This window comes from Bos indicus x Bos taurus, chromosome 3, assembly GCF_003369695.1.
Source record: "Bos indicus x Bos taurus breed Angus x Brahman F1 hybrid chromosome 3, Bos_hybrid_MaternalHap_v2.0, whole genome shotgun sequence".
Lineage (NCBI taxonomy): Eukaryota > Metazoa > Chordata > Mammalia > Artiodactyla > Bovidae > Bos > Bos indicus x Bos taurus.
The window spans coordinates 114,612,246-114,749,061 of record NC_040078.1 but is presented as its reverse complement, the minus strand read 5'-3'; the positions used below and the strand labels follow the sequence as shown (position 1 = coordinate 114,749,061).

General features: G+C 51.2%; 1 protein-coding gene across 2 annotated transcripts; it reads right to left on the bottom strand.

The window, feature by feature from the left end:
- Positions 1 to 20,043: 20,043 nt before the first annotated feature.
- On the bottom strand, positions 20,044 to 118,467 carry SH3BP4 (SH3 domain binding protein 4). Of its 2 annotated transcripts, none has more exons than XM_027537976.1 (6): positions 118,313 to 118,467; positions 76,677 to 76,751; positions 41,716 to 41,966; positions 33,587 to 35,946; positions 23,171 to 23,359; positions 20,044 to 21,975 (listed from the first exon to the last, which is right to left on the bottom strand). In XM_027537976.1, exons 3-6 carry the CDS (start codon positions 41,831 to 41,833, stop codon positions 21,751 to 21,753), a joined length of 2,892 nt encoding a protein of 963 aa, XP_027393777.1. In that variant the 5' UTR covers positions 41,834 to 41,966; positions 76,677 to 76,751; positions 118,313 to 118,467; the 3' UTR covers positions 20,044 to 21,750. The 2 variants fall into 2 exon arrangements, with proteins under 2 accessions (XP_027393777.1, XP_027393778.1); XM_027537977.1 differs by lacking the exon at positions 118,313 to 118,467 and adding an exon at positions 72,548 to 72,605 and having other exon boundaries at positions 76,677 to 76,744.
- Positions 118,468 to 136,816: the final 18,349 nt, after the last annotated feature.

The following is a 136,816-nucleotide window of genomic DNA, read 5'->3' as shown; positions in this document are numbered from 1 at the left end:
TATTGGGGTCAGGGCTCCTGTGGGCCAGACTGACTTGTGCTCATCCCAAGATCCAGACAGACTTGGGCATGTGTCTGCAACCTCTGGGCTGACACCACCAAGGTCATATTTGCTGAGAGCCTTTGGAACTTCCTGCAAGGTAAGTCATCTGAAGAAGAAGGAGAGAGGAAGAGCACAGGGTGACCTACAGCTAACTCAGGAGGGGTGGGGCCGCTGTGATTCAGAATGGCGTGTTCCACAAACTATCCACAGCCCAGGCCTGCATCTTAGGAAGAGGTTCTGGAAATGAAAAAGTGAGTAGGAATGAACAGACTTAGTGTTTCACTAATCTTCTCCCATTTTGCAGTGTGGACTATGGTAGGGAAAGGATGTGCGGTTTGGTGGCTTTGCAGGCTGTCCATTAGGAGCTGGAATCAGGGACTGACATCTCATATCTCCCTGTGACTCAGAATGTGGAGACAGTTCCTAGGAGCTGTGCATGGAATGGTTTCTGCATCAAGTAGTCCTAAGGGCCTGAGGAGAAGGCCAAGACAAGAAGTAGACCAGAGATGGTCAAGACTCAGTGAGGAGACTTGAGGAGGTAGGGAGATGAATCACAGAGGAAACCCTTGACTTGAAAAATAAGCAACAAATAACACCAATTAAAACAGAAGGCTCCCATTTCTCAGCTATGACACTGGCAAGGGTCTTTAAAAATTATTATTCTAAGGGACATCTGAAACTGTTAGGTGAAAAGCTGGTAGGCTGACAAGGCTGATCCCACTCATGTGTCTTAATGTTGCCAAAAGTGGGACTGCCAGACACCAACTCCCCACTGAAGCTCTGCAGTAGGAGGGTTACAGCCCCACCGGTGAAGTATCATTATGGAGAGATTGAACCTGAACCCGATCGAGCCTCTAGACCTACGTGCCCATTCATAGCTAATGCAAGGCTGAGAAGAAATTTAAATGATGCCCAGTGAGTCAGCCGGCCAAAGCCAGAAGTGAGACATTCTGTTGGACAAATGACCTGGAAAATGATCAGATTGTTTCTAACAAATCACTGGCGTGGAAAAACCAGAAGAGGAGGCAAACTGCTAAGATTACAAAAGAATTAAGAGTCACATTATCTGAAAGCAGAGAGTAGAGCAAATGAAACCTAAAGGCACTTCTGAGACAATCAGGAAAAATTATAGATTGGTTTTCAGGCAACATAAAGAGATTATTGCTAATCTTTTGGGTGTAATATGGTGTTACATGTGTGTGTTTAAGCTTTGATCACTTATTTCTTAGAATGAACACTTGAATATTTATAAGTGAAATTATATGATATCTGAGATTTGTTCTCAGTACTCCAGATTTTTTTTTTAAGTGTTCAGAGGCCAAATGAAACACAAAATAGAATCTGGGTAAATGCTGGAAATAAATGACAAGCATTGGAAGACCATCACCTTCTTTTCAACACTCTTGTGAATGTTTGTGATATTTTCATAAAGATAGAAAGAAATGGCTCCTCTGGATTGGCAAAGGTGTGGAGAATTTTCAATTTCAGATTTGTGTTATCTGTCTTACTTATCAGTTTCCTTTGGTTTTATCTTCTATTTCTCTCTTCTTTATGTTCTTATTTTCCTTAATATGCTTAAGCATATTTATAATAAGGTTTAAAGTCCTTCTCTGCTAATTCCATCAATTCTCCATTATCTGCACCATTTCTGAGTCTGTGTCTGTGACTGAACTCTCTCTTGGTGGTGTGGCACATTTTCTTTCACCGTTGCTTATCTAGTAAAATTTGAGTGGATATTGGACATTATGACTATTATGTTATTGAATGTCCAGATTTTTTGGGGGGGGAGGGGGGGCGGGGGGGGGTGTGGCTTCCTTTAAATAGTATTGCAGGGTTTTCTTTTTGGCAGGCAGTTAAATTATTTTTTAGTCAGATTGATATTTTTGAGTCTTGCTGTTAAGTGTTTAGTAGACAGGTTTACTCTTGGGCTGTTTTTATCTATGACTAATGCACGAACTTTCTGAGTTCTTTTCTGAATGTCTTGTACATTCAGTGAGTTCTCTCCACTTGAGTGGTTGGGACTATGTGATCTCTAGAAATGGTTAACCTTACAAATCCCCTAATATTGCTCTTTCCCTGACTTTGGAAAGTTGGTCATATGTATGCACAATATAATTTCCCCCACAGAGACTCAAGGACATTGAAGGAGAACTCTAAAAGACCTTTTTTTTTTTTTTTTTTTTCCTGTGTGGTTTATTCTACTCCAGTACTCTGCTCCATAAAATTTGGCTTCCTTGACCTCTCTGAATTCCAATTCCTAATGCTCAAGTCAATTAAACATCTATGACTTGCTTGGATTCCCCTCTCTCTGCTGTGGTCCAGAAAGTGCCTCCCAGTGGAAATCTGGGGCCATGGTGGCAGTCACCTCATTTGTTTTCCCTCTCTCAAAATCATGCACTGACAATCCCATTCACCATTGCAATAAAAAGTGTTAAATATCTAGGAATAAACTTACCTAGGGAGACAAAATAACTGTACACAGAAAATTATAAGACACCAATGAAAGAAATCGAAGATGACATAAACAGATGGAGAGATATTCCATGTTCCTGGGTAGGAAGAATCAATATTGTGAAAATGACTATACTACCAAATACAATCTACAGATTCAACATGATCCCTATCAAATTACCAATGGCATTTTTCACAGAACTAAAACAAAAAATTTCACAGTTCATATGGAAACACAGAAGACTCCATATAGCTAAAGCAGTCTTGAGAAAGAAGAATGGAGGTGGAGGAATCAACCTTCCTGACTTCAGATTCTACTACAAAGCTACAGTCATCAAGACAGTATGGTACTGGCACAAAAACAGAAATACAGACCAATGGAACAAGATAGAAAGCCCAGAAATAAACCATGCACCTATGGGCACCTTATTTTTGACAAAGGAGGCAAGAGTATACAACGGGACAAGACAGCCTCTTCAATAAATGGTGCTGGGAAAACTGGACAGCTACATGTAAAAGAATGAAGTTAGAACACTTCCTAACACCATACACAAAGATAAATTCAAAATGTATTAAAGACCTAAATGTAAGACCAGAAACTATAAGACTCTTAGAGGAAAACATAGGCAGAACACTTGATGACAAAAATCAAAGCAAAATCCTCTATGACCCGCCTCCTAGAGTAACGGAAATAAAAACAAAAGTAAACAAGTGGGACCTGATTAAACTTAAAAGCTTTTGCACAGCAAAGGAAACTATAAGCAAGGTGAAAAGACAACCCTCAGAATGGGAGAAAATAATAACAAATGAAACAACTGACAAAGGATTAATTTCCAAAATACACAAGCAGCTCATACAGCTCAATACCAGAGAAACAAACAACCCAATTGAAAAGTGGGGGAAAGACATAAATAGACATTTCTCCAAAGAAGACATACAGATGGCTAACAAACACATGAAAAGATGATCAACATCACTCATTATTCAGTTCAGTTCAGTCGCTCAGTTGTGTCCGACTCTTTGCGACCCCATGAATTACAGCATGCCAGGCCTCCCTGTTCATCACCAACTCCCAGAGTTCACTCAGAGTCACGTCCATCGAGTCAGTGATGCCATCCAGCCATCTCATCCTCTGTCATCCCCTTCTCTTCCTGCCCCCAATCCCTCCCTGCATCAGTCTTTTCCAATGATTCTTTTTTCCAATAAAGTCTTTTCACTCATTATTAGAGAAATGCAAATCAAAACTACAATGAGATATCACCTCACACCAGTCAGAAAGGCCATCATCAAAAATCTTACAAACAATAAATGCTGGAGAGGGTGTGGAGAAAAGGGAATGCTCTTGCACTGTTGGTGGGAATGTAAATTGTTGGTGGGAATGTAAATTCCAGCCACCACGGAAGACAATATGGAGATTCCTTTAAAAACTAGGAATAAAACTACCATATGACCCAGCAGTCCCACTCCCTGGCATATACCCTGAGGAAACCAAAATTGAAAGACACATGTATCCCATTGATCATTGCAGCGCTATTTACAATAGCTAGGACATGGAAGCCACCTAGATGCTTATCGACAGATGGATGGATAAAGAAGTTGTGGTACATATACACAATGGAATATTACTCAACCATAAAAAGAAATGCATTTGAGTCAGTTCTGATGAGGTGGATGAATCTAGAACCTATTAGACAGAGTGAAGGAGTCAGAAAGAGAAAGATAAATACCGTATTCTAACACACATATATGAAATCTAGAAAAATAGTACTGAAGAATTTATTTACAGGGCAGCAATGGAGAAACAGACATAGAGAATAGACTTTGGACATGGGGAGAGTGTGAGATGTATGGAGAGAGTAACATGGAAACTTACATTACCATATGCAAAATAGATAGCCAACGGGAATTTGCTGTATGGCTCAGGAAACTCAAACAGGGGCTCTGTATCAACCTAGAGGGGTGGGATGGGGAGGGAGATGGGAGGGAGGTTCAAAAGGGAGGGGATATATGTATACTTGTGGCTGATTCATGTTGAGGTTTGACAGAGAACAACAAAATTCTGTAAATCAATTATCCTTCAATAAAAGAAAAGAAAAAAAAAAAAAAAAGAAAACCCATGCACTGACACATTGACTCTGGTCCAGTGTCTGAAAACTGCTGTTTCCAGTATTTTTGTCCCATTTTCTCATTGTTTATGGTGAGTAGGCAGGTTCAGACCTGGTTATACCTTGAGGCTAGAAACAAGTCCAACTTAAAAAAAAATCATTTAATCAATTTAGAAGCTTCTTCTAGAAAATGAACCAAGGCAGAAATGAAGTCTAGACAATAATAGGTTCAGCACTGCAGGGAGGTGGGAGGGAGGTTCAAGAGGGAGAGGAGGCATGTATATGTATGGCTGAGTCACTTTGTTGTACAGCAGGAACTAACGCAACTAGTAAAGCAACTAAACGCCAATAAGAAAAATCATGAACGGTGTTTTATGGCCAGAATGAGGGCCCCTGAAGCGAAGAAGTGACCATGACTCATTATTTCTTCATTATCTTTGCAGGAAGGAAAAACAAGTGCAAACAGCCAGCAATAAACCAGAATAGGAGAGGGAACCAGTTTCTTTAGGCCTGAAAGACTTTTAAAGGAATTCGATCCTTAGAATGAATAATGAACAAGCTCCCTGGTTAAAAACAAAAACAGAAACAGGTGTATCCTTGTTCCCAGCCACAGACCAACAGTAAGTCCAGAGGACCTGATCTGCTGCTGCTAAGTCGCTTCAGTCGTGTCCAACTCTGTGCAACCCCATAGATGCAGCCCACCAGGCTCCCCCGTCTCTGGGATTCTCCAGGCAAGAACACTGGAGTGGGGTTGCCATTTCCTTCTCCAATGCATGAAAGTGAAAAGTGAAAGTGAAGTCGCTCAGTCGTTTTCGACCCTTAGCAACCCCATGGACTGCAGCCCACCAGGCTCCTCCGTCCATGGGATTTTCCAGGCAGGAGTACTGGAGTGGGGTGCCATTGCCTTCTCCGCCTGATCTACTAGCCACACATAATAGTAATTGGATTCAATACCTTGTAAACTTGCATTGATTTCCCTGGCACACACAGACAGCTTCTAATTTCTTATAACAGTACTTGAGTGGAGAGGTGTTGGTATGAAACCACTTTTATTAAGAGTGTGAATTCAAAACAAATGAGCCTGTTCAAGAGCAGTCAACAGGGGCAGACAGGATGAGCGGTGATATCCCACACATTTTCTATTTAGGAAACTCTCCCCCATCCTCTCTCTCTCTCTCTCTCTCCCTCTCTCCCTCTAAGTCCTCAGGTCCAGGGCAAACCAGGCTTCTCTAAGAGCCGGGGGTGTGGTGGATGTGGCAGAGATCACGTCAGATCTTCCAGGATGGAAGTGGGGTTTTCTAGAATGCAGTTCAGCCCAGAAGGACACTGGCCAACTGCTGCCATTCAGTCAATGGATGTAGCTGTTTCTCCAGCACTCTGAGCCAACCTCCTCACGGATTTGCATTTTAACACGAAGAATCAAGTATCTTCCCCGATGCAAGGTTCAGGTCAACTTCACAGAGGTCATGTGTTGTGCGTTTCTTCCCTTCACATGGGATGTGTGTGTATTAATATAACTCAGGAGGAAAGAGCAGCAATGGAAAATATTTGCTGCAGAGCAATGGTGAGTTATTGTCGTTTAGTCCCTACGTGGTGTCCGACTCTTTGCGACCCCACAGACTGTAGCCAGCCAGGCTCTACAGGATTCTCTAGGCAAGAATACTGGAGCCAATTGCCATTTCCTTTTCCAGGAAATCTTCTCCAAATCAGAGATCAAACCCTTGTCCCCTGCATCGGCAGGTGGATTCTTCACCACTGAACCCCCAGGGAAGCCCAAGAAGGCTGGTAAGAGCACTTAAAGGTCCAAAGTTTGCATAGAAGACTGAAAGGAGCTTCAGTCAAGCTCCTATCTATAGGCAGCCCTTCATTTTGACAAAACCGAGCTATAAAGCCACAGGTAATGGGATTCGAACCAGACGCCTGCAGGCAATTTTCAAAAACCTACCATACATTCAGATCTCTGAGTATAAAATGTTTTTTTATAAAATACGATGGCAGTTTTGTTCCTTTAAGCCACTGTAAGCATGGTGGGAGACGCAGCTTGAGAGCGACATTAGGCAAGGGGACGGCGCAGCAGCAAGGAAGCTGGCTGGAATCTAGCGCTCAGGCTGGCGTTGGCGGGCTGTCTGCCTCTGAATAGAATCAAAGCACCCAGCAAAGTTCATTCTGGGTTTGGCTCCAGTTTTGAGCTCCGTAGGGCTGTCAGACCAGAGCGTCCATGTGAGAATTTGGGGGGCTCATCAATGCCACGCATGCCTCCCCAGCATTCTTCCCTTCTCCCCTTCCTTCTTCCTCCACAAGTGCTTATGGTGCGGCCAGGGATGCAGTGGTGAGCAGAGCCCAGAGTCTCATAGGGCAGGCAGAGGTCAAGGAAGCAATCACATTAAAGATGATTGTTGAACTGAGCTTCCCCTATGGCTCAGCGGGTGAAGAATCTACCTGCAGTACAGGAGATGCTGGAGAGATGGGTTTGATCCCTGGGTCGGGAAGATCCCCTAGCGAAAGAAATGGCAATCCACTCCAGGATTCTTTAAAGGAACCGAGCAAGCCAGGATGGAAGAGCATCCCTAAGATGTGCTGGGGAAGAAGCTCACTGGGGGCTGCGCAGGAGGGAGACGATGGAGGGAGCCGAAAGAGGGGACCACCCTCCCTGCTGTGTGTGTGCGTCCTCCCCAGGAGGCATCAGGGAACTGAAAGCAGCTTCCAGGTGTGATTTTTCGGGTCTCAGATGTGACCTTCCTGTTCATCTTTAACTCAAAGAGATTTCTTCTATGGCGTGGTCCTGTGCAGGCTGACAAGATGTTGTTCTGGGTCTCCCGAGCCTGTCCAGATAAGGGGATTCTGGCTGCTTATCAGGGTGACCCCAGCACCTTGAGGAGGGGCTGTGCCAGACACCGAGTACATATTTGTGGGCTGACTTCAAGACAGCCCTTACAGCTCCTACATTTTTTACGGAGTAACTCATTTTGTATGCAGCTCCCACAGGGACATTTTAAAAGATTCACAAGCTGTCGTCGCATGCTCCAAAATGCTCTAAAGAATCAGAGTACACGAAATCCACCTCTTTAAAATATTTTAGAGCTGTGATAAACAAAGAATTTTTATGTTAAAGAAACAAGGGTGATAGGTTTATCCTCAGGAACTAAAAGAAAAAACTGATATTTCCCCAAATTATAGGCTTTTGAATCACCTTACAGTTACTCCTTGGGTGTATAGGAAACATAAATCAAAGGTACTTTTGGAAGACTTAAAAAAATACCATCATGTGTAACCAGGAAAGAGAAGCTATGATCTGAATTCCCTCTCAAATAATCTTTCTAAAATGTTGAGCAAATATCCATGTATTTTGAATTTTCTCTTTTGGAGGCAAAGAAAACGTTATTCTTTTTCTTAAGCTTTGGGTATTTCTGTAAGGATATTACACTCAGTGTTTTTTTCCTCGTGTATTAAATCTTGATCTAACTGATCTGCCATGTTCAGGACGACCCTTATCTTGTCATAAACAGGAGGGGAAACTTGAAGATTATGCTTTCCGGTAGCCTCGCTTTAAAATATAAGGTTTTCACATTAGAACTTTGGAGTTGATGTGAAGAAAATGGAAGCTTTTTAAGGAAGAGAGTGCTTTTGAATTTATACCCATACTCCGTTTCTGCGGAGATGCTATCATTAAGTAGAGGGTGCTTGACCTTTGGGGAAATACCACACTGCAAACATTTCTTAGCAAACATTCTGAAAGGGAAGGCCGTGTAGCCAAGAGCTTTCCTGGCAGTTTGATGAGTGCAGCTTGGATTATTGGACTGTTTGGATCATAGGAGAGGGGGCTGGGCTGTGGTGGGTGTGATCGTAGGAGGCTGGCTCTTATCCTCCAGAGAGACTGCTCTTAGTTAGAATACACAATAATAATAATGTCAATGTGTTAGACACTCAGCCGTGTCTGACACTTTGAGACCCCATGGTCTGTAGCCCGCCAGGCTCCTCTGTCCATGGGATTCTCCAGGCAAGAATACTGGAGTGGGTAGTCATGCTTTCCTCCAGGGGATCTCCCTGACCCAGGGATCGAATATGGGTCTCCCACCTTGCAGGCAGATTCTTTACAGTCTGAGCCACCAGGGAGGCCCCAGTAATGTCAATGTCACTTCCTTAAACTTGAATTCTATGTCATTATCTGGACAGTCACTCTCTGTGCATCTGGACCCCTGTTTGGCCATTTACATCTCATCACTTCTAGCTGCCCTTTTCTTCCAACCGAATGCTTCTCTGGTGACCCAGCTCACTGCCTGCTCCTGCCCCAGGCTTCGGGCCCCAGTTGGGAGAAACCCACCCTTGCTGGCTGGTAGCTGGTGGTGTATAGGATGAGAGCTCAGAGAAAAGGCCTCCTTGCTTATTTTTAAGAGTGAGGAATGTGAGCCAGGCTCATGGAATCTTTTGTTGATAATGGACGTGCCCTGGAGAGTGTACAGAATTGGAACTTAGGGTGAATTAGGCACAGGTGGCTGCTTTATTTATTCTTTTCTGGTAGGTCAGTTCAGTTCAGTCTCTCAGTCACGTCCGACTCTTTGCAACCCCATGGACTGCAGCACACCAGGCTTCCCTGTCCATCACTAACTCCTGGAGATTGCTCAAACTCATGTCCATCGAGTCAGTGATGCCATCCAACCATCTCATCTTCTGTCGTCCCCTTCTCCTGCCTTCAATCTTTCCCAGCATCAGGGACTCTTTTCCAATGAGTTAGTTCTTTGCATCACGTGGCCAAAGTATTGGAGTTTCAGCTTCAGCATCAGTCCTTCCAATGAATGTTCTGGACTGATTTCCTTTAGGACTGATTGGTTGGATCTCCTTGCAGTCCAAGGGACTCTCAAGAGTCTTTTCCAACACCACAGTTCAAAAGCATCAATTCTTTCATGTTCAGCTTTCTTTATAGTCCAACTCTTACATCCTGATCTGGTAGACCACAACTCATCTGGTAGGTCATTTTTATTAAAATGCATTTTCCATTCAACTTAAAAACTCGCTAAACTCATAAACCTTCAACTTACTGCTGTATGTCAATTATATCTCAATAAAGCTGAAGAAGAAACACAGTTTGCTCTATTTTTATAATTTTTATTTATTTTTGGCTGCTCTGGGTCTTTCTGCAGTTGCAGCAAGCGGGAGCTACTCTTGGTTACTGTGCGTGGCTTCTCATGTTGCAGAGCACTGGCTGCACTGGCTTCAGTATTTGTGTCTCTTGGGCTTGGTTGCTCCAAGGCAGGTGGAATCTTCCCAGACCAGGGCTCGAACCCATGTTCCTTGTATTGGCAGGCAGATTCTTAGCCACTGGACCACTAAGGAAGTCCCAGTTTGCTTTCGTCAGGAATGTTTTACCATGTCCCAAGTTGCGCCAGGCACTTTTATTGGAGTTATATTTGAATAGTTTAAAATCGTGTGATACTTGGCTTTGATTCTAATGGTACCAGTGGAAGCAGGTCTGTAATCACAGCTCTTGGCTATACTTTCACAGTGAAGGTTTTAAGCCAGCTTTCATGTCCAATTGACCAAATAATCCATGCTTGCCTGTGGGGAGCGAGCTCCGCCCCTGGCAAAGGTCATGAGGAAGGAGGCTTGGCATATGCAAAGGTGGGATCAAGCCTCAGGAGTTTCCCTGGAAATTCTCGAGCAATCTACCCCCAAAACCAGAGTCTGCCTAGTTTCTGCTTTGTGCTTTCACCTACACCTCTGACTTTACAGGGGGCTGTCCCCCACTACCTCTCTGAAAAAAGAGTTAGCTTACAGCTCCAGTTAGTAATTCCTGGGTGTGACAGTGTTTCAACCTACAAACTCCCTTGGAAGTCCTCTAGCCTGCCTGAATAGGTTTTTCCGGCCACATGTGATTGCTCAGAGCCTCCAAACTGTGAGAGGCATGAGATGTTTTAAACTGTCTAAATACAGATTCCTTTGAGCAGTTAAAAGATTGATTAGAAATTGTATTGGTGAAGGGATTTTCACTTGTTGGGCCAATGTTTGCTGCTAAGTTTCCATATCCCTTACCTGCTGTGTCCCTGGCAGTGTATTGATTAATATAATTGGTGTAAATAGTAGCTTTAATGTTTGTAACCTGGGACCCTTGAATTAATTCTTTTTCTTGTTATAGCCCACCACACCTTTGCTCTGTAGGAATGCAACTTTATCTAATGCTTTTTGGAGGCTGGCGCCTGACTTTAGAGAAAAAGGCCTCCGGGCCAGAAGATGATGCAAATCACCTAAACTTTTGCATATGATATGTTTGCAGGAAGAAAGCCTGGCTTGCTGCCTGACTCTACCCCTTCCCCCATTATCCTCTATGCATAACTTAAGGTATAAAAACTACTTTGGAAAATAAAGTGCGGGCCTTGTTCACCGAAACTTGGTCTCACCATGTCATTCTTTCTCTTACCTTCTGGCTGAATTATTCAGCCTCTTTTCTCCACTGAATTTCCTCACTGAGCTATCCTCATTCTATTACTCTTTATATCCTTAATTAACGTTTAATTAAGCAATTGTTTCCTGATCCTCGCTGACGCCGTCCCCTCTTCGAATTCCCTGGATCCACCGGGGTTGGACCCCGGCACTTGCCAGCACATGGTGGAAAAATAGGTTCAGACACATGTGTGTGCATGTGCGTGCGGGGCTTCCACTTGGGGCTGCACAGCTGGCACCGGCCCCCAGTTGTCCATGCTCACAGAACGTCTAGTTGGTTTATGGTTATAGGACAACCAGCTAGCCGACAGACTGCTCCCCTTATGGCTGGGGAGGGAGGTGTCACACAGATGCCCCGAAGCTGAGGATCGTGGTGGGGGGGCAGTGAAGCACGATGGAGTTCTACGGAGTGCAGTTATCAGAAGGTTTTGCTTCCCTTACTAAAAGAGACAGACACCTGGTAGACCCCATGCCCTTTGCCCTCTCTCCCTCTTGCCGCCTGGAAAATGGACCTGGTACCCAGAGATGTGGTACAAAGCCACAGGGTAAGGATGACTGTGCGGGAGGTGGAAGGCCAGTTTTCTGAGCAAGTGCATCAGCCCCGGAATAAGCACTCAGCCTGGGCAACGGGTCAGATGAGATAAATAAACTCAGCTGGTCTCGCCCAGGTTTCTTTGCATTTGGCCCAATGCAGTCCTGGCAGACTGGTAGAATGATGGATGTCATGCATGTGAGACACACGAGATGCAGTTGTGAAAACCTCCAGGCAGGATGTGTGCTGGGCACTGGTGGGCTGCATTTGACCACGGCCAGTGCGTGGGGCCCTCCTGCTATGTGTCCCCCTAATACTTTTGAATGCCCTGAATAGGAGAGTCTTTTATACGGACATCACCATGTTTTCATATCCTCTAGGGTAGTGGTTGTTCAACTTTGGGGGATCATGAACATGTATGAGTACTTAATTAAAAAAAAAATACTCTGGGACTTCACAGGTGGTCCGGTGGCTAAGACTCCATGCTCCCAATGCAGGGGCCCTGGGTAGATCCCTGGTCAGGGAACTAAATCCCACATGCTGCAACTGAAAAAGATCCCACATGCCACAACCAAGATCCAAGATCTTGAGTGTCCACCACCAAGATTTGGTACAGCCAAATGAATAAATTAAAATGAATATTTAAAAAAGCAAGCTCTAGATGTCTTCCTTGGAAGATAAACAGATCAAAGTAAAGAAAAAATTAGCACACCTTTTGAGGGTTTCAGAGAAAGTCCTAAAACGCATCTGAGGGCGCTGGCTACAAGCATTCTGTTCCAACAGCCAAATCAATTTTGATGATCTCCCTCCACAGGCCCACTGTGCTAATTAATAGTATGCAAATTAGGTACTTGTATGATTTTTTTTGATTTTGCAAATTGGAGTATTCGTTCTAATCCCTGGATGCCTACCAATTCTAAATTACTCTCATTTCATGAATCATTATCTGCAGCATATAGAATTATGAAAATATCACTGGTGCAGAGCCAGAAATCAAATGGCACAAAAAAGTGTGTGTTCCTACTTGTCACTTCAGTTGTGTCCAACTCTTTTTGACCCTATGGACTGTAGGCTCCTCTGTTCATGGGATTCTCCAGGCAAGCATACTGGAGTGGTTTACCTTCCCTTCTCTAGGGGATCTTCCTGACCCAGGGATCAAACCTGCGTCTCTTTTGCCTCCTGCATTGGCAGGAGGGTTCTTTACTACTAGTGCCACCTGGGAACCTGGCACAAGAAGGTCCACAAGGAAAACGGAGCCCTTCCCCGAAGGCAGATCGCCAGGCCCCAGCAACCCGTGCCCATACTTCCCGAGTGGCGTGCCAGGAATGCTTTTTGTGTGAGTTCCATAAATGGGAGATTTTATAGTCACTGTTCAATTTGTTTTCTTTTTAACTTACTAGATCTTGGAGATCCTTCCACATCAATTACTATAGATCTTCCTGTTCCTTTTAGAGGTTGAAGAGTATTCCATCGTGTAAACATACTGTGACTTATTTACCACCCCAGTATCACTGGTCATTTCTGTAGAGGAAAATTTTTAAATCACTCTCACTTCAGCAGGCTCATTGCTGTCTCCACATCAGCCATTGAATACATAGAGGGAATATAAACTAATTACATCTCTTTAAGCAAAGGCAATTAAAACAACAAGCGAATTACAAAACCTCTCTCCACTTCTCATTGTCTTCATGTAAAACATGCTGAACTCAGAAATACAATGTTTGCTCTTTACCACGTTCAATCACGCAAGTCCCCATTTCTTTCTCTTAGAAAAACATCACCTGGGTATGGCAGGAATGGGGTCCAGCAAGCACCTTGGAGCCAGACTGTCTGGGTTTGAATCTCGGCTCCACACTTCGTAGCTCTGTGACTTTGGGAAAAGTATTTAACCTCTCTGTGCCTCACGTTCTCTGTAAATGTGGGTAACAATTTTACCGATCTCACAGATGTGTCAAGAGGATCAAATGAGTTAAAATCTCTAAAGTTTTAGGGTGGTGACACACAGAGAAAGCGCCGAGTAAGTGTGGGCTCTCACTAGTCTGGGTGGCCTTGGAATAAAATGACGGCCAGTGGCTTCTGCCGTGGCATTGCTGCCCAAGGTGAGGAATGCCTGGAGGCTGGCTCCGAAGCCTCTGGACCCCTGGTGCAGGGACCCTCACACACACGCTCACGCACTCAGGCATACTTGTGCACACACAAGAACACTCTGTGCACACAGCCCTGGCATACCTGAGGTCTGCTACATGTCACACACAGAAAATGGAGTTGCTCTTTACTCGGGTATTAATGTTGGAATGCAAAACCAATTTATTTTTGTTTTGATGGTTTGAGATATACCGTGCCTGGCATCCTGACACTAACCATCAGGACATCGCTACATGTTTTGCACAAACCTAATATTTGAAAAATGATGACTGTCTCCCAGGTCCTGGGAAAAACACATAGATCTCCAAGGTCTGTGTAAATTATTTCTAACTAGGTCAAGTGCCCTGAGTCTCTCAGTACAGATTCAGCACCTTTTCTGACTTGAATTTCTCAACTCATCTGTCACATAGAAAAAGTGATAATTAGAAATATGTAAAGGTGTTTTGAGAAATGACTTGCGGAACTGGAACCTGATTTTCCAAGATTTTTGACACGTAATTGTTTTCCCACTAATTCACCAACTGCACAAAGAATACACATTCGTACGACACTTCCATACACACACGTGAGGTTGCATTTGTATGTTTCAATATTACATGTTGTTAAACTGACTTGTCAGCAGGGATTTTATTATAAGTTCTTCATTCTGCAGATGTGGATCTGAACCAGGCTCAGGGTCAAAAATGAAACTGACAGTTGTCCAGACCTTTTCTCTTCTAGACAAGGAGGACGCTCTGTGAGTCCCCAGAGTTGCTAGACAACCTCCTGCCTGCTCTGCTCAGGTGTCAGGTGGCGGCCCAGGGAGGCCTGTGACACCAGGACAGCTCACCCGAGGCTGCGGGTCTTCACTGAGTGTACCTTCGACTGCTAGTCTCCCCGAGGTGTGATCGTCCACACTGTGGGTGTGAACTGATTTTATACTTAGAGTGTAGAAAAAACATGCCTGTGTGTGAAAAATAAAGCAAACACTTTTTTTTTGCCCTAGTGTGAGCTTCAGCTGAGTTGAACATATGTAATGTGAGAAGACCAGTGAACTCAAACAAGTAGAGATAGAACTTTCCAGAAAGAAATCCAAAAGTGGACTCGCCACAATCTTCTATTTGTTTGATTTTTTAAAATCAGTACAATTGCACGCAAGGCTACTCGGACGCTGGTACCTGGCCTCCATTCTCCCAGGGGAATCGGTCGGCCGTGGTCATTGGAAGTTGTTCATTCAAAGGGGTATTCATCCAAGAATGTACAGAGTGTGAGTTGCTTGAGTGTGACCTGGGCGTGGGAGCATCTTGGTTGTCCAGTTTACAGTCTGGACACAACAAGCAAATGCGAAGTTCTAACAGACAGATTTGGGGTTTATTGTGGTAAGGCTGGAGGGCTGGCATGTGGGTTTGCATTTTCTGGGTTCCATGTACAGCAAGACCGTCCTCAAGAGGAGGACAAGCTGACCACCTGGAAAGCATGGTAAAGCCAAAGCACAGCGAGGAGGGTGGTCTTGGTAGAAACGGCCGTGAGAGTAGAGAGCCATGGAGACAGTACACCTTGTTTGTCCCTGCTTCAACGGACGATCTGAGTCATGAGAGATGCGTGGGTGTTTGCCCCTGGTGGCTCAGATGGTAAAGCATCTGCCTACAATGTGGGAGACCCGGGTTTGATCCCTGGGTCGGGAAGATCCCCTGGAGAAGGAAATGGCAACCTACTCCAGAATTCTTGCCTGGAAAATCCTATGGGCGGAGGAGTCTGGCAGGCTACAGTCCATGGGGTCGCAAAGAGTCGGACACGACTGAGCGACTTCACTTTCACTTTCATCATCAGCCAGCACTGTACTTTGCCAAGAAAGACATTAAGACAACTACGATGGTTTACTAGGTCCATCAGTTACCAAAACGGCTCTTCAGTTAACATTAAAAAGGGACAGAGGGCTTCATCTCAGCAACAGAAAGGTGTTTGCTTTCTGTAACTCTGGCTTTCGTGAAAGCCCTCTGAGCAGTGTCCCTGTTCTTCTCATTTCATGGGGACAGGTAGAAGCTTATCAGGGCCAAAAGGGTCTGTGTATTTGGGAGGCCTCCATTCATCCGCAAGGTCAGGGTTAAGTAGGCAGGGGCACGCGTTTCTAGTCCACGTGGACCATGCTGGTGGCCACGTGGGCGATGCGCTGAGGAGGCAGGGCTGGGGTTGCAGGTATAGGGAAAGGTGACGTGGCCAGGATCAAGGTGGAGCCCCGTAGACAGGAGGAGAAATGGGGTGGGGGGTGACTCAGAAACCTCAGTGGTCAATGTAATGGTCGTGGGAGTCAGGGGAGGCCCACCCAAGGACATGGAGGATGTCCTTCCAGGTTTCCATACCATCTGCACCAGCTTCTCACTGGCTTTTTTTTTTTTTTTTGGTCTAAAATTTTCAGTGGTATCTTCCATCTTTCTGTTGCTTCCAAACAGAAAGAACTCACTGCTCTCCCCCGACATCCATGTCCATCGCCTGTAGCTTTCCTCCAGGACCATCCCCTCCCCACTTTCCGGTAAAGCTCTTCATCAATGCTTGGGACCCGTCATGACCCGATATGTTTTCAGAGGCCACTAGCCCCTCTTGGTCTCACTGCTGCTGTCCAATCAGAAGCCACACTGAGTCCATCTTCCCCGTCTGTCACCCACACCCTTCTGCCGCTGACATCCAGGGCCTTTGGGACTCCTGCTTCTCCTCGGCTAATCACACCAACACCTCCTATCCGATCTGTCACCCCTTACTCCAGTCCCCCAAAGCCTTCCCCTCCCTCTGAGCCTAACCTGGCTTCCAGGCTGCTCCTCCCTGACCCCACCTTCCCGCTCTGCTTTCTCTGCCCTTTGTAGAGCAGCATACTCCCCAGCCTCTCTGAACCTATGCATGCGTGCATAGTCGCTCAGTCATGTCTGACTCTACAACCCTATGGACGCAGGCTCTTCCATCCATGGGGTTCTCCAGCCAAGAATACTGGAGTGGGTTGCCATTTCCTCCTCCTGCGGATCTTCCCCACCCAGGGATCAGACTCAAGTTTCCCATGTCTCCTGCACTGCAGGCAGACTCTTTACCCGCTGAGTCATTGGGGAAGCCCTCACTACTCCCAAACTGTGCCTCGAGGCCTTCCAGGCTGTCCCGGTCTACACTCACTCCTTCCCCTAAGGTCACAGTTTTCTTAGTTCTCCTCACAGCCCTTACCTCCATCTGACCTGCAATGAACGCTGATCACGGTTATTGGCCCTTTCCCCACTAGCATGTGGGCTGCATGGGGACAGAGGCTACACTCCAGGCAGTATCTCTTAGTAACCCCTTTCCCCTGCCCTTCCAGAATCTTCTCAGGATTTCCCCTCCACCTTGGGGTCCCTTCTCAGAGCCCCCATACACAACCATACTCGGAGTCCCATCACCCAACAGGCTCCATTCTCCTTTCTCCAATTCGTTCTTGGTCCACCTCGTGGCAGTGCAGGGCATGGCGTTAGGAATGGCTGGGGCTACTAGCGGCTGCAGGGACCTGCTGACCGACGGAGGGGAGGTGTCGGGGCTAAAACTAGTCTTGGTGGATGTGGACAGGTGACCTGAGACTACCCGGAGGAGTGGGGGCTCAGTGACTACGAAGTAAACAGCCTCGTTTGCTAGGACTGCATGACAGTCGGGTAGAGACCAAGGCAGGAATGGACCACAGACAAAATTGCCCTCTTCTTGGGAAACTGGAGCACGGCTGTTTCCGATGTAGTCTTTCTTCTGGGTGTTACATCCTCGAAGTGTTAGTCGCTCAGTTGTGTCCGACTCCTTGCAACCCCATGGACTGTAGCCCACCAGGCTCCTCTGTCCACGGGGGTTCTCCAGGCAAGAATACTGGAGTGGGTTGCCATTCCCTTTTCCAGGGGATCTTCCCCACCTGGGTCTCGCACACTGTGGGCAGATTCTATACCATCTGAGCCACCAGGGAAGTCCTAGGTCCTCAAAGACAACTACAAATACCATAACTTTCATGCCAACTATTACCATTCTCAATGTCAAAATCAACATCGTAAAGGACTGGAAATTTTATCTGAGCATCTTGGACCAGCTTAGAGAATATTCAGTAAAAACAGGATTAAGTCATTCATATTCAGACTAGTAGTGCTCAATTCTGGACATGGACAAGCAAAGAAAGAGCAGGACTAAGTTCTCCTCTTTTGCAACCCCATGGACTATACTGTCCATGGAATTCTCTAGGCCAGAATACTGGAGTGGGTAGCCATTCCCTTCTCCAGCGGATCTTCCTGACCCAGGAATCAAACCCAGGTCTCCTGCATTGCAGGCAGGTTCTTTACCAGCTGAGCCATCAGGGAAACGACTTTCACTTACCTGATATAATCCAGGTGTGACAGGGATTTTTCCCTGTAAGAGCAAACCCCTCGTGCCTCCAGCTTTTCCACTAACAGTAGTTATCTGAGAATACGGGACCTAGAGGAATGCCGGCTGCCCTAACAGTGAACCCCACAGCCTCAGAGGCCAGGAGGTAAACTCTGGTTTGAAGGGGTCATTTGAGGACCTGTGTCCTCATTTAGGTCCCTGGAGTTCTTTCTGCTCAATTGGGAGAGCAGAAGTGGTGCCCAGAAGGTTCGACAGGCCAGGCTGATGCCACCTATGGGTGGAGTCACTTGGCCACACCCACTTGAAGGGAGGCTGGGAAACACGAGATGGTGATATGGTTGGATGGCATCATTGACTCAGTGGACATGAGTTTGAGCAAACTCTGGGAGTTGGTAATGGACAGGGAGGCCTGGTGTACTGCAGTCCATGGGGTCACAAAGAGTCGGACACGGCTGAGCGAACTGAACTGAACTGAGAAACACTTGAGCTGTTTGCTCAGGAAGGAAGTGGGTTTCAGTGAACCGAGTGGTCCTGTCCAGAGTAGCTTCCCATTGTAAAGATTCACCTCCCGCTGCCCCTCTGGCTTTTGCTTAAACTGAGCAGAGACCCTGGAGACAGATCCAGCTGGATTTCTTCCCCATCCTCCTAAGCAGACCACCGCCAAGGCCTCAGTATAGGGGGCCAGGCTGTGGGTTGAGCTGTTTTTCAAGGTCTGCTGGAAGTCCCATCCCCCAGCCTGTGAATGTGGCCTTGCTTGGAAATAAGGTCATTACAGAAGATCAGTGGCTCAGATGGTAAAGAATCTGCCTGCGATGCAGGAGACTTGAGTTTGTTACCTGAGTCGGGAAGTCACCCCGGAGAAGGGAATGGTTACCCACTCCAGTACACTTGCCTGGAGAATCCCATGGTCAGAGGAGCCTGGCGGGCTACAGTCCATGGGGTCACAGAGTCGGACACGACTGAGCAACTAACACACACACACACACACACACACACACACACACACACACACACACAGAAGATCGAGTTAAGATGAGGTCACACTTGATTCCGGTGGGCCCTCTCCCATAACTGGGGTCCTTAAAGAGAGGTTTAGACAGGCACAGGGGGACGGCCATGGGACACCCTGATCTCGGACTTCTGGCCTTGAGATCTGTGAGAAGACGGCACTCTATGACAGCAGCTCTGGGCTAAAACCGCCACCTCTGCCGCTAGCCTGTGTATGTCAGGGGCCTCACTGAGTCCCTTCTCAACTGCAAAATGGTGTGAGGTTCTGGCTGGCAGGGCTGGACTTGACAAATGCTGAGGGGTGATGAGGAGGGTAGAGGTGCGCTCAGAGACTCTTGCCTGTTCAGCACACCCCCGGCCCAGGGAGGGGTCAGCCTCCGGTGGTCCCTGTGCCCCCTCAATGCTGCAGGCACCCTGTTCCCCTGGTCTGGCCTGGCTGGTGCCTGCTTACCCCTTGACCTTGGGCTCAAGTCACTTCTAAAGGAGGCTGGCCCCCTCCCCAGCCTCCCCACCACCTCCAGGTGGGGCTGGGCTCCATCGCTTGCCCCCACCCCATTCCGTTCTCTCCCTGAGCTACATGGTATTCCGAAAGCGAGGTGAGGGCAGGGCCTCTGGGAGTCTGTCTTGCTCTAACCTGATGTCCACGCTCAGCTGTGTACGGTGGGTGTGGGATTGGCCAATTCCAGGTGCAAAAGACCGAGAAAAAGGCAAGCCATCTGCACCTTTGGGTACTCTGGGCCACACTTGATTCCCATTAGTCAGTAATGGCTGAGATTCCTATATTCCAAGAGCAATTAAATCAGCAGCAAGAAAACAAGAGCCTCACTAACCCAAATGTCACCCTGCCATCTATGTCATGTCCCCTTGACCATGGCGGAAGGCAGAGGGGGAAACGGGACATGGCTCTGTGCATAGATACACTAGGCTTTGTGCTTTATTTAAAGTCTGGTTGGGTACAGAAAAACACGCACACACAGTTACGTTAAAATATCCAAAGAAAATTTACTGCAACTTTCATACAATTGAATTTGTGCTACAAGACACGTTGCATAGGAAACTATTTAAAGCCCCTGAGGAAAAAAATCTCCATATTTAAGGTGCGACTGGTTTTGTTTCTTCTTTGGGGAAAAGTGAGAGATGCTCTCTGGGAAGACTGAAGGCGGAGAGTGGAGCGCAGAATGTAAGATGATTTCGTGGGATGATGGGGAGGGGAATCGTGGGGTGTCTCGGTTTTTGCAGCATAAAATCTGTAATGTTTTTTGTTGTTGTTGTTGTTTTCTAGCTGTGGGTTTTCTGAATCGGAATCAATAGCTGTAGAAGAATGTTTTAGCCCAATAAGGGATTTACATGGATTATACTAAGTAATTAACGCGCTTCCAGCAAGCAGATTTAGAGAATGAGATTCCGGAATCCCAGATGGTGCATCGCTCCTGTAAGCACGGCGCGTGTCCTGGCACCTTCCCGGGCATCAACTCTATTATCTTCCAGATGTTTCTTCTCGCCCATCCCTCACTTTCTTCCGAGATGATGCAACCACACGCGACTGCAGAATTCAGCCCAGCAAGGTGATCTCCAGCTATCAAGCCATCAAGGCAACCGTCAGCCAAGGCTCAGATTTTACGTGAGAACATTTTCAGACAATGGTCACCCTGCTCAGATAATCTTCATGCTCTTTTTGTCTTTAAAGATTTCCCTATGCTCTTTATTTCCAAGGAAAGGAGAGACAGACAGACGAGGAGGGGAGAAGGGCTCCATTTCAGGTGAAGTGGAGTTTGGCAAATGCCAGCAGGCGTCTCTGAACATCAGCATAGGGTGTGCTTGTGGTGATGTGCTCTCTGTGCCCAGAAGAGAGGCTGTAAGCTCTGCAGCAAGCATTCCCTGCCCCCGGGAGAGGCTGGGCGAGGCCTCTCAGAGCTGCAGGGACCACTTGGCTCCGGGTGGCGAAGGGCACACAGGCAGGGGCTCAGAAAGTCTTCCCCTGTGTCATGGCCGATCCTTCCTGCAACACGAGGCCAGGGTCGGAAGGTAATAAAAACAGGAGGGAAGAGTAGGACCAGGACAGCCTCAGAAAGAACGGGCGGGCACCGACTGGACTCGTTTACTGAGACACCACGTTTCTATTTGATTTCTTTTTCACAAGTACACAGCCAAGAAGGTCTGGCACTTGAGCAAGTGTCTTCCCGTGCTCAGTGGTGAAATTCAAAGTGTGTCCGACAACCAGAAACGCTCCCACAACCCTTAAATACATATATACATCTGTCACATAATTTAAAAAGGTCTTCATAGAACATAAAAACCTCAACACTATCTGATCCTAAGAAGTGTTTTCTTCTTTTAATTTAGGGTCCAGTAAAAAATTAGATAACCACCTTTCTGGTACGCCCTACCCCCATACTTTAAAAAAAAAAACAAAACTGATTTTAAATTTAAATTTATACTTAACAAATAGAAACCTATTTGATTGGCAACTACCTGCAGTAGAAATTCCCTTCGGGCCTCCCCCACGATGGAGAAGGCCGGTGGAACATCATATGTGTGCTTGGTCCTGGGTGAGGGTCCAGTGGGGAGGGCCCCTGGGTCTGTCTGAGCAGCTGACCCTCCCTCCCTCCCCAGTGCCATGTGCCCGCCCGGGCATCTGGGGCAGACGGAGGGTCCGTGCCCCAGAGCAGCAGGAGGTCGGGGACCTGTTCAAATCACGAAGTCATCATGGTCCACGGGACTGAAGGCGGAGGCCCGCAGGATGTCCAGGGAGTTCACCAGGATCAGGGTCCCCGTGAGGTGCTTCCAGCGCTTGGTGATGGGGTTCTTCATCTTGTCCAGGCCGATGTGCAGTTCCTGGATGACATCCCGGTAGCTGTCCCCAATCTGGTGGCTCCAGGTGAGGAGAAAGTCGTAGGCGGGCTTCCACATGGCCTGGATGGTGCGGTCATCCAAACCCAAGAGAGAGAGCAGAGATTAGGAGACAGTGAGAGAGCTGGTCCGAGTTACCTCTCCTAGCACCAGCATCATGAACCCCAAAGCAGTCGACCCTGTCCTGGGCCAGCACATTTCAGAGGGAAGAAGGCACTTTGCGTGGGAGCAGGTGGGCAGTGCTGAGAGTCAATTCCTAGGTAGGTTGATAAGAAGTCCAGGGTCCCCGAGAAAGAGAGAGGGGTCTGAGGCTCTCTAGGAGAAAAGGACAAACTTTTTTTTTCCTACTTTGCTTTGTCTTAGTCAATATAACAAAGTATCCTGCTCAAGTTCATGTTTCTGCCTAACAAGAACCCTCTGATTTATCTTGTTATCTTAAGATGTTTGTTGTGGGAGTGGGTCTGGTAAAAGTATATATGGCCTTGGTAAGACTAGTGAGTGGGGGGCGCTCTTCGTCCCCCTTCTGAAGTCTATGTCAGAAGATTCCTCTGTCCTTTTCATACTTTAATAAAACTTTGCTATACAAAAGCTCCTGAGTGATCAAGCCTGGTGCCTGGTCCCTAAATCTTCTTCTTCGGAGATTATGAATCCAACACCGTTCATTGTAAGCTATCAGTACCACGTACTGGCCAAGCCAACAGAAGGGGCCTCTTTCCTTCCAACCCCATAGCACTTTCCATTTATTTAGAAACTCGCCACATCAATAAAGGATGCCCTTATCCTGGGGACTTCCTGCTTCCTAGGTCTTCAGAGCCTTTCTGTCTTTCCAGAAGCTTAAAGTGACCTCCACAAAACAAGTGAGAAAACAGACTCTCTGAGCAGGGACCCAACCAGCCTTAGCTGAAGCCGGCAACATACAAGGATCTGTCCACCCCTCCCTGTGTGGGGTAGAGCCCCATCATCCTGTGGTCCTCCAATCAGGCCAAAGGTAATTTAAGATCAGGATCAGCAAGGGACTGGCAGTTCCGAGGATGCCGTTCCAATGTCCCACCTGAGAGCAGAGCAGCCTCACCACCACCCAGGGCCTGGCTGCCAACTAAGGATCCCGATAAGGATGGACATGCTCCCTCTCATCGCGAGCCTCCTCTGCACTGAGCACTTGCCTTCACACTTCATCATCTGTCCTCCTAAAAATGCTCTAATGTAGACGCTGTCACCACTGCATTTGACAGGTGGAGGGAAGGGCAGCCGGGCTCACCTCGCTGTCCACCACCCCGTTCCTGTCCCGGTGGGGAGACTCGTACGCGTCCATCTGCTGCTTGGACACCTTGGCGAGCTTCTCGGCCAGCTCCCGCCAGCGCTGCGCCACCTCGACCGCCGTGGTCAGGAGCACGAAGTCTTGGATGAGTCTGACCACCAGGCCCTGGCAGTCCATCTTCAGTAAGGCCTGAGGAGGAAGGGGCGGGGATGAGGCAGGGCTGAGGGCAGGCTCTGGGATCCCAGGAAGCTGGCCCTGCAGAGACCACGTGCTGGCTCCCTGGATGCTGTGTGGCCTGAGCAAACCCTCTGCTGGAACCCACGATCGCAGGATGTACTGGGCCCCCTGCCTGCACATCCTCGCCCTCCTGTAAATCACAGCAGGGTCTTTGCAGATGGAACCAGATATCCTGTGGCTCTGGTGGACTAGGATGCCTGCCCCTCTTCCAATGACTGGTGTCCTTATGTGGAGAGAAACAGACACGCAGAGAAAGAGGGAAGACTGGAGGTAGGGACAGGGTGATGCAACCGCAGCACTGGAGCCCCCAGGAGCTGGGAGAGCAGCACGACAGACCCCCGCAGAGCCCCCAGAGAAGCCAGCCCTGAGACAGCCCCAGAACAGAGGCAGGATGAACCTCAACTGCTTGGAGCCTCCCAGCCTGCGGTCCTTCCACTCGGTAGCCCGGGACACGGACGGGTGGGGTGGGTGAGATGACGGCTGTTCGTGTGTTCCCACTGCCACTGGGGAAACTGGAGAAGTGATGCGCTTGACCCAGACGGCCAGTGCAGGACGGCCAGGGCGCAGAGCAGGACAAGCTGCCGTCAGTGGGTGGGGAGCCTGACTCACAGAAGAGGCGCAGGGGGTTCAGATTGGGACCTGGCGTGCAGAGCAAGATCTGGGACCCTTGGGTTCTGGAGACACACGAAAGGCTGGGATACAGGGAGGCTGAGAGAGGCCAAACCATCAAGAGTCTCCAGAATCGATGGGACCCCCACCCTTGTCACAACTGTGAGAGATGAGCAACGTGTCTCTGCACAGGGCTAACTAACCGTGGAGGGACTGGGGGGTCAGGAGGAGAGAAGTGTTGTCAGCTGGGAAGGAGGCAACGGGCAGATTCCCAGGCCACATCCCCGCGTGACCCGAACAGCATGTGGCCCCACCTTGGATGTCATCCCCCACCCAGGTGAGGGGCTGGCCCATCGGGGCAGGCTTTTAACACAGGGCTTGCTGCTCTGGGGTTCTGTGCAGCCCAGGCTGGAGGCGCGGTTCACACTAATGTTTCTGGCTTATAGAAATGAAGCCACATCAGTATCACAAACCCACAGGTCTACTGTCCCCACACGTCACCCCAAGCCACACGGACGTCTGCTGGGTGTCGGGCTGTGGGCCCCACGGAGCCGGCACAGAGTGTGTGACTGTGGGCGGCCAGGATGCAGCCCTGGCAGGAGGAGAAGACTCGGTGAGGACCAGACCCACCTGGGCCACGGAGCCAAGGCTCACCCCAACCTCATTCACCCAGCAGATCCCTAGATTACAGCCTAACAGCTGCAGAAGGGAGCCTCCGGGGCCCCAGCGATGGGGTCTGAGATGCCCTGGTGCCCTCGGACATCGAGGATGCGACTGAAGAGACGCTGAGACCAGGCCCTGCCTCCTTTCTGTCCCTGAACGCTCTGTCCAAGCACCTGAGGCTGTCACTTCAAGGCTCCACAGAAAAAGTGCTAAAAACATCAAGACACCTACCAGCCAACCCCTCCCCAGCTGAGCCAAACACATCTTTCTCTTCAAACATTTTGTGAAGCTGCAGGCAGCCTGGCATCCGAGCAAGGTCAGTCTGCTGGGCTGCTACTTGAAAAAACGCAGCTATTTTAGACTGAGCGTTCTCATTGAAGTACATTTATTTGGGGGAACTTAACAAAATGAATGGATGGTGACTTTGGGCAAAGGGGCTCCCTGAATGTATAAGCATCTCAATCTTTACCTTTAAAACACAAGCTCATTCTGAGGCTGTCCAGGGTCCAAAGGCTTAGCAACTGGCTTTAAGGTGGGAAACCAGAAGGGAGGGCCATGTGGTCCTTTTCTGATTTTTGTCTTTATAAACAAACTGCCATCACTGAGTCCTTCCGGTGAGCTGGGCATGGGGCTCATCTACTCCCCAGAAGCCCCATGGAGAGAAGCCAAGCTCACCCCAGTTTGCAGATAAAGTTGAGAGGACAGGGGTCCAGTGTTGGAGCTGGTCTGGCCTCCAGGCAGCCTGTGCCCGGCTCCCACTCACTGTGTGGGCTGTGTGGTGTCTGATTTATAGACCCCGTAGACACTGGTGACTTGTCCAGGGTCCCATAGCTCGAGGGGACAGGAGTGCTGCGTGGTGTCTGATTTATAGACCCCGTAGACGCTGGGTGGCCTGTCCAGGGCCCCACAGCTTGAGGGGAGGCAAGTAAGACTTCCCGGCGCTCAGGCCAATGCCTTGCCAGCTCTGTGGGCACCACGTGACTTCAGGACCCGTGCATGAGGCTTCAGCGCGATGATTCAGACATGTCAGAAACTGGTCTCTTTGAACTTAGATATCTTCAAGTGACATTGTTTGAAGAAAATTAAATGTTTACTAGATTTGTACTGCAGAACCTGCTATGGGGGGGGATGTGTGATATATTGGTAGAATTCAGGATTTAAATTCTTTTGCTTGAATAATAATAAATTAATAATAAAAAAACAAGGTCCTACTGTACAGCTCAGGGAACTAGAGCCAATACTCTCCGATAAACCATAATAAATATGAAAAAGAATGTCTCTCTATATATGTATAACTGAATCACTTTGCTGTGCAGCAGAAATTAACACAACACTGTAAATCAACTATATTTGAATAATAAAAAAAGTAAAAAAAAAAACTTTTGGCGTGGTGTGGTTTGAGCCCAGATGCACAGCGGAGGCAGGGCCCCTGCTAGCCACGCCTGCTGTTCTGAGAAGGAGCCAGCCGACCCCCCGTGACAACGGTCCCTCCCAGGCTTCCGCATAGCGTCCCGGCAGCGCGTGTGTGCTCAGCTGCCTGGCTCCGCAAGCGGCCTGTTTTCCAGGTAACAGAACACTTCAGAGTCCCCTGCTTCTGCTTCGGGGATCCCTGGTGGGGGTGATCAAAGCTGCTCTCTCCTCAGGGCACAGCGCACAGGGACAAAGGTCCTGAGAAGCTCAGCCCCTCTCTCTGGCCTCTGAGCAGTTACAGCTGCCCACACCATCTTCAAGGGGTAGTTCTTACATTTTCCCCCCACCCCGAAGGATGCATTTTGGGTGCTCACCAAATCTCAGAAATAAAATTTTCTCAGCTGCAGGGGTCTGGTTCTGGAACCTTTTCCCTGTGGCACCTCTTTAATTTCTGCACACACAAGTTAACACAGGTAACAGCAGAGAACAGAACACACCCAATGAAACAAAGCACAAAACCGGCCCCAGCTTGACTCTCAGTAGCTGGAGTGACCGTGCCTTAGGTCAGGGTGGCCAAGCTTGCTCTGTAGGGCCAGACAGGATCTGTTTTTGGCTCTGCAGGCAGGGGGTCTCTGCCTTGGCTGCGTGACTGCGGTGGGGCGAGAGAGTAGCACAGACAGCACTTGAACGAGTGGACAGGGCTGCGTTCCAGTAAAACTTCCCTTACGAAAGCAGGTGGCCCTCGGGCCAGGGTGCCAATCCCCGTTTGAAAAGACATTCTTATGAGAATACGACAAAGCATCATTCTGCGGTATGCTCATTCCAAGCTTCCATTCCAGAGGTTCAAACACCAGAAGGGCGGTCACCATGGCAACCCTGCTCCTCCCGGTGTCAGTGCCCATGGGGCTTCAGGACCACCTGGCAGGAAAGAGCCCAGAAACCTCCATAAATGCACAGCTGGTAGGTAGCTGCATCCGCTTCTAGGGGAGAAGGTGGTTTTGCTCCCTTTTCAGAGAATTCCTTCATCCCAACCTTTCCAGCCCCAACTCTCCCTGATCTCAACACTCCCCTCATTCCATTCGCTTCTCCAGGTTCTCAGTGTTGATTTCACCTACAACCTTACTCCTAAAACCACCACCTGCCTAGACTTGTATTCTTACAGCAACTTTCTCTTTTTTCAGAGAAACTCCAAGAGCCCACAGCATCCTTCCCTCTAGCTCCTGGGCTCCCACCGCCACCACCCGTGACTCCTGGTCACCCACCCTGACGGCTTCGCTCCTGGTGGCCCCAGGACCAGTTCTGATTGCTGGCTTAGGCCCCTTCAGGAGAGGCCGCCCTGCCCACAGCCTGATTCCTCCTGTAGTTCCAGCCAACTCTCCCTCCTTCCCTCCCAGCCCGGAGGACAGACTCCTTGCCGCTCCCTCAGGGTGTAACCCCCAGAGTCAAGAATAATCTCTTACACTGAAAGAGTGTTGCTAAATGAAGACACTTCCAGTTCTTACAGAGCTAGGTTCCTGAGGGTTCTGTCTGCCACCCTCCATACACACGCACACACACACACACGAGATGGCCATCACCCAAATCTTCACAGTCCTCGAGTATGAGCCAAACTCTTCCCTCCACTCACTGTAGTCGCCACGTCCTGGAACAAATACACAGCAGTGTTTCCCACCTGGATTTTCAACCACACTCAGAAAACTCTTCCCCAGACCCACAAAGTGTGTCAAAAGCAGCATTAATGCCTTAAAAACAGAAGAACACACTCTGTCATTTCTTACTCTCACGCGTGCTGCATGTTCAGTCGCTCAGACGTGTCCAACTCTTTCGAGATCTCCTGGATTGTAGCCTGCCAGTCTCCTCTGTCCATGGGATTTCCCAGGCAAGAATAGTGCAGTGGGTTGTCATTTCCTTCTCCAGGGGATCTTCTTGACCCAGGGATCGAATTCATATCTCCTGCATTGGCAGGTGGGTTCTTTACCCCTGAGCCACCTGTGGAAGCCCTCTCACCCTCAAAAAACAAAACTAAATCCCAGATGTGGGAACCCAAGGGTCAAAAAGGCGAGAAGGGTGCACACCCATCAGCAGGGGCCATTCAGTCCGGTCACTGCAGAGACAGAGATGGACACCAGTGGGCTTTTAAATCATCCCTCGTCACTCTCAGGCCTTGCTCGCCTCAATGTGACCCTGCTGCCATGCCCAACGCTGGCTCCTCCTTCTCTGCAGGGTGCCTGCAGCTGGCAGAATGTTGTCACGAAATGGAAGGGACAAGCCTGCAGAGTCACGGGGCTGGGACCTTCCTCGGAGCAGCGTTGGTAATGGTGAGATCAGGCACCACCGCCTTCTTGGAGATGGAGGACCAGAGCATCTGCCCAGCTGGGGGTGGCAGCTCCGCACAGACCCAGAGCCGCCTGCTCACGTGCTCCAGGGGGAGGAGCTGACCACAGACAGTGCAGGGCAAACCCAGGGAACGGAGGAAGACCCATGGTGTCTACCCTGCAGACCGCTAACACAGGCTGCTTTGGAAGACGGGCCCGGAGTGGGGGCCTTCTGCTGCTGTTTCTCAGGACTGGCAAATAACAATGCAAGAAGAGCATCTGCCGTCTTCACAAACAGAAATGCCAATGAGGACTATCTTCATTTTGGAAAAAAACCAAACCTGGGATGAGCCACAGCAGCGGGCCAGGCCCAGGACCCCGGGGGACTCTGAAGGTCAGCACGGCTGTGCAGGTGGCCTGGGAACTGCCCCTCTGGGCCATAGCACAGACCTGGGGCCATCCGACCCCCATGCAGCATGGCAGGATGGAGAGAAAGCCCAGGGCTGCCTCGCTGGCTGCCCGCCCTCTTGCCAAGGTGGGCCAGGTCTGAAGGCTAAGACTGGGGCAGGGGTGGGGGGGCACTGACTGTCAGCCGTGTGGCTCGGAGGCTGGGAGGTGACAAGGCACAACAACACACCTGGGTGGGTCCCCAAGGAGAAGCACACACCTGGGTCCCCTTCCCGTCCCCTGAAACACTTACCCCATCCCCCAGCCCAATGCTCAAGGAAGAAAGCACGAGCATCATCCAGCCTGGGCCACCCCCACCGTCAGCACGCGGCCATTTCGACTCAGCCCAGCCTCTGGCCTCCCCTGGCCTCTGGTGCTACCCCACCCCCTACCCCCCTGCACCCAACAGCCCCTCTCTGCTGGGTGGGCCGCGGCCCATCCCCCGTGTCAGCCCCTCTCTGTTGGGTGGGCCACAGCCCACCCCCCGTGTCAGCCCTCCCCCCACACTTGCCTTTCCCTGGCCCACTCACGTCAAGGGGATCTTTTCTTCAGGGCCCATCACTGATCTGTCCTGCACTCCTGTGGGTGTTCACTCCGCATCTCCCTCAAGGAAAGGCGCAACACCCTACCCTCAAATAAGGGCACAGCAGACACCAGAGACATGTTTCATGAACATGGAGTACCAACTCCCGCCCTGGACGGGGCAGCTCTTCCGAGCTCTGTTAGAAGCTGCAGCCATATGCCTGCCACCAGTTCCCCCTGGCCTGTTTCTGACAACAGAACTTGACTTCAGAAGCTCTTCAAGTATGTGGTGCCTATTCCAGGATCTTCCTAAGCCACAAGTCCCGCCAGCCAAGCGATCGTCCGGGGGTTCATTCAATGCTCTCTCATGCCTGGGGATGCTCCGCGAGCTCCGTCCGTCCTGGCTACCCTCCTCGGGGTCAGCGTCTCACCTCCCCCCAGGGGGGTTCATTCAATGCTCTCTCATGCGTGGGGATGCTCCGTGAGCCCCGTCCATCCTGGCTACTCTCCTCGGGGTCAGCGTCTCACCTCCCCCCAGGGGGGTTCATTCAATGCTCTCTCATGCCTGGGGATGCTCCGCGAGCTCCGTCCGTCCTGGCTACCCTCCTCGGGGTCAGCGTCTCACTCCCCCCAGGGGGGTTCATTCAATGCTCTCTCCTGCGTGGGGATGCTCCGTGAGCTCCGTCCGTCCTGGCTACTCTCCTCGGGGTCAGCGTCTCACCTCCCCCCACTCTATTGATGGTCGGGGTGGTGGTAGCATCACCGTGTTGGACGGCCATCGTTTGTCACAGACAGGCAGGGCCTCTGCTGGAGAGCTGGGCAGGCCGGGGACAGAGGGGTGCTTTCCACAGTGGTCACACCGTGCGGGTGAGACAGGGCTGCAGAAACAGCCGGAGATCGTAGTTACATAAGGTGCTGCTGGGCCAGCTCTGATATTGAACAGATGCACGAAAATGGAGAAAGAGCAAGTGGAACCAAAGAACAGAAACACACCTGACCTCAGGAGACTGCGTCCAGGTCAGATCCTCAGCCTGCGTCACTCATTCATTCGCTCACTCCTCATTCACTCACGTATTCACTCATCATCGAATGTCTGGGTGTTTCCTGCGTGCCAGCATGGCTTCCCTCGTGGAGTTCATATCCAATTAGCCTAATGATAAGGACCGTGAATACGAGTGAACAAGAGCATTTCGGATTTGAGAAAGCGCCATGAGGACAAAGCCGCAATAACCCAGGGAGCCTGGCGCAGGGACCCAGAGGCGCCAGGTCGCTTCATCGAGGGCGGCAGGAAAGGTCTGGCAAGGACATCTGAGCCGGGACCTGAAGGACATAAAACGCAGCCACGTGAAACTGGAGTGGAGAGAATTGCAGGCAGAGGGAACAGCACATGCAGAGGCCCGGGCAGGGGCAGCCAGGTGTGTCCAAGGCACGGAGAAACGGCCACCGGTGCAGCTGGTGTGCAGCGGCAGGTACGACCCCCAGCGGTGGGCCCCGCGGGGCTGGACAACTCAGTCCTTGGTTCCTTTATCCTTCTCATCTGCCTGCAAATTTACTGTCTGAAAACCTTCACCACTTTTAATTCATTCAATCACTGCTTCCAAACCAAGGAGTCATAACTGAACAGAAAGCTACCTTCAAAACGAGAGGGGTGGGGAAGAGGTGGTCTGCCTGGGACAGGGCTGGAGAGAGGAGGGGGTAGGTGAAATCAGCCACCGAGGCCGCAGGAAGCCTGACCGCCCAGTGATTTGTTAAGTCCCTGGAAATAAAACACCTGGTTTCCAGCAACTCCCCAGACACGCTGGGATAAATCAGCCTGTAGTTTCTAGAAGTTTGGCCAAGCATTCAAACCTGCCAGCCCACAAGATGAGGCGATAGGAGAGGAGCCGGGGAGGGGCGGGAGAGGGGAAACACTGCTAAACCAGATCCACTGCGGCACCACAAATCCAACCTTGTCCCGGCGCCACGCTCCTGCGAAGGTCAGGTTTCATTTCCTCCTTGCCTGGGAGTGCTGGTGGGTGCGGGGCTGGCAGGGGATGGGGGGAGGACCGAGTTGCACACGGAACCCCTCTCCCCTCCCGACTAACCCAAGGAAGCTTCCCGAAAAACCCGCTCTCAGGGCAAGCTCCCCAAGTTGAACAAAAAGATGAAAAGAAATGAGTTGGAAATGGAAGTTGAGCGCCACCTCCTCAGTCCGCCCAGGTTCATTCATCCTGCCCCGTTCAAGGTGAGCGATTTCCAGCTGTGAGGAAGGAACAATTAAATACCCTTCATGGTTCATGAATGCACATCATTCCACCATCATGGAGAATCCCTGCTGGTGGCTCCCTCCCGCCCCCCTGTACGGGGTCCATCCACGAGGGCACCATGAAACTCAGGCTGGACACAAATTGCGAGAATTGATCTCACAGGTGGGCTGGCGGGATGAGCCCTGAAGGGGGGCCCTGGCTCCTTGCTGTGCAGGACCCCCATCCAGGGCCTGGGCAGGTTCCTCTGTTGCCCATCCCCCTCACCTCGTCCCCACCCCTGTTGCCATGACAACGGGCTTCCTCCCCACTGAAGCTGCCATCAGTGATGGATGCCCTCAGTGACCTCCTGGTTGCCACCTCCAGGTCCGGTGTCCCTCCCGTGGGCAAAGTCAGGCTCTTATCCCGTTCCGTGTGTCTGGCACTTTGTATTACTGTGGGGCTACTGTCAAGGGGTCTTTCTTGATGCCTTGCTTCCTGTTAGGCTGCCGTTCACGCTCCCTGCAGCAGGGGCCATGCCCCCGAGGACGTACCCCTTCTGCGTCCCCCAGCCCCAGAGGGCAGCACGGGATGTGAATGCAACACTTCCATCCACGCACACACCCTCACACCCACACAAACAGGCCGGGCCCATCCATTCCAACAGGCACACACTCAGAATGGCAGGTGCTGGGGGAAGGAGGGGAGTTGAGGTGGCAGAAATGCAGGGGCGCTGGGAGTCATACCTTACAGGGCTTAGGAGGTGAAAAGGGCTGAGTGGAATGGGCAGAACGAGGGGGAAAAAAGGCTATGACCGAGTCACGGGCTTCCCACGGGAACAAAAACCAGTGGCATGTTTGTATCGGGGGACGGGCAAGGGAACTGAGTCGGCTTCTGTTACACAAAGAATCAACAGAATGTCTACTGGCATTAATTCAATCAGCGATGCCCAGAAGGCATCAAGCTTCTCCCAGGTAACTGCACCGGCAGTTAGAGTGACCAGTGCAGAGCCCGGGCCTGTTGGAAGCTGTGAATGGGTAAGGAAGGTGCTTTCCGGTTGGTTTATAAGCTCTAACCAGCAGGGGGGGCTCTAACCGCCCCCCTCTTTACTTAGGATTCCAGTTCCCAGCTGTGCTGGCAAAACAGAGGCGGTCCTCACTTGTTTCCTGAAGGAAATCAACCCTGAACGTTCACTGGAAGGACTGATGTTGAAGCCCCAAGAATACTTTGGCCACCTGATGTGAAGAGCCGGCTCACTGGAAAAGACCCTGATGCTAGGAAAGATTAAGGGCAGGAGAAGAACGGGACGACAGAGGATGAGATGGTTGGATGGCATCATCGACTCGATGGGCATGAGTTTGAGCAAGCTCCGGGAGATAGTGAAGAACGAGGAAGCCTGGGGTGCTGCAGTCCATGGGAGTGGCAGACAGTTGGACGTGACAACCACTGAACAACAACAATAACAACCACAACGTCACCCCAAATCAAACAGAAGCAAAAAGGAGGAAGAGGAAATGATACTGAGGAGGGCAGAACCTTCAGGTAAGGCCCAGAGAGAAAAATTCACATTGTGATCAAGTCAGACAGTGGTTCACCAAACCTTCACGTCACAGGTCCCACTGGATCTGATGAAAGGATGGATCTCCTCCCAGGAGATCTAAACAGGAGCGGGTGGACACAGGGCCCCCTTGTGCCCCAACCCCCGCAGCCGGCAGGGGGAGATGCATTCTGGACCTCCGAGCTCACAAATTCAGCGGGAGGAGCCCTGAACGGCCCTCACGCCCTGGTGGTGCTGAGCTGCTTGGGGCTCCCCTCCCCGAGGCCCACATAAATGCCTGTCCCCAGGTGCATGTGAGTGTCCGGGAGCAGAGAGGGGCCCCAGACGCCGGGCCCACCGACTGAGGAGACCACGCCCGTGCGCGCGCATGCCAAGGCTCTAAGGCCAGGCTGGGCCCCCAGCCCCCGCGAAGCCGCGCCCACCGGCCACTCACCATCATGAGCTCCTTCTGGAAGGACTTCCGGTCTTTGTTGTCCGTGTTATTGCAGTCTTCCTTCAGCTTCTCCAGGACGGACGCTACCCGCTCAGGCTCGCTGTCCAGCTCGGCCCGGCAGAAGAAGGTGAGCGGCAGGTCCCCGTAGCCCAGCGCGTCAGCGAAGGAGCGCCAGCTGCTGACGTTCTCCATAAGCAGCGTGCGGACGGAGGCGTAGATGTAGGTGAGGAACTTGCAGGGCCGCAGGATCTGCTCCAGCAGCACCGACGTGCTCAGCTCGGGCCCCGCGAGCAGGCTGGGCCGCGCCTTGCCCACCACCAGCACGTTCTTGGCGTGCACCAGGCCCACCCTGCCCTGGTGGTAGCCGATGTACCACTCCTTCGTCCACAGCTGCCCCTTGAGCCGGATCTTCTCCTCGCTGAGCAGGGCGATGGCGTCGCCCTTCTTGTACTCCAGCAGGTAGTGGTTCTTGCTCTGCCGCACCACTGTCTTGAGTAACTTGCCGAACTTGAGGCTGGACACGGGGCGGTCCTGAAACGTCGGGTACTTGGTGGTGGCGGCCAGCGGGGACAGGATAATCTTCCCCACCTCGTTCTTCTTGAGGAAGCGTCTCTGCCCGGATGGCTTGATGGCGCTTTTGGGGGGCGGCTGGGGGGTCTGCACGCAAAACTGGGTGAGGATGGCCTCCTGGTCATCTTTCACCTGAACCCGCAGGGTGAAGTCAGAGAGCTCGCTGGGGTTCTGGCAAGTGATGGGGAAGATGAGGCGGCTGACCTTGCCCAGCTTCACCTGGAACCCTCTCACGGCCTTGGCCTGCTCACTGGCTTTGACCTCGTAGTTGGTCATGTTGGAAAACACACAGACTTGGAGATCCTGGGGTCTGGACAGAACGAACTGGTGCTTGCCCCAGAGCTGCAGGGCCACTGGGGCTGGGGTAGGGGCCTGGCGGGTGACCTCGCTGACCAGGAGGGTCTTTGGGGCGCAGTCATGCCCGAAAATGGTCACCACTGTCTTGAAGGACGGGTGGATGTGTTTGGGGCCGTAGAGACCCACGGTGACTTTTTTATTGATGAAGTCCCAGACCGTGGAAGGGTAGAGGATGTTCGGGCCGTGGGCAACGATGGCCAGGTACATACAGGGCTCCAGGTTGTCCAGCTGGACCTGGACTGTGTCCCCGTAGCTGTAGGCGAGAGGGATGGGGACGTAGGGCCCCTCTTTGGAGTCGCTCCTCAGGCACTGGAGGCCCACCGTGCTTTTGCTGAAAATGTCACTCTTCACCTCGGCTGATACCTTCATCTCCAGGATGAGGTGGGTCTTCACCTCCAGGGTGCTCAGCTTCACCTCCAGCACTGGGCTGATGGAGCTGCACCGGTCGCTGTTGAGCTCCAGCGGGGGATCCAGCAGAGCCTTCATGGAGATCTGCTGCATCTCCCCGGGAGCCACGTGGCCCTCGGGCACGTGGATGCTGATGTTGGCGTCGGGGAGCTGCACGGCGCCCCCCGAGCTGTCCAGCTTGCACACGATGTTCGTCTCCACCGCCTGGGTCTGGCCCCACCCAGGGCTCTGGCCCAGCAGGTCCAGGTCGTGGCAAGACCGGGCCAGCTTCCGGTGGCTCAGCCAGGCAGCCCGGAAGTCCTCGCGGCTCTGGAACTGCTCGGGGGCAGGCGATTTCAAGCCCGTGAAAAACCCCGATGACGCGGGCGCGTCAGACTTGGCCTGGAGCACAGAGAGCTCCGAGAGGCTGTAGGAACGCTTGCTTCGGAAGAAAGGGTTGTCCCTCTTGACGGGTGGCTCCGTGGGGAGGCGGCCGGCGGCCGGCAGCTCGTCGAAGATGTTGCCGGTGCTGTTGGTGGTCGCCGAGCTGGACTCGGTGAAGGAGGATGTCCCTGTGTCGAAGAGGAGCAAGTCCACGGCGCTTCTGGGCATCAGCTCGTCCACGCTGGGCATCGCTGGGACATTCCCATTAAGAAACGGGTTCGTCTGGACCCCGTTCCAGAAAGGATTATTACTGTAGGGTTTGCTGGATTCCTTCTTGGCATCCGTCCATCCCCCGAGCAAATCGAGCTCCTTGGCGACTTCGTCCGGGCTGTCTGGAAGATTGTCGATCATCCCGCTGTCGCTGAGGGTGGAGTTCCGGTAGTTTAAGGGCTGCACGTAGGAGGAGGGGATGTAGCCCATCTCCGTGGTGTTGTGGGCATACCACCACTCCCCGCCCGAGGTGTCCAGGACATACAGGTGGTCGCCCTTGGAGAACTTGAGGGTGGTGAAGTTGGTTGGGCAGTAGTCCTTGATTGCAATCACCTCCTTTGCGTTTCCAAAGGGTGTGGGATTGTCGACGAGCAAGGCACTGGGAGAAGGCACTGTGCAAAACAAAGAACAGGAGGTGAGGGTGGGCTCCCAAGAAGAGGCAGAATGTTGTCCCAAGCCATGGAGAAAAGAGGCCTGGGAAACCATCACCCCCGACATGGAGACAACAAGCCAGGCATAACTGACAGAAACCAATCAGTGAAATCTGGGGTCTGATTCACCTGGCTGAATTCTCCCCAAATTCCATCACATCCCAATCAATGTCTAAGTCAGGTAGAAAGCCTCTCCACCATCCACAGAAACACAAATCAGCATGATAGAATTATCAGATGTCCCGGGTTTTACCATAAAGAAGGCTGAGTGCCGAAGTATTGATACTTTTGAACTGTGGTACTGGAGAAGACTCTTGAGAGTCCCTGGGACTGCAAGGAGATCAAACCAGTCAGTCCTAAAGGAGATCAACCCTGAATATTCTTTGGAAGGACTGATGCTGAAGCTGAAGTTACAAAAATACTTTGGCCCCCTGATGCAAAAAGATGACTCATTGGAAAAGACCCTGATGCTGGGAAAGTCTGAAGGCAGGAGGAGAAGGAGGCGGCAGACAATAAGATGGTTGGACGGCATCACAGACTCAATGGACATGAGTTTGAGCAAACTCCGGGAGATGGTGAAGGACAGAGAAGCCTGCAGTGCTGCAGTCCACGGGGTCACAAAGAGTCAGACAGGACTTACTGACTGAACAGCAACAACTGGGGTTTTAAACATCTCCTTTTAACTGGACTTTTCTTGATTTAACTAACTTATTGGGACTGCTGCTAGGTCAAAAGAGAAGTTGAAAGTGATTTAGAAAAACAGTGTTAAATGACCCAATGCATGTAACCAAAGACCAGAAAAGCCCTCCAGCAGAAATCTCTGTGTCTAAGAACCAATTCCACTCTCTCCCTTCAGAATGAAATACATACACCGAGGGGAACGTACCCTTGATAATCAGACCCGTTTCCTGGTTCCCAAGTTGAACCCATTTTTCATCAAACTATTTATATGAAATAAGATTTTTGAGTCGGGTCTCTTTCAGCCTCTTTTAAACAATCGTTCAGAAGAACACCATGAAATCATTTCTCTCTTATCCCCTGAAAATTAAAGGTTGAGGTTCAGTCATAATTCACGTTCTTTTGAACAACTCTTGAAGCAATCTGAAAAAATGCCAACACTTTAAACAGCGGACTTAAGCTAATTTATGGCTCTTGGTGTCCAACTATGTGTTACCAATGTAGACAGCAATTAGAACAGCAGAGAAAAAAGTCATCTAAACAAGTAGGATGTGTTTTGAAAAATAACGGATAATTAAAAACCTCCCATAGGTGACCAAGTACATATACGTAGAGGATTAGGGTTAAGAGGATGAAGACATTTCTTTCTGATGGAAATAACCCCATATATTGGCCCCCTTCTTAGCCCAGCTGTGCCTTGTTTTACAGAGTTTGCTGCCTTCCTGTTACGGAAAAATGAAAGCAAATGTTCTTAGTTGTCTTAAATGAACAAGCAAAGAAAGGACATTTTTAGTGGAATTACACTTTCATCTTGTCTAATGTATGACTAAGTCAACAGATAAACTAGTCTATCAAATCGGCCCTCCTGCAAAAAAAACTCACCTGCCCATTTCCCTTTCCTAAAGGAAATAATAATAAATTGTATAAAGGAAATGATAATAAAGTATATTGTATTTCTACAGCAAAGTCTCAGGAAATAAGGTAGGAAGTTTCTATTTATTTACACTAACTAAATTACAGAGATATGCTTGGCAGGGTGTGTACCTGGGCCTTGGGGAGGCTGTCACCTACCACCAAGTCTGGGGTGTCAGAGAAAATCTGGCTCTGGGATCATGAGATCTGGACTTTTAATCTATACCCTTAGGGCTTCCCTGGTGGCTCAGCTGGTAAGAGAATCCACCTGCAATGAGGGACACCTGGGTTCGCTCCCTGGGTTGGGAAGATCCCCTGGAGAGGGGAACGGCTACACACTCCAGTATTCTGGCCTGGAGAATTCCATCGACTGTGTAGTCCAGGAGGTCACAAAGAGTCGGATTACGACTGAGCAACTTCTTTCACTTGAGCTGCTGTGGGATCTCTGGAGTCTGCGATTGTTCATGATGGATAAACCATCTATCCTCAGTGGGCTCTGGTGGGGATTAAATGAGATGATGCTGATGAAGTGATGAATATAATGATACTTAGTCCAAGCAAAGGACTCACAAAACCAACGAACTTATGGTTACTGCAGGGAAGGGATAGGGAGTTTGGGATGGACACGTCCCTGTTGCTATGCTTAAAATGGATAACCAGCAAGGACCTACTGTATAGCACAGAGAACTCTGCTCCATGTTATGTGGCAGCCTGGACAGGAGGGGAGTTCAGGGCAGAGTGGATGCACGTATGTGTCTGGCTGAGTCCCTTCACTGTTCACCTGGAACTATCACATTGTCAATCAGCTATACCCAATAAAAATAAATAAAGCCCCCTCCTCCTCGAGCCCCCTTCTAAGTTAATTTTTCTCCATAGCATTTATCGTTAACTGATACAAAATGTCCTTACATATTTATTTTGGTTTTGCGGCGGAGGGTTCCACTGCCCCACTAGGCTGTTTGCTCTGTTAGGGTACGTCTTGCTCACAGCAAGTTGCTTACAGCAGAGAAGCAACATCCACGTTATTGAAACAAGGTGTTGGCCGAAGTCAAAGTTAGTATTCCCTGGCTTTGCCCTTTTTCTGTAAAATCACACCGGAGAGAAATCAATTAAGACAGAAAGGAGGGAGTGAATAAAAACAGCCAAGCCAAGATAACAGCTTTGGGGGGGTGGGGTGTGAAGAAGGGAGCTGGGTCAGCTGAGGTCCATGGATAGCATAAGATCTTCCCTCCTACTTTTTTTTCCAGTCACAGGCTCCAGGAATACAAACAATTTTTTGTTTCCTTGACACGTCTCATGAAAGTGTCACATAAAAATTAAAACCAAATGATAATTAAAGAAAGCTGGCCGGCTATTAAAATCTTGTTAGACTTCCTCAAAAGTTATATCCCTATTACATTCCTCCAGAATAATTCCCTTACAGTAATATTTTTTTAAATTAAAAACCAAAGCTATTAAGCAGGATGTAGCCTGAGAAAATGTATCAGTGCAAATGAAGAATAAAATGGTTTTACTTAATATTCCAAGCTTTCTTCTTAGGAGAGGAGTGGCTACAGACTTCACTTAAGGATGAGGCTCATTTGATGGGAGACCGCACCCCTTCCAGTCGGGACCCTGTGGAGGTGGACCGCGGGGTGAGCTCCCTTCTAAGACCTGCCTCTTTATCAGTCGAGTGCTACTGACACCTGGGGACAAGAGGCTGGGACTTCCATTAAGTCCGATGCAGGAAAATCCCTATCGAATTCCATCTTAATGAATTCTGGAGAGTGCTGCCCAGATTCACAGGTACCTTGATTTTTAATACAAAAAAATATCCCCGGGTGTCAGGAGGTTCAACTTACTGAATAATACATTTCCTACCCTTCTGCCTTGGTTCTTATATAGGAAAAACATTTATCAGGTGTGGAAGACATTGCGCTGGATATTTTGCCTGAAATAAGACCCCACCTTGAAGCTGGCTTTATCATCAGGATGTGCAGGGAGCTGCTGGGCTGAAATGCTGCCTGGGCCACAGGTCGCCCCCTCCGGAGTGTGGTCCAGGGGTCTCTCCCCACTCCATCGCCCTAAGCTAACCGGCCCTGCCTCACAGCCCTGGCTGTCTCGCCTGCCTTCCTTCCCAGCTGCAGCATTCTTTTAGGATCAGCGTCATCATCTTTCAACGTTCCGCTCTCTGCCCCACATTTCAACATCCCCAGCCCAAACCCCATAACTTAAGTTCCCAGTTTCCCGCTTCAACTGTGAGTAGCTGGGTTATAAGGAAAACAGTGCCCAGTACCTGACTACAAAAAATAAATGGTTCGATTATTTATAGCAACACCCAATAGGTCCGCTGCTCTTATTAATAAAGCCTCCTGACTTCCCTGGTGGCTCAGATGGTTAAGTGTCTGTCTACAATGCGGGAGACCCAGGTCCAATCCCTGGGTTGGGAAGATCCCCTGGAGAAAGAAATGGCAATCCACTCCAGTACTATTGCCTGGAAAATCCCATGGACAGAGGAGCCTGGTAGGTTACAGTCCATGGGGTCGCAAAGAGTCGGACACGACTGAGCGACTTCACTTTCTTTCACTTTCCTGATTCCTTGGGGCTTCACTTCAGGAGATGTAACAGATGTGGGTTCAGTCCTTGGGTCAGGAAGATCCCCTGGAGAAGGACAAGGCAACCCACTCCAGTATTCTTGCTTGGAGAATCCCATGGACAGAGGAGCCTGGCAGGCTACAGTCCATAGGGTTGCAAAGAGTCAGACACAAATGAAGCGACTTAGCACACACGCATGATTCCTTGGCTAGTCTTTTCTTTAGAAGAAAATTTAAAGCGATACTCAGGAATATACCACAAGAATAAAGCACAGACAGGAAGAGGCAGAAGTTGAGGATTAACGGAAGAGAAAAGGCAGAAACGTGCACATATGTTTACTACATCAGGGTGAAGTGTCATGATTTTATCTGGGAGAGAGCAGTTTAGCTCAAGAAATATTTATTTAGCACTGACTTTGTGCCAGGGACTAACGACATAAAGGTACAGAGAAAGCTTTTGCTGTTGAGCTGTCTGTAGGCAGCACAGTGGATCATTTCAACAGAATTCACCGGCAGAGTCGACTGATGATGGTGGTGATGATGATGACGAAATGTAAGATGCCAGGAACCTCACAGGAGACACACCATGATGGCTAATGAGGGCAGGATGAACTCTAGGAGAAAAATGACCCACCAGCATCCTCTTTAGTGTCTAAGAATAGACTTCACCACCAGCCCAGTTTTATGGAGCTGTTAGGAAAACCCAGACTCAGTGATTAAACCCTGGGTTCACCTCTAAACCTTCCCTGGTGGCTCAGATGGTAAAGCGTATGCCTACAATGCGGGAGACCCGGTTTCGATCCCTGGGTCAGGAAGATCCCCTGGAGAAGGAAATGGCAACCCACTCCAGTATTCTTGCCTGGAAAATCCCATGGACGGAGGAGCTTGGTTGGCTACTGTCCATGGGGTCGCAAAGGGTTGGACACGACTGAGCGACTTCACTATCATCCACCTCTAAACCAGGGGTGGGCAAACTCTGGCCCCTGGGTTTGTCAGCTGTTTTGTGATCCAGGTGGTGGTTTTCATCAAGTTTTGTTGGAACACAGCTATGCCTACTTGTTTACTCTCTTCTGTGACTGCTTTCTCGGCCCAATCGCAGAGCCGAACAGCTGTGACAGAGGCCATGTGGCCTGCAAGGATTCGAGTACTTACCCTGTGGCCTCCTGCAGAGAAGGCATGCTGACCCCTGTCCCAGACCACCCTTCCCTTCCCCAATGGCTCTCAGGACCTCCTTGGCTCACCACACTCTCCTTCCCCTGGTTCTGTGTTCCACCACGCTCTTGTCTTAATGTCATCAAAACTCACACAAAGAGAAAGAATATTCTTCGTTAAGAAGCTGTTTCATTACTAAGGGGAAAATTCAAAACAACCTCCCCACACATCAAAACCAAACCAAACACGAGGCTGCCGTTGCAGGGCTGAATTTATAACCTGACGAAGTTTAGGCAGCTCAGATTCAGTTATCTGAATGTGAAACCTGGCAGCCTATAAGTAGGAGAGTCTCTGGGTCTTGAGCGCTCGTATGCTGCGTTTTCTCCCTAAGCCAGTGCTGTTCCCGGGAGCTCACCTTTGACATCATTAAAGCTCGATTCTGAAAACCCTTCGCTGAGGTCAATCAGGGTCCCCTCGGACTTGCACCGCGGGAGGCCGCTGGAGTTGGCAGCCCGGATGCGCTGAGCCGCCATCCTGAAACGCTTTTCCCCGGGCGGATGGGCTAAGGTTTCATATTTCTCCCTCCAGTTATTCCAGTGAGTGCGGAAGCTGCTGTCTCAGGCAACCATGCTGCACGACGGCATCAGCTTGGCAATGTGCTTCTTCCTGTGAGGGGTGGAAGAAAAAGAGAAATTTCCTTGGAGCAAGTGAAAAGACACGGGTTAAAGAGAAAATCAACGGCAAGAGGGAATCCTCGCTCTTCCAGAGGCCGTGCCATTTTTCCTGGCCCAAGAGCACATAGCAGGGCTCAGGCTCCAGCTTCTCTGCCCCTCTTATGCCTGTCTCATGGGTCTCTGGGTGCACACAGTCCCAGCAGTGTTCCCTGGCCTGCTGTGTGCACCCCCTCTTGCTGGGGGGTCATAATGAGGTTTGTGAAATCTGCTCGAGCACCTGGCCAACCCATTCATTATAGCCAAAGAGGAGGACAAAACAGCATCTGTCCCGCTGCTAGTTCCAGGGCTCGGAGAAGGGGGACTAGAGCTCAGTGTGTACAGAAAGTGGCTGGTCCCCTTGACTCCAGCCCGGGGCGGGCCGTGCTTTGCATCTCTGCAGTGGGTGTGAAGGGCCTGCTCCCTGCCCACACACTCCCCTAGATCCTCCCTGGACCCCCGAATAAACACAACACACACGTGACCACCTGTGCATGCAAGGTGTTCTCATGTGACTTCTGCAGACGGAATTCGGTACATTCACTGAGTCACCGTGCTGATAGCACACCGGGAGAGGAAGATTTTGTGGGAAAGAACACAGCTTCCCTTCTGAAGCCTCGGTTTTCCTGGGAAGGGGCACCCAGGTATGTGTATGTGTGTGTGTGTGTGGCAGGGGAGGGGGTAGTGGTTGGAGATGAACAAGGTAACTGACTGTGAGCAGACCCCTCACCAGGGCCAACGGACAGGAAAGGACCATCCAGGAGTCAATTTCAGAGCAGGGAAGGTCACACGCTTTCCCAGAGCAGACCTGGGCCGACGTTGCTCCACCTGGCCACAGGTGACCATAGCACTCAGCTCAGCGGGCAACTGAGGGCAAGCGAATTTCACCCAGTAGAGCCGGGTTCATGAACCCTGGCCGCAGGGCCCCTGTTCCTGGATTGTTCCATCCACAGACAGTAGGAGATGCATCGTTTTAATGCAGGAGGATCACCTTTACTCATGAGCGAGACCTGGAGCCCCAGCACCGCCCTGTGCAGGGATGGACGCCCTGTGCAGAGTGGGCAGGACGGAGCCCGCCCCAGGCTGTGTGTGCAGCAGGCAGACCCAGATTGCATGCGTGCTGTCTGCTGGGAGGAGCCTGTATTGAGCACCTTACATGAGGTTCGCTTTCATGTTGGTAACATGGGACAGTGAGAGCACCATCCTGATTTGTCTGAAGGAGAGAGAGATAATAACAACGGGAAGGTGCTGAGAACGAGGGGCCGGACCCCGTGACTCCTGGACCCCCCCCCTCCCCCGCCTCGGCCTCCATAGCCCCCATCAGCAGCCCCAGTCCTGGCTCTGAGTGACCCGCGGGCAGTGGCTCAAGGGCAGAGTTTGGGCCGTCTGTCTCAAAGGATGCCACATTCCTGCACCTGAGCACCCTGGGGAGAAGGCTGGCTGTGGGCCGAATGCATCTCCTTTGTCAGAGCTCTGACACCCTGCAGGGATATCTGGAGATGAGGAAGGGGTGGGGTGAGGTTAGATGAAGCGGGTGGCATCAGTGCCCTTACAGGAGGAGACCCCAGAGAGCTTGCCTCTCTCTCTGCTGCCTGCCAGGTGAGGTGAGGACACAGCGGGAAGACAGCCAGGAATGGGGCCCTTAACCCAAGATCTGGGGGTGGGGCACGCATGTGCACAAGGGGCAGGTCAGGAGTGGCAGGCTCCCTTGGAGGACACTTTCCCTAAAAGCAGGCCCAACCTGAGCCCAGACTGTGGTCCCTCCCACCCGTCTCCCATCCTGGAGTCCTGCAGCCCATCTGGAGTTGCCCCATCACACACACACACACACAAACACACACACACACACACGCACTCACAGGCATGCCAGATATTTGAAGGATGATGGGGTGAAGCACCTGGATGGTTTCCCCGATCGAGTGGCTCCCACATGACTTCCATTCCTTCCCTGTGAGGTTATGACTGACCAGGTGCTCAGACCCCCCTGCCCCACGCCCGGGTTCCTCTCTGCAGAGAACTGAGCTGGGCCTCCAGGAGAGAGGACAGTGGCAGGGACCTGGACTGCAAGCAGGAGGGCCTGAAGCCAGTCCCGGGATTCCCTGCCCCCAACCCAGAGCCCACCCTCCAGGTGGGGACACAGCCCCACTTCCCCATCAGCCACGGCGGCCACATGACTGTGCAGAGGCCATCGGAGCCGGACCAGATGACTGGTGACCAGGCCAGAGGCTCTGGCCCGACCAGGCAGCCTAGGGCCCTGAGAAGAGAGGATGTGAAAACATTTCGGATCCAAAAGTCGAAGCCTCATTTCCTGGAGGGAATCAACGCAGAGGATGAAATGGGATTTGTGGGCGGGCAGATCGGTGCAGGAAGAACTCTGTGATGGTTCTGCGCCCATAACCTGCTTTTGACAGGTGGGCTTTTTTCAAACTAAGGACAATTTCTACCTGGGATTTCCGGCCTCTTGGGGAGGCAGCAACAGGGAAAGGAGGTGGGGGTTGGTTAAAGCCAGGAGATGCCATCAGCTGTGGAACCTGCCAGCCCTCCCCTCCAGGCCAGGTTGCTCCCAGGACTCACCAGCACAGGGACGGTGCTCGGGGTCATGCTCATAGTCGGATGCACTTCCTGCCCCACACCCCCCAGTCCAACTCCCCCCTGACCCACAGGCTCCCGGTCAGGACTCAGGAACCCCAGCAGCAGTGTGCTCACGGAAACAGGATCCCTGGGGCTCCCCAGGGCAGTTCACCCTGACCAAGCTTTGAGAGATCAAGATGCAAGAGGAGCTGCCCCCACTCCCTGCCTCCCCTTTACTCACTTTTTAAGTATCACTGAGCTGCCGCTCACATCTGGGGAAGCATCTAGCGGAGGGAATAAATAAAAGTGAGGATGGGCTCAGTCATGAAGCCTTACTGCTCCCGAGGACCCCAGGGCCTGCGAGACCAGTGAGGGTCCCCAGAGGCGGGCCGGCCGCCCAGAGCAGGGAAAGGGGCCCAGGGTTATAAAGTGCGAGGAATCAGTGCCAGGCAGAGCAGGGCCTGTGAGTCTGGGGGGCACGGTGGTTGAGCACCGCAGGAGAGGCGGGGCAGGGGCCAGTCTCGGCCCTGGACGCCACGGGAGAGCCACCGAAGCTTTCTGATTCAGAAAGATGACTTTGGCTGCTGATGACACCACTGGAAGCACCAATGCTGTTTTGTCTTTCAAGACTACTGACACAGTTTAGGAGAAGCCAGGGACAGACGCAAGTGGAATTGGCAACGGAGAGGGGATATCAGGCAAGCCCCACCCCCTCAGAACTCTGCACAGACGCCCATGTCCTCGACAGAGGAGCTGGATGAAGTCTGGATGGGCTTTTACGCAGGGCCGGGAGACTGGTGGCCAAAAAGTCAGCTGAGGCCCAAGATAGGACACAGACGGCTTCGTGGGAGCAGCCAAGAAAAGCAGAGATTTAAGAGCGATCGGATTCCCGCCGCCCCTGCCGCTGCCAAGAAGGCAGTTGATGGGGAACCAGGGCCTCAGGGTGGGCAGAAGAACAAACCACAGAACACCGCTGGGAGCTGGGGAGACTGATTCCCATTTCTGTTGTGTTATCGATGGCAGATACAACCGTGACCCTGAGCCAGTGCAGGCAGAAAGCGTGCTGGCAGTTACAGTAAGAGATCTGTGGTCCTTGTAAAGCACAGACACCCCTCTCTGAGGCTGCCGTGCAAGGAACCTGGAAGCCACCAACTGTGGTCCTGACGTCGCCGCCACTTACCAGCCGGAGCTGAGGACTGAGGTCTGATTCCCCAACGACCGGGAGCCTCATTCACAGGAGCATGAACGCGGTCATTCACACCCTTCCTTGGGACCGGGGCCCTTTGGTCCGTGCTGCTCAATGCCCCGTGGAAAGCCTGGAACGGCTACTTTCCTCAGGGCAGGCCTGACATCCACCCCAGACACTAGCCTTCCCCTCGGGGATGTTACTTCACAGCAGAGAAAGAGCCAGGCCGGGCCACGCCTGTTGGGTGTGCTCCTCCCGACCTGACACCGCCAGGGTGAGGGTTCACGGTGAGGCTCTGTAACTCCTCCTCCAGAGATGCCTGGAGGGACCCCACTGCCCCGCCCAGCCGGGAGGGCTCCAGGAGGTGCGGCTGCAAAAAGCGCTCCCTGCTTCCCGGCTGGCTGACACTAGAGCTCACTTTATTGCTCCTGGCTGTCAGACCCCCGATTACTGCCCTGGTCCAATCCATGAAAATGAAATGAAATGGAAATGAGCTCGGTTGTGTCCCACTCTTTGCGACCCCATGGACTGTAGCCTGCCAGGCTCCTCTGTCAGTGTGATTCTCCAGGCAAGAATACTGGAGTGGGTTGCCATGCCCTTTCTCCAGAGGATCTTCCCGATCCAGGAATTGGACCCAGCTCTCCTGCATTATGAGGGGATTCTTGACCCTCTGAGCCACCAGGGAAGCCCATGCCCTTAATTTTCTCAAAGGTCCCTCCAGCTCAAACCGCCCCACCCGCACCCCGCTGGGTGTGGTTTGCTGCTTTTAAACCATCAAAGGTGGACTCCCCGCCCTGGTACTCAGAGCCCCACCGCCGTGCAGCTCCCCTGGGCTCACCTGGGCATCCGGGTTTACTCACCTCCACCCCGCGTGAACCGGGACCACTCGTCCGCCCACCCTGCGTGTCCATTGCACCTTCTGCCCCTGGAGCCCGCTCGCTGCCCTCCCCTGTGTCTCCGGGAAACTGTCTTCTCTCTCCCCACCCTCCTAGGGCTCCACCCTCCTCCCCACGGCCCTGCGAGTTCCAGATGACTCAGGGGCTGGCCTCAGCCCTGCAACCAGCAGAGGAGTTCTGCGCCTCTCTCCTGGAGGAGCCTCCGATTCAAGAGGCCCAAGGTCAAGAGCCATGCCCCGTGAATTAGTCCTTGCTTTATTCAAATAATAATAATAATAATGTGGGGGTAAATGACCTGATGCTCTGATCTGCTTGGCAGTGAGTTCACCAAGGTTCATCAACACTGTATTTTACCATCTGTTATACTATTCCTAGGACATCCCTGGTGGCTCAGCTGGTAAAGAATCCGCCTGCAATGTGGGAGACCTGGGTTTAATCCCTGGGTCGGGAAGATCCCCTGGAGAAGGGAATGGCTGCCCACTTCAATATTCTGGCCTGGAGAATTTCATGGACTATATAGTCCATGGGGTCACAAAGAGTTGGACATGACTGAGCGACTTTCACTTTTCATACTATTACTATATATTACTATACATTATGCTTTCTCTACTTTTTTTTTTCACCATTTCTCTATTTTATTATTTTTTATCATTATTACTTTCCTTATATATTCCTTCTACTATTATCTTATTTATGCATGTGTTTGAAAATGTCCCAAATGAAACATTTTATAAAATTAGGAAACCTCCATCATTCGCCTCTCCAGGAGGGATGTGTCAGGAATGAAGTTATGAATATATGTGTGTATGTGTCTCTTTGAAAGAGAAAACCTCTAAGGAGCGCTAAATACAAATGCCCAGGTGGTCTCACAGCACAGCTGGACATGGCAGGGTTCCCGCTCGGTCGACAAATGACCAAAACTCCAGACGTGGTCACCGGGGGCTCCCCTCAGGGCTAGCGGGCATCCTGTACCTCCCAGTCCAAACCCAACTCCGGGTTTGCCCCAAACCTCCTCCCCAAAGTTGCTACCTTTAGTCAACAGGAGAAGGGCTCACTCGACCAGGCCCAAAGCCCCCTGTCCCTCCCCCGGCTCTCCATGGTGGGTGTGCACGGCATGTGTGCCCACACCCCACCCCACCCCCGGCAGCTCCGGCTGAGCTCCCCTCAGCACCACTGGCCACCATCCCCCTTCAACTCAATACAGTGGTTGGCTCCTTTCCATCAGGTCTAACACGTCCAGCTCTGCCCTCCCGTAATCCACCCCGCCGTCAGCAGTCAGGACTTCCTTCAAAACAGTCAGTTGGGCCTCTGCTCAAAACCCTCCAAAGCTTCTCAGGCCTTCCTTCACGCTCGCAATGCCCTCGTGGGCCCTGCTGGCTTTCTGGTCCTTTTCCTGTTCTCTCCCTCCCACCCCAGGGCCTGTGCACATGCTGTTCCTGCATCCTGGGAAGCCCCTGCCAAGTATTTGCCAGGCTGGACCCCTCACTGCAGTCAGGGGTCTGCGACACCCCACTCTACTTTCCTTATCAACACCAGATAAAGCCCATGCTCTTCCGTTTCCAGCCTGATTTCTCTAAGAGAATGTAAGCTCTCTGAGGCCTCTTGGGTTGTGATAAGCCAGTACAGAGCAAGCTCTCAAATATAAATGGGTGAATGAATTCTATTTAAATAAAGAATACAGCTTTGGAGCTCTCTGGCAGGTAAAGAACCTGCCTGCCAATGCAGGAGAAGCAGGTTTGATCCCTGGGTCGTGAAGATCCCCTGGAGGGGGAAATGGCAACCCACTCCAGTACTCTTGCCTGGAGGATTCCATGGACAGAGGAGCCTTTCGGGCTATGATCCACGGGGTCGCAACGAGTCGGAAAGAACTGAGCAAGTAAGCACACAACCTGGGCTAGTACCCTGTAAAAGCCCCAAACCCAACAAGGGTTACGTGTCTCCTGGCATGTATGTCAAAGTCATAGTCGCTCTGTGTCCGACTCTTTGTGACCCCAGGGACTGTAGCCCACCAGGCTCCTCTGTCCATGGGATTCTCCAGGCAAGAATACTGGAGTGGGTTGCCATTCCCTTCTCCATGGGATCTTCCTGACCCAGGGATCACCCCCACATGGCAGAAGTCAGGTCTCAGAGTCAGGAGGGAGCATTAAAACTTACTAATGTCTGACTCACAATTAATGAGGTTTTCTTTTCTTTAGTATACAGGCCAATTCATTCAGAGAGAAAGGAGCCCACTGCCAGCTCCCTCCCTGGTTAACTAGGGGGCTGGCCTCTGGATGGCCGACACCTTCGTACAAGGACACAATTATTTACAGATGCTGGTGGCACAGTCAGGAACCCACACACAGCTGCTCAGCTACCCCTGGGGACTTGTCACTCCCAAGATCCTGGAATCCCAGAATACTACTGTGGGGGCCTATGTGCCAACATTCTGCCCGACGAACAATTTAAAAGTGAAACAAACTGGGCTTCCCTGGTGGCTCCATGGTAAAGACTTCGCCTGCCAATGCAGGAGACACAGGTTTAATTCCTGATCAAGAAAGATCCCCTAAGCAGTGGAGCAACTAAGCCCAGAACGACAGAGCCTGGGCTCTAGAGCCCGGAAACTGCAACTGCTGAGCCCACGTGCCCTGTCTACTGAAGTCCCCAAGGCCTAGAGCCTGTGCTCTGCAACAAGAAAAGCCACAGTGAGAAATCTGGGCACCGCAACCAGAGAAAAGCCCATGCAGCAACAAAGACCCAGCACAGCCAAAAAATAAATCAATAAAATAAAATTATACAGAAACGCAACAAAAACCAAGCAGGAAAAAGGACAGAAGCATCTGTGGGGTGGAGACACCCTACAGCCAGGACCCCAGTGTGTGCCCCAGCCAAGCCCGGGCCCTCCAGGTGACCCGCCCCAGGATAGCACAGGAGGCAGGCGCCGGGCCTGGACCGCTGCTGCGGGAGGCCCCGGGCGCCGAGACGGCCCTCGGCCTCCCCTGGGTGGATTCCGGTCGTGCCTGGTTTTTAAGATGACTCACTCTCCACGTCGGATTTTAATTTCTGGAGTAGGAGTATCATGTGGATTTCATCAGATTTCCTCCGGCTGAAAGAGAAAGCACGAGTTTCAACCGGCTCCGGGGCGCCTCGGTCAGCAGGCTCTGTGGACACACACTTCATCCTGTCTGCCACCGCCCCCCCACCCCCCGACTCTCTGCCCAAGAAAGAGCGTGATCCCGAGGACTAAAGTCAGCCAGAGCTACGCTCCCTCCCTCCCCCAGGAGATCCACTTCACTTCCAGCGAGCAGCCAGAAGAAACCCAAAGCCCGGGGCTCAGAGAGGCCCACACGCCCGGCCAAGGCTGTGGGGAGGAACCTGGCTTTACGGACACCTCCCTGGGATCGAGGAGGAGCCCTGAGGAAGGCGGGCTGGGAGTGACCCAGCGGGCGAGTGTGAGCCCGTCTGCATGCCTGGAAACGTCTACAACAACCTCAATACCCTCTTCCCTCCGACGCCAACAGCCAGAGAGGGAGACGCCAACTGCCAGAGAGGGAGACGCATCCCCCAGCCTAAACAGCACCCTATCTTCCTCTGCCTCCTGACCTCCCGACCCTGACCTTGACCGGTCTGGGCAACTGGCCCAAGTGAAAAGGCAGTGCGTGACTCGTGCCCCTTTCCAGGTTCTGCTCTCTTGGCTGGGAACGCATGGGCTCCAGTTAGGAGAGCTCCATCCTGCACAGGGAAATCTGAGCCTTCCCGCCACCTTCAGAACCTTTCTGTGTCCTGGATCCACCTGGAGCAGAGATGAAGGACCATGATGCTGCCCTCTGGTGTGGCCTGGAGAAGGGCCGCCTCCTTTCGGGGTAAAGCCCACGGTCCCATCAGAGAATCGGGACCATGGGGAACCCAGCTGCTTTTTCCAGTGTCTGTCTGCGATGTATTTTGCTTTGGTTCAACGAGGACCTTAACATAGGAGATAAGTATTGGGAGGTATCAGAGCACCCCACAGCCGGCTGTCTGTGTGGAGTAATGAGGTTCGTGGGCAGAATCATCGTTCTGGCCCCTGGGCACCTCCTGAGCAGGGGACCACATCTCCTGGGTGAACAGCTGCTGAGAGCTGCACCTGCTTCTTGGAACAGGCTCTGTGTACACTGGGCTGGCAATGTGTCCATGTTCAAGGCCTAACTCTGTTCACCCAAAGCTGGTGATCAAGTTCAACCCCCCATGGTCTCTACGTGGTGCACAGGAGGGACCCCGCCATTGTGGGCACCATTTCTCAACTGCTGCTTTTATGGTGCCAAGTGTGATGGCTGGAAGGACCCAGCCTAAGGACCCAGCGTTTCACCTAGTGCTCAGTCGTGTCCGACTCTTTGTGACCCCAGGGACTGTAGCCCACCAGGCTCCTCCGTCCCTGGGATTTTCCAAGCAAGAATACTGGAGTGGGTTGCCATTTCCTCCTCCAGGGGATCCTCCTGGCCCAGGGATCAAGCCTGTGCCTCCTGCATTGGCAGGCGGATTCTTTACCACTGAGCTATGGGGGAAGCCCCAGTGTTTTCATTGGCCAGTGACAAAATAAGAAAATCTGAGTCTGGAGAATTGCGGGGTCGTGGGCGATGGTCAGGGTGGGGCCAAGAGCCCTCCACTGCCTCTGCGTGGCCTGAGCTTCTCACTCCGTGGCCTCCTGCCTCCAGCCTCCAGGATGCCCAGCTGTGGAATTTTTCTTTGGGGCGGGCTGGACCAATCCCACCATTTCCTTGAGTCAAAACAACAATCTCAATCCCTTCAGGGGCTCCTACAGTCTGTAGAAGACAATCGACACCTGGCTTGTCTTTCCAGACCCTCTATACACTAAGCCACCCTCCATGTCCGTATCACACTCGCCTTTGTCTGCCCTGAGCTCACCAAGCAGTGACCGATTCTCCCACTTGGCTCTAAACGTCCCTTGACCACCTTGAAATCTCAAGCTTCCATCTCTCTTTCCACCCCATGGACTTAAAAGACCCAAGAGGGCTCCCAATTTCTGCTCTGTTAAAACCTACCCATCTGAGAGGACCCTCATCATATGGTGCTTTTGAAGACAGAATTCCACCTTTTCTCTGAGCTCTCTTGGGCTTTATCCATCATCTTGTCTGGGCACTTACTGCTTTCACTCTGGGCATCAGAGCTGTAATCCTGCACACGATTTCATAGTTTCCAGACAGCTACCCTCATGTCCTCAGAAGCCAACTGAATACCTGGCTCCTCTGTAATCGTCCAGCACCAAGCACATGGGCCTGGCCCCAGCTGGGGTTTGGTCCATCTGCTGAACAAACAAATGCTTCATTCAAACATTCGTTCAGCATCACGGTGCATCGGGGGACCAGCAAAGACACAAGCAGATGGAGATGCAGTCTCTTCCCTTGACTGCTCCTCACTTAGCTGGCGCGACAACGTGCATGAAACTGACACCGAGGGGAGGGGAGGGCTGAGGTCTGCCCCACGCCTTCTGAGCCTGCACAGGACGAGAAGCCTACATGCCTTGGATTGCCCAGCACACTGTGTGTGCCACACGGACACCCTCTACCCGCCCGCCCTCCTGCGCCATCACCCCACTGCTGATGACAGCAGGGAGTTCAAAGATGGCCAGATCTGTGCATGTCGAGTGCTCCCCAGGCATGGGGTTTAGCCAGTCTGGTGGGGTGGGGTTGCCCCCACCGAGTCACATGGGAAGAGCTGCGGCAGACAGGCTGGGAAATAAAATCTTGTGATCAGCCCAGACTAAAAAAACTTCCCCACTCTGGTCCCCAGCCAGTGACAAGAAAGAAAAGGCATGATTATCTCTGAAGATGTTATAATAGAGATGAGAAGAGAGGCCCATTCACTTGATGGGCTGGAAGGAGGGAGACTCAGATTCTTGACTCTCATCTGACACAGTCAATCAAACCGCAAAACATCAGCACTGGGAGGACTTGTGGTTTCCAAGCATTAGTCTCTGATTTACTGTTTTCCTTTAAAAAAAAAAATCAAATTATTTAACACTTCTCTTTAAACCAACCTACTTTCTAACAACGTAAGCTCATTCAAAAAAGTTATTTTAAAGGCAGCTTTCTATAGCTTTAAAAAGGAAGTTTCTAGTTTTTTTTTCCTTAAAAAAAAAAAAACAAAAACTCTTCCTTAGACTGATAAATCTTTTCTAGTATATATTAACTTAAAACATTTTTTAAAAGTTCATCTTAGCTACCACTTTGGGAGACAGAAGAGTAGCTGGTGGTACTCATTTTACAGATGAGGAAACTGAGGCTTGTTTGGTTTTGATTGAAAGAGGTTTTCCCTGGGGTTCACATCTGAGACTCATGAAAATACCAAATTCAGACAAGCTTGCTTGCCTGGGAAGGCATCATCTAAGGCTTCATGCTACTCCTGAATTTATGGATGATTCTCATTAATGACAGACACGTGCCACATCTGAGGTTCAAGTTCAAGTGAAGACGGGAGGACTGCAGAAACCAAAGGGATGGGGGTGGGAGGACGGTGATGCGTAGGCAGAGAACAGAGCCACACCCACCAGGAGGCATCACTGAAAACAACCAGCAAATACAGTGCGTGGCCGGCACTAACCCCACAGAGCCTGCCCCTGAGCCTGGGAAGAGAGCGATGCTCGAGGACGGACTCGTGAGGACAAGGAGCTTACTGCTGCCCCTCAGCCAGGCCCTCCCCAGCATCAAAGGGAACTGTGTCAGTTTCATCCACCCGTTTATCAAAGACCCAGCATCTGGCATAGTAAGCAACAGATGAAACTCAAGGAATAAATGAATTTTTTTACAGAAAACCTATCGTGTCCATGGCTAGTTGAGATATCCTGGGCAATAAACCAAGCACCAATCTCGACACTTCATCAGTATTTGTTAAGGGAAGGAGAGAGGACAGGACTCTTATTCCTGCTCCCGTTCCACTGCCCCTCAGCCTCTCTGTCCTGAGGAGAGCAAAGCTGCCGGCCCAGTGACCTCCGCACAGCACTGTTTGAGTGAGACAGGAGTGCTGCTGTGTTCAGCCGCTCGCTCAGCGTGTCCGAGCCCCTGCGACCCCGTGGACTGCAGCGCGCCAGGCCTTCCTGCCCATCACCAACTCCCGGAGTCGGTGGTGCCATCCAACCATCTCATCCTCTGCCACCCCCTTCTCCTTTGGCAGGTATGGGAACAATTATTTAACATGTGGCCTGAGGGTGTTCTAACTCCAGCCTGGGTTTATGCAGCTGTTAAAATTAATGTTCTAATACTCAAAAGAATGGAAAATCCACACAACAGAACTCTTGAGAAAAATGAAACCCACAAATATTACAATAATGTGTTCTTAGAAATGTGTATTTGCTAGAAAAAGAAGAGTCAATTTCACACTGAACGCCGACGGTGATTATGTCCATGTGGCAAGCGTATGGATCATTTAGTTCTTTATTTTTCTCTAAATTTTCTACTTTTTGTAATTAAAACATACACACACATTTTACAAAATAAATTTCCATCCTCCTTCCCAAACACCATGATTCCAGCAGGTCATTTCCAGCCTTGCAAGACCGTTTTCTAAGTATGTATAACAGTATGCCATCTGCCAAGCTGATTACACTTTTAAACACTTGACTGAGCATCTAGAATGATGCATCCATTAATCCCCGTGGATCTAAAGCCAGCCTTCCCAATTCTAGCTCCATGAATTCCTATTCCTTCTGGCCTCATGATTCTCCTAACTAGGAAACACAGGCTATCTGATTTCTGATAATGTGATTTATTTTATATACATATGGGCTTCCCTGGTGACTCAGCGGGAAGGAATCTGCCTGCCAATGCAGGACATGCAGGTTTGATCCCTGAGTCGGGAAGATCCCCTGGAGAGGGGAATGGCAGCCCACTCCAGTATTCTTGCCTGGAGAATCCCATGGACAGAGGAGCCTGGTGGGCTTCAGTCCCTGGGCCACAAAGAGTCGGACAGGACTGAACAGCTACCACTTTCCTTTTCTCCATAAGCTCTCTGTAAAAACCCAAGGCTGGAGTTCTGGAGGCTTCAGGGCTGGTGACCACATGGAGATGTGGGGGAGGAGAGGGGGTGCTAGGAGAGGAAGTGGAAGCCCTGCCCCCTTTTCCATACCTTGCTTTAGGCAGCTCTTCTGTCTGGATGTTCCTGAATTACATCCTATTTACCCTGTTAGTAAAATGTTTGAGTTCCATGAGCCTCTCTAGCAAATTAATCAGACCCAAGGAGGGGATCATGGGAAACTGAAATCTGCAGCCAGCTGGTCAGAAGCACACGTGACAACCTGGACCTGTGATGGGCCTCTGCAGTGGGGCGGTGGCAGCCGTCTTGTGGGACCGAGCCCTCGACGTGGGGGACCTGAGCTCATCTCCAGGCAGAGAGTTGAGCTGCACTGGACCCCCAGCCCGAGTCTGGGGACTGGTGGTGGGTGGGGGGCACCCCACAGGTATTGGAACCACTCATTCCCCACGGAGAGTCATCACCAAAGATACTGCACAAAGGAGCTTGGGCTGCACAGTGTCCCTGGGCAGAAAGGACTCGCCAGGCTTGTTTCCAGGTCTGTGAAGCAGGGAACACCCTGACCTGCGGTTGCCCGCAGGCTCCCCGCTTTCTGCGGCTATACATGGCAGGGTGGTGACCGTCTTTATCCCTAATCTCCAAACTTTGGATCATTTTCTTAAGATGAATTTCTAGTAGAGTACGAAGCGTTGCCAAACGCTTTTCCTGGAAAGCTGTAGAGAGTCACCCTCCCAACAGCAGCAGACGTTCCTTCCCTCCCTTGTGACGGAAGTTCAAGAAAAGCTTCGCTTATCTGACAACTGGGCAATGAAATACCAAGTTTAACTCCACATTCCTTCGAAACCATCAGTCAGAAAATTTTCAAGTTCATTACATCTTGTTTGCTGCTTCACGACTATCATTATGCATCCTTTGCTTGATTAGACTGTAAAATTTCATTTGTTGTCGCCCAGTTGCATAGGAATCTTTGTGACCCCAGGGACAGTAGCCCTGCAGGCTCCTCTGTCCATGGGATTTCCCAGGCAAGAATACTGGAGTGCATCGCCAGTTCCTTCTCCAGGAAATGTCCTATCAGTTACAAATATCTCCCCTGCTGTTGCTCGCACACAGGAATCCATTTGCTAGCTGAATGAAGTCTCAATTATCTAACCCCATCAATCTTTCCTTTGTGATTTCACACTGAAGCACAGAGAAGCCTCCTCCATTGAAAAACTTGATAAACATTCACATCTATTTTCCCCTATTTAAAAAAAAATGGCGTGTGGACTGACATTAATGTACAAAGAATTTATTTGGCTGCTCAGAGAAGAACTTCGCCAAATTAATTAGCAAACAGCTAGGCAATTACTCGTTCATCAGTCCCTGCACAATCTGTCCCCTCCGTGATGTCACTTGGTGCTTTTTAAGTGTGTATAGATACCAGGGTTTGAATCCGCCCGATTCTGCGTCGTGAGTCTGCCTATTTTTATCACAACACCAGTCCTTATGTAACTCCGGGAGTTCTACCACAGTTGGCCATCTGGGAGGACTAGCCTCCATGACTCGTTCTATTTCAAAGCCTCCTATCAGTTATTTTTACCTATTTTTGTTTTCTTCCAAATGAACTTCAGAATAATTTAGTAATATGTCTTTCCCACCTTTTCATTCCTTCAAAAAAATTAACCCCACTGGGTTTTGGTTTTTGCTGGCATGGCACTGGTGAGAACTGACACCTTTTTACTATTTTATCTTTTCCTCCAGAAATATGGTGGGTCTGTTTATTTAAAAACGAGTGCCAGAACAGTGTGTGTGTGTGAGTGTGTACGTGTGTGTGTGTGTGCAGTTGCTCAGTCGTGTCTGGCTGTTTCTCACCCCGTGGACTGTAGCCCACCAGACTCCTCCATCCATGGGGTTCTCCAGGTAAGAACACTGGAGTGGGTTGCCATTTTCTTCTACAGGGGATCTTCCCGACCCAGGGATCAAACCCAGGTTTCCCGAATTGCAGGCAGATTCTTTACCATCTGAGCCACCTGGGAAGCCCAAGGAAGCCCAGCTGGTTTATAGCTGCTTCTGCTACTGCTAAGTCACTTCAGTCGTGTCGGACTCTGTGCAACCCCATAGATGGCAGCCCACCAGGCTCCCCGGTCCCTGGGATTCTCCAGGCAAGAACACTGGAGTGGGTTGCCATTTCCTTCTTCAATACATCCCTAGCGACTCCATGGACTGCAGCCTATCAGGCTCCTCCGTCCATGGGATTTTCCAGGCAAGAGTACTGGAGTGGGGTGCCATTGCCTTCTCCGCTGGTTTATAGAGGCTTTATTAAATGAGGACATATACTTTCTTTATAAATTACTGATCACTTCATAAATCCTACCTCCATTGCTATTACAACTGTGGGTTGTGTGTAGTGAGGGTTTAATATCACTGCACCTTACTTCCATTACCTTGAGCTATTTAAGGCCCAGCCATGGGGTTGAGGTCAGGTACTTGAGCAAGCATCTCTTAGCTAAAACCTAAAAACCACCAGGCCGGGGAGAGCAGTCCTGAGCAGTTGTTCACGCCTTTCTCCTACCCTCATATTATGAACTGAACTGTGTCCCCTGCCGACGATGCTGAAGTCCCAACCTCCGCTACCTGCCAACACAAACTTATCTGGAAACAAGGTCTTTGCAGATGACCAAGTTCAGATAAAGCAATGAGGGCGGGTCCCCATGCAATATGACAAGCATCTTTACAAAACGGGGAAGCTGAGCACAGAGGGAAGGTGACGTGGAGACACAGGGAGGAGGTGGCCATCCAGAAGCCCAGGAGAGGGGCCCAGGATGCTTCTCCCTTGGGCCTCAGAAGGAGCTAGCCCTGCCGCCACCGCAGCCTGAGTCTCAGGCCTCCGGAGCCACGAGAGATGGAAGCTCTGTTGTGCTGAGCCCAGTCCTCGGCAGTGTGCTCTGGGGGCCCCAGGAAGGTCACACAGCCTCCTGGGGGTGTGGACACAGATCCGCCATCTCAGCCCCTGGTGCTCCTCAGCCGGCGTGGCCTCCCATCTCCCAGGAATTCCTCTTTTCCAGCCCCCTCTTTGTCCCAGCTGACACAACCGGAACTCAAGAAGCAAATGAGTGTCCAGTCCCAGAACACACGCCCGGCCTCTGCAAAGTGTGGTCTTACCTCCACATTTCTGGAACGTTATTTCCTAAGATCCCAAACTCCCAGGCCATCGACTGAAGTGCTGAATGTGGGGTGACCCACATTCCCGAAGTCAGAGTTGGACGTCGGCAGAGAATGGCACCCACGGACCCAGAGTGCTTCTGCAGAAAACCTTGCCACCTCATGGGCCCTGCAGAGGCATTTCTTTGCAGCAACCAAGTACGTGGGGGTTGGAAAACAAGCAAGTTTCACCATGATTCTGGAGCTCTCTGAACTTTTCCATTCACTGAGAACACAACGGAACCACCAGAAAATAGGGGTCGGGTGGAGGACAAAGTAGATCGGTGTCCCCTAAGCTACGGGGAGACCCTCCCTGCCAGAGGGCTCCATCTCCATGATGTCAGGCTCCCCGTGGGGGAGTCCAGCCCGTCTGCAGCAGGACACGCACAAAATGAGCAAATCCTTAGCAACACAAAAGACACCTTATGTAGTCACAGCACAGAAGCAAAACCTTGGCTAGAAATTTCCTGCAGCTGGTGGAAGCCGAGTGGGAAAGCAGCTGAGGGCAAGCGATTAGTCTTCAGGGGGCCCTGGGATCCCCCAGAGACACAGAGACAGAACGGGCAAGACGGCACAGCTCAAAATACAACAAAGGAGCGAGGGACCCGCCGTCGAGAAGAAGAAAGGCCGGCGAGAATGACAGGCCCGTGGGAACAGCAGCCGTCTGGAGGCCAGACAGCCCGGAGGACCAGCATTTAGGGGAGTGCTGTGTCTCCTGGCTCCCCTTGTAGCTCAGTTGGTAAAGAATCTGCCTGCAGTGCAGGAGACCCGGGTTTGATCTGGGTTTAGAAGATCCCCGGAGAAGGAAACGGCAAGCCATTCCAGTATCCTTGCCTGAAAAATCTCATGGACACAGGAGCCTGGTGGGCTGCAGTCCATGCGGTTGCAAAGAGTCAGGCACGACTGAGCAGCTAACTTACACTTGTGTCTCCTGGCACAAACCGAACCACAGCTTCACTGATTCCTCAAGATGCAATCATTCTGGAAAAGACCAGGGCAGGGAAAAAGCTGTTCTGGAAACATCTGTTTCCAGACAAAAGCTCATTTTCTCCCGCGGGCCAACCCTCTCTGTAGCCTGGGAGATAAGAGGTCGTTTCCGGCGGCCTCACAAAGGTGAAGACGCTGCAGTCTGCACGCTCGGCACCCTGCCTCCAGCCCAGCTCTGTTCCGAGGCTCTGCTTGCTCTTCTAGCACGTGGTTTCCTCACCTGATCCTTTTATCACCATCTTCCTCCTCCTCCTCCTCCTGGCCTGCAGCCGGGACTAAACTAAGGTGATGCCACCCTACAAAGAAGGGAACACGAGGCTTTGGAGTCAGGCTGGAGTGTGACCAGCAGCTCTAGCTGTGTGCTCTTGGACACGTTACTTAAGCTCTCTGAGCCTCTATTTGTACCACCTTCAGCAGAAAGATAGTAAAATCTGGCTTGACATGTGAGCACATAGTAGATGCTCAATGAGGGCCATTCCTAGTCATCACCGTGCCTGGAGATGAAGGCCAGCTGGCCCAGCATGGATGTCCCCAGACAGCGACGTGCCAGGGGCTCAAACCCACTCAGGAATTCTCTGCGTTTGCACTCAGAGGCACTGGCATGTACTCGAAACCAAAGCCACTACCTTCTCACCTTGATGAGCTCTCTTTACTCCGCTGTGTCACCTGGCTCCGGGCAGGGAAGCCCTCTGGCGAGCAGAATTCAACTGCTTGGCGCCTCCCCCTCTCCATCTATAATATGGGGTGACGCGCTCTCTGCCTCTTCCAAGCGTGTGGGTAAAGTCGGCTGGTTCATGCCGAGCGCTTACTAAGACCCAGCAGGTGCTCTGTCCCCAAGTCAGGGCTTCCTGCTCTTGATGCTAGAAACACTTTGGATGGGACCACTCTGTGTGTGTGTGTGGTTGGGTGGGGCCTGGCGGGGGTGGGGTGCCCTGCGGGACTTCTGGCAGCATCCTTGGGCCCCCACCCCCAGAAGCCGGGAGCATCTACCCTAGACAACCCAACTCCAGGCACCACCACGTGTCCCCCAATATCACCCCTCTGAGAACCACCGTCCCTGCTGAGGGCTACTGTTATTAACGTTATTTATCCTCTTCCTTTACCTTTAAAACCGAGCTGCCGGGTCGTGTGTTTCCGCCTCTCTCTGGCTCCTGCCCTTGCATTTCAGTCTCAACCTCCACCCCATGGCCACGGCCGGCACCCCTGGGCCCCAAGGGGCTCCCCCTGACAGTTTTCCCACCCTGGATGTCAATGACAACCACCTGGGGAGGCGTTGGACTAACACGGTCCCACCTGGAGATTCAGCAGCACATTTTCAAAGCTCACGCACTCCCAACGCACACACAGGGCAGAGGGTCTCTGTGCAGCCCAGACTCACCTCTCAGTCAAAGAGTCTACAACAGTCCTTCCTTTAGAACCCAGACCCCGATCGCTCAGCCCCCGCTGTGAATGGCAGTCCAAGGTCACCCCCGCCAACCCCACATCCTGGCCTCCTCAAGCCCCAACCAAGCTCTCTCTCCCTATTCAGGACCTAGCCTTCTCCAAGGTCCTCCAGATCCCTCAATATCTGTACGGCCTTACTACTCAGAAGAAAGCCCACTTGCTCAACCCCCGAGATACCACTGGCTTCATCCCCCTCAACCCCAACCCCGAGCTGCAGGTCCTAACGACCAGCTAACAGGCCCCCTCCCCAAACTCTGCACTCTCAGCCAGGCGCGCCGCTCACCTTACCTGGAAGATGCTCTCTGACTCTTTTAAGCCTGACCAAACCCACCTACCCTTTAACAAATCCTCCCTGGACCTCTGCTGTCACTGACCCTAACCCCAAGTCCATCACAAAAGCACCCAGGGGCAGCGGCACTTTCTGGGTGTTACTCACAAGGTCCTGAGTCTACACACTCACGGCACTAAGTCCTGGAGGCGAGTTCTGCAGGCGCACACAAGCTGCACACGGGACCCTCAAGTGACTCCTTCCACGAGGGGCACAAGCCCACAGGGCAGGTGATAGCAGGTCTGCGAATCCACCGGCCACTGTGCCCAAAAGAGCATTTTGACCTTGAAAGGATCAAGGTGCATTTTAACAGGTAAGTAACAAAGGCCAGAGAGACGGCCCATGAAGGAGCAGACTGAAGCGGTCCCAGGAATTCCAGCACCTTCGCGTAGCCTTCAACCCCGACTCCCGGTGTGGCTATTGCTGCCTGCAGAACAGATGCAACCAAACGTCTCTGGGCCTGAGTCTGAAGTGAAGCGGATCACAGAAACACAAGGCCAAGCACTGGGGAGAACTCCCTGTAACAGGCGGGCCCCAGGGGCAGGCAAGGTTTTATTTTTAGAAGCAGGACACATTCTTCAAAGGAAATCTTTGCAGAAACCTTGAGCCAAAACCTCGCCCAGGTGTCCTGGGGTCAGCGAGGCCCAGATGCGCGGGTTCCCAGGGCTGGTGTAAAAAATAACCACAAACTGGGCGGCTTAAAACCAAGAAACCATCCTCCCCCAGTCCTGGACGCTGAAGGTCTGAAATCAGGGTCTCTGTGGGCATGCTCCCAGAGGCTCCGGGATGAGCGTGTTCTAGGCTCCCTCTTGGCTTGTGGCTTCATGGGCAAGCCTGGTCTTTCCTCGGCTCGTAGATGCCCCTGCAATCTGCCTCTATCATCCCGTGGCCCTCTTTCCTGTGTGTCCACACGGCTGTCTTCTGAGGACACCAGTCACGGGATTAGGGCCCACCCCTGGTGGCTCAGTGGCCAAGCATCTGCCTATCAGTGCAGCTGCTGTGGAAGATTCAGGTTTGATCCTTGGGTTGGGAAGATCCCCTGGAGAAGGGCATGGCAACCCACTACAGTATTCTTGTCGAGACTCCCATGGGCAGAGGAGGCTGATGGGCTACAGTCCCTGGGATTGCAAAGAATCAGACATGACTGAGCGACTGAGCATACACACAGACTTCAAGTCAATTACATCTGCAAAGACCCTACTTCTAGATAAAGTCATACTCTGAGCTTTTGGTAGATGTGACTTTCTGGGGACACTCAGACCCTGGACATCGAGGAACAAGGGACAGGGTAGGGGCAGCAGGCCAGGGGAGTGGGAGGAGGCAGGCTGGCTCCTGGCTAGAGCAGACGGGACCCGCCAGAAGTCCGAGGGGTGTCCAAAGTCCATAAGCCAGCAGGCTTCGTTCTGAGTCAACACCACGTCTGTGGTCACCAGCCCCTGCGCCCCACGCTCCCCTATGATAGGACTGATCACTTCACGCAATAGCTCTTTTAACTGCTTGCATCTCCAGCCAGGCCAAGAGCTCGGTGTCAGCAAGCACCTTCAGCCTCCTTGGCAGATAGCATCACTCAGTAAGTAGTTCTTCACCAACCAAGGGTTTGTGGGTTGCTCCCATCTCACAGTGCATAGTGGGCTGCCTCTCCAACCGAGACGTCTCGTGTTCCCAGCCTTCTTCACCTCTGTCTAGTGCAGATTTCTGTCCTGAAAACGGGAAGGTTATCAGGAGCGGCACCCTCCCTAGTGTCAGTCACTGACGACAGGGGCACTGAGCCTTGCCCTGCACTATGCGAGCTGCTACGTTAGAACACAGGAGCAAGACCAGCCTGCCGTAGAGGGCTCACAGAAATGAGGAAGACACTGAACTACAACAGAAACCACGATACAGGTTAAAACAGCCAACCACGCCCACTACAGGCGGTTGAATGGTGTCCCCCCAAAAAGGGGCGCTGGAATCCTAAACCATAGTACCTGTGAATTTGACGTTTGGAAGCTGGGTCTCTGCGGACGTGATCAAGTTAAAATGAGGTTACAATGGTTTAGGGCAGGCCCTACATCCAATCTCTGGTGTCCCTGAAAGAAGAGGGACCTTGGGATAATGAGACACAGACACATGAGGGGAAGATAACTGGGAAGATGGGACAGAGACTGCAGCGATGAAGCTCAAGCTGCTGGGCATGGAGATGGGGAGTGAATGTCCAGAGCTATGAGGAGGAGTCCTCAGAGGAAATCTGGCCCTGTAGACGTCTCATCTCAGACCTGCGGCCTCCAGGCTTGAGAGAACCCACTTCTGTTGTTCTAAGCCAGGGCGCTTATGGTCACTTGTTATGCAGCCTTGAGAAAGGGGCAGACCCCTGAGACACGCAGGTTCGGTGCAAGACCTCGGCAATAAAGCCAGCAGCAGGACAAACAGAGGTGGGCTTCCCTGCTGGCTCAGCGGTATAGAGTCCGCCTGCCAATGCAGGAGATGTGGGTTCAACCCCTGATCCAGGAAGATCGCACATGCCGCAGGGCAATTAAGCCCGTGTGCCACAACTCTAGAGCCTGTGTTCTGGGGCCCGGGAACCGGAACCACTGAAGCCCGCGCATCCTAGGGCCCGTGAAGCCACCACAATGAGAAAACCACGCACCGCAGCTAGAGAGTAGCCCCGCCTGCTGCAGCTAGAGAGAAGCACACGCAGCAATGCAGACCCAGCACAGCCAGAATAAACAAATAAAATTTTTTTTAAAAGAGAAACTTAAAAAAAAAGATGCAGTAAGTCACATGAATAAGGGTTCAGTTCAGTTTAGTCACTCAGTCATGTCCGACCCATGAACCGCAGCACGCCAGGCCTCCTTGTCCATCATCAACTCCAGAAGTAGGTACCCCACCCCCAAAGTTGTACCGCTCTGGTCCACGGCCTGTTAGGAACCAGGCTGCACAGCTGGTGAGCGGCAGACAAGCGAGCAAAGCTTCATCTGCATTTATAACTGTCCTCCATCACTCGCATTACCACCTGAGCGCTGCCTCCTGTCAGATCAGTGGCCACGTTAGATTCTCGCAGGAGCTTGAACCCTCTTGTGAACTTCGTGTGAGGGATCTAGGTGGCTTGCTTCTTGTGAGACTCTAATGCCTGATGGACTCTAATGCCTTGGACTGCAAGGATATCCAACAGTCCATCCTAAAGGAGATCAGTCCTGAATATTCATTGGAAGGACTGATGCCGAAGCTGAAGCTCCAATACTTTGGCCACCTGATGCGTAGAGCTGACTCATTGGAAAAGACCCTGGTGCTGGGCAAGATTGAAGGCAGGAGGAGAAGGGGATGACAGAGGATGAGATGGTTGGATGGCATCACCAACTCAACAGACATGAGTTTGAGTAAACTCTGGGAGTTGGTGATGGACAGGGAGGCCTGGTGTGCTGCAGTCCATGGGATCACAAAGAGTTGGACACGACTGAGCAACTGAACTGAACTGAACTGAATGCCTGATGATCTGAGGTGGAACTGTAATGTGCTTGAAAGTGAAATGAAGTTGCTCAGTCGTGTGTGACTCTGTGCGACCCCATGGACCGTAGCCCGCCACACTCCTCTGTCCACGGGATTCTCCGGGCAAGAATACTGGAGTGGGTTGCCATTCCATTCTCCAGGGGACGTTCCCAACCCAGGTCTCCTGCACTGCAGGCAGAAGCTTTACCATCTGAGCCACCAGCGAAGCCCTTGGATCATCCCCAAACCATCCACCACCCACCCCCCAACCCTGCCAATGCCAGATCCAGGGAAAAACTGTCTTCCATGAAACCGGTCCCTGGTAAGAAAAAGGCTGGGGACCGCTGACGTGAGTTTTTTGGTTTCCCAGCGCATCTAAGTTGGTTTTACACTACACCACAGTCTATTGTGCCATACAGTTTATGAAGCTCTGATACGACCGTCTCTCTCCCATCCCTCTCCACCACCCCGCTAAGACTCAGAGCTGAAAGTGAAAGTGTTAATCGCTCAGTCGTGTGCAACTCTTTGTGACCCCATGGACTGTGGTCTGCTATGGTCCTCTGTCCATTGGATTCTCCAGGCAAGAATACTGGAGTGGATTGCCATCCCCTTCTCCAGGGGACGTTCCCAACCCAGGGATCGAACCCGAGTGAGTATATGATAGTACTGTCAAAAAAAAAAGTGCATGCCTTAATTTAAAAAGATTTTTTATTGCTACAAAACGCTAACCATCACCTGAGCCTTCCCTGAACTGTCTTTTTGCCAAGGTCACATCAAAGATCATAGATCACAGACGCTTAGAACAAATATAGTAGCTATTATTTGAAATATTTAATTTAAAAAGTGATAAAAAGTTAGAAATCAAGCATTACCGAAACGTAACAGAGACACAAAGTGAGGACCTGCTGCTGGAAAAAAGACGCCAGGAGACTTGGCTTGATGCAAGGTTGCCACAAATCGCTGTCAATCTGTAAAGACTTGCCTGTCACCCCCCAACCCCGCCGCTCGGAGGGCATTTGTTGGGTGCGTGCCAGGCGTTATCATTCTCAGTGCTTCTGTGCTCACTGATTTACATGTGATAGCCACCCCATGACACAGACATTATTCCCCCATCGAACGGTTGGGAAAACCGAGGTCTCTGGTCCAAGGATCCCAGCTGGGTGGCTGAAGGGGGAGCCCATGAACCCGAGGCTGGTGTGAGCCCAACACAAGGATGGCTGAGCTGGAGAAGCCCTTTTCTAGACAATTCCAGGACCACCAGCTGTTCCTCCCTGCTGCCCACTGGGCCGACAGCAGCCTGGCTCCTGGAGACCAGAGCAGGACCCTCAAGCTGGGCTTCTGGGGCAGAGCTGACAGGACAGCCCAAATGTCCGCTTGGTGCGTTTCTTTTTTTTTTAATTAATGCATACATTAGCAGGGGCTTCCCTAGTGACTCAGATGGTAAAGAATCTACCTGCAATGCAGGAGACCAGGTTTCCAACCCTGGGTCAGAAAGATCCCCTGGAGAAGGAAATGGCAACCCACTTCAGTATTCTTGCCTGGAGAACCCCATGGACAGAGGAGCCTGGCGGGCTACAGTCCATGGGGTCGCAGAGAGTCGGACACAACTGAGCCACTAACCACACACATTTGCAAGCCTGGTGTGAAACCACCCTGTTTGTCCGCTGAGCTTCTGCTACCCGTCTGCACCAGGCAGGGATGAAACAGAACCCGACCGACCCAGCAGCTTTCCTGCGCGGAGACTGAGTGCCCCAGAGGCCTTGGAAGCCAGGCCCCTGGCCTTTTGATAATCGGCTAATTTCCTTCCAGTTCTGAGGGTGACGCAAGAGCTTGGCCGGTGCGGGGAAGACTGTGACCTGGAGCCAGAGGGCAGTCGGGGAGGAGCTTTCCTTTCGCCTCCCAGAGGGTGATTATTTTATACAGAAGGTCAGAAAAAGCATCGAGAGGAGAAAAGAATCACCCATGGGCAGAAGGGGCAGCGCCTCGGTAGTTCCCATCCTCTGCTTTCTCTGCTTAGCGCTCGCACTCGGCTGTCTAGAGGATTCTCAGCAGCACCTTCGCCCTGCTGCCCCGCCCCATCCTTCCCCCTCCCCTGGTCCACATGAGGTCTCTGTGCTCCGTCCTGCCGGGCCTGGGCTTGGACTGGAGCCCCAGGCAGCTTCGGGCCCCCTTGCCTACAGCACCAGCTGCTGGCCTGAGCCCAGGGCTCCTGGCTGGCTGGCTGGTGCCAGCGCCTTTCTGCTCACAAACACCCTCCCTGGCTGCCCCCTCACTGCCCCCAAAGCCGCTCCCGCCTCAAGGCCTGGACGCCCTGTTCTCATTGGAGTTGATAAGGCCACGGGAGCTCCAGGTCCCGAGGGCGTTTGCCCACATGCGTCTCCCCGGGTGGCTTTCGCACACTGACCGCTATCCCTGCTCTGAGCCAGCCTGCGAGGCCTGTCCCGCAGGTCTCCTCTCGCACCTCCAAGGCTGGTCCTCCCCCGTCCTTCCATGCTTTCTCCTCCTCTGCCGGCCCCTAGAGTGCCCCCTGTCCCCAGTGTCCATCCCTGCCCTTCTGCTTCATCACTAGGCACATTCTCCTTGGGGTCTGGCCACTGCCAGGCCACCTCTGGGGACAGGGTGGGGAGGGACCGCCTAGTCTCTGCTGATGTCTGAAGCCTGGTCTCTGCAGTACCTGCCCATGCCCTCAGGATGGCCACCACAGGGCCAGACAGCCAGGTCCTTCCCCCGCTGGTCTGAGACCACTGCCCCTTCTCCTGCATCCCTATCCTAGCAGAGGGCACCACCCATCTCCCCCAGCCGGTCAGTTCTGGAGTTGAAACAGAAATGCTCTTCTGGATGGCAGTGTTTCTCAACCTTGGTCCTACCGACATTTGGGGCGGGATCATTTTTCGTCATGGGGCCCATCCAAGTGCATCCCAGCAGCACGCCCACCTCTACCCACTGGATGCCAGGAGCCCCCCACCACTGCCTCAGCTGTGATGACAGAAGCGTCTCCAGACGCTGCCAGATGGCCCCTGGGGACACCCTTGCTGGAAAGGGCCAGGCGGGGAAGACCGCAGGCTCTGTGGACCACATGGCCTCCACTCGAACCATTCAGCTCCGCCCTGCAAAGGCAGACACAGCCACAGACAGTGTGCGCGGCTGGGCTCCGAGGAAACCTGATTTGCAGAGGCAGGGGGCACACCAGATTTGGTCCACTCGGTCCTGAGACCGCAGCCTCCTGGTCCTTCTCCGGACGCACCTGCTCTCTGGCGGGCTCCCCTCCGCATCCATCCCCTCCTTTTGGGAATTTCCCACGCATCACCTCAATATACTGCCTGTGGTCTGGACCCCCTACTCAATTTCTCAGGTATGAGTCCTCCTTGACCCTAGGAAAACAGAAATCGTTTGAATCCTAACTAGGAAGATAACGCCCTTTACCATGGGCCAGGCCCTGGGCTACAGGCTTTACCAACTAATTTAAACCTTTAGAACAGGTTCGGTCAGTAGAGGGAATGAAAGAGATTTGGGGAACCAACTTGTCCACAGAATCTGTGTGGGCCCCAAACCTTCATCCTATCCCGGGGATATCACGTGGACCACTTGCTGCTATCCCTGCCCGCTCCCCCGGCACCTTCCTCCTCCACCGTCCCCTTCGGTCTCAGACCCTCTGAGACCACAGGCAGGGCCATGGGACGAAGAGGTGGTGCTGGAGGCTCGCGGCAACCTGGACCAACACCGCCATCCCTGGACGGGCTTGCGTCTCTGTGGGCACACTGGCCAGGCGGAAATCCGGGCCAGCAGCCCTGGGTGGCACCTCAGCGTGAGACCCGCGGTTCTGAACACCCCGCAGTCCTGGTTGCCTCCAGCCTGCTGGTTTCTTTTCTGGAAGGTTTTCGCATCACAGTTAAAAATCATTAAAAATGAAAGAGAATATACTTTGTTTCTCATAAAGATGCTACGACAGAGATTTCTGGTTGATCTCTCCTTTATCAAACCCCAGAAACGTCAGGTACGATATCTTTGAAGCAGCAGGTAGCCCTTACGAGGTTTTCTGAACGTGCCCAAGAGCATAGGAAAAGGAAGAACAAAAGAGAAAGGAAGGCAGCAGCAGCATCATCAGTAGGAACAGAGCAGGGAGAGATGGGGAGGGTGAGGCCTGCCCCCCTCCACCACCTGCCGCCTGTCCTTTGCTTTGGATCGCAGAGTTAGACACGACCGAACGACTGAACTGAACTGAACTGAATGACAGTGAGATGAGGGGAAGGGGGGCAGCGAGTGTAGGGAGACCCCAGAGTAATGACAGTAGGAAGGAAGGGATAGGGAGGCAGGTACTGGGGATCCAGGGAGCGACCACCCCGATCTCCCCTGACCTCCTGTCCAGCCTGGTCTTTCTACTGGAGGCAAGCGAGCCCACCCGATGCAGTGGTTCCAGATGAACCCCCAGGCCGACCTCCCAGCAGGTGCAGAAAGGACACGAGGGGAGTCAGCACACAGGAGCCTGTCCACGGGAGCTCACTCATGAGTGGTACCCTGAAGACTTCCTGCAGAAACTGAGCATCCCAACTGAGACAGGAAGCGGGTAGGGTTTAGGAAAATGACATAGTCCGAGGACACAACATACACTGATTGGAACCAACGAGGTCCAAGACGGCAGACAAGTGGCCCTCCACTAGACCTCGAGCCACAGAATACGCTCGCTGTAGCACACCAGCAACCTAAACCACACACCCCCACCCACAGGCGTCACGAGAGCGCCAAGGCCGAGCATAAAAGGTCAGAAAGTCGGGGAGTCGTCTTTGATGTCTTTCATCAGAGTCATACTATGACTCTGTATGCAGCTCTTTCGTCTCCTTAGGTAAGTTTATTCCTAGGTTTATTCCTAGGCATTTTCTTCTTTTCCTTGCAATGGTAAATGGGATTGATTCCTGAATTTCTCTTTCTGATTTTTCATTGTTAGTGTATAGGAAAGCAAGTGATTTCTGTGTATTGATTTTGTATCCTGCAACTTTACCAAATTCACTGATCAGCGCTAGTAATTTTCTGATAGGATCTTTAGGGTTTTCTATGTATAGTATCAAGTCATCTGCAAACAGATGAGAGTTTTACTTCTTTTCCAATGTGGATTCTTTTTATTTCTTTTTTTTCTCTGCCTGCCATAGCTAGGACTTCAGAACTATGTTGAGGAACAGTGATGAGCCTATCTGAAGGGCAGCAGTGGAGATACAGACATAGAGAACAGACTTGTAGACACGTGGGGGTTGGGGAGGGAGGAAAGGGTGGGATGTATAGAGACAGGAACATGGAAACGCATACATTACCATATGCAAAACAGATAGCCATCGGAAACTGGCTGTGTGGCTCCAGGACCCAGACCAGGGCTCCAGAACCCAGACGGGCGGGAAGGAGAGGGAGGTGGGACGGAGGTTCAAGGGGGAGGGGGCGTATGCGTACCCATGGCTGACGCATGTTGCTGTATGGCAGAAACCATCACAATATTGTAGAGCAGTTATCCTTCAATTAAAAATAAAGAAATTTAATCATAAAAAGGTGGGGTGGCTCAATTCCTGGAAATCCCCACCCCGTCCCCCAAACAGCTAGAATACTCCTCCCACTCATTAGCCTACGAAATTACCACCCCTTGAGAGTTCCTTGGACTCTCAAGGAGATCAAACCCATCAATCCTAAAGGAAATCAACCCTGAATATTCACTGGATGGACTGATGCTGAAGCTGAAGCTCCAATACTTTGGCCACCTGAAGTGAAGAGCTGACTCACTGGAAAAGATCCTGATGCTGGGAAAGACTGAAGACAGGAGTATAAGGGGGCAACAGAGGATGAGATGGCTGGATGGCATCATTGACTCAACAGACATAAGTCTGAGCAAGCTCCGGAAAATGGTGAAGGACAGGGAAGCTTGGAATGCTGCAGTCCAGGGGGTCGAAAAGTCGGACACAACTTAGCGACTGAACAACAACAACAACACATAACCGACAACCCCATACCTTGGATGCCCCTCACCTTCTGAGACGGCCCACCCTCTGTCTATGGAGTGTGCATCTCCCTGGATAAACCTTTTTCCTCTTTACCATGGCTCACTCTTGATTTCTTTCCCGCAAGAAGCCAAGATCCCACATCCAGCGGCCGTCCCAAGGACTCAGACGTGACCTGGGATGTGACCATCCTCTCAGGCTCCACTCTCTTTCCTGCAACACTGGGAGGGCAAACTATTTCCTAGCGATGCATGCCAACCTGCCTCCCGACAAATACAGATGACTGGTTCTCGAGTTACGTTACGTCCTTTGGAAATGTAGAGATCCCAGGTAGAAGCGGTGTCCATCCTGGCCTTACTTGGACTCTGGGATGTGTCCCGCTGATGGACAGTTCAAGAACCCTGCCTAGCCTCCCACCATCCGATCCCAGCTCTTGTCGCTGTGGGGAGCTGTGTACTGGCGTTGGGGTCAGAGGCTGCTCTAAGCTCCCATTAATCATGATTGGGCTTCCGAAGCACCACCTCCCTCATCGGTAAGAGGAGGCCACGGAGCCCTACGTGGCTTGGCATCACCTCTGGGAGAAGGTCAAAAGGTCAAGAACAAATCCGAGAGCTCTGCAAACTGTAAAGCACTCTGCAAAATTTCAACAGTGGACCTACGGAAGAGCTCTTCGAGCACTGCGCAATACCGTCTCCTCCCTGAAACCTCCTCGGTCAAATCCACAACAGGCCCAGACCGCACACACCGTGCATCAGAAGCCCACCTCCCCTGAGAGCCCATTCCCAAATTCCTCTTCCCACGGCTCTCAAACCTGAGCACCATGCAGACTGACAGTTCAGGAGGGCCCCCTCTCTCCAGCCACCAACCCACGGACAGCCTGCTGGTGGCCCGGACCCTGGCTTCCCGTCAAACACCCGCAGAGCATCTGATTTTCAGGGGTGGGAAAGAGGAATCTGACAAGGGCTGTGGGCTTTCTCTTTAGAAAACCAGCTGTATCTGTCAAGTTTTGCTTGACATGTTGGGACCTTAAGGACCCTCTCAATAGGCTGCTAGAAGTCCCATGGGGACACGCCTGCTATTGATGAAAATAATGTTCAAGGGGCCGAGGCTCAGACCACGGTGACACCCCAAGCACACCTACAGCATCAATCAATGCTTTTCACAATTACTTTAAAAAAAAACCAAAGGCAGAGATGAGGCTCTATGTTCACACAGAAAAACAGCAAATGTAAACAGGATTGATGGTGGGCAATGATGAAGCGGGAAGAATCAGGTTTATGGAACCCAAAGTCCAGGGCTGCCCAGGAATTGGGGGTGGGGGGGTGTCCTGTCCTCTAGGAGCCAGGGCGAAGGGCTTGAGAAACTGTGTGAAGTGTCTGGGGCAGGGCAGCCCTGGGGCCACATCAGTGACATGTTCAGTGACTGATGCTCGGGGGCCCCTAGATACAGACACACGCCAAGGGAGTCCCTGGGAGGTTAAATGGCTTACCCATCTGGTGGGGTGGCAACCTCAGAAGGAGGGAGGCAAAAGGGAAGGAAACAAGGAGGATGGGAGGGAGAGAGAGAGGGAAGGAGGGAGGGGAGGTACATTTGCATAAAGGCCCGGGGGAGGGTGAAAGCTCGCCTCTCCTCACTCTGCTGGGCGCTTCACTGCCTGGTCCAGGCGCTCCTCCAGCCTGGACACCCCATGGCCTTGTCCCCTCCCTCTGATGGACCAGCAACGGACCCCACTTGCAGGTCAGCCAATCCACCATCTGCCTCCAGACCCAGCAACTGAGGACGTGCTCCAAAGGGTCAGCGGGCCCCAGCCCACTTCCAAGAGCAGGGAGCTGAGAAGGGCAAAAGCACCCCGGGGCAGGTCCTGCTCACAGACTGCCGGACCGTGGCTGGCGGCCATTCCTCTGCACGCTGGCTGAGCGACAGAGGCCGGGTGACCGGGGAACACGCCACACAATTCCTGAAAAGCGGTTTCATTTCTCCAACCCTGGTTCCCAGGTCCTCTGAGATCTGGGGGCTTGACCTCTGATCTGGGGGCTTGACCTCTGGATGTTTCCAACAACCCTCCCGCTGTTTCTCTTGAGCAAGCTGGAGTGCCTATTCCATTTCTTTTTATCTGAGAACCTTCTGACCTGGGCTCCGTCTTTACAGGTGAGGAAACCGAGTTTCAAGGAAATTAGTTTATGCAAAATGCTTGTGCTCATTATTGAAATCTGTCTCTGCCTGGAAAAGATTAAAGCTGTAAGTTTTTGGCAGAGATGTTTTTCTGACTCCAAATAGACATTTTTCTGACCCAGGAATGAAACACATTCACTCTGTCCTTCCTGAGTTGCAGCTGGCCCAGTCAACTTCAAAAAACAGATGAACGAAAGGGGAAAACTCCAGCCAGGGATGGGGACCCGGGGGGTTTCTGATTAGATTGGAAAGTGCTTTGTAGCCTACGCAGGTTTCAGCAGGAGACTGGAAGGCTCTGGAAATAAACAACTGCGGGGTCTTTCTTCCACTCACCTTTTATCTCCATGGCCTCAAGTATGTCAAAAATGTCTCAGCGGTCCCCATGCCACGCCTGCTTTAAGAAGAGTGAAAACGCAGGCTGGTGAGGAAACTAAAACGCAAGGCCTGTAAGACCACAGAGGCTGTTTTCCGTTTAGTGCCTCTGCCCAAGTACTCAGGGTTCTCACCCGCCCGCATTCCCCGGACTTCACTCTGGTGGCCCCTGACCTCACGGTCAATATGAGGTTTTTAATTTTTATTTAATATAAAATTTAAACTTATTTTAATAAATATTTTTAATTTAATGAGGCAGCCCCGATGTGACTGAGGCTCACTCATGCAGAGCTTCCCAAAGAGGCTGAGCACCGCTTCACATTCAAGCGATGTGTGGCCAGGTCCCTGCAGTGGTCCAGCTGCTGATCCCCTGTGATGACAGGCCTCACCTCCAGGGGGCGGCCTGCAGGCCTGGGTGTCTGCAGTTAAGGATGCTGGCCTTGGCTGCAGGAAAACCGTCCAATTCAAACCTCAAGAGTTAACCCCTTAGTGGCAGGGCAGGAGGGCAGGGGGCAACAGGAGTAGGCCCTGAGGGGGAGCGGGGGTCTTCTTCTGAGGTGATGGAAAGGTTCTGAGACCAGAGAGGTGCTGGTCACACGACACTGTGCACTAAATGCCAACTGAACTGTATACTTTCAAATGGTTAGTTGAATGCTATGCAAATTTCATGTCCCAAAACCCAAGCTCACCTAATCAGAAAATCTGGCGATACACAGTCTGAAAAGTAACCCCTGAAGAGCAAGAATCTGTCTGAGTGTCCACATGGACGAGACCTTGGCCAAGGCACTCCCTACAGGGAGGGTGGACAGGTCCATGCAGCTAGACAGCACCGATCTTTGAGACCACCTAACTCACTTCCTAACTGCAGCCTTGATTTTTAAGTAAATTTACAGTTTTAAGAGAAAAACTTTAACCTGTTTGATTCACAAGTGATTTCTACTGGCCAGAGGGGGACTTGGGGATACTGGCCCCATAGCTCATGTGTCCTCCCAGTAAGGAAGGATGACTTGGTACACACAAACAAGCTTATTAATAACCCTCTGAACCTGAACTTGAATGGGGCACTCTCTGAGCCTGGCTTCTTGTCTGTAAAATGGACAGGACGTGTTCCTGGGCGGCAGGAGACCGAACATGCAGACAACAGGTGAGCGAGGCTGGAGCTCCCGCCTCCATGGCCATTGGCAGGATCATGGGAACTGGCCTTGACCCTGGTCTCCCGCTGAGCCCCTCTTTGGTTGGCATACTCAGGCCAAGTTCTGCTATTTGCCGGTTACGCTGGTCCTTCACACGAGTCTTAAAGTGAAGGGAACTGGAATCAGGCATCATTCCTGCTCCCTCACCTGCTCCATTACCTTTGAACAGCAGCATCCACTGGCCTTTTAATAAATGATTTCTGGTGGCGGTAACAGGGGATCAGTAACAGGTAAAGAACCTGACGCCACGTGAGTGGAGAGTGAAGTACTAAGTCGCTTCAGTTGTGCCCGACTCTGTGCGACCCCACGGACTGTAGCCCGTCGGGCTCCGCTATCCATGGGATTCTCCAGGCGAGAATATTAGAATGGGTTGCCATGCCCTTCTCTAGGGGATCTTCGACCTAAGGATCAAACCAGCGTCTCTTAAGTCTCCTGCATTGGCAGGCGGGTTCTTTACCACTATCGCCACCTGAGAAACCCAATGTGTATGTAATTCCACGTGGGTGGAACTACATGCAAATCACAAAATTAGGCACTGGTGGCTCAGACAGTAAAGAATCATTCGGCAATGCGGGAGACCTGGGCTGGATCCCTGGGTCGGGAACATCCCCTAGAGAAGGGGATGGCTACCCACTCCGGTATTCTTGCCTGGGGAATTCCATGGACAGAGGAGCCTGGTGGGCTACAGTCCATGGGGTCGCAAAGAGTCAGACACGACTGAGTGACTAGCACTTTTACAAAACCCCTTGATGCCCCTCCTCACAATGAACTTAGGACAAATCAGATCTTGAACATTAAGAAGCAAAGAGAAAACACTTCATTTGTGTGTTTTCTGTAGGGGGGAAAAAGCCACAAAAATTGGCCAAATGTGTGAGGATCCCTTTCTGGCCATGGCCAGTGGGTGGTCTCTTTAAATGCTGGGAGACACACATCCACTCCCTAAAGCCCCCACGGCTGTCTGCCATCTCCATGGCCAGGAGAGGTGTGAGCCCCTCTCTGGGAGCCCTTAACGACAGGATGGAGACCCCGGGGGCAAGGCCCACCCACCCTGCTTCCTCTTCCCAGGGGTCCTGATGCCCTGGGTACCCTGGCTCACTCCCAGAAAAAGCAAACCACATAAATGACACCCAGGAAACTGTTGGAGCTGAAAAGGGGTCCTAAGTAGAGCTCCCTGTTGACCTCCTGCTTTGCTCGAGGGGTCCACCCCGGCCAAGCTGTGTCCTCAATTCAAACCCAGAGCGGGTAACCTGGGGAGGGGGGCCACAGGGCAGGGAGCCCAGCCACACCATCCCTGGTATCTACCAGGGTTATCTCCAGAGAAGAGCCAAGCCACATGCTTGCTGTTTGAGTTCAGAAACCCCAGCTTTCCGGCCAATGCCAGTCCAAAAGAATGCGAGGAATGTGGATGCCTTTCACTGGGTTTCACTGCAAACCCAAACAGATCGCAACCTCCAGGGCAAAGGCTTGCTGACAGCCACTTCCTGGGCAGAGGTATTTTAAGTCCCTAAGACCTCAGTGGGGACCAGAACACTCCTGAATTCCTCACCCACTATTAAAAGCCCCAGGGTCATAACCTGCAAACCTCCTGCAACATTCTTTCTTTATAGCAAAGGCTGATACTGGAAAACAAAAAGATATGATATAAAAGGTGTGGGGGGGGGGGGGGGGCGGTGAAAGCTGAAACAAAATCCAATCAGCTGCCTCCCAGGGAACAGAAGACATACAGGATTTAAGGATAACCTGCACTTATTCAGACACTTTATCCGGAACAGCTTTTATTATTCAACTGGGTCCTGCAAGGATTTCCTGGCTTCCCTGGTGGCTCAAATGGTAAAGAATCTGCCTGCAATGCAGAAGTTCTGGGTTCAATCTCTGGGTCAGGAAGATCCCCTTGAGAAAGGAATGGGAACCCACTCCAGTCTTCTTGCATGGAGCATTCCAGGGACAGAGGAGTCTGGTGGGCTACAGTCCATGGGGTCACAAAGAGTTGGACATGACTGAGCAACTAACATTTGACTCTACAAGGCAGCAGGGTCTGGGCTCTTCCATCTCAACCCCCTTCTTCAACTTGTGTCTGCAAATGACCCCCTTTCATTATATCTGATCCTTTTCACCCCGAGTTGGAAAGTCTCCTTTGTTTTTAAACATGAAGTCTGCACCATGTTACCTAGATAATCTGACCCAGCTGATTGTACAATAGATGGTTTTTCCTACTATTATTGCAGGTCATGGGGATAAAGATCAAGAACAGCGGAGAAAATATCTGAGAACGTTCTACCCGGCCACCATTCACTCTCCCTTCTTTCTGCCAACTCCTTCCTCCTGAGCAGTGGCTAAAGCTTCCTGCTCACGTTTTCTGCCAACCTCACACTCCTTTCCCAGGACACACCTGTCCCAGGGCCACACAGAGCCAAAGGCATCGCATCTCATCACTGGTGGCCATTGTTTGGGAAGCTCGGAACCTCTCCAGCTTTAAGAATAAAGCTTCTTTGTGCAAACACACAGGACAGCCAACCTGGGCTCCGTCCCCCCGCTGTCAGGGAGGCAGACAAGCTGCCCAGCTGGTTTCTGGGCAGAGAGAGAACGTGTCATCAGTGGACACAGAGGGAAGTCACCGAGGTAAACAGAAACCCGAAGCTGTTCCGGGAACTTGCCCGTGCCAGGAATGCCGGTGACCTCTGACCTCCTGCAGGCACGTGGAGCGCTGCCGAGGAGGAGGTGAAGACAGGCCTGTGCGGGGGGATGGACGGTACTGCAGGGTCTCGGGGAAGCGACTTCTCCCTCCTGAGCGGCTCGCAGGAACTCCGGGCACACCCTCTCCAGAGGGTGACGCCACCCCCTCCGCGGGACAGGCCCTGGTGCGGGGCAAACTCAGGCGCCCTGCCCGCATCGCTTACCTGCCACCGGCCCCAGCTCCCTGACGTCAGAGCACCAGCCCCAGGACGCAGCCTTCTGTCCAGAGAAGGGAGACGCTGCAAGACAAAAGGGGAACCGAGACTGAGAGCCAGAGTCTTGTGCTGCTGAAGAACTCATTTCCACCTCTTTCCTCCAAGGCTCTTCCACATCTGGAGCCGATTACGCTGGCCACTGCGTTTACCAGGGAAGATGAGGGTGGCGGTGGATGCTGGAATCTGCCCTGGAACCCTTTCCATTCTGGCTGCCAGGTGCGTGGCCGGCTTTCTAGAACCCCCTCCCAGAAAGAGGCCCTCCTCCACCAGGTCACGGCCCCGCTGGGGCAGCCACTCTGCCGTAAAAGGATGCCCCCCACCTCCTACCCAACCCGGACAAGTGGGAAAGGGCTGTCCAGGGCTGGAGCATCTGTGGGGTCTCAAGGGTTACCCTCTGCATCCCCAACCTCAGGTCCCTTCCAAAGGGTCTGACCCCAAGAGTGCACCCCAGTAACCTGCACCACAGTTGGCTTCCGGGAGCCCAGGCACCACGAGGGCATTTTGGGCTTGTTTCTTCTCAAGGCTGTATTGTCTTCCCTCACCTGCTATTACTTCTGCAGAGATAGGCAGTGCAGACTCAACAGAATAATCTTATCAGCTAGACCCAAGAGATGGATTCCTCAATGGCTTGCCAGCAGTGGGGTTTCCTCCCCACTTGCTGGTCACTTAGGAGGTCGTGACTAACAGTAACCAAGGAGCCCACGTCCGCAACAGGTTCCTTAAACAAGGGTTATGATGGACGGTGGGATCGAAGGTACCACTGTGGCACGACACCCAGGCCTTCTGGACAGGAGTAACAGAGCTGCTCCAGGATTTACAGGAGACCCGCATCCGGCCAGCCTGTGAAACAGGAGGAGGAAATCCCATCCTGGACACCTTCCCTAAATCACTGACCTCCCCTGGAACAGACCCTCAGCCACGTTATCAGTCCACATGCAATCACAAGGAGCATCACAGGAGGGCAAGAATTATCCCGAGATGCTGGGGCAGCTGGCTGGTCTCCATAGCACTGTTTCCTCCGGGGCTTCCATGGCGAAATTAATTCCAGACGCACAGAAAGGTGAGAGGACGGGCTGGGAGGCGTGGAAGGAAATCAACCAGAAGGAAAGAGAAAACCCAGCACTTGTACACTTAACTCTTAAGGTAGAGACAGACCTAACGCACAAGGAACGTAGGACACACAAAGGCAAAAGGAAAAACCCCAGTGAAATCAACGAATGCTACAAAGAGGCAGCAACAACCTGAGGAAACATATCTGAAGGTGACTAAAGATTCAGACCCTGAGAAGTTCAGAAAATGCAGGTGGGGTAGGACGTTCAAGGCTCAGGATGCACAGGCCGCTGTCCACCCATCACCTGGATTCTGGGTGCATCTGCAGACCTTGGCGTGCCATCGAGGTGCTCGCGGGACCCCAAAGACAGTCTAGACAGGGCAGATGAGAACCTCGTCACTTTGAAGGGAGCGGAGGTACTGAAAAGGCCTGGGGGGAATGAAACAGTGCAGGGGTGGCCTCTCAGAAGTGGGTTTTTGGTATTTTAATGCTTGTTCCCTGGTGGCTCAGTTAGTAAAGAATCCGCCTGCAATGCAGGAGACCCTGGTTCGATTCCTGGGTCGGGAAGATCTGCTGGAGAAGGGATAGGCTACCCACCCTAGTATTCTTGGGCTTCCCTTGTGGATCAGCTGGTAAAGAATCAGCCTGCAATGTGGGAGACCTGGGTTCAATCCCTGGGTTGGGAAGATATTCTGGCCTGGAGAATTCCATGGACTGTATAGTCCATGGGGGTGGCAAAGAGTCGGACACGACTGAGCGACTTTCAGTTTCACTTTCGATGCTTGTTCAGACTTCTCTAATCTTTCCAATTTGCTCTATGGTGTGAATAGCATACATCTCTTTTTTTTTTAAGTCACTGTATCAGCCTGAGGGGCTTCCCAGGTGGCACTAATGGTAAAGAACCCGCCTGCCAACGCTCGAGATGCAGGAGAGGCAGAATTGATCCCTGGGTTGGGAAGATCCCCTAGAGGAGGTAAATGGCAACCCACTCCAGTATTCTTGCCTGGAGAATCCCATGGACAGAGGAGCCTGGCGGGCTACAGTCCCTGGGGTCACAAAGAGTCGGACATGACTGAAGCGACTTAGCACGCACACATGCACCGGTCTAAGAACTTGGGTGTCTCCTTTGCTTTATAAACCATCCCTCCCCGGCATCTAGGCTGGGGGGACAGGACTTTCTACCCTCCCTCCTGTCCAGGTGCCCACTCTGCTGAGCCTCTTACCTCTGCACGGGTCCACCTGCAGGCCCTTCAGGAAGGGCGAGAAGGGGTCGGGGGTTGGCAAGGCCACAGAGTCTCATGCAAAGAGCATCTCTAGTAATAAACAGCCTCTACTTCCCACATCTACATCACGGCTCTCCCTAAAGCCCATTTCCCAGATGCAAAATAGCTGTGTGCTCTGCGCAACCAGAGGAGACCACCACCAAGTCTTTTATGAGAAGGGGAGGACTTTATGAAGAGGGGAGGAATGCGTTTCCTCTCCCATTCCAATTACAGCATCCTCAGTCAATGCAGCTTTAAGTGCTGGATCACTCAGCATTTTGGGCAAGAGCCTAGGAAACCACTGGGCTTTTCTCTTGCTCACTGCAGCAGGTTCCTGAAGCTCTGTTCCCTCATAGGGATCCCTGGAAGGTTCCTAGATAGATCTGTGGCAGGACAGGAGCACACCCGGAGCCCTCTGCCCACTCAGCGTTCACGACTCTGGCTGTGAACCGGTGAGTCTGTGAGGTCCAGGGTACGGGGACTAGGTGAACAGGATCAGCACCTTCTCACCTCCCCAGCTGCAGGCTCTACCTCTCTGGAAGCCCCAGGTCTCTGCACAAGGACCCGCTGACCTGAGAGGAGAGGGGTGTGGTCCTTCAGCCAAGGAGGGAGCAGCCAGAAGCCAGGGGCCCATCAGTCCCCACAGCCCCCAAAGAAAATACAGGACTTAGTGTATGTGGGTCAAGTTAGCCCCAAACCCTGGAGTCTAGAGTCTGATGTCCTGATTTCATGGTTTGTTTCCAGACACATCAATGCTGTTACTGCTGAAGTTTGGGGGGAATCTCCAAGAACCACAGAGCTGTCATAAAGCAATGCTGAGAAGGCTCTGTTGTCTTCAGGAGGCTTCAAACACGACCACAGTCCAGTGAGGACACCATTGACATCACTGGCCTGCATCACTCTGCAGCTGCTTCATCTGCAGCTTACCATCTTGGCTGGTGATAGGATGACAGGGCTTATCCTACCTGAGGACATCTGGAAAGCTCAGCAGGTAAACTTAGAGGCTCAAGAAACTTAGACGAGAAACTATTCAAACAAAGACAGAGCCTCATCCTAAAGTCTCACCCCAGGACAGGTCCCAACAAGACACTCAGCCATTCTCTCCCTGTGTCTGAAGTTATGGCCAAAATCATGCCCCCTGTCCCATGCACACAGGCATCCCAGGTGGCACTAATGGGAAAAAGAACCCACCTGTCAATGCAGGAGACATAAGAGACTCAGGTTCCATCCCTGGGTTGAGAAGATCCCCTGCAGAAGGAAACGGTAACCCACTCCAGCATTCTTGCCTGAAGAGTTCCATGGACAGAGGAGCCTGGTGGGCTACAGTCCATGGGGTCGCAAGGAGTCAGACACGCCTGAAGCAGCTTAGCACGCCACACGCACCCCATGGATACGCTGAAGCCCTAGCCCCCAGACCCTCAGAATGTGACCGTATTTGAAGAAAGGGTCTTTATAGAGGTAATTAAGTGAAAACGAGGTCATGAGAGGGAATCCAAACCCAGGTGTTTTCACACAGGAGGAAATCTGGAGGCAGATACACAGATAGGGAGAACTTCACGTGAGGATGAAAGTGAGGGTCAGGACTATGCATCTACAAGTCAAGGTTGCCAGCAAACCACCACAAGCTGGGGGAAGCCTGGGACCATGTCTCCCGCAGAGCCTCAGAAGGAACTGACCCTGAAGACACTCCATGTTGGACTTCCAGCCTCCTCTGTACCAGGAGACGATACATTTCTATTGTTTAAGCACCCAAGCTTGGGGCTCTTTGTTACGGCACCCAAGCCAACTCATACAACCAATCTCATACAACATACAACAAACCAGGAGAAGGAATCCTCAGGAGGCCACCTGTCTCAAGAGCTGAAAGTGACAGGTTCAGAAACACTCTGAAACGTTCCCTTTGCTCGATGTATAGCTTGGTTCACATTAACCCCACAAGAGCTGGCCATCCTGCAGTGCCAACCCTCTCAGAGCAGGACCTAGGTGGCCCTCTGATGTCACTGAACACCCAAACCTCCGTGCTTTGCTCCTACAACTCCAGCATGTGCTCAGTGGCCTGGGATCTATGCAGTCACCCAGCACAGTTCTTCCCAGCTGGAGGAAAAGCATTTCTAGGGTGGCTCTGGGGAAACTGGCCTATTACCTGGGTTTCTAACCATCACGATGGACACGTATGGATCCACTGGCCAGAGGGTCCTTTACATCGGGCACCTGCCAGTATCTAGACTGGGATCTCTCTAGGGGAAGATTCGGTCTCACCCACTCTTGTGCCCACCACACCTGAAAACACCAAGTAGCAGCACTAAAGCACAAAACAGAGCCAAGCCCAGCCCAACAGCTGTCTCCGCCCACGAATGAAGAGCATTTATCAACAGGGAAAGCACATAATAATACATAAAAATTATACGAAATGTTTTACAAATATGAAATTCAGACCGCAGTGTGCAGAAATACAGTTTTATTGAACACAGGCACCCTGTCCCTTTATGGATTTGTCTGTGGTTCTTCTGTGTGCTGACGGCACACAAAGGTAACTGCCACAGACCCCTGGGGGCTGCAAAGCTGGAACACTGCCTGGCCTGGCCTTCTACAGTGAAAGTGCGCTGACCCCGGTCTACACCAGCCCCATACAGGCTGCAGGGCAGAGGCCAGCCTGGGGTAGGCTCAAATCACAGAGGTGGGCAGCACCCACGGGGCGTGGCCAATGCCCGAGGGCTGGCCAGGTAGCAGGCAGCATCTGAGATGGCAAGAGGAAGGGAAGGGCAACAATGGGAGGTGTGGCTTGAAAAGGAAGCAGGAATGACCCAGAGGTAAATTTTATCAACCAGAAACTGCTTCCTGGAGCCCGCTCCAACCTGCGAGGGGAGAGCTTGGGCCCCTCTGGGGCACAGGTTAGCACCCCGAGTCCCTCTGCAAGACATGCTCAAGGCACATGAGCATCGGGGTCCCAGGCCTGGTGGTGGACTTCACTCTTGGTTCTCCATTGTTTATGGAAGAAAGGACAAGGCAACCAATTTATAAAACTGAGAAAAATCATGCTTCTGCAGACAGACCTTGGTATTTAACGCTAACAAAATAAACACCAGTGAAACAACAGTACTTAGGTGTGTGGTGGGTGAGGTGCCAAGTGAAAGGAACACCTGGTCTCTGGGGAAACCTTTCTTACAGAGAACACAGAACTGCTTCACCTACCTCTCCTAAAATTTCATAATATTTCAAATTTTATAGATTGGGGGGCAAGGAACAGCCTTTCCTCTCTCGTGGAGGAAGCCTAGATTGACTGTGAAGCACAGAAGGTGGGTTACTGAGACACAGGTCGACCAGATGCCCACGGCAGCTTCACCCTACACACCTGTGCGTTCCCACCTGGCGCCTGGCACAGTATCAAGTTGGTGGTTTGGTTCATGGTTTGTGGCTGGCATTCTGCGCATCCTTCCTCCCCAGCAGGGTGGGGGCGAGGGTGGAGGCTCCCGTGTGTGGGGGTGACCTGTGCCCACTCCCTCTCAGGTATGTGGACGCCCACACCTGTGGCTACAAGGCTGCCTTCTCCTCCTCCTTTGGGCTTCTGCTCCCACTGGATGGAGCTGATGGGCTTTGCTACGGACATTTTAATGGATCTAATTATCATATAAATCATCACGGGAGATGAGCAGCTTTCAGGACCAGTTAAGTGGAATATTTTGTAAAGACCTGATAGAGGGGAATCACTTAAAACGGGCTGGCAAACTAGACCACATTAACACTTAAGAAAATAAAAGAAAATAAAATAACTCCAGAACTCTTGACTCAGGCTGCTTTGCCAGCCTTTGTGTCATCCCTTGACTCTAAACGGGGAATCGGGACTTCCCTGGGGGCACAGTGGGTAAGAATCTCTCCACCAGTGCAGGGGACAGAGGTTTGATTCCTTATCCAGGAAGGGTCCAGAGGCAGCAGATCATCTAAGCCCGTGTGTTGCAACTACCGAAACCTGTGCCCTAGAGTCTGTGCTCGCCAACAAGGAGCCATCACGATGCGATGTCCGCACACGCAACTAGAGAAGCCCCTGCCCCCCGCAACCAGAGGAAGCCCGCGTGCAGCATCAAAGACCCAGCGCAGCCAAAAACAACAAATAAATATAATAACTGTAAAAAAGTAAACAAATGGGGAATCGTGAGGCTGTACTAGGCTGGGGTCCATGCATGCCAGATACAGTCATCAAACACACACTCAGAGAAAGACCTTCACCCAATGTAGGAAGACTGGAAGATCCATGGACACTGGTTTTTTTCCATTTAAAAAAAAAAATCTAATTCTTCCAGGCTTTGACTAACTTTTTCCACTCACTGACTAATTACTTAGGACCTTTACAGTCTGACCGGGGTCACAGATCTGGGCTCCCAGGAGGGCTGGAGGTTTAAATCCAACATCATGACAATCCCCACTGCAAAGCTGATGAAGGAGCTTCCAAAGTCTGAGGTTTTCCATCCTGACTGTAGCCTCCTCCTCTGAATAAGTGGGGAGGTGGCTCCAGCCAGGGGCTGGGTGTGTGAGATGCCATATGGATGGGGAGAGCCTGGACACGGAGGTTTCTGAGATGACCCCATCAGATCTGAAGACTTGCATTCCAGCTCTGCCCTTCATGGGCCTGATAACCTCTGCCAGCTTACCTAACTTGACTCTAGGTCTGGGCTTCCTCAAGTGTGAAATGGGGCTTTCCACGTCATGCTGGAGATTACTCTTTAGTTTTTGTTTTTTCTACTCTACCATCTTTTTTTTCTCCTATCATGTAGAGTAGACACTTCCCATCTTTTCTGTTAGTCTATGTACTGCAAGGAGATCAAACCAGTCAATCCTGACGGAAATCAACCCTGAATATTCACTGGAAGGACTGATGCTGAAGTTAAAGCTCCAACATTTTTGCCACCTGATGTGAAGAACTGACTCACTGGAAAAGACCCTGATGCTGGGAAAGATTGAAGGCGGGAGGAGAAGGGGACGACAGAGGATGAGATGGTTGGATGGCCTCATCGACTTGATGGACATGAGTTTGAGCAAGCTCCGGGACATAGGGAAGTGTCTGGAAGGACAGGGGAAAATGGGGTGTTGCAGTCCCTGGGGTCACAAAGAGTCGGACACGACTTAGCAACTGAACAACAGCAACATGGGCCACCTTAAGGGCAGAGGCCCTGCCTTTCTCTTCTTTGAAACACAAAAGTCCAGGGATATAGCCAAATGCAAAATAGAAACCTCGCGATTATGCTTATGGCATGAATGGCTGAGAACTAAACTTCTTCTGTATGAATAAGGCGGTGATTCTCAAACAAGGGCATGTACCAGGCTCACCTGGAGGGTTTGTTAAAACACAGCCTGCCGGTCTCCACCGCGAGGCCTGGGCCGGGCCTGAATGTGCATTCCCAACTTGCTCCCAGGTGATGCTGGTGCCTCCGGTCCCTGGACCACACTGATACTACGTGGGGTAACTGACAACAATGTGCTTCTCCACCTGGCTCCTGGAGGTTGGAGGGGGGCAGCGTCAGCACCACTGTGTCCTCAGCAGACTCCGTAAGTGAGGTTCAACGGGGTTTCAATGACTGACTGAGGTCAACAATTGGGAAGCTGAGAGCATAACCCAGCGGTCCAAAGCCGCCCCCAGGACCTCGATGAACAGAACAACGGCCGAGCACAAAGAGAACAGAGGCAGGCAAAGCAGGCTGCAGGCAGACCCAGTGTCTCCGCCTGAGGGCACCAAATGCCAGCCCGGGTTCCAGCGCTACCCTGCCTTCCTTCTGTCCTTCTTCCAAGACAGAAATTATAACCTCCCCCATCTCAAGTCTCCTAAAGTAAGAAGAAGTACACCATCCTGCCTGGTGTTTATGAGCTGCAGGAAGGGGGGCTTCTGTGCCAGGCCTGGGAGCCTCCCGACAAATCCAGAGGAGGCGGAAATACTGGGACAAGTCAGCGTGTGCCAAGCGCAGACCCTATTTGAACAGAGCCTCAAATCTGGCTTCAGCCGCTGAATCTGAGACCTGGGATGCGCACCCTTGCTCCTTGGCGCCCAGCAGGTGGGGTGGGGAACTGCCCAGCCTCGAGTGTGTGCTGGCAGGGCCTGGCACACGTGGGCTCCAGCACAGTCCCTTTTCTTCCAGGACCCCAGCAGCCACCTCCTTCCCCAGAAGTGCCCTTCTGTGGGTCACCCCTCCCTGAATGGGGCTGGAGGGGAAGACCTGTCAAGGCGAGGACCACCCACCCTCTGACCTCGCAGATTCTTCCTGGAGGTCACGTCTTCACCCTGGCAACCTCTCACCTTGGCAACAGTGAAAGAGGAGGGAGATGGAGCCTGAGCCCTCCCCCCGCTAACAGCGGGCCTTTTCCAGCTGACCCCAAATCCCCTCCATGCTGGGCTCGCCTCCCAAGAGCCCCCTTCCCCTCTCAGTTCTGCAGAGTGGACTGGGGGTCCTCCGCCTGCCTTGCTGTTGGACTGGGGTACCATAGTCGTGGGAAAAGGGTGGAATCCCTTCTCTAGGAGAACACGGACTGCTTTGTCATTTGTTAATCTGCTATGTACCCCAGCCCAATCCCACTTTTAGATAACATGCCCTACCCTCACAGACATGCAGAAATGGGTCAGAAACCAGACTCACTGCAACATTTTCTGAAGCCCAAGACCCAAACCAGGTTATAAGAGGACAGTGTGTTTTTATTCATTTCCCCCAAAATAAATCCCCAGTTTCTAAATCTCTCTGTTGAGATAAGTATACTGTTATCCAGAAATGCAAGGCAGTTCCCAACCCCTGGAACAGCCTACTTTTGTAACAAGACTTAAAAAAAAAAAAAAAAAAAACCAATCTTCAATACACATAGATAAAGAAAATGCTAACTTGAAGCTATTTCAATAGACGCCTGTGTGCTGGAGAGGTGGGCATTGGGGAGACACTGGTATTGGTGGACACATGCTTGGGTGACCATTACCCACCACCCACCAGCAAGGCTGGGCCAAGGGCATAGGTCCATGGGGTCACTTCCCTCTCTGACCCCACAGGTCTAACTACAGGCTGGAATAGGTGTGTGGAGCCAGGTCATGTCAGAACACCCCGGCCCAGGTGGCTATTATGGGACAAGAATGGTGGATTCCACTGGCCATCCTTCACTCCCCGCCAGGGCCACGTGAGCCTCTCTGATGAGTCTCTCCACCCAGCGGCTGTTCTACACAGTAAGACCTCTGTCATCAGCAACCACCAATCAGGCGTGAAAGGTTAACACAACTGTGAACACAGCTCAAGCCGTCCTGGCTGGTGCTCATTCGGCTCTGAGGGACAGGAGGTTAAGTGTCAACAGATCGCTCCGCCATCTCCCAAATCTGCACTTGGGCTCTGTTCCCTGCAAGGTACAGACGGACCGGCAAGATAAATAAAACCAGGTCCTGCACTCTAGACAGGAAATAAGAGACAGCAGGGACCTAAGTATAAGACAAGGCTGGGGGCTTCCCTGGTGGCTCAGTGGTAAGAATCTGCCTGCCAACACAGGAGACGTGGGTTCAATACCTGGTCCGGGAAGATGCCACATGCGGAGAAGCAGCTAAGCCTGGGAGGCACGACTTCTGGGCCCTCGAGCCCTAGAGCACGTGCTCAGACAGACAAGAGAAGCCACTGAAGTGAGAAGCTCGTGTGCCTCAACTAGAGAGTAGCCCCTGCTCTCTGCAACTAGAGAAAAGCCCGTGCAGCACGAAGACCCAGCACAGCCAAAAATAAAATAAAATAAACTAAAAAAAAAAAACAAAAAACAAGGCTGAAAATGGAAGATGCCAAGACACAAAGCTGCTGGTTTGAGTCCAGAACTAGATGGAGAGAAAACTCCTGAATGGAGGAGGGGCTTCTGGGAGACGGGGAAGGTACCACCTGCACTGACCGGGTTCCAAACAGGTACCAAGAGAGGATGCTACACACAGGGTCAAAAGTCCCTCTGCGGGCGAGGTGCTTGGCGCCTCTGTGTTCCCATCACTCCTCACACATGCATCTGAACTTTCTCCAAGCCTCACCCAAACACCGTCTGCTTCACCGACCGTGGACAGGCATGAAGACATGCCTGGGAGGCTGTCTCAGCTCTTGCTGGAGGGCGGCGGCTGAAATAGCTGCCTTTCTCAGGACCCACAGGGATCCTGAGTCTGGATTTCACGGAGGCCACACTGTATCGGATTTGTGTACAATGAGTCACCCCTCACTGTGCTGTCAAGATACCCTCCAGGACTTCCCTGGTGGTCCAGTGGTTAAGAATCCACCTGCCAATGCAGGGGACATGAGTTTGATTCCTGGTCTGGGAAGATTCCACATGTCACAAGGCAACTAACAGGACAGCTGCAACCACTGAAGCCCTGCACCGAGAGCCTGTGCTTTGCAACGAGAAGCCGCCCAGTGAGAGGGCCATGCCCTGCATCTAGAGAAAGCCCACAAGCAGTGAAGACCCAGCACAGCCAAAAAAGGAAAAAGACCATACCCTTCAAATGGGTGGGTGTGACCCCCATCACAGCACCCCAGGCCCCCAGTCCTCGAGCAGCCTTTAGGGCACACTCCTGTGGCTGCCCCATCCCCCAGAGGGACCATTCTAAGGTTCTTCAGGAGAGTCCCCAGCAGTCACAGTGACCATGAGCTCACAGACTCACCTTGTACTTGCCTCCCTCACTTCCTCATGTTGCCCACCTGTGTCCCCACTCCTGCTTCTGAGGACCACCTCTCCCCATAATGTCAATTCCAAAGTCCTCACCCGGGGCTCCGCACTTGGGGATCCCAAACAAGAACAGATGGCAAATGTCAAGCTGGCACTTGGCCACTAGGCCTTTTTTGGCCAAGACACAAGCTGAGTGACATGGGTGCGTTATTTCTGGCCAGTTCTGGTCAAAGCCAGTGTGCTATTTTGTATTGCTAGAAACTCCCAATTTAGAAAGCCAAGGAAATATTCTGTTCCATTAATAAGATACATGTACACACAGCTAAATCTGGAGAAAAGCAGTTGACATTTTTACATTCAGTTCAGTTCAGTTCAGTCGCTCAGTCGTATCCAACTCTTTGCGACCCCATGAACCGCAGCACACCAGGCCTCCCTGGCCATCACCAACTCCTGGAGTCCACCCAAACCCATGTCCATTGAGTCGGTGATGCCATCCAACCATCTCATCCTCTGTCATCCCCTTCTCCTCCTGCCCTCAATCTTTCCCAGCATCAGGATCTTTTCAAGTGAGTCAGCTCTTCACATCAGGTAGCCAAAGTATTGGAGTTTCAGCTTCATCACCAGTCCCTCCAATGAACACCCAGGACTGATCTCCTTTAGGATGGACTTGTTGGATCTCCTTGCAGTCCAAGGGACTCTCAAGAGTCTTCTCCAACACCACAGTTCAAAAGCATCAATTCTTTGGCACTCAGCTTTCTTCACAGTCCAACTCTCACATCCATACATGACCATTGGAAAAACCATAACCTTGACTAGACGGACCTTTGTTGGCAAAGTAATGTTTCTGCTTTTTAATATGCTATCTAGTACTCTTGCCTGGAAAATCCCATGGACGGAGCAGCCTGGTGGGCTACAGTCCATGGGGTCGCTAAGAGTCAGACACGACTGAGTGACTTCACTTTCACTTTTCACTTTCATGCATTGGAGAAGGAAATGGCAACCCATTCCAGAGTTCTTGCCTGCAGAATCCCAGGGACGGGGGAGCCTGGTGGGTTGCCGTCTATGGGGTCCCACAGAGGCGGACACGACTGAAGCGACGCAGCAGCAGCAGCAGCAGCAGCAGCAGGTTGGCCATAACTTTGACTGTGTGGATCACAATAAACTGGAAAATTCTGAGCTTTAGCTCAACATTCAGAAAACTAAGATCATGGCATCTGGTCCCATCACTTCATGGGAAATAGATGGGGAAACAGTGGAAACAGTGTCCAGACTTTAGTTTTCTGGGCTCCAAAATCACTGCAGATGGTGATTGCAGCCATGAAATTCTTCCATTAAAAATGTATAAATTCACTGCAGATCATGTCCAGGCTGAGGGCCATCAGGGCTCACAGTTCCCAAGGAAATCTCTGACTCGAAGCTGGGACTGGATCCCAGGGCAGGCCCCACGGTCCCAGCCCACAGGTCAGCCGGGGAGCCCACCCTCACATTCTGAAAGCATCGTGAGCTATGTTTCCCACCCCTTATACCTGAAATAAGTGAAAGTGAAGGTGTTAGGCACTCAGTCGTGTCTGACTCTTTGTGACCCCATGGACAGAACCCACCAGCCTCCTCTGTCCATGGGATTCTCCAGGCAAGAATATTGGAGTGGGCTGCCATTCCCTTCTCTAGGGGATCTTCCCGATCCAGGGATTGAACTCGGGTCTCCTGCATTGCAGGCAGATTCTTTATCTTCTGAGCCACCAGGGAAAGTTTTTTATTTACACCTGGGCGTGGCTTAAACATCACCTCCTCAATCTCCGGGCTTCCATGTTCCTTTCTTAGGGAAAGCATGTGACAGCCCTAGGAACTGTCACAAACTGCCACAAACCTGGCGCCTTAAAACCAATTTATTCTTACCATCTGGAGAGCACAAATGTGAAACCAGTTTCACTGGGCGAACATCAAGTATTGCTGGGCCTGCTGCCTTGTGGAGGCTCTACTGGGAGAACCCGTGGCCTTGCCTTTCCCACCTTCTGGCATTCCTGGTTTACGGTCCCTTCCTCCAACTTCAGAGCCCACTCACTCCATCTCTGACTCCATCACCTCCTGCTCTGCAGTCACATCTCCCTCTGCCTCTCTTACAACGAGGCTGGTCACTACAGGACATTCAGGGCCCCTCCAGGTAGGCAGGGTCATCTCAGGATCTTTCAGTTATCACACCCACCAAGTCCTTTTTACTCTATGAAGTACCATTCATAGGTTCTGGGAATTACCACGTGACGATCCCTGGGGGAGGTGGGAAGGGACAGTCAGCCTTCTACGGGAGTGTGTGCTAAGTCGATTCAGTCATACTCGACTATTTGCAACTCTATGGGCTATAGTCCGCCAGGCAACTCTGTCCATGAGATTTCCCAGGAGAAGAATACTGGAGTGGGTTGCCATGCCCTCCTCCAGGGGATCTTCTCAACCCAGGGATGGAACCCACGTCTCTTGTGTCTCCTAAATTGGCAGGTGGGTTCTTTACCACTAGCGCCACCTGGGAAGCCCCTGAGCCTACTACACTCCCTCTTTAAACAGCACAGTTTGTCTGCCCATCCCGATACCCGGCTTCAGTGATCACTCCCAACACTCTTTATCATCTGTTTATTTCCTTTCTCTCCCACCAGAGGAAAGACTCCTGGAAGGCAAAGATCTCACCCGGTCCACCTGGAACACAGCAAGCACTCAGTGAACTGCTATAGAACCCCTCCAAGGAATCAGCCCTGGATGTCTCACAAGCCTATCTATATGGTGCACAGGGCAGGAGAACACCTGTTGTGCTCAGCTCTGCATCCAGCCCCTACGCCTGCTTCACGGAGCACACAGTAAGATGCTCCACCAGTGGTTCCTGGTGCCTGCACATAAAAGGAAGCCCCCCCACCCCCCTCCATCTATAATCTGCTGGCCATCTTGGAGCAAACGATCAGCTGTTTCCCAGATGGTCCCAGCTGCATCTCCACCGAATCCATCCTCTGGCTCCCTCACCTTCAGCGACTGTTCCCCTGCCCGTGCACAAAAAGTGCCCTTCTCCCTCCTAGCACCAGCCCACCTGAGGCCAGGCGTCCCTGCCCCAGCTCAGGGCTCTCCCCAGCTTGGCCCCATCCCACCAGCCTCCTTAGCACCCACGCCAACTCCCTTCACTTTGGTCAGGCAAGCCACCCACCAGAAAACTCCTACGTACACATGTCCCCTCTTCCTTCGAGGCCCAGTGCTGGCCCACGACTCCCACCAGGAGATCTGTAACTCCGGGTCTGGGTGACATGCTTGCCGCCCACCTCCGCTAAAGGGATGGCACTCCTGGGCAGGCCAGTGAAGTGGGCTGGTGATGCCCCTGGTTCCGTGAACATGAGCTTCTGATGAGCACGTCTGTTCTCCAAGGAAGATGACGGGCCAGCTCCCCCGTGCCCTCCAGCTTCTGGGCATGGAGTGACGAGGTGGAAGGACCCTGATGTGCGTGAGCGACTGGAGACCTCCTGTGTGTTCTCCATCCGCGGAACGGGGGCAGCACGCGCCATGATTGCCTGACTGCAAGCCCGAAGCAGCAGGTGAAGAGCGGCCAGCCCAGCGCCGGCAGGAGGAAGTGTCCGAGCCCCTAGGGACAAACCTGGAGAAGCCACGGGGCCCACCAGCCAGCAAGGAGCAGGCGATGTCCCTTCCTCACCTGGCAGGGCCTCAGGCACCATGAGAGCAAGACCGAGGACCACAGAGGAAAGTCAGAGGTGCTCTCCGGGTGTTAGGACACCCTGTTAAAACTGTATTTCAGACACGCAACAAAATTTTATTACCCTAAGTAAGTCCCAAATAGTCAACCACGCCAGGGTGACATTTTATTTTTATTTGCTAAACCTGGAGGTGGGGTGGGAGGATGCCCCCTCCCTGCCTACCCCAGTCAGAGGGGGCTCCCCCAGTCACAGGGGGCTCCCCAAGAAGTCCCAGCCTCCCCACCAGGAGAGGTGGCCTCCCCGCGAGGGGGCGGGGCGATGGGGATCCAAGCCCCCGCAAGGGCCCAGGTCCACTCCTTCCAGGGTTCACCCACAAACAGATGCACTCCACGGTATCAACTGCCCATTCAAGAGCTTTCGCAAAAAAATAAAATCTTTTTTGCTAGCCATAGAAAGGAGCTGTTTCAAGACTATTTTTCCATGCTGGCACAATTCTCCGAGAATTCACAAACAAAGCAGTGACTTCAACCACAAAGATCGCCATGGAAACGGACCACCTCCATCCCGCAAACCATGACTTCACCGTCATACTCCACCAGAAACCGACCGCAGATTGTTACCAGAAGAATCCTTGTGCAAACAAACACCAGCCAACTGCGGCTGAATGGCAGGAAGTGTAACTGCTTTTTCTAATTTTAACTTCCTCCAGGAATGCATTCCTTCTAAACAGGCTGCATCCAGGCTCCCCAGACCCCACATTCCTTTAGTAAAGCTCCCACCTCCAGGGGCCACAAAGAAACGCAGCTTTAATCTGCCGGGCCAGGTGGGGCTGTGCCCCAGGCCCAAGGTCCAGGGCTGACTCACTAATTTTCCCCCAAATGACTAAGAGACCAAAACGATTTGTGCAGGAAAGCACTCCCAGACCCCGGGGTGGGGCGGATCCATGAAGGGGAACAGAAAGTGAGAGAAGGCAGTGACGGATCATTACAATAAGCTGGACCTATGACCTCCCAGGCACGATGCCTTGGCCGAGACCAAGGACACACCGGCCAGAACTAGGAACGCCTGGAAAACAGTTCTGTAAATTATCTCCCAGGACAGATTTGGAACGTGCCTCATTGGATTTTTAAAGCACGTGTGGGCAAGTAAACTAGGAGGCAATATTTGCAGTGCTCACAGCCAAGAAAGACTTATTTTCCAGAAAATTCAAAGAACTCCTACAATCCAGCAAGAAAAAATGGGGAAGACCATGGAAAAAGGGAGAAGCTATACCAGTCTTATGAGTGGTCACTGTTTCTGCCATCTTCTATTCATCCCAGATATTTAAGTGTTATTTGTATCTACAGGCTTCCCAGGTGGTGTTAATGGTAAGGGACACGCCTGCTAATGCAGGAGACCTAAGAGAAGCAGGTTCAATCCCCGGGTTGGGAAGATCCCCTGGAGGAGGGTGTGGCAACCCATTACAGTATTCTTGCCTGGAGAATCCCATGGACAGAGGAGCCTGGCGGGCTGCAGTCCATTGGGTTGCAGAGAGTCGACACAACCTCGCACGAACCCATGCATTCAAGATTTAGGAACCAATTGGCCTGGCCCCCTGATAACCCAGTGGAGTGGTAAGGACAGGCACTGCAGGCCTGGGGAAAAGGTGGCTCCCTCCCCGATCTCCTTGCTCTGCAGAGAAGCGGCCCAGCTGTGACCTGGAAATAGGGCCCCACCTAGAAACCCTCCTCCCAAACCAAATTCACAGGCCTCCAGCCTCACCTGGAAGCCGTCTCCCCCTGGGCTGGGTTATGACTGTAAGAAATCGCCCCACCTCTCCCCCTCCCTCCCATGCAATTAAAGATGCTGGCCCCAGACGCTGCCGGGCTGGGCTCTTCATTAACCCAGGGCTCCCCCCAGGGCCCCCGAAGCGCCCTGTGGTTACGGGGTTTGTCCCTCTCCAGGCAGTGGAAAACAAGAACCTTCGATTGCTGGAAGCTGGGAGTCACCCAGACCACATCCTGTTTGGCAGCAGCCATGGATTCAATCATGCCAATAGCACCGAACAAAAGAAACCTTCTACGCGGGCTGACGGGCAAGACTGCGGCTGGCAGCAGCGCAGGGGCCCAGCCAGAGTTCAGCGCTCAGGGCGGCCCTGGTCGGTGAGCACACGGCCCAGTGCACACCAGCTCGGCCTGGGGCCCAGGGAAAGGGTATCTGGTCCCTGCTGCCCACGGATGGAGAGCGGGCTGTGCCTGGGACTCTGTCCTTGGCCCCCTCCATACTCCCAGGTGCAGGAGGCTCTCAAATACTTGTTGACTGAGTGATAAAGCACTTCCAGAGGGAGTGACAGAAGGCAAAAGTTGCAAACCATCAACATCACCTGAAGGGGACGAAGCTGCCCTTGGCTACAGGAGCAAAGCCCCCAGGGCCATGGCAAGGCGGCCGCCCTGCTGTTGGGGCTCCGGTCCCATGGCCAGGAGAGACATGGGGAATGTCCAGGACCTAAAGATCAGGCCAGCTGTAGAAACCCCCCCAACAAGCTGCACAGCCTTCTTGCATGGAAGAGCTGAAAAGGACCAGAAAACTTAAACACACCTTGAGCACGTTAGGAATCTGGAGAGGTTTCTTCCCAGGGTGGCTGGGGAACGCGGTGGTGCTAACTCAAACGTGCGGACTCAGATTTGCACATCTGAGCGGGAAGAGTGTCGAAGGGAGAAACTTCTGGAAAGCTCCGACAGCAGGGAAGTGGTCCCCGGGTGTGGGGCGTGGGGCTAGTCACCAAAGCAGCCATCCCCGCTCTATGTCCATCGTGGGAGTCTCTGGTCCAGAGGTTGTCAAGAGAAGGGCGACCCCAGAAGCTCCCAACACCCGGAGCTCTCCCAGTGCAGGGACCCTAAGCTCTAGGGCGATGCCTGTCTGTGTAAACACACTGGCTGGGAAACTCCAGCTGTCCCACCCGAGGAGGTGCCAGGCAGGGTGGGCTGCCTGGGGCCCAGCAGCATCATTCCCATGCCCTCCCACTGGCAGGACCTTGAGCTGGGAGCAGACGTGCCTTCATCTCTAAAAAAGGGCACCCAACCTACAAGCTATTGTGGGGAGTGTATGTGTGAAGCGTTTAAAGAGCTCGGCGCCTACAGTCGGCACTACATAAGTGCTCCAGGATTTACCCTGCGATGAGGAACCAATGTGTGCACACAAGGGCCACCCAGGATGACTGCCATCTCTGCTCCTCCCACCTGACGCCCCCTTGTCTCTTTCCAGCTGAATCTCAGCCCAGACCAAGGCCCCCTGCCACTCAGCATGCGGTCCCCACATCAGTAACCTCCTCCCGTCACCAGGAGCTGCTCAGAACTGCCCCCGTCCCGGGCGATCCCTGGGCACAGAAGACTGGCCAGAGGACGGCGGGTCCAGCTGGAGACAGACATTTGTCCCCATGCTGTCCCGGAGCCGGGTCCCCTAAGAAAGCCTTCTGGCCTAAGAAGATTACAAGCTCAAGTGCAGGGGCCGGAGCCTCCATGCCTGTGTGTGCGCTCACTTTCCCGGTGCGGGGCGCGTCACAGCGCTTGCTCCCCCAGCCCTGACTCAGGGGATCAGCAGAAAATGCCTGAAGGAGCAAACGCCTCAATGCAGCCATGCATGCTGCTATCAGCCCTCTTCAGAGGAGAGACAACTTCACCAAATCATCCCCTCTTCCGTGCATCACCCCCCGAGCTGCTAACAGGATTAGTGGGGCCCTCGGCCACCCCGACCACCCCTTCTAATGCTCCACCACCAGCCTAATGCTCTAGACTCGGAATTGCAGGGCAGTTTATACACAGCCCCACTGTTCCCGCTGTTCGGCTGCCTTTCTCAAGTTCAAGTTCACCTGACAGAGCTGACCTGTGCTTTGTGTTTGGAAGCTGGCTTCCTTGCTGACCTGGAGAGCAGCTCACCGTTAAAAGTCCAGTCCAGGAGAGAACAAAGAACCTGCTGACTGGAGGAGACAGGCCAGCGCCTGACCTGGAGGGGGTGGGCACCACACTTGGCAGAAGGTGAGGAGGCCTGGGATCCTCCCTGGAGGGGACCGCCGAAAACCACGGGCCCGCACTGCAGGGCACCCTCTGGACTCCAGCCACGGTTACCGCCAACGGCAGATACCAACCAGAGCCAAGGGCCTGAGAGCCGAGCCCTGGCACCCCTGCCTCCCAGCGGCCCTCCCTGCCATCGTTTTGTCTCTTTTCTAAAACAAACTTCCTTTTAAAGTGGATTTGGATGTATAGAAAAGTCGTCAATATAACACAAGGTATCCCCATATGCCAGCCAACACCTGACTTCCCTGTTATTAAAATCTCCCATTAGGATGGCCCATTTGCCAATGAATGATGACGGCACTTTAGTTCAGTTATATGAACTGAAGTCCACTCTCTGATTCCCTTTTTGTTGTTGTTTAGTGGCTCAGTCACATCCAACCCTTTACTACCCCGGAGACTGTAGCCCACCAGGCTCCTCCGTCCATGGGATTTCCCAGGCAAGAATACTGGAGTGAGTTGTCATTTCCTTCTGCAGGGGATCTTCCAGACCCAGGGATCGAACCCTCATCTCCTGCATCGGTAGGTGGATTCTTTACCACTGAGGCACCAGGGAAGCCCTGAGATTCCCTGAGTTTTTCTCTCTCATGTCCTTTCTCCATCCCAGGATCCTTGCCAGGTATCACACGACATTCAGCCCCGTCTCCTGAGGCTCCTCTGGACCGTGACAGTTCCATAGGCACCCTTTGTCTTCAGTGACCTTGATGGTTCTGAGCAAGACCAGGCAGGTACCGGGTAACTGCCCTTCAGCTGGGGTGTGTCTGCTTCTTTTCAGGGTGAAGACTGGGGCTGTGGATCCTGGGGAGGAAGGCGGCAGGGGAGGTGCCCTCTTCACCCCACACAAGGGCATATACTGTCCACAGGACTTGGCACTGTTGATGTTGACCTTGGTCACCTGGCCTGACGTCTACTAACCCTCTTCTCCAGGCCACTCCCTCCCTCTTTGCTGAAAGACACACCCCCTCCCATGCACTGCCAGTGGGAAGGGCATAAATACAAGCTCCTCTATTACAAAACAAGCAACAGTCAAAGAGCACCACACGGGTGCAGGCAGCTGTATGTAAAAGCTGCTCGGTCACACACTCTGCCCTCCACCCTCCTAAGGACTCAGGTTAGATTCAGAACTGTCCACTGACTAGAACATCAATAGGAAGTTACAGCCTGAGAGGCTGGAAAACAGGTGATAACCTGGCCTGTATTTATAAAAAAACAATTTATAGAAGGGCCCAGACACCACTTGCTCTGCTCAGGCCTTTATGCAATACCTGGCCAGGTGAGCAGGGGGGCCCCCCGTGCAGGGATGGATGGGTTACCTGAGGAGGTCCCCTGGGTCTGCAGGCATCCTTCAGAGGGGTCTCTGGGTGACAGCTCGGCCCCCAGCCTCGGAGACGCCAGCCCGTATGGAGGACATGCAGCGTCCCTGATGCCGAACTCAGCCCTGGACTCCGGTGCTCTGGGGTTATCAATCAATTTGGAGAATCGATTACCATCTGCACAGGACTTGGAAACGCTGGGCTGGAGGGCACCCAAGGATGACACAGGAGGAAAGAAACTCATCCCCTTTTAGCTTCGTTCAGGATGAGAAGCGGGGAGGTGGTCGGGGGAAGCGGGGGTGCTCCAAGTCAAACCACGTTTAGTTTGATTTCTGACCCTCAGGGGAACCGCTCCGTGCCCCCGGGTTTCCCCTAACGCTGAGTGCTCACAGTGCCTGCTTCACAGGTAGGATTCTAGAGGCAGGCATGAGTCTCCAGGCAAGGGCAGATGACAGCTGTTCCAGGGCAGTTCCAGGATGGAATTCAGGCCGTGATGGGGGCCCCAGGCTCGGGGGCAGGCCACGTCTGGGAGGAAGGCGGCCACGGTGGGCCCTGGGATGTGGCTCAGCTTCCCCGGGGGAAGCTTCTCCATCTGTGAAAAGTGGGAAGGGGCAGCAGCCGTGGGCAGAGGGGCCCGGCACAGCGCTGCCCTACTGCTCACAGGCAGGAAGGACTCTGTTTAGGGGAAAGCAACTCAACCCAAACCAAACTCCTTTCCCTGGGCAGAGCATTCCAGCACGAAGCTGCTGGATGCCGTCCGGCCAACTCTGCACCATGCCGATCCCGAGAGATCCACCACGCCCCAGTCACCGCCCGCCCCATCCCTGACCCCTCGGGCTGCAGGCAGCTGCCGGCTAGGCCAGCTCGACTGCTCCCCGGGCGGGGCTGAGCCGTGAGTCAGGCAGGCTCCACACGCGCCTCTAATCGGGCAAGTTATACAATTATCCCCATCACAAATCGCCACGCGTCACGGGCGGCGGGCCTGCACGGTTGAGGATGAGCTCCTTTCCCAGCGTGGGTGCAGAGACCGGCTCAGAGCCACCTAATTCCTGCCCCTCCTCCCCCCCAGCAGCCAAAAGGGACCCCAACACCTGCCAGTGAACAGGGAAGGTGAGGGGCAGAGAGAAGTCAGAGCGGCTGGGCTGGGCTTGAACCCCTCGCCCTTTCTCAGCTAAGGCGGCTGGACCTTGCAGTGTGGGAACAGAGCTCCTGCCTCCCGGAGCAGCAGATGGGCCTACCCTCAATGCAAGAGCCTCAAGGCCAAGTCCAGCTAAAGATTCCAGGAGCTCCTGGGCTCCCAGGGGGACTGGCAAACCCCGAGTTGCATTTCAGGATAACTGTCAGCCAAGGGTGCGTGTCCACAGGCCCACCCACTACACCCGCCCCACACACCGTGCGTTTTCAGTTCAGTTCGGTCACTCAGTCATGTCCAGCTCTTTGCGACCCCATGGACTGCAGCATGCCAGGCCTCCCTGTCCATCACCAACTCCCAGAGCTTATTCAAACTCACGTCCATTGAGTTGGTGATGCCATCTAACCATCTCATCCTCTGTTTTTCCCTTATCTTCCCACCTTCAATCCTTCCCAGCATCAGGGTCTTCTCAAATGAGTCAGCTCTTCGCATCAGGTGGCCCAAGTATTGGAGTTTCAGCTTCAGCATCAGTCCTTCCAGTGATTATTCAGGACTCATTTCCTTTAGGATGGACTGGTTGAATCTCCTTGCAGTCCAAGGGACTCTCAAGAGTCTTCTCCAACACCACAGTTGAAAAGCATCAATCTTCATTGCTCAGCTTTCTTTATTGTCCAACTCACACATCCATACATGACTACTGGAAAAACCATAGCTTTGACTAGATGGACGTTTGTTGGCAAAGTAATGTCTCTGCTTTTTAATATGCTGTCTAGGTTGGTCATAACTCTTCTTCCAAGGAGCAAGCGTCTTTTAATTTCATGGCTGCAGTCACCATCTGCAGTGGTTTTGCAGCTCAAAAAAATAAAGGGCAGCAAAGTGGAATCAAGTTCACGACTTTCCTGAATTTCTAAAGGACCTTCCCTCAGGCAGGTAAGGAGCTGATCCACTGAGATAAGTGTAAATATTTCTTCTGCAAGGATGAGCCTAACTTTCTAAATCACACCTATCAAACCAGACTGGGGAAAACACTTTGAGAATGGCTCATACTCTGTGCGGGCTGGTTTCCTCTGGTGGCTCGAATGGTAAAGATTCTGCCTGTAAAGCAGGAGACCTGGGTGTGATCCCTGGGTTGGGAAGATCCCCTGGAGAAGGGAATGGTTACCCACTTCAGTATTCTTGCCTGGAAAATTCCAATGACAGAGGAGCCAGGCGAGTCCATGGGGTCACAAAGAGTCGGACAAGACTGAGTGACTAACACTTTCACTTTTCACTTAGAAACGAACAGAAAAGACAACTGACCTCCACTCCTTAGAGGCACTAGTACGTCATCTTAGTCACTCACTTGTGTCTGACTCTTTTCGACCCCAAGGATTGTAGCCAGCCAGGCTCCTCTGTCCATGGGATTTCCCAGGCAAGGATACTGGAGTGAGTGGCCATTCCCTTCTCCAGAAGATGTTCCCAACTCAGGGATCGAACCCGGGTCTCCCGCATTGCAGGCAGATTCTTGACTGCCTGAGCCACAGGGAAGCCCTAGTGAGAGGCACTGGTTGGCTTCAGTTCTTACGTTTCAAATCGACAGGGTGACGATCGTGTTCTACAGGTGTCATTCATCAGAACGCGCTTGAACCCTTTGAACAGCCTGCAAAGGGGAAAGTGGCTTTCTGGGGTGAAGGCAGGGGATGGGGGGCAGTGAAGGAGGCGATCCCCCTTTTCACAAGGAGCTCCTCCTTCTAAACGGTCTATTCAGAAATAAGTTCCCCCAGCACACCTGCATGGGACAAAGCATGAAATCTGTATCAATTCACTTGAGTTTTCATCTTACCAGGAGTATGAAGAAAAAGCCTCCTCAAAAACACTTTATAGAAAAATCTAAGTAAATGAATGCCATTTAAAAAGGGCAGGCTAGCCAATAAGCATATGAAAAGATGTTCAATACCGCTAATCAGAAGGGAATGCAAGTCAAAACCAGGAGATGTCACCTCACACCCTTTAGGCTGGCTGTGTATAAAAATCATAAAGTCACAAGAGTGGATGAGGATGGAGAGGCTGGAACCCTTGTGCGGAGTCTGTGGGGATGCAAACTGGTACCACCGCCGTGGAACAGAGTATGGAGGTTTCTCAAAAAATTTAAAAAAAAAAAATTTTTTTTTAGTGACTTAGTAGCTGCTAAGTCACTTCAGTCGTGTCTGACTCTGTCCAACTCCATAGACGGCAGCCCACCAGGCTCCCCGGTCCCTGGGATTCTCCAGGCAAGAACACTGGAGTGGGTTGCCATTTCCTTCTCCAATGTATGAAGGTGAAAAGTGAAAGTGAAGTCATTCAGTTGTGTCCGACTCTTAGTCTACCCTATGATAAAGAAATTCCACCTCTGGGTATCTATCCAAACGTGAAAGCAGCTTCCCAAAGAGATTATTTGCCCACACCTATGTTCACAGCAGCATCATTCACAGTCTCCAAGAGGTGCAAACCAAAGGTCCAGGAATGGATGGGTGGGTAACAAAATGTGGTCCATCCATCTGATGCAACATCCTTCAGCCTTGAAAAGGAAGGCGTTCTGTCACAGGCTACCACCCGGATGAAACCTGAGCAATATTCTAAGTAAGATAAACACCAGTCACAAAAAAAGACAAGTACTATATGATTCTACTTATATGGGCTATGTGAAAGAGTCAAATTCACAGAAATGGAAAGTAGAATGATGGTTAGTTCTCAGCTGGTGCTAGAGGAGAAGGCGAAACGGGGAAAGGTTTAATGGGTAAGTTTCAGTTTGGGAAACTGGAAAAGTTTTGAAGACCAGCTGCACAACCATGTGGACGCACTTTACACTGTTCAACTGTATGATTTTAAAAACTGTCAAAATGGTAAATTTTATATTATGTGTTGTTTTTAAAAAACCACAATTTGAAAAATAAATAAAATTTCTAAAAAGAGAGGGAGGTCCTATACGGTGGCCTATTTTGTTTTCTTCACAGAGTTTCTGAAATTGGTGTCTGGCAGCGCCCTGCAGCAACACACAATGGAAGTCCTTGCCATTTCCACCGATTCCCCTCAGGATAAGTCTAAAGCAGTTTCTTAAAAAAAAAAAAAGAGGCAAAAAGTGATCTTGATCCCCAAGCTGATAAACAAAAAGGGAAATTATACCTAAACCCCACGTGGGGATACAGAAGCGGAACCCTGAGTGATACAGGTCGGCAGAAAAATCCACAACCTGATGGAATTCGCCCCAGGAAAGTTGTCAGAAGCAGAGATACAGCCGGCCCCAGTGAGGGAGAGTGACTCACTTTTCACTCTCCAGGCAATATTTGGAATGATTACAAAAGCACGTACTTTTCTTACAACAAAACAATGTAAAGCACACTGACGTTTTTGAAAAACCATCATCTGAGGAACAACACTGTTCAATACATGGATTCCAAAGGGGTGACTTGAAGCTGGGCAGAGGGTCATTTAGGATGCCTCCTTTTCTTTCAAGGAGCAAGTTTATGGCTGCAGTCAGCATCTGCAGTGATTTTGGAGCCCAAGAAAATAGTCTGTCACTGTTTCCATTGTTTCTCCATCTATTTGCCATGAAGTGATTGGACCAGATGCCATGATCCTAGTTCTTTGAATCTTGAGTTTTAAGCCATGATGTTAGTTTTTTTGAATGTTTAAGTTTCAGTTCACCAGTATGTCTAACCAATGTAGCTGGAACTAAACAGGAAGACGTTCAGGGCCACTGTGTGTGACTGTCTGTGAGGGACATTTATCCCCAAGGCCTGTGGAGAAGGGTCCATACACATCACACTGGGGCATCACCATGCGGCATCTCAGGGACCAGCGGGCCAGTGCAGAAAAGGGCAGGCTGGAGTCAGAAAGCTCAAGGACAGCCTGCCAGACCCAGTGCTGGGCTGAAAAGGCCAGACTTGCTCTGTGAAACCGGGAAGGCGTCGAAAGTGTGCAGGCCTATAAACACGGTCAGCTCCTGCTCTCAGTTCTTGGCAAAGGGGAAGTGTCACCGCCGAACCGCGTCTAGCACACTAAAGCCACCAGGCGTGTCTGCGAAGCGCACTGATGAGTAGGTGAGCGGGAAGAACAGGAGGGGGTCGGCCTCCCAGGCAGACGCGGGCCAGAGAGCCACACCAGGCACAGCTGAGGCCAGTGCCTGGCGTCACGTGACTGCAGGGTCCCATCGAAACCCACAGTCCACGTGACACACACGACCGCCCAGGCACACAGAAGGGGCTGCACGCTGGAGAGGGGGACCCCGAAAGTCCTTAAGCATCAAGGCACACCAAACCAAACCACACACTCAAGGCTGCAAACCCCGACTGATTAGAGAACCCTTGCCACAGAGAACACAGCAGCATCACAGACGCCACATCACCAGGGGAACACAGCGCCCCGGGACCCTGGGAAGAGGGAACCCAGGGAGGAATCCAGGTTGAAACACTCGCTCTGCCCGGGGAGCAGCAGAGTGCCTGAGTCCTGATACAGCTCTCGACATGCACCAAGCACTTTCCGTCAAAATGTCTTCCTTTTCAACGAAGGTAACTAGAGCCACGGTCTTGGGTAGTTTAACTTCCAAACCATGCTCAAAGGGCGGATAGAAGGAGCAAACCCTTCATGGGAAAGGCAGTGATGGAACCAAGCATATGATTGTTACCAACATAAGACGTCCAGGAAGGAGCACTGACCGAGGGAGAGAAAAGTTTAGATTCCACATGACGCACATCTGAAAATGACCCAGGAGGGAAGACTGTAAAGCACGATGAGAAAGGTACAACTCAGGCCACAAACACTGAATACACACGGGAGAGGATTTTCTGATTGATCCAAAGATCCAGTCAGCTGCCAGAACAGCTCATGAATACAGAGAAGCTGTTAGAGTTGATCCAGGGAACACGACAAAACCACAGTCCCGTCGGGAAACGGGAGCCTGACCCTTGAATCTGACAACACAGTGAACAGAGCACGTTCTGGTCACCATGTGAAACGTGATGTAATCAATGAACGTAATTTAATTGATCCACATTCGCCTGCATGTCCTGGAGAAAATGCAACTGCCGCTTGAGTATCCAAGGAACGTTTGCAAACATGAGAAGCAACCTGGAAATCCCAAAACCCTCTAAAGAAAGCTGCACAGGGCATCGCTGACTCCAGTTGAGTGGAAAGTAAGAGGAAGGAAGAGGAGGAAAGAGACAAGGAAAAAAATTAAATACTTAAGAAAAGAACTCTTGGGTTAAAGAGTATTAAAATTAAAATTAGAAGAGATGCCTTAGAAAAAAACAAGGATGGCATTGGGGTCCACCTTGCTCCAGGCACTCGGGTGGCTCCTTGGGATGTCCCATCCCAGAAATACAACTGTAACCCCACCACCACCAGTGGTACTACAGATGTTGCTACTTTCAAAAATTCCCTCTTGAGATCAACCACTGAAAAAGGCAAGACCCGGGACATTCCATCAGTCATCACCAAGATAACCAGAGCCGCAGACCTCCTGGTGGACCGCAGCCCACCTTCCCTTCCATCAGCTGAGCTCGGATGGGTCACCCGGGACCAGGTGGTGCCCTCACCTGAGGGAGGGAAGTCTGGTGGGGCTCCTCCGTGGGTGGCAGGTGGGAAAACCGGGGGCACCAAGCCCGTAAGTGAGAGCTTCTCACACTGCACTAGTTCTTAGCTGAACATATAAGGGCTAATCAGATTCTTGGATTCAGTTGCTAAGTCGTGTCAGACTCTGTGACCCCAGGGACTGCAGCACGCCAGGGGTCCTGTGTCCATGGGATTTCCAGCACTACTTGCCATCAACGAAAAGAACTTATTTCTGAAGTTTCTGAGTATTCTTGTAATTCAAAGGAAGCTAAGAGGGGGTCAAGGCACAGGCATCCTCAAATGCAGGATGTGGGGAAAGAGTCGCTATTACATTAAAACACGATGCCAGGGTCTAAGGTGAGTTCAAGCGAGTGGGAAGCGAGCAGCGTGCCACGTGGGGCCCGGGTGAGAACGCTAGTGCGGCTCTGATCTGACAGGTGCTGGTGAATGAATGTCCTCCAGGGCAATGTCTGGTTTGGGGTCATTCTCAATGCACTTGATCCTTCCACTCTAACAGTGTATGTTTCCACAATTGAACAGCTGCACGCGGAGCCTGGCATTCATGCTTTGGGTAAATAACCCTCTCGCTTAATATCCAGGCATAAGGGCCACATACAACAGCTTACTCCCTGGGGTTTCTGGATACTCCCTGGGTCCAGGGACACAATAATTACCCTTTTTGGCTCTGGTTTCATCATTGGAAGATGTGAACAAAGCCACCTACCCTGCTGGCTTTTAGAAGAAGTGAAGTCGCTCCGTCGTGTCCGACTCTTTGCAACCCCATGGACTGTAGCCAGCCAGATCTCTCTATCCGTGGAATTTTCCAGGCAAGAGCACTGGAGTGGGTTGCCATTTCCTTTTCCAGGGGATCTTCCCAACCCAGGGATTGAACCCAGATCTCCTGCATTGCGAACAGATGCTTTACCATCTGAGCCACCAGAGAAATCCACTGGCTTTTAGAAGGATCTTATATATTAAAAGTGAGAGCACCTGTTATACTGAATGCCTGTATCTGTTTGACAAATATTAGCTACCTTTTCTCCTCTTTCTCCCCCAAACATGTTAAATTTACAGTTTACTTTTTTTTGTTAAGGACAACAGAGGGGGTCTTAGGTGAATGGGGAGATGACCACTCCGGACCAGCCCAACAGTTTTCACACCAAAACCACTTTTGTACACTCCCGCTAGCCTGGTGTGCAAGCTCTAACGAGCTGTCTATTTGCAATTCCCAGCAGTAAAACCTGAAGGCAAAGGACAACTGCAAGCAACCTGACATATTCAAAGTCACACTCGCTCAAGATTTTCCCATAATGCCTAATTTACAGTGGTCTGCTAAGCCGTAAATCAACACTGTGCTGAATGTCTTGCACACCTGTTACTCACAGCCTTCCAACACCCAGTCCCCATGGGAGTCACCCAGGGCTCTACATGTTCCTGCTCATCAAAATAGCCCTGCTTCTTCCCAGAATAATCATCAGACCCTCCATTTAGCAAGCGGCCAATTTCTTGACAATTTCACTAATGACAAAAAAAAAAAGTGGTATTTATGACATCATTGTCCAGCTTTTAGTTCTGTCCCTTTTAACCTTGATAAAGGAATGGCTTTCCTCCGAGAGCATGATGAACAGTGGGTTGTCTGACGGGTGCAGAAGGTGGGACTGAAGTTTTTCCCCAGAAGTAGACACAGGATTAGCCAGGTGAATGTGGGTTAAACACAGAAATCTTCTGGAAGGCCAGCAAAGCCGCACCTTTGCGGCTACCAACTCAAGGTAGCCATATCGTAGAAGAAGGGGGCCATGGGAGGGGAATGACTGCCAGGCCTGGTGAGAACCCGACAAGGAAAATCAGGACTCACCCTGCCTGCGCCCCTGAGCGCGGGGTTGAGGGGGACAGCCATGCTCAGAAACAGCCAGGGACTCCACTGACCAGGGCAAGGCACTCAGATCTGTCTCACTGGGTCCCTCCCACGTCGTTTTATCCAAGAAGCCTTTGCATCTTGATCCACACCTTCTCCTTTCTGGAATACGAGATGCTATAACTTGATAATCCGACAGCTGGCCCAGTTGCTAAATGTCATTTGGGTAATGAAGGTCACTCTTAAAACTGTCCAGGGTGGTCGTTTAAACATTTGAATGATTCTATGATGCTCTCACAGTAGGTCAGAAGGGCGTGGCTCCCCACGTGGGTTGCAGAGTGGGGCGACAGGAGGGGACCCCAAGGTAGCTGCAGGGGATCACAGATGTGAGCAGGGAGGCATGGTCATCTGCTCAACTTCTGGACCCCTTGCGAGTCAGGTTCCTTGTCATCATCCTTCTGGTGGCCTGAGATAAAAGTTCAATGCTGACTAACGACCAGAAGGACCCACCCTTCCAGACGCCTGCCACCCAAGTTTCCTATCCCCTCCACGTGCTCCCAGAAAACTAGTACCTCTATTAGTTCCAGGCATTCCCCCAACCGCCCACCACGCCTAAGTCCCCCCATGGGCTCCCACTCAATTCCTTCGGGGCCCCCACTTGGCAGGGCTTCTCTGGGGAGCCAGTCCTGACCTCCAGCACCCCTGGGGAGCCCTGACCTCGTTTCCTGGGACACTAGCGGCTGATTCCTGGCACAGAGGCTGTCCCTGGTGGATTTTCCATCCCTCCAACCCCACCCCCCCACCAATCTGGCTCACAGTGAGGGAGGAAATGCATGAGTCCAAGTGAAACACGAGCTAACGAGTAGGGGAAGGCACCAGGACAGAGAGTTACAAGAGGGCCTGGCTCTCAAGCCCGATCTAGAGGCTCCCCATCCCCTCAAACTCCATGAGGTGGGCCTGGCAGCCAGGACAAATAACCAGTACGAAAGAGCGGTCCTCCTGCCTCCCGGGCAGCCTGAAAAGTGCCGCCTCATCTTACGCTGAGTGGACGATGACTCAAGGGAACCCTGGTGCCAAAACAGAGGAGGCAGCCAGGTCCCCCGCAAACCACGCTCAGGACATGGGCCAACCAATATTCCGCCCATAACTCAGCTTCCCCCTCCTGCCAGAAGGAAGAAGTCCTGTGATGCCAGACCGCAGCTAGAAATCAAAATTATGGCCTTACCATCAGTGGAAGGTATTAAGTACTTTCTGCCCTTAATGAACCCACAGGTCTCAGAAATCAAGTCTGCGCCATCACCGTGGGCTAGATCAAAGTGCAGTCTGTCAGGCCACAGCTCCCCAAGGGACACAGACAGCCCCAGGGGTCACTCTCGATGCCCATAGCGACAGGAGCCTGGGGAGCTCCAAGTGGCAGTTCCTGAAGCCGCATGCACGGACATCAGCCGCTTCCCTTTCCAGCAGGGAGAGGGCCCCGAAGATGTCCAACAGAAACATTTCCCAGGCTTCAGGACACACGACGTCCCCATATGGTCCTGTTTTTGAAACTGGCACATGTGTACACTCCCTAAAACCGTGATGAACACTTCCAGCCCCTGCCTGCCAAAACTCACGAGGCAGAGCACACTAGCACCCGGACGGTCAGAAACCAATTCCCCAGGAATTCCCCGGGGCTCCAGTGGCTAAGGATCTGGGCTCCCGATGCAGAGGACCAGGGTTCAATTCCTGGTCAGGGAACTGGGTCCCACATGCTGAAACTCAAGATCCTGAGTACTGCAACTAAGACCTGGTGCAGCCAAATAAATAATTACATTAATTAAAAAAAAAATAAGAAATCAATTCCCTGCAAAGGAATGCCAGAGAGGCTGAGACTGATCTCAAAGTTCACCAAGTTTCACTCATCATATAGAGAAACTCTCCTGGATGTCACTCCCTTCGGACATGCTTTTCTGAGCACCGATTATGTATTTGTGTGTGCTCAGTAGCTAAGTTGTGTCTGACTCTTTGTGACCCCATAAACTGTAGCCCACCAATCTCTGTCCATGGGATTCTCCAGGCAAGAATACTGGAGTGGGTTGCCATGCCCTCCTCCAGGGGATCTTCCTGACCCAGGGACCAAACCCAGGTCTCTTGTGTTGCAGGCAGATTCTTTACCATCTGAGCCACGCCAGGGTGTGAGAGGGGTGAGGGAAGCTTGCCTAATTATTCTCGGATCTCTAGCTAGGAGCGGGTGAGAGAGCTCCTACATCCCGACACCGGTCTTGTTTCTATTCTGTTCTGGACAGAGCAGCATCTGTCATCCAGATGCCCTTGGGACCAGCCTGCAGAAGAACCAGCCCCATAAGCTGAGACACGTCATCCTTTCAGTAATCACGTCTCCCCTGATGGATGGAGAAAGCAGCACTGGGTCTATACATCAGTCGCTGTGAGTCTAGTTAACTTGTGTCTGTCTCAGCAGTAACTAAATCAGGTTCTGGAAACAAGAACTGGAAACCAAGCACAGAGAATCCACTGAGGTCAGAGCCCCCCAGGGGCACCTGCTTGTAAGGCCAGCTCTACAGCCCCAGAGGCCGACTCACTAGCCCCAGAAGCTCAGTGTATGTGATCACTGAAGAATCATTTTTTTAACATTGCCAATTCTTTTTTGTAAATATCTGTGCTTTTCCTTTGCTTCCTGTGTCTGTTTTCTCTCTTATTTTTGCTGTAAGCACAAGTAAATGCTCAATAAATGCTGATTTAATACACGGATGGGTGAGTAATAGCCTCAGTATTTTTGACTGAAAACGAATAAATATTTCTGAGAGCAAAGGCAGACAGTATGTGAAAGCATTTAGGAGGAGTGCACTTTATAAATACAGGAGGGTTGTAAGTGACCAATGGGCTTCCACTGTAACACTTGACCACACAAGGGATTCACGTCAAAAAGATCTCCAGGTCTGCTGAGGGCTGTGTTGTTATAGTTCCTCATGTATATGTGCTAAGTTGCTAAGCTGTGTCTGACTCTGTGACGCCATAAACTGTAGGCCACCAGGCTCGTCTGTCCATGGGATTCTCCAGGCAAGAATACTGGAGTGGGTTGCCGTCTCCTCCTCCAATTATACATTCACCTGATCAATAATAAAGTTAGAAGTTCTTTGTAGAAGTTGAGAACAAAAGAAAAGAAAATCATTGGAAGAAAACACTTACATGTGTTGAAAGATGTTCACTGCAGTACTGTCTATAATTTCAAAGTCACTGGAAACTGTCTATGAACAAGAACTTGTTAAGGGGGTGCATCCCCTAAGAGATCGACAGTAAAACTGAGGATGCAAATCTGTACTTATTGATCTGAAGGCATATCAACAATTTTTTTGGTAAAAAGCGTAGTATTCATTCAGCAGGGAAGGACTGACTGAAGGATAACTATGCGTCAGGCATCTAGTGAACAGAAAACCAAGTTCCCACTCCACCGTCTTGTTCCTTTTGCAAGGATCGAGATTTACATGTGAAATTATCTGAAAGACACAAAAATGCCCAGAGCAGTTACCCTGAGTGGCAGAATTCCACTGTGAACTTTTTTCTTCTCTTGCATTTTCTAATGTTTCTAAAGGGGCTCCATGATGGCTCAGATGGTAAAGAATCTGCCTGACCCAGGTTTGATCTCTGGGTCGGCAAGATCCCTTGGAAAACAGAATGGCAACTCACTCTAGAATTCTTACCTGGGAAATCCCATGGTCAGAGGAGCCTGCTGAAGTATAGTGTATGGAGTCAAAAAGAGTTCGACACAATCGAGGGACTACCACACGCACACACACGTTTCTAAAATGAACACATAATTACCTGAGGAAGGGAAAAAAAAACTTAAGCGGACACGGTTTTTTTAAGAATGAAAAATCACAAAAGACCCTTCCCAAAACAATTCATATATCTAGAAAAGATGTCTGTTGAACACTAGATGCTTCACCTCCCTCCCTGGACATGTCAGGCCTTCTTGCAAGAGGCACAGAGCAGCCACTGGCTGCTGGGGCCCCCAGTCTACAAGCCAGGACCATTCTCCACCCCAGGTCTCAGACTGGAGTGAAACTTACCAACCCCACCTCTCACCTCTCTTCCTGCACCAGGAATTTCAGAGACAGAGCAAAGACTGGCAATTCTAATCCTTAGCCATTTACCATCATCTTTAATGGAAACACTTACATTCTTTAAACATCAGACTGAATACCTAAAAAATATAAAACCCCTGCACTCCTGTTTAATTCAGATGTGAGGCATCACACAAAATCTCTACTTAACATTTTTAAAAAAATCTACAAGTGTGCACAAGGCCCCAAAGGCTACAATCACGAAAACCTCCCCAGGACAGGTACGGGGCTCAAAGCACGAGAGAGGGTGATGCAGTAAGGTCCATTTCTCCACATGAAAATCTCCCACCCAGGGAAGTTCAGTCCCACCAACACCGCTTTACAGGTAAGAAAGCTCAGCTTCAAAGAAGTCAAACAATTTGTCCAAGGTCAAAGCCAGAAGCAAACAGAAGTCAAAGATGCAAACACAGACAGGTGTGTGGGATTTGGAAGCCCATGACATCACCCAAAATAAAACAGATCTCAACAAAGGCCACTGATGACACACCGGAGGAAAGGAACTTGTCACATTCCAGTCTGCCCCGACAGTGGCCTCAGGTACAAAAACCAGTGTTTAGAAGAACATGATGGATGGTCAGTCACTTAATTTTTGAATCTCCTCTGATGACTTTCAGTTGTGCAAATCAGACTGTTTCATATTTGGCTGACTGAAAAGAAACATGTGATCAAAATCTGAAACTTTGGTCTCCTAATCCAGGACAGAAAGGTGAAATAGCCTAATGGCTGTGGACCAGCACAAAGCCAGAATAAAGCTTCCCTCCTTAAGATGTCATAAACACTGATTTCTGAAGCCACAAGGGCGAAAAAAACCACGACTTCTGCCAGAGGGTTATTTGGGTCAGGATGACAGGGAGGGAAAGTGCGAGCAGACCGTAGCAGCTGACTGTTTCTACTACCATTGCCTTCACCACCTGCTGCGGTGAGAGGCCCTGGCTCACAGGCCTGGCCCAGAGCTTGACATGAATCATTACATGCAGAATAGCGACTCCAGCCAGCACCCCCAGTTAAATTCAAACACCAGGCCTTATTTTCCACTTCTCTAAGGAACACACAACAAACATCTGACACCACTTGTCAGAACGACAATTCTTAGGGTAATTTTCAAATGTTTAAATGAAGCTGCATTTTCCACATATTCCATTTACAGATGGTCCCTGACTTATTGGATGTTATTGCCGACTCACTGGACATAAGTGTGAGCAAACTCCGGGAGACAGTGAAGGACAGGGCAGCCTGGCAGGCTGCAGTCCATGGGGTCACAAAGAGTCAGACACGACTTAGTGACTGAACAACAAGCTGGATCAGTGGTAACGAATCTGCCTACCAGTGCAGGAGAGGGGAGTTGATCCCTGGGTCGGGAAGATCCCCTGGAGAAGGGAATGGCAAACCCCTCCAGTATTCTCGCCGGGAAATCCCATGGATAGAGGAGCCTGGCAGGCTACAGTTTATGATCCCAAAGAGTCTGATGTGACTCAGTGACTAAGCACAGGCATGCACACCTGACTCACATCTCTTGACTTTGCCAGACTCTCTTTACATCTCTTCACTTTATCATGTGAAAGCAACATCCACTCAGTAGAAACAGGACTTCAGATTTTCAATTCTGCTCTTTTCTGAGGCTAGCATATGTGGGTCTCACACTCTTCTGTGATGCTGGGCAGGGCAGAGAGTTACCGCTGGGGCCAAGAACAGACACAAAACCATTCTGCGCCCAGACAATCATCCTGTCTTTCGTTCAGTACAATATTCAATCAATTATGTGAGCTATTCAACACTTCATTACCCAAGAGGCTTTGTGTTTGATGACTCTGCCCAACTGTGGGCTAACAGTGTTCAGAGCACGCTAAAGTTGGGGAAGGTTAAGCTACGATGCTGGGGAGCTTAGATGTATTAAATGCGTTTTCAATATATTCAGCATACAATGGATTTATTAGTACATAACCTCATCTGAAGTCAAGGAAGAGCTGTACCTTCCTGTATCCTAAAGTTATAAAAATTAATATCTTTCCAAAAGGGTGATAGCTCAAACAGGTAAACAAAGGCAGGAAGTTGGGGTAAGTGACACGGCAAAGGGCAGAGCTGCGAGGGGACTGCTGGGCAGCATTTCAAGTCCGTTGGTTATTATTCATAGGCATTGCTTTCCTCCTCTGGCATAATTTTTAGCTGTGAAGATAAGAAGAGACCATCAGCATCGCTGCTTCGTGGTTACAGGGCAGTCACTGCCCTGGTCTCCACCCTGCTCCCTCCTGGTTCACAGGATGCGCTGTTTGTACAGCAAGGATGCAAAGAATAAGAAAATGCAGCCCCTTGCCCACCAGAGCCCCGCCCAGGGGGATGACAGCGAGGAAGCCGCGGTCAGCTCCTGACCTCAGCAGTCAGGAAAGGCTTTCCTGAGGAGACTCAGGGAGCTGGGTCTTGGGGACAAATGAAGACCGCCCCCCTCACCCCAGAAAAGGCTGGTAAAAACAAGCTGCAGATGTACAACGTGAAAAGGCATGGAGGAGGGGGTGAGGGGGAGTCTTTTAAAGAGTTGGTCCCCATGACAACCTCTCACACCCACCTCTTGCCCTCACATCCCCGGGGCCACTCACCCCCTCACTGGACGTCCATCACTCTGTGCTGATCCTACGCCCCCTCCCTTCAGCCCCCCACCAGGCCTCCACAGCCCTAGCATCCCAGCCCCTCTGACATAATTCCGGGTCCTTCCTGCCTTGACACCCTCAAATGACACTAACACTCAGTGTCCGTGGGCTACGTGTCCCGTCCTTGGTTTTCTAGAAGCTTCCCCAGGAGCACAATCACACGGTCCTAACAAACAAACCCAGGGGCCCCTGGTCTTCCAGGTGTGACTTCTCTGTCATTCACGACCCAGAATTGTCCTGTTTGTATTGGGCTCCCAGACCCCTTCCTCCACATCCCAACCTCCTCCTGGGTGCCTTGTCATCATGGAGTGACTGAGAAGGGTGTTCCCAGGCCTGTTCCTCACTTCAGTCTGCAGTGACCTCTTCTGGGGTGATGGTTCGACTCTAAGGAAGTGAGCCCCCAGGCAGCCCCTCTCACAGAGCCGCTCCCTGACCCTGCGTGTGTATCACACAAGACAGATGCCTCCTTGAGCCTGCATCCCAGGCCTGGTGGCCCCTTCCTGGTCCCAAGCTGCTCACAAGCCTGGCTCAGCCCATCTCCTTCCCACGCACTTGCTGCCTCTCAAGGAAGCACTTACATTTTAAATAATTTGACTGCTAATTACGATAGCGAAAAAGTACTCAGCTTATGTGCAACCAAGCTCAGACTCTTAAAGGACCCTCAGCCATCGAGTTTCTCCCTTCTCCCCTTGTACGATCCTAGGAAGGCCCTGTGGATGCCGGCTCTCTCTCCCTCACTCCACACGGTTCAACTCCTTGGTTTCAAAAACAGAGTTGACCACTCCTAGTCCCTAGTTTCCTTCTTATACAAATTCCCTACCTTGGTGGAGTTCAACCCTGGACACACATCAGAGTGCTGATTCCACTGCTGCTGCTGCTGCTAAGTCACTTCAGTCGTTTCGACTCTGGGCGACCCCATAGATGGCAGCCCACCAGGCTCCCCCGCCCCTGGGATTCTCCAGGCAAGAACACTGGAGTGGGTTGCCATCTCCTTCTCAAATACACGGAAGTGTACAGTGAAAGTGAAGGCGCTCAGTTGTGTCTAACCCCATGGACTGCAGCCCACCAGGCTCCTCCGTCCATGGGATTTTCCAGGCAAGAGTACTGGAGTGGGGTGCCATTGCCTTCTCCAGCTGATTCCACGAGGGAGCTTTTAAAGTTTCCAAGGTGGCGCTAGAGGTAAAGAATCCGCCTGCCAATGGAGGAGATATGGGTTTGATCCCTGGGTCAGGAAGATCCCCTGGAAATGGCAACCCATTCCAGTATTCTTGCCTGGAGAACTGCCATGGACAGAGGAGCCTGGTAGGCGACAGACCACAGGGACATGACTGAGCACACACGCATACACATGTAGGAGCCTTGAGTTTTGAAGCATTCATCTCTTGCTGGCCAAATTAGGCTACTCAGCGACATCCAAATCCTTTCAGAACATACAGCTCCCGGGCAGCTGTGGTCCAAACAGAAGCCAGGCAACCTTTTCACCTGTTCGACAAGGGGGCTGAGCTGGTGAGCTCAGTGCAATGAAAGGCAAGCTGGAGCCCACTCTTACTGGCTACACAGATCTTCAGATGCTTCATAATAATATTGCCAGACCCAACTGGCAGCTTGAACTCAGCCATGGGGGCAGGATGTACACCAGGGCAGCTTGCATCAAGGCTCTTTGTTTTTTCCCTGAGAGCAGGTTGACCAGCACACTTCAGGCTCAGAGACCAAGGAAACATTTAAATTCCTTTTATGCCTGCAGACCTTAGCAAGCTTCCCTGTTTCATGAGAATGGGGCAGCGTTTTCCTCAGTGAAGCAGGCTGGGAGAACAGGGAAGGGGCGGGAGAGGGGAGAGGGTGATTTAATAAGAATTTGGAACCACAAAAACTCTTTCACAGAAAGGATTCTTTTCAATTGGTTCAGAAGAGCTGGGCTACCAGGCATCAGCTCAGAGTTCCCTGAAGACGAGGCTTCGTGGAGCAGATAAGAATAATCTCATTAGTATGTCCTTTATTTGATTGTACAGTGGAAGGTGGACCTTATCTTACATTTACTTAACAGCCTTCCTATAATCTTAATCTTATTCTAGTGACCTCATCTGCCCAGAATACCCTCTTTTCATGGTACAAGGACAAACTTCAGAGCAGATTCTGAGCTGTCCCCAACTTCAAAATCACCATCTTCCAAATACATCAAACTTTACCTTGTAGATAGGGTGCAAGGGCATGGCCCTCTGGGGGACAAAGGTGCAAACAGACTGCCTTCCATTTAGGCTGCAAAGATTTCTCAGGTTTGGAAGATTTCACCACCTTTTTGTTATCACTGTGTAAAGGAGGTAGGCACTCTGCTATTTCCATGCCTGTGTCTTCACGCTCCCAAAGGTGTGACTTGTTTCTTTTATTTAGGCACACGGGGAGATGTGATGAAGAGCTCTGGGTTCAGGCAGGTCCGAGTTTAAATCCCAGCTCGAGCACTTACTGGACAATAAGGCTGGAGGAGCGACTTCAGTTCTGGTAGTTGTCCTGTAAAAGGGAAACCCTCACAGTTTTTGTGAGGATTTTAAAGTCTGCACGCTGGATCAGGTCCATCACAAACCCTTAGCAAGCAATCCCCGTTTGTGCTCAGCTGTGTCCGACTCTTTGTGATCCCATGGACTGTAGCTTGCCAGGCTTCTCTGTCCACGCAATCTCCCAGGTGAGAATATTGGAGTGGGTTGCCATTTCCTCCTCCAGGGGAATCTTCCTGACCCAGAGATGGCACCCAGGGATCGAACCCGTGTCTCCTGCACTGGCAGGCAGATTCTTTACCACTGTGCCATTTGGGAAGCCCAAGGGATCCTCATTACAACACCCCAAATCTCAACTCACAAGTCCATACTTGCTTACCAGTGCTTTGGGAAGGTATTTTGTACGCTTGGCGGATGGGAGGCAGTGAAGAACTATAAAGAACTTCACCCTTCCTGGAATCACATCACACACTCTTGTGTCAACATCCTTCCCCCAGACTCTGGTCCTGAGTGCATCAGATGCTGTCCAGTAACACACGATGCCCGCAGGGCCCACGGAGAAGCAGGCTCAGGCTCCCTGGAAGACCCTGGTAAGTAGTTGGGTGTTTAGGGGCTTGCTGAATTATTTTTTCTGTCACTCTCTGGAGGGTGAAGGCAGAATGTGGGGCTTCCACTGTGCAAGCAGTGGGGAGGCAGGATCCAGCTTGCAGAAAGCTGAGTGTCAACAGTGGACTGCCCCGGACTCCCCTCCTGGCCCTGAGGTCAGGGTAAAGTCTATTTAGCCGCTCGGTGACCCTCCCCAGCTCCCGGCTGTCAGGCGGTGCCCTCAGGACAAAGCAGTCCCAGTGCTCATCTCCAGGACCTTAGGAAACACATCTCAGGGGACTGACTCCAATTCTCAGAAGAAAAATTGCAACGTGGCCCAATTCAGGTGTCGAATTTGAAAATAACCAAGTTAAAGAAAACCCACGTGGCTGGCCCCGAGCCCACAAGGCACACACAAGCCTGGTTCCTCAAACAGAGAGCTATGGTGATGGTTTGCCCTCAGCTGGGGTAAGGTCAGCCAGGGCCCAGTGAAGTGGCTTCTAACCTTGTCTGGGCCCAAGGCTCCCCCAAGAAGCTGAGGGAAGCCAGGTGGCCTCCTGCCTTGCAAGAAGGAAGCGCACACATCCTTCCCACACTTAACCGGCCCGGAAGCAGGATTTAAACATGGGAGCGGCCTCCCAGGACCCAGGGGCGTCAACCTTGTTCCTATTAGCATATCTTATTATCACACCAGTACCATTAGAATGAGAAAAAAGTCCATTGAAGCAGCCTGCAGGGAAACAATTCCAGGCTGCTGGGTGACTAGAAATTGAGTTAGCAAACAGCAGAGGAGAAAATCCAGGACTCACCCTTCCTCCCAACTCAGAGAACATTCTGGGCACAACACTAAGAGCCCAGGAGCCTGGAAGGATTCTTATCAGTAACTCGTCCAGCCCACTTTCTGGGTCCTTCCGAAAAGCCCCCTGTGTCTGGACTGTGCTCAGCTCCTAGCCCTTGGGCAGAACAAAGTGCTGGTGGGAGTGACAATTAAAAAAAAATGAAACTATCAAATGACAGGAACCCTCCAGACCTACTACAGAAAGAGGCGCTTCCGTCACGGCTGCTTTGCCAGGGGAACAAAAGGCAACCTGTGTGGCACCTCAGATGGCTCTGGCTCCAGCTTTTAGTATCCGAAATTAACAAATGATCCGAGTCCCTCCCAATTGCTTTCAAAGGCTCCTTAAAGCATGGTGCCAGAGTCTTGGGACAACAGGAAAAAAATGAAAGCTCACAGAAGCTTCTCAGGCACCACAGATCTGAGCGGGTCATTGTTCATTTGGTAAACAAGAGTGCCGTAAAACAAATGCCTAGGAAGCCAGGGTTGTTCACTGTCTGAGTCCTTCTCCCAGAACTAACTGTTCCCCCTCAGATCAGCGTGGCCTCGGCATCAGGCCTGTGAACCCTGGGGCTTTAATGTCAAAGCCCCCTTTCACTCTGGGCATTTGCCCATGTGCACAAAGCAGATAGGGAAGGGATAAGGGGGTTCTGTCTCCTTCCAAGCCTAGCACCGCCCCCCCCCCCCCCCCCATTTCCTGAGAGACTCGGCCTGGAAAGACAGTGCTGAGCAGGGAGCCGGGAACCTTCTCCAGACTCCACTGGACACTCCCGTTTCCTAGTCGGGATGACCAGGTGGCAGGTAGACTGTTTTATTTGATGATGGAAGCAAAGGACACGAATGAAATGCTTCCTAGCCCCTAAAAGTACAGCCGCTGTCCATGCAAGGATGTAGAAATGCTTTGCAAACCACCCATTAATTTTTATGGTGCACTGAGAAGCAGATTGAGAATCATTACCTTCATTTTTACAAGGCATGGAACCCAAACCACAGCCAATCCCCTCTGAGCCAGTGGTCTAGCTGACTGCCGGCTTCTCTCTCCATCTCGGCCCTGCAGAAGGCATGCAAAACACCACCCACTGGAAAGGGGACCCCCGGGGCCTGAGAAGGCAGCCAGGTCCAGACACCCAAACTTTGGTGCTCAGAGACAATCAGGTTTAGAAGTGGGGAGGGGAAGAGCTTCACAAAGGGATTGCTTTCATTTAGTCAAGAGAGGTTCAACGTCTAAACTTACCGATTAGATGAGCAAGCGGGTGCAATATGAATATCAAAGAAGGAAAATACTGAAGCCGGTAGGAACTGTGGGATCAATGATGGTTTCTGTTCTACTGTTTATATTTCTATGCTTTCCACCCAGAAAATACAGTGTTGCTGTGATCCGAACAAAAGTTATGTGTGAACTTCTTACTACTAATAAAGCACACGGTACCGATCTAGTTGCACTAACTTGGAAAGAAAAGCGCGGATAACATCCTGCCCGGGTTCCCTTTTTGAATCGCATTGACCGGTTAGGCTCCACCGGCCTCTCCGCACGCAGGAAACCCGGCCGCCGTCCCCCTGGCGGTACCGGGGGCAGCCCAACACCCCCGGGAGAAGGGCCAGAGCGGCCTGGTCCCCCCGGCTACCCGGCCGGCCCGGGCTGGGAGCCGCCGGCCTCCAGGGCTAGGGTGCTACAGACCACCAATACGCACCGCGGAGCCGGCTTCCCGCGAAACACCACTTAGCAACGTGCGTCTCTGCCAGTCTTCCCCGCCCGCCCGCCCGCCGCCGCCGCTGTCACCTCGCGGCTGTGGGTCACCGGACGGCGAAGCCAGAAATCGGGGTTCTCATTTCCATCCTAAAATGAGGGGATCTCCGAAGAAGCTGAAACACGCATTGTCACTAAGTTTAACCCCGGACTGCGCGCCCTTCCCTTTGCCCGGGACCCGCGCCAGAGAAAGCCCCGGCGCCTCCAGACCTCGGAGCACCCACGGCCCCCCGAGCCGAGCGCCCCGAGGACGCGAACAGTCGCCGAGGAGGGTCACCTCTCAGGGCCGGCCTCGCTAGGACCAGGGAAGGGGGATCTGCCGGGCTTACGCGGGAGCCGTAAGTGCGGCTCGGCTCCCGGAACCCCGAGCCAGGCCAGCCTGCGCCGAGGTGACAGAGTCCCCGGGGAGCACGAGGGGCACGCACGGCTTCCCGAAGCCGTCCGGCGCCAGCCGCGCCCGGGCACCCCGGAGCCCCGAACTCGGGCGGCGGAGGGGAACGATCGGCACCCGCGAGGCGTGCAAAGCCGCCGAGCCCCAGAAGGCGCCGCGGGAGCGCGGCCGGGCGCGGGGCTGGAGCGGCCCGCAGGGGCCGGCCCGGGCGCGCAGCCTGCCTACCTGGCTCGCATTGCGTCCCGCGGGCTCCTGCGGTTCTCCCCGCGGTCTGGGAGCGCGCCCAGGCCGGCACCGCGCGCCGATCCGCGGGAACCACCGCGCGGCGGCAGCTAGTTGCCGGGACCGCCGAGAGTGCCGGGAGCGCTCGGCCCCCGCCTGGGAGGGCTGAGGGTGGTCCCCGCTCCGGGGCGGGGCGTGCGAGGCGGGGCGCGGGGCGCGCGAAGAGGAGCGCGGGAGGCGGGGACCAGCGCGCGGGCAGCCGTGGTGGGGCGGGGGTGTCTCCTGGCCCGGACGAGGTCAAGAGGGCGGGGCCTTGGGGCGGGATCGCGGGGTAAGGGTGTTCCTGCGCCGGAGCGGGGAGCCTTGGGAGGTAGGGGACAGAGACTGAGCCGACAGCCTTGGGGAGACAGGGGTGGGACGACGCCCAGGACGAGTAGGCGAGCGGGTCCTAGCCCGGGCCTCCGGGAGCCAGGGGCGGAGCGCGGGCGGGCAGGGGGCGGGGCGAGCTCGAGGGGGGCGGGGCCCAGAAAGCAGCCAAAAGGGGGGGGCGGGGTGGGAACGAGTGGTGGGCGTGGTCACGGTGGAGGGCGGGGCCTGCCTGGGGCGATGGAGAGGAGGGCGTGGGGCTGGAAGAAGCAGAGGGCGGGGCCGAGCCCATGTGGCCTGGGGCCTGGGGGAGGGGCGAGCGGCGGGGGCCGGGAGGCGGAGCGGGGTGCGGACAGGCAGGGGGTGGGGCCTAGAAAGCAGCCGAAAGGCGAAGGCGGGGGTGGGATTGATTAACGGGCGTGGTCACGTATGAGGGCGGGGCCTGCGTTGGGTGGAAAAAGGAGGGGCGGGGCCGAGCCGATGTGGCTTGGGGCCTGGGGGAGGGGCGAGCGGCGGGGGCCGGGAGGCGGGGGCGGGGTGTGGGCGGAGGGGCGGGGCCGAGCCCTAGTGCAGAGAGGCCGGGAGGGGGAGCGCTCGCAGGTGAGGGTCTGGCGCCGCGTCTCCCGGAGCCCTGGCTAGGATCCGGCCTCGGCGTCTCCTCCTCTTCCTCCTTTAGGCGGGGGGCCCCGGAGCGAGGTCCAGGAGGCCGGGCCCCTCCGGAACCGTGGTGGTTGGTACCGAGCAGATCTAGAGGTGGCGGTCGTCTCGAGACGTTTTGGCCGCCCTCGCAAGCCCCTGGCATCTTCCTCCGCCCACCCCTTCTCTAGGAGCCCCAAGCTGAGACCCCTGGGTGATGTTCGGATCCGCAGACTGGCCGGCGTCGGCCAGATCGCGGACATGGGCACCTGATTCTCAAAACCTTTCTTACACTCGTCTAGGACCGTAGAGAAAGAAAAAACAGCATGTGGGGACCAGCGCAAAGTTTAAAAAGTAAGAACAAGAAAAAAGTCAGTCACGTGGAAAATTATAAAGAATTTCCTGCTGAGCAGATCGCAAATGGAATACACATCATCTGGCCGTGTACACGTTTTCTGGTCAGCACACCGCTGGGTCATCAGTGCCTGGAATATGCCTGGCACGTAGTAGATACTCAATAAATGCTCAGTGAATGAACGCACCACTTACTGTGTGGCAAGCAGTTTCCATGGACTGGAGCATTTAATCTCCCCCAAATCCCACACTTGGCTACCCTCATTAGTCCATTTCACGCCTGAGTTCACTGAACCTTGGAGAATTAATTTGACAGCAGGAAACTGGTAGAACCAGAATTTGACCTGAAGGCACTTGGGAGGTTGGGCTCTAGCCATTTCGAGGACCACTGGTTACCATACTGAAGGACTGGGTGCCCCATGCAATGCAGAAACCAGGAGGAAGAACGGGTTTTTAGGGGGAAACAAGCTAACACGTGTTGTTCTGTGCCCAGAAATATTGTGGCTCAGCTGGTAAAGAATCTGCCTGCAATGCGGGAGACCTGGGTTCGGTCCCTGGGTTGGGAAGATCCCCTGGAGAAGGGAAAGGCTACCTACTCCAGTATTCTGGCCTAGAGAATTCCATGGACTATACAGTCCATGGGGTCACAAAGAGTCGGACACGACTGAGTGACTTTCGCTTTCGCTTGACTCGCTTGAGTCATTCCTCACCGTTACCTAGCGAAGTCGATATTATTACTATTCTCATTGTGTAGATGACTTTAAACCTTAGGTTACTGCTGTCATGAGCCCTTGGGGCATAAGTCTAAATTCAAATCTTTGATTTTCTGGATCCCAAGCCCTTGCAACCTCATTGGTCTTTGAGACCTCCCTTTAACTTAGGGATCTGTTTACTGCCACTTCAATTTTAAGTTTCTGATGAATTTTTGGAAGGAGACATAGGAAGACAGATACATGGACCTAGAAGGGTGGACACTGGTGTTCTGATTTGGCTATCATCTATGTGTCAGTCACTCAGTCATGTCTGACTCTTTGTGATCCATGGACTGTAGCCCGCCAGGCTCCTCTGTCCATGAAATTCTCCAGGCAAGAATACTGGAGTGGGTTGCCATATCCTCCTCCAGGGGATCTTCCCATCCCAGGTATCAATCCTGCGTCTTCTGCAGCATTTGCACTGGAAGGGAATTCTACATCATCTATGTGTTAGGACAACTGAATTCCTGAAAATAGATACAATTAGCCTTAAAATGTATGCTGTGGATTTCAAAAGGAAGCTGTCACCCTGAAAAGACCTCAGAAGAAGGGTGCAAAGGAATGTGGGAGGCCTAGGGGGTCCTTAGTAGTATAAGTACACGTTTGGAGCACTGGCCTGGAAGCCAGCCTGCTAGACTTGCCTCTCTGTGACTCGGTTTCCTAAATGAGAATGAAAATTCAGTGCAGCGTGTAACGTGCTTAGCAAAGAGCCTGGCACAGAGTAGCATTCAGTTTGCTTTGTCTACTATTATTACTGCTATTCCCAGTGCCTAATATCCTTACTGTGTAAAAATGCCTGTAAAGCATTGAACAAGACAAGCCAGTGGAAAATGGACAAAAGCTATGAAAAGACAATTCCCAGAAGCACACAAACGGCCAAACACGAGGAAAAGCTCAGCAGCCATACCGAGGAAGGGAGCTAGGGCAGAGCACAAAAATAATCAAATAAGAAAGCCAAGGACAAGTCTGGGAAAAGCTGAGTACACTAAGCAGTGAGGGAAGAAGAAGCATTAAAGTGCACAAACAACAAAGTGATGTGGAAACGCAAGATACAGCGCTGATAGCAGAGTGCCTGCTGCGTTCCCCTTTGGGGGCAAAGAGCTGGTCTCATGGTGTCCACAGCTATACCAGCCCAGTACTTGGTGCCATAGGCATCTTCAAAGCAGCCTGCATCCTAGGAGAGGAATTTATGGAGGTCAGAATGTTTAAAGAAAATTGAAAAAAAAAGGAAAACCCGTGAACAGATTCTCTTGTACTCTCCTGTATTTCATGGATTTGATGTGGGAATGAGCTGGGAGAGACAGCGCCTCATGGGCAGGTGTAAGTTGTCTGTGGATTTTTCTGTCTTTGAAGTTCTGAAAAGCAAGACGGTCTCAAGATGTTGTTCCCCATTAACTGTATGCTTTCTCATTCTACCAAGTTTTCCTAGCTCTCTTTCCAAAGGCAAAAGAAAAAAAAAATGAGCTACTTATAACATTCAATGACTAAATAAGCATTTCTAGTGGAAACACATTCAGCAAATTCAATAACTTGTTTTTTTAAGTGCCAGAGTAATACTTGTTTGTCTCAAAGGATTCAAATGATTAGAAGAGTGTGTTCAAAATCACTGTGGATGGTGACTGCAGCCATAAAACTAAGACACTTGCTCCATGGAAGAAAAGCTATGACAAACCTAGACAGCATATTAAAAAGCAGAAACATCAGTTTGCTGACAAAGGTCCGTATAGTGAAAGCTATGGTTTCTCCACTAGTCATGTATGGATGTGAGAGTTGGACCATAAAGAAGGCTGAGAGTCAAAGAACTGATGCTTTCGAACTGTGGTGCTGGAGAAGACTCTTGAGAGTCTCTTGGACAGCAAGGTGATCAAACCCATCAATCCTAAAGGAAATCAACCTTGAATATTCACTGGAAGGACTGATGCTGAAGCTAAGCTCCAATACTTTGGCCACCTGATATGAAGAGCCAAACTCATTGGTAAAGCCCCCAATGCTGGGAAAGATTGAGGGCAGGAAGAGAAGGGGGAGACAGAGGAGGAGATGGTTGGATGGCATCATTGACACAATGGACATAAGTCTGAGCAGACTCTGGGAGATAGTGAAGAATAGGGAAGCCTGGCATGCTGCGGTCCATCGGGTCGTAAAGAGTCAGACATGACTTAGCGACTGAACAATGAACAACAAGAGTAACAGGTAGGCATTGACCACAATTTCACACCCTCTGCCAAGATCCTGTGGTTAACAAAGTATTGTTACATGTCTATCCAGAAACCTTTTCTTAAGCATTTACAATGCACCCCACTCCAGTACTCTTGCCTGGAAAATCCCATGGATGGAGGAGCCTGGTGGGCTGCAGTCCATGCGGTCACTAAGAGTCGGACACGACTGAGCGACTTCACTTTCACTTTTCACTTTCATGCATTGGAGGAGGAAATGGCAACCCACTCCAGTATTCTTGCCTGGAGAATCCTAGGGATGGGGGAGCCTGGTGGGCTGCCATCTATGGGGTTGCACAGAGTCAGACATGACTGAAGCAACTTAGCAGCAGCAGCAGCAGCAGCAGCAGCAGAGTGTATGAATGTATATATGATACATGTGTGTGTTGTAGGGGTGTGTGTGTGTGTGTGTATACAAGTGTGCATATTGGGTACTGAAATCAGGCTGGGGTTAAATGCCAGTCCCATCACTTAACAGCTGGGTGTTTTCTCATCTGGAGCTGGGCATAATATTTGCAAGGATTAAATGAAATAATGTGTGCAGATTGCTCAGCATGGAGCTTACAGTGTTTATAAATATAAACTACTGTCATTTTGTATACACACACATACTTACAAGTTAATCTTTCATTCCTGGTTTTATACCAGCTGTACATAGAAATACCTTTTGCAAGCCTCTGTAGTTCAAGGAGTTGACCACATTGCCCTGGCAGAAAAGCGTTGATGAGGGAATCCAAGAAAGTGACCTTCAGACTTCACAAAAGGATTTCACCTGCCAAATTTCTCTATGAGTGTAGGCTCCTTTGTAATGGCATGCACTCAGTGTATTAGGGGGGGAAATGCCATCTTAGGAAGCCTCATGTGTTGGAAAGTAAGATGCCCAAGAAGTTAGAGGAGGCTGGCACAGATTTGGACATCAACATGGAATCACTGTTATTTAAACCAGCAATAGCATGAGCTTAATTCATGCTGACCAACACTGCCTGTCATTCATTCTGGCAGCTTCTTAAAGCACATGCAGCACTGCTAGAAACAGCAGCTCAAGCAAGAATAAGTAATAAATACTGCCCTGAGCTCTACCAAAGCTTGCCAATGTTGTGGCATTCTGGCCACTTGTAAAATACACTTCACATTAGGGAGTAACTTCTCAGAAATCGCACGTGGGCTTATCGTGAAAGTCTCTTTTTAGGAACAAGGGCGTTCTCTACAAGGAAATAAAAATAATGTTCTTTTGGAGACGTGAGATCAGTTATGATCAAAATGCCCATGTCAAGGGGAAAATAGAATTAAAAAAATACAAAAAGGGGGAAAAGACAAATGTAAGGCATTAAGGTATTTATCCAATGGGATCTATAAAATAGAAATTATATCATCCACATGGTCGAACAGAATTTCAAACTTGCTATCTCTGACTCAGAGTGTGAAGAGGGGGCTTCTGGGAAAACCCTAGCCTGGCTGAGTACCCTCTGTGGATTTCAACTGAGGGAGAAGATGCTCCTGACATGAATCACAAGCCTGAAGAGTGACAGTTGTGCAATTCGACATACACATTGAACACATGTATGCCAGGCCCTGGGTTCAGCCCTGAGCATTGAGGATGGGTGAGACAGCATCAGCTCTGCCTTCCTGATGCTGAGGGTCCAGCGATGACTTGAAACAGAAGGAAGCGGACAGCCCGTGGGTGGTACGAGCTGGAAAGGAAATCACCCAAAGCAGGAGACAAGAGACTTCCCCTTAGGTAGGACAGCTAGAGAGGGCCGTCAGGGGAGGGGACATCCGTGCCAAAGAGAAAGGAGCCAGGGAGGGGCATGCAGGCGGACAGCACAGCAAATGCCAAGTCTTTGAGGAGTCGACCAAAAAAAAAAAGTAGGGGGCACACCTAAGAGTTGAGAGTTGTGTTTGATTTGGCGGATGTCCTGAGAATGTCAAGCCCTGGACACAGCATCTCAGATGACACTGAGAAACTGCTCTGAAGAGGCAAGGGTGAGGGCAGCCAGGATATAGAGGAGTTTTTGCAACAAAAGGCCTTGTCAGAACATCAAAGATTACTGTTAATAAAAGAAAACCAGATGTCTCAAGTTAAGGAGTGTAGTGTTTTTCTGTGCACGGGAAGACGCAAGAGTCTGGGCTCACTGAAATCATTCCTTTGACACGCTGCTCAGCTCTCTGGGGCCAGTATCCTGTGCTTTCTCCTCCTGAGTCTCCTCAGGGTACATGGTGGGTGGCTGGGGTGGGTGGCTGCAGTCTGATGATTCAAAGAGGGGGAGCATCTTGCCTCCACTCAGAATTCCCTTGGAGCTTGCTCTTGGGGCCGCTGTGATGTGATGGCTGGATGTCTGCAACGCCATTTGTTTACTGGTTCAGTTCAGTTCAGTTCAGTGGCTCAGTCATGTCTGACTCTTTGCAACCACATGGACTGCAGCATGCCAGGCCTCCCTGTCCATCACCAACTCCCAGAGCTTGCTCAAACTCACGTCCATTGAGTCGGTAATGCCATCCAACCATCTCATCCTCTGTTGTCCCCTTCTCCTCCCGCCTTCAATCTTTCCCATAATCGGGGTCTTTTCCAATGAGTCCATTCTTCGCATCAGGTGGCCAAAGTATTGGAGGTTCAGCTTCAGTATCAGTCCTTTCAATGAATATTCAGGACTAATTGCCTTTAGGATGGACTGGTTGGATCTCCTTGCAGTCCAAGGGACTCTCAAGAGTCTTCTCCAACACCACAGTTCAAGAGCATCAATTCTTTGGCACTCAGCTTTCTTTATAGTCCAACTCTCACATCCACACATGACTACTAGAAAAACCATATCCTTGACTAGACAGACCTTTGTTGGCAAAGTAATGTCTCTGCTTGTTAATATGCTCTCTAGGTTGATCATAGCTTTTCTCCCAAGTAGTAAGCATCTTTTAATTTCATGGCTGCAGTCACCATCTGCAGTGATTTTGGAGCCCCCCAAAATAAAGTCTGTCAGACTGTCAGACAGACTGTTTACTGGTATGGCAGCAATATTCTAGTTCTCAGAGGCTGGAGAAAGCTTCGTGCCCTTTTGGAGCTGACATGATGGCAGTGTGGCTAGAGTGAAAGGGTGAGGTGGAGAATGCAGAGGGGTGAGGGTGGAGAGGTTGGCAGGTGCTGGGTCACCACACCCAGTAACTGTGCAGGGATGTGGGGAATCAGATGTTCTTCCATCCTCAGCTTTTCCCACCCTCTGCCCCCTCACCCACCACTGTAGATCAGAAAAACTTGCTCTGCCAATAACTCAACATGAGCTATAAGAGAGTCCCTGTTTCATGAGAAAGTGTTGGACAACCTGTTTGCTGTTTGTGGAAAGCTCTGTCCTTCCCCCACTACGCTGCTGTGACACTGAGCCCTCCACCCTGCTGGGTGCCCTTAGTTCATTCATACACACAGGAGAGTGGCTAGAATGTCACAGGTACAAGTGCGGAATCCAGAAGGGAGATAGATAAAAAATTCAGCTGAAAGGAGTTCTGCAGCTCTCAGGAAACTTCTAGAAATACTTCTAAATAAATATTCATTTCTCTCCTCAAGTATCCAGTTATTCATTTAACAAAAATATCTAGAATGCTCATATATGCCAGTCAGTGTGCCAGGAGCTAAGGATAGAAAGGTTAAATACATCCTGTGCTGTGCTTAGTCACTCTGTCCTGTCCGACTCTCTGCCACGCCATGGACTGTAGCCCAACAGGCTCCTCTATCCATGGGGATTCTCCAGGCAAGAATACTAGAGTGGGTTGCCATGCCCTCCTCCAGGGATCTTCCCAACCCAGCGATTGAACTCAGGTCTCCTGCATTGCAGGTGGATTCTCTATGGTCTGAGCCACCAGGGAAGCCCTAAGTACATCCTACATCCTCCTATTGAAGAGTCAGACGGCTGTGGGAATAAACAGTTACTCTGTAAGGTGTTAAGTAGTGAGTGTCAGGGAGCACACAGGACAGCCACCTGGCCCAGCCTGCACGCAGGTGGCAGGTGGGCATCCTCAGGGCCGGATGGCAAAGGCCCTGAGGGTGTAATTTGTCCGAGGTTAGAAGCAGGTGGCACTCCACTCCAGTACTCTTGCCTGGAAAATCCCATGGATGGAGGAGCCTGGTGGGCTGCAGTCCATGGGGTCGCTAAGAGTCGGACACGACTGAGCGACTTCCCTTTCACTTTTCACTTTCATGCATTGGAGAAGAAAATGGCAACCCACTCCAGTGTTCTTGCCTGGAGAATCCCAGGGACAGGGGAGCCTGGTGGGCTTCCGTCTCTGGGGTCGCACAGAGTTGGACGCGACTGAAGCGACTTAGCAGCAGCAGCAGAAGCAGGGAGGAGGGGCGACATCCCAGGCTGAGCCTGCTCTGAGAAGGAGCAGGCTGCTCCCTGTGTGTGGTGCCAGGTGGGATGTGTGACCCTGGGGATGATGTGGCTGGACAGACTAGATTAGCTGCAACCTGGGATGTCCCAGCACAGCACACCCCAGCTATGTAAGGCTGGGCCTCATCACAGTGACTATTTCAATGTCAAACTGTGAGAATTTAGTAAAACTTGGTCAGTTTGGGAATTTAAGGGTGAGGTTATACTTTTGCAGCTGGATTTTAGGAAGCAGCAGAAAGAGCAGAAAAGTCTACTCAGAGCTCTAAGATTTGCCTGAACTTGCTCCTATTATGTGCACACTGCTTTCCATGTGTCCAGGAACATGCAGCTTTCTTCTTTTTTTCCAAAAATATCAGTTACTACTGACCACATCAACATTTGTTTAAATCTGGCTTAAATATGGATTTTGGAGAAGGCAATGGCACCACACTGCAGTACTCTTGCCTGGAAAATCCCATAGATGAAGGAGCCTGGTAGGCTGCAGTCCATGCGGTTGCTAAGAGTTGGACACGACTGAGCAACTTCACTTTCACTTTTCATTTTTCATGCATTGGAGAAGGAAATGGCAACCCACTCCAATGTTCTTGCCTGGAGAATCCCAAGGACAGGGGAGCCTGGTGGGCTGCCGTCTATGGGGTCACACAGAGTCGGACACTACTGAAGTGACTTAGAAGCGAATATGGATTTAAATTGGGCTTCTCTGGTGGCTCAGATGGTAAAGAATCTGCCTGCCAAGCAGGAGACCTGGGTTTGATCCCTGGGTCAGGAAGATTCCCTGGAGAAGGGAATGGATACCCACTCTAGTATTCTTGCTTGGAGAATTCCATGGACAGAGGATCCTGGTGGGCTAGAGTCCATGAGATTGCAGAGTCAGACAAGACTGAGTGATATATATATATATATATATATATATATATATATATATATATAAAATATTATACATATTTTTTTATCATACTCACAGTTTCCTAGAAACAGGAGGTGAGGCACACTGGGCCACCTGGAGAAGCACCAGGGTTCCGTGGGAGACATAGGGAGCCAGGGGATGAGGGTAAGAAACCTGTCCTGTGGATCCCAAGGAAAGTACTGGGCATGGCTGGGAAGCAGCTTGGGACTGGCTGTTTTGAATAATTGCAGCAGGTTCCGGGGCATAAGTCACTTCATTCATGTCTGATTCTCTGTCCCTAGCTGTCTGCTAGCAGGCCCCAGTGTAATTAGGGCAGGTGGATAGTGGTCTGGAGTGCAGGGCCCAATAAGTGAAGTGGTCAGGTGTGAACCCTGGATTGGTTGCTTTGCAACTGAGAGACAAGCGTGAGCGCAAGTTGTTTACTATGTTCAGGAACTGGACACAGATGTCAGTTCACCATGAAATGTAAGATACGGTTAATACAGAAATCGAGGCTCAGAGAATTTGAATGACTCAGCAAAGATCACAGCTAGAATCAAGATAAAATTTGTCTCTGGGTCTGCCCTGCTCCAAAATCTGACCTCCAGCCCCTGAGCAGTGCACAGGATCTATTTTGCCAGGCCACTTGGCATTCAGAGGTGGTCATGTTCTTCGGGTCTCCATGACAGTATCAGTCTTGATCTCGTGATTCATTCTTCCCAGCCACCAAGAGATTTCACGGCTTATCTGAAAATCCTGGAGATGAACCTGGAAGCTGCCAGGCTGGCCTTCCCTCTGGTCAGCAGACTCAAGCATCCTTGGAAACACTACATGGGGGATAGAGACCATATTGGGAGGTGGCCTGCTCTCACCTTGGCCCTGGGAGAACCCTCTCCAGTCTTTGAGCTGATTGTTCTGTGTATCAGCCTGAGGGGCTCCAGCCACTGTGCCCCAGATGAGGCTAAACGGGGGTTTGGGTAGGGCAGAGAGCAGGTGGCAGCCAACCTAGCCTCTTTCCAGATAGCCAGATATGTTCAGAGAACCACCGTGAAGAGGCAACCAGACAGACTCTCTGTCCACACACACTTGGAAAGAAGGCTCATGGGGCTAGGGGTCCACGTGGCAACCAAAGAGGAGGGAAAACACAGGAAATAACGAAAAAGTGAGTTATTCATTAACAAGAATTTTATCACATCATCCAGGGAAACCAATTTTTTTTACATCAAACGTGCAGAGATGTAATATCTTATGGATATATATTTTTCTCTCTGTTGGTGTACTTAGAAACTTCTCTAAGTACCTCTTCTGTTTCCAGCTTGTGAAAGTTCTTGAGCTCTCTCTTGGTATTTTTCATCTATTTTGATTTATGATGGATAATTTAACAGCCCTTTCAATCTGAAAACACATATCTTTAAAATGTGAGAAAATTTCCTGATGTTTTTCTATGAAAAACCTAGAAATAAATGGTCACTCTGTTTTCTCTTTCTGGAGCTCCTGTTATTCAGCTGTTTGACACCCTGTATTGATGCTCTATTTTTCTTATATTTTCCCCCCACCTACTTCCTATCCCTTTATCCTTTTGCTCTGGTTTTAAAAGATATCACTACCGTTTTAATTTTCAAAATATTCTACCAAATTATCTTTACTTCTGCTATTGTATTTCTAATAATCACCCCCCCACACACACAAATAATAGCATCCTGTGAACAGTATTCTGCAGCTTATTTTTTGTATAAACAGAAATATCCTACAGATGCTTCTGAAGACGTTCACAGAGCTCTGCCTCTTTCTTTCTAATGAATATAGTGTTTCTCTCTATAGATGTGCCAGCATTTACTGGGGTTGTATTTTGAAGAATGATAGGCATACATTAATTGAAGAGGTTCTAGGCATGTAAGCAGAAGAGCAAGCAGGAAGGAAGGCATGGAGGCACAAAACAGCCAGAGACATTGCCAGGTCTAGCTGATGACTGAGGGGTGGGATGGGAGTGTGTGTGTGTGCGTGTGTGTGTGTTGGGGAGGAATGCATTTAAGAATAAGGGACTTCCCTGGTGGTCCAGAGGCTAAGGCTCCCGCTTCCAATGCAGGAGGCCCTGGTTCGATCCTTGGTCAGGGAACTAGATCTCACATGCTGCAATTAAAGATCTCTTATGCCATAACTAAGACCCAGAACAACCCCCCCAAAAAATAAATACATAAAATTTTTTTACCTTTCCAAGGGATTTGAACTAAGAACTCTAGACTTGAAACAGGGTAGGAATATAGTGATATCTGCTCTTCAAATGTCCCCTCTGTCAGGAATATGCAGGATGGACCCAAAGAGGATCAGACTTAGGTCACAGAGAACAGTTAACTGGTTGTTACATTTGTGGCAAGAAGTGCTGAGAATCCAGACCAGGACAGTGAAAAATGTAACAAAAGCCGAGGGCAGAGAGAGAAGATATTATGGAGCAGAAACTGTAGTTTGGTGGCTGTGTGGGGGATGAGGGGGAAGGGGTCTCGAAAGATGCCTCTGAAAGAGTTCAGCCTGCTGACTTCAGTGGACCATGACTCCACTAGGTGAATCCCAGAGGGTGAGACGTTCCAGAGGAAATGACGTGATCAGGTTTGGACACGTTGAGTCTGAGATGAATTTGGGACACGTGAGGAGTAGAGCTGCCTTGACTAGAGAGTGTGTGTGAGCGACATGTCCGACTCTTTGCGACCCCATGGACCGCAGCCCAGCAGGCTCCTCCGTCCACGGAATTCTCCAGCCAAGAATACTGGAGTGGGTTGCCATTTCCTTCTGTAGTACCTGATTGCTCTTAAATATAGAGAGGCTTGAAGCCACTCATGTTTCTTTCTTTTTTTAAAAAAAAAATTTATTTATTTACTTTTGGCCAGGCTGGGCCTTTGTTGCTGGGTGGGCTTTTCTGTGGCTGTGGCGAGCGGGAGTCACTCTCTAGTTGCAATGTACAGGCTTCTCATTGCGGTGGCTTCTCTCGTGGAGTGCAGACACAGGGTGCATGGGCATTAGGAATTGCAGCACATGGGCTCAGCAGTTGTGGCACATGGGCTTAGCTGCTCCCTGGCATGTGGGATCTTCCTGGATCGGGGATTGAACCCATGTCCCCTGTTTTAACAGGCGGACTCTTTCCTACAGAGCCACCAGGGAAGCCCTAGGACCTGGTGCTTAACTAAGAAGTTCGAGCTGAAGTAGACTTGGCTTCACGGGGATGAAGGTGGCCATGGAGGCTCTGGGTTTGGGCGAGGTCCTTCTCTGAAAGTATTCAGAGAAAGAAAACTAAGGCCACTGCCTGGAGAACGATGGCCTCCTCCCCTTTGGTGTGCAGAGGCCTTTGTCACTTACTGCGGGCACTTTGGCTTTCAGTTTCCCTCTCCATTTCCCTCTCCCACCATATTCCCCCGGTTATTCTTGGAACAACCCTGATAGCCACCTACTTCGGCTTCTTTGGACTTGCCGTTCTATTTTGCACACGCACGCTCCCCAGCTCTCCACATCAGTCCCTGTCTCACATTGTTCCAGCTCTGATGTACTGTCTCCTTCTCAGAGAGCTGATTTCTGATCACCTTCATCCAGTGAGATTCCCCACTCCACTGTCACTCTCGATCGGCTTTGCCTTGCTTTACTTTGCTGCCCAGGACTTATGACCCTTTGACATCGTCCGACACACTTCTTCATTTACTCATTTATGGTTCACTCCTTGCTCTTCCTCCCTCCTTCTGTGCTGGGTTGTAAGTTCCATGAAACGAGAGATTATTGTCACTCCTGTATCTACTAGCAAATAGTTGGTGCTCCACAAATGCTTGTTTAGTGAATAAATGAGTATCAAAGAGGAGTTGAGGAAAGCTTAAGAAGGGACAGACAGAGACCTAGAAAGGAAGACAGGATAGACAGGGATGAAAATATTTCCAGTAGGAGTAAAGGGATCAGTAGGGTTGGGTGTCAGCATGATGGCTAAAAAGATGCAGGCCAGGGAACATCCATTGGCTTGGCCATGGTGGGTCACTTAGGCGATGGCAGAGGGGCATGGGGCAGACTGCAAGGGATTGGGCAGACACTGGAGGTGAAGGTGGATGACCAGTGCTTAGGAGTTTCTCAAGAAATCTGGACGGCATGGATGAGGACGAGGAGGACAATAACTAGAGGGTGACCAGCTTTTCCCCTCAACTTGCTGCTTGTTGGTTTCAGGGGCAGCAGCCAGAGAGGTGAGAGGGTGCAGTCTGAATGGAGTCTGGGGAGCAGCGTTTCTGAGCATTTTGGGTGGCAGTCACAAATGTGGGTGATGGGAGGGACCTCAGGGGCGCTTCATCTCCTTTCTTCAATATCCACCTGACTAAGGTCAAGTCAGGATTAGATTCTCCTCCTGCCTCATCCCTTCTGCTGCTCTTGATTTCCTTTCACCTGGTATTCTGACAAAACTGGCTTTGGTAAATATCTGTTTTCTGCAGGGAGAATGCTGCTAAAAGCAAATAGAAGAATCACAGTCCATTGGGTTATAGAGGGGGATGTAAGTGTGTGCTTGTGATCCCCTCCCCAGATTCATATCTTGAAACTCTAATCCAAGAAGTGATGGTATTTGAAGATGAGGTCTTCAGGAGATCATTAGGTCGTGAGGGTGGAGCCCTCATTGTGGGACTGAATGTTAGTCGTGTCCCACTCTTTATAACCCCCTGGACTGCCACCCTCTAGGCTCCTCTGTCCATGGAATTCTCCAGGCAAGAATACTGGAGTGAGTTGCCATTCCCTTCTCCAGGGGATCTTCCCAACCCAGGGATCAAACCCTCGTCTTCTGCATTGCAGGCAGATTCTTTACCGTCTGAACCACCAGGGAAGCCCATTGTGGGATTGGTGCTCTGGTAAGACAGACCCAGGAAGCGTGTTCTCACCCAGCTCAACTGAACTGGCTCCCTGATAGCAGACTTCCAGCCCCCAGACCTGTGAGACATTCTATTGTTTAAGCCTCCTTGCCTGCGGTATTTGTCAGAGCAGCCCGAGCTGACTAAATCAAGACCAAAAGAAAAAGTATGTGAAGGACAGAGCTAAGGATTACAGATAATAACATTTCAGAGAGTACAGAATGGAGATGAGGGCAAAACCAATTATTACATAAATAATGGAATTAAAGAAATTAAAAAATAGTGGAATAAAATACCTATGAACCCTAAAACAGAACTCGAAATTGAGGAAATCAAGACTGGAAAGAGCAGGGGATGTGCAGAGTTAAATATTGAAATTGGGGTAGCAATTTTTAGAACAAACCCACCATCTTCCTCAAAGGATATTACAAAGTCTACTTTCCTGCTGACTCTGATGACTGGTTTCCCTTCAGGTGAAGAATACATTTTAAGTGCATTTAAAAAATCTATGATGTAGCAATTAACAGAATTAAAAGGCTGTTTGCCCTACAGATCACAATGAAGTCTAGCATCATAAAAGAAAAAACAGAGAAACAAAACCCTATCCGAACAAAACAGACTAGAAAGCAAGCAATTAGAAAAAAACATTTAAAAAGATGACAGAAGCAAAACTGACTATAAATGATCACAATGAGTATAAATGGGTTATTCCTCTGAGTTAAAGGAGAAAGTTGAATGAAAAATCCCCCAAACCCAACGATAGGCTCCTTATAAAACTCAGGCTTAAAACATGATGATGATAGAAGAGATAAATTGAGGCTAACACGTATCAGGTAAACGAGAACTAAAAAGGAAGTGAAGGAGAAAATGTTAGTATCTGTCAACAGATTCAAAGTGAGAAGCCTTCCCAGGAAAGTGGAGCTCAGTTCACTTTGATGACAAAGGTCTCACCCTCTCTCCCTGGGGGAGGAGCACTCAGTTCATCATCAGCCATATGGTAGCTGCTCCAATTTACACTTCAAGCCCAGATCCATCCAATCAACTCCGCACAATTGTCTGCTCATCATCCCTTCCCAGCAGGGGCCATTCCTACTTGCTAAGTGACTAATCAATTTCCAGTTTGCCCAGGACTGAGTGGGTTTCCAGGGAATTTTGCCACCAAACTGAGACAGTCCCAGGCAAACCAAGGTGGTTGGTCAGCCTGAGTTCCTCTTGCACAGAGAAGGGAGATATCTTGCCACTTTCCTTGGGGATGCTCACCACAGATTGCTTTAATTCCAGGCTTATTTCTGTTTCCTTAGCCTCCAAGTACAGAAGACCAAAGCTTGTGGGTGTTTGCCTTTGTCTTCTGCCCTTTCTCACAGGGTCTGACACTCAGTCATTCCCGGCTGAATGAGAGAATAAATGAAAGACGGTGTAATAGTCGGGAGGAGAAAGGGGTGGCAGAGGATGAGATAGTGAGAGAGCATCACCAACCCAAGGAACGTGAATTTGAGCAAACTCCAGGAGATAGGGGAGCATAGAGGAGCTTGGTGTGCGCTGCAGTCCATGGGGTCACAGCGAGTCGGGCACGCCTTGGCAACTGAACCACGACAACATAATAGTCTGGGATCTTCTTCTGCTATATAACAGCATCAGAACATGCAAGGCAACTTCCAAATAATCTGTTCATTTAAATACAATATTTAAAAAAGCATAAAATGATAGAACATAACTGTATATACATAACTGTATAAACATAACTGTGTGCGTGTGCAGCATTTGGCCGCCTTCTCTCAGAGATCATTCTGGAACACCCCTATAACCTCAAAACCCACCCACTGTCATTCAGTTGTCTGCACCTCTTTGTTGTGTTTCCCCAAAGCTTAACTTCTGCAGGCATTTTAGTTTCCTAATATTTTGGAGTTTCTTCCACTTTGCTAAGTACGTTTGGATCCCCCAAATCAAGACCTAAAATAGACTCCCCACTTATTACCAACCAAAGATTGTCCCCTTGATGTTAAGGATTGTTCATCTTGGTATTATTTACAGAAACACTTCCACTTCCCTAAATGTTTATTAATGAGATATTTTTATCGGCCACCAGGCCTTATAAATATTTACTTCTTAGGAATCCTCTCGTGATGCTCTGTTTAGAAAAGCACTTGAAGCAGGCGAGAACAGCTCTGTCTCACAGGACTCGAGTGATTTTGACAACAGAGGGGAAAGTTTGTTTGGCTGTCGGCTTTGCAGCTATTCTCTGAGTAGGTTTGGTGCTGTTGTGTTCTATACAGCGGTTCTGATGTTTAGAAAGACTTATCCAAGGATGAAAGTGTTAGTCGCTCAATCATGTCCAACTCTTGCAACCCCATGGACTGTAGCCTCCCAGGCTCCTCTGTCTGCGGAATTCTACAGACAAGCATACTCGAGTGGGCTGCTATTGCCTTCTCCAGGGGATCTTCCTGACCCAGGGATTGAACTGGTGTCTCCTGCATTTGCAGGCAGATTCTTTACCATCTGAGCAACCAGGGAAGCCCTATCCAAGAATAGATGCATGCGAATTTTCTGAAGGGGAGCTCCTCTTGGTCCCAAAGAGGACAGTGAAATGTGAGACACCAGGGAATCTAAGTTTTGGTTCACAGCAGTGCAGGCTGGTGGACAAGAGCCAGTGTTGCCTCACCAGACCCAAGGACACACCCACTGCACACACCTCATGCTGCATGGATCAGGTAATGCTCCCCATTCCTCTCTGCCCTCTGGATCTTCTTCCATTCCTAATCGTTCACCTCTGTCCGCGCTTTGGCTGAGCATTCTCCCTGCTCCCCTCACCTGACTTTGTGACATCTCAGATTTTACGGGACCATCTTGAATTTAAATATTTAATCTGTTTTTTTTTTTTTTTTTCTTCTGACCACCTGTAGCAGATTCGTTCCAATCTGGGGCTTGGAAGATATGATCCTCCCATAGCTGGGTGACTTTCAGTACTTTCATTGGTAAAGTAGTAGTGTTAGTCGCTCAGTCGTGTCTGACTCCTTGAGACCCCATGGACTGTAGCCCGCCAGGCTCCTCTGTCCATGGGATTCTCCAGGCCAGAATACTGGAGTGGGTTGCCATTTTACGTATCTGGTTGCTTGCAAAATAAATGCCATTCTTTTTGTGGGGGATGTGTGTCACTTGAGATGTCGGGATTGTTTTATACTCTACATGAGCTCTTTTCATCCGGGCTGTTGCAGCACGTGGGGATAGCCCGCATGCTTGGGATACTCTAAGTCATTGGTTGCTGGCAGTGTGTAGAGGACTCAGGTTGGTGAATGATTTACTTTACAATAAATGAGAGCTGCTGCTTCCAGGATCCTCCCTGACTCACATGTGTTTTGCTTTATTGAAAGGCGAGAAGGGCTGGAATGACAGCCAGCAAGCAGGATCTGTGTCACGCCTGTGAGCATCATCTGGTCCGTGTAGCTGGGGGGACTCAAGCTTGAGAACACCTGTGTTAGTTAGGTCACTTGTTTTCCAAAAATGCTCTTTTCTTTCTCTGTGAGGTGAAGAAGGCAGTTCTGGAAAAGGCACTGGGTGCCTTAGTGGAAATGGAAAACTTTAAGCAGAGCTAAGGAAATCGTTTGTTATAAGGTTCATAATAGTTTTGATGTACTTTATGTAACTAAATTATTTGTGCTAATGGAGGAGGTAATGAGAAGACAATGCAAAATGGGCACAAAACTTAATGGTTTTTATTTTTAGCTTTAGAGTATGTCTCCAACCAATTGTTCTGACCGAATCTATTTTCTCAAGTCAGTGCTGCGTGGAGAGGCATTCCCATTTGTGGTGAGTGAGCTGTAGTCAATCATAGGAAATGTCTCCAAAATGGCTATAGGAGGAAACTTGGAAGTTAATATTGATGGCAGAAATCCACAAATCGGATACTCTGCACTCCCTTAGATAAGTGTTGGTTAAAAACAAACAGATGGGAGAGAAGGGGTGGGAAGGATAAATTAGGAGTTTGGGATTAACAGATACACACTACTATAATTAAAATACGTAAACAGCAAGGACTTATTGTATAGTACATGGAACTATCTGCAATATCTT

What these genes read in the sequence shown, in the direction of transcription:
- SH3BP4 (XM_027537976.1), bottom strand. Translation starts at nt 41,833, where the DNA reads ATGGCGGCTCAGCGCATCCGGGCTGCCAACTCCAGCGGCCTCCCGCGG. An exon ending in TCCAGAAGGAGCTCATGATG is followed by an intron (nt 23,360 to 33,586) that starts GTGAGTGGCCGG and finishes CTTCCTCCTCAG; the next exon opens with GCCTTACTGAAGATGGACTG. An exon ending in ACGGGGTGGTGGACAGCGAG is followed by an intron (nt 21,976 to 23,170) that starts GTGAGCCCGGCT and finishes CGCACCATCCAG; the next exon opens with GCCATGTGGAAGCCCGCCTA.